Below are 139745 nucleotides of genomic sequence, written 5' to 3'. Positions count from 1 at the left end.
TTGAAAGAAAACAATACTGTCAATTTACTATTAAAACAAATTAAAATGGTAAAAGTTATTGTACTTTAAGTAAAAATAAAAGCTAAAATATCAATCCCAGTTTTGGATTACTTTAATGAACAAAAAAAAAATGCATATAGCAAAGGATAGTTTCAATCTGCCTACCTCTGGGTTATGGGCCCAGCATGCTTCCAGTGCAGTACTCTGCTGCACATGTAAGTGCAAGAGATCCTGAAGCACTCACTCATCATGCGAAAGTACCAATGTGTTTCTTCATTGGTTGCTGGAAGAAACATCTTACAAAAACTCTCCAGATTATTGACTTTTTAAAGTTTTTCTAGGAAACGTTCTAGATGAATGCTTATTAGTCTTTGTCAGTATGTACTTTTTGCAAAGTGTCTCTGTGGCGCAATCGGTTAGTGTGTTCAGCTATTAATCAAAAGGTTGGTGGTTCAATCCCACCCAGGGACGTAATTGACCTTGTGATCAGATTTTGGTGATATTTAAGTAGACAAGTCAAAATTTCGAAAACCCCTGTTATGGTGTAGGGTACCTGGCCTTCTCTGATGTAATCAGAGTTAGATTTGATTCAGTGATTTTATAAAAACAGCTAGGAAGCACAATTTAGCAGTGGGTTGCAGAGAAAAAGAAATATGCTGGCAAAAAAATCAAATTGACTGATTAAACAGCTCTTCATTTTCTGGCTTTATTTTTATGCTAACAAATTTGTTCTCTGAAAAGTGTCCACAAAGCCAAGTATCTGATTAACATCTTTGTAGGGATGGTTTTTCACCTATTACTAAATTAAACTTGCTTCATTGGAAAGGCAGCAAGATGCATCCTCATTTCAATATCTACTGAAATAATACAGGTTGACACCAGGAAACATTAACGCCACTGCATCCTTGCTGCTTTCTCATGTGGAAGTCTGTTTAATGTGAAAACAAGGTGATATCTAATTAGCACACAGGTAAGGAATTAAGAAAATCTTTATTTAAGGGTGAAGATGTTTCTCACAAAATCGTTGCCCCAATGCATCATTGAAATTCAAGCTGGAAAGATGATTTTAATATATCACTTGTACATTTTGTATTGCTCTTCTGGTGACAATGTAGTTTGTTTTTGTCAATTACCATTTTAATAATCGGGTAAAGAAAATTAATTGGATTTTTGAAAGAAAACAATACTGTCAATATACTATTAAAACAAATTAAAATGGTAAAAGTTATTGTACTTTAAGTAAAAATAAAAGCTAAAATATCAATCCCAGTTTTGGATTACTTTAATGAACAAAAAAAAATGCATATAGCAAAGGATAGTTTCAATCTGCCTACCTCTGGGTTATGGGCCCAGCATGCTTCCAGTGCAGTACTCTGTTGCACATGTAAGTGCAAGAGATCCTGAAGCACTCACTCATCATGCGAAAGTACCAATGTGTTTCTTCATTGGTTGCTGGAAGAAACATCTTACAAAAACTCTCCAGATTATTGACTTTTTAAAGTTTTTCTAGGAAACGTTCTAGATGAATGCTTATTAGTCTTTGTCAGTATGTACTTTTTGCAAAGTGTCTCTGTGGCGCAATCGGTTAGTGTGTTCAGCTATTAATCAAAAGGTTGGTGGTTCAATCCCACCCAGGGATGTAATTGACCTTGTGATCAGATTTTGGTGATATTTAAGTAGACAAGTCAAAATTTCGAAAACCCCTGTTATGGTGTAGGGTACCTGGCCTTCTCTGATGTAATCAGAGTTAGATTTGATTCAGTGATTTTATAAAAACAGCTAGGAAGCACAATTTAGCAGTGGGTTGCAGAGAAAAAGAAATATGCTGGCAAAAAAATCCAATTGACTGATTAAACAGCTCTTCATTTTCTGGCTTTATTTTTATGCTAACAAATTTGTTCTCTGAAAAGTGTCCACAAAGCCAAGTATCTGATTAACATCTTTGTAGGGATGGTTTTTCACCTATTACTAAATTAAACTTGCTTCATTGGAAAGGCAGCAAGATGCATCCTCATTTCAATATCTACTGAAATAATACAGGTTGACACCAGGAAACATTAACGCCACTGCATCCTTGCTGCTTTCTCATGTGGAAGTCTGTTTAATGTGAAAACAAGGTGATATCTAATTAGCACACAGGTAAGGAATTAAGAAAATCTTTATTTAAGGGTGAAGATGTTTCTCACAAAATCGTTGCCCCAATGCATCATTGAAATTCAAGCTGGAAAGATGATTTTAATATATCACTTGTACATTTTGTATTGCTCTTCTGGTGACAATGTAGTTTGCTTTTGTCAATAACCATTTTAATAATCGGGTAAAGAAAATTAATTGGATTTTTGAAAGAAAACAATACTGTCAATATACTATTAAAACAAATTAAAATGGTAAAAGTTATTGTACTTTAAGTAAAAATAAAAGAGCAAAAATATCAATCCCAGTTTTGGATTACTTTAATTAACAAAAAAAAAATGCATATAGCAGAGGATAGTTTCAATCTGCCTACCTCTGGGTTATGGACCCAGCATGCTTCCATTACAGTACTCTGCTGCACATGTAAGTGCAAGAGATCCTGAAGCACTCACTCATCATGGGAAAGTACCAATGTGTTTCTTCATTGGTTGATGGAAGAAACATCATACAAAAACTCTCCACATTATTGACTTTTTAAAATGTTTCTAGGAATCGTTCTAGATGAATGCTTATTAGCCTTTGTCAGTATGTACTTTTGCAAAGTGTCGCGGTGGCGCAATCAGTTAGTGTGTAAGGTTTTTAACCAAAAGGTTGGTGGTTCAATCCCACCCAGGGACTTAATTGACCTTGTTATCAGATTTTGGTGATCTTTAAGTAGACAAGTCAAAATTTCAAACCCCCTGTTATGGTGTAGGGTACCTGGCCTTCTCTGATGTAATCAGAGTTAGATTTGATTCAGTGATTTTATAAAAACAGCTAGGAAGCACAATTTAGCAGTGGGTTGCAGAGAAAAAGAAATATGCTGGCAGAAAAATCCAATTGAATGATTAAACAGCTCTTCATTTTCTGGCTTTATTTTTATGCTAACTAATTTGTTCTCTGAAAAGTGTCCACAAAGCCAAGTATCTGATTAACATATTTGTAGTGATGGTTTTTCACCTATTACTAAATTAAACTTGCTTCATTGGAAAGGCAGCAAGATGCATCCTCATTTCAATATCTACTGAAATAATACAGGTTGACACCAGGAAACATTAACGCCACTGCATCCTTGCTGCTTTCTCATGTGGAAGTCTGTTTAATGTGAAAACAAGGTGATATCTAATTAGCACACAGGTAAGGAATTAAGAAAATCTTTATTTAAGGGTGAAGATGTTTCTCACAAAATCGTTGCCCCAATGCATCATTGAAATTCAAGCTGAAAAGATGATTTTAATATATCACTTGTACATTTTGTATTGCTCTTCTGGTGACAATGTAGTTTGTTTTTGTCAATTACCATTTTAATAATCGGGTAAAGAAAATTAATTGGATTTTTGAAAGAAAACAATACTGTCAATATACTATTAAAAAAAATTAAAATGGTAAAAGTTATTGTACTTTAAGTAAAAATAAAAGCTAAAATATCAATCCCAGTTTTGGATTACTTTAATGAACAAAAAAAAAATGCATATAGCAAAGGATAGTTTCAATCTGCCTACCTCTGGGTTATGGGCCCAGCATGCTTCCAGTGCAGTACTCTGCTGCACATGTAAGTGCAAGAGATCCTGAAGCACTCACTCATCATGCGAAAGTACCAATGTGTTTCTTCATTGGTTGCTGGAAGAAACATCTTACAAAAACTCTCCAGATTATTGACTTTTTAAAGTTTTTCTAGGAAACGTTCTAGATGAATGCTTATTAGTCTTTGTCAGTATGTACTTTTTGCAAAGTGTCTCTGTGGCGCAATCGGTTAGTGTGTTCAGCTATTAATCAAAAGGTTGGTGGTTCAATCCCACCCAGGGACGTAATTGACCTTGTGATCAGATTTTGGTGATATTTAAGTAGACAAGTCAAAATTTCGAAAACCCCTGTTATGGTGTAGGGTACCTGGCCTTCTCTGATGTAATCAGAGTTAGATTTGATTCAGTGATTTTATAAAAACAGCTAGGAAGCACAATTTAGCAGTGGGTTGCAGAGAAAAAGAAATATGCTGGCAAAAAAATCCAATTGACTGATTAAACAGCTCTTCATTTTCTGGCTTTATTTTTATGCTAACAAATTTGTTCTCTGAAAAGTGTCCACAAAGCCAAGTATCTGATTAACATCTTTGTAGGGATGGTTTTTCACCTATTACTAAATTAAACTTGCTTCATTGGAAAGGCAGCAAGATGCATCCTCATTTCAATATCTACTGAAATAATACAGGTTGACACCAGGAAACATTAACGCCACTGCATCCTTGCTGCTTTCTCATGTGGAAGTCTGTTTAATGTGAAAACAAGGTGATATCTAATTAGCACACAGGTAAGGAATTAAGAAAATCTTTATTTAAGGCTGAAGATGTTTCTCACAAAATCGTTGCCCCAATGCATCATTGAAATTCAAGCTGGAAAGATGATTTTAATATATCACTTGTACATTTTGTATTGCTCTTCTGGTGACAATGTAGTTTGCTTTTGTCAATTACCATTTTAATAATCGGGTAAAGAAAATTAATTGGATTTTTGAAAGAAAACAATAATGTCAATATACTATTAAAACAAATTAAAATGGTAAAAGTTATTGTACTTTAAGTAAAAATAAAAGAGCAAACATATCAATCCCAGTTTTGGATTACTTTAATTAACAAAAAAAAAATGCATATAGCAGAGGATAGTTTCAATCTGCCTACCTCTGGGTTATGGACCCAGCATGCTTCCATTACAGTACTCTGCTGCACATGTAAGTGCAAGAGATCCTGAAGCACTCACTCATCATGGGAAAGTACCAATGTGTTTCTTCATTGGTTGATGGAAGAAACATCATACAAAAACTCTCCACATTATTGACTTTTTAAAATGTTTCTAGGAATCGTTCTAGATGAATGCTTATTAGCCTTTGTCAGTATGTACTTTTGCAAAGTGTCGCGGTGGCGCAATCAGTTAGTGTGTAAGGCTATTAACCAAAAGGTTGGTGGTTCAATCCCACCCAGGGACTTAATTGACCTTGTTATCAGATTTTGGTGATCTTTAAGTAGACAAGTCAAAATTTCGAAAACCCCTGTTATGGTGTAGGGTACCTGGCCTTCTCTGATGTAATCAGAGTTAGATTTGATTCAGTGATTTTATAAAAACAGCTAGGAAGCACAATTTAGCAGTGGGTTGCAGAGAAAAAGAAATATGCTGGCAAAAAAATCCAATTGACTGATTAAACAGCTCTTCATTTTCTGGCTTTATTTTTATGCTAACAAATTTGTTCTCTGAAAAGTGTCCACAAAGCCAAGTATCTGATTAACATCTTTGTAGGGATGGTTTTTCACCTATTACTAAATTAAACTTGCTTCATTGGAAAGGCAGCAAGATGCATCCTCATTTCAATATCTACTGAAATAATACAGGTTGACACCAGGAAACATTAACGCCACTGCATCCTTGCTGCTTTCTCATGTGGAAGTCTGTTTAATGTGAAAACAAGGTGATATCTAATTAGCACACAGGTAAGGAATTAAGAAAATCTTTATTTAAGGGTGAAGATGTTTCTCACAAAATCGTTGCCCCAATGCATCATTGAAATTCAAGCTGGAAAGATGATTTTAATATATCACTTGTACATTTTGTATTGCTCTTCTGGTGACAATGTAGTTTGCTTTTGTCAATTACCATTTTAATAATCGGGTAAAGAAAATTAATTGGATTTTTGAAAGAAAACAATACTGTCAATATACTATTAAAACAAATTAAAATGGTAAAAGTTATTGTACTTTAAGTAAAAATAAAAGAGCAAAAATATCAATCCCAGTTTTGGATTACTTTAATTAACAAAAAAAATGCATATAGCAGAGGATAGTTTCAATCTGCCTACCTCTGGGTTATGGACCCAGCATGCTTCCATTACAGTACTCTGCTGCACATGTAAGTGCAAGAGATCCTGAAGCACTCACTCATCATGGGAAAGTACCAATGTGTTTCTTCATTGGTTGATGGAAGAAACATCTTACAAAAACTCTCCACATTATTGACTTTTTAAAATGTTTCTAGGAATCGTTCTAGATGAATGCTTATTAGCCTTTGTCAGTATATAGTTTTGCAAAGTGTCGCTGTGGCGCAATCAGTTAGTGTGTAAGGCTATTAACCAAAAGGTTGGTGGTTCAATCCCACCCAGGGACTTAATTGACCTTGTTATCAGATTTTGGTGATCTTTAAGTAGACAAGTCAAAATTTCAAACCCCCTGTTATGGTGTAGGGTACCTGGCCTTCTCTGATGTAATCAGAGTTAGATTTGATTCAGTGATTTTATAAAAACAGCTAGGAAGCACAATTTAGCAGTGGGTTGCAGAGAAAAAGAAATATGCTGGCAGAAAAATCCAATTGAGTGATTAAACAGCTCTTCATTTTCTGGCTTTATTTTTATGCTAACTAATTTGTTCTCTGAAAAGTGTCCACAAAGCCAAGTATCTGATTAACATATTTGTAGTGATGGTTTTTCACCTATTACTAAATTAAACTTGCTTCATTGGAAAGGCAGCAAGATGCATCCTCATTTCAATATCTACTGAAATAATACAGGTTGACACCAGGAAACATTAACGCCACTGCATCCTTGCTGCTTTCTCATGTGGAAGTCTGTTTAATGTGAAAACAAGGTGATATCTAATTAGCACACAGGTAAGGAATTAAGAAAATCTTTATTTAAGGGTGAAGATGTTTCTCACAAAATCGTTGCCCCAATGCATCATTGAAATTCAAGCTGGAAAGATGATTTTAATATATCACTTGTACATTTTGTATTGCTCTTCTGGTGACAATGTAGTTTGTTTTTGTCAATTACCATTTTAATAATCGGGTAAAGAAAATTAATTGGATTTTTGAAAGAAAACAATACTGTCAATATACTATTAAAACAAATTAAAATGGTAAAAGTTATTGTACTTTAAGTAAAAATAAAAGCTAAAATATCAATCCCAGTTTTGGATTACTTTAATGAACAAAAAAAAAATGCATATAGCAAAGGATAGTTTCAATCTGCCTACCTCTGGGTTATGGGCCCAGCATGCTTCCAGTGCAGTACTCTGCTGCACATGTAAGTGCAAGAGATCCTGAAGCACTCACTCATCATGCGAAAGTACCAATGTGTTTCTTCATTGGTTGCTGGAAGAAACATCTTACAAAAACTCTCCAGATTATTGACTTTTTAAAGTTTTTCTAGGAAACGTTCTAGATGAATGCTTATTAGTCTTTGTCAGTATGTACTTTTTGCAAAGTGTCTCTGTGGCGCAATCGGTTAGTGTGTTCAGCTATTAATCAAAAGGTTGGTGGTTCAATCCCACCCAGGGACGTAATTGACCTTGTGATCAGATTTTGGTGATATTTAAGTAGACAAGTCAAAATTTCGAAAACCCCTGTTATGGTGTAGGGTACCTGGCCTTCTCTGATGTAATCAGAGTTAGATTTGATTCAGTGATTTTATAAAAACAGCTAGGAAGCACAATTTAGCAGTGGGTTGCAGAGAAAAAGAAATATGCTGGCAAAAAAATCCAATTGACTGATTAAACAGCTCTTCATTTTCTGGCTTTATTTTTATGCTAACAAATTTGTTCTCTGAAAAGTGTCCACAAAGCCAAGTATCTGATTAACATCTTTGTAGGGATGGTTTTTCACCTATTACTAAATTAAACTTGCTTCATTGGAAAGGCAGCAAGATGCATCCTCATTTCAATATCTACTGAAATAATACAGGTTGACACCAGGAAACATTAACGCCACTGCATCCTTGCTGCTTTCTCATGTGGAAGTCTGTTTAATGTGAAAACAAGGTGATATCTAATTAGCACACAGGTAAGGAATTAAGAAAATCTTTATTTAAGGCTGAAGATGTTTCTCACAAAATCGTTGCCCCAATGCATCATTGAAATTCAAGCTGGAAAGATGATTTTAATATATCACTTGTACATTTTGTATTGCTCTTCTGGTGACAATGTAGTTTGCTTTTGTCAATTACCATTTTAATAATCGGGTAAAGAAAATTAATTGGATTTTTGAAAGAAAACAATACTGTCAATATACTATTAAAACAAATTAAAATGGTAAAAGTTATTGTACTTTAAGTAAAAATAAAAGAGCAAAAATATCAATCCCAGTTTTGGATTACTTTAATTAACAAAAAAAAAATGCATATAGCAGAGGATAGTTTCAATCTGCCTACCTCTGGGTTATGGACCCAGCATGCTTCCATTACAGTACTCTGCTGCACATGTAAGTGCAAGAGATCCTGAAGCACTCACTCATCATGGGAAAGTACCAATGTGTTTCTTCATTGGTTGATGGAAGAAACATCATACAAAAACTCTCCACATTATTGACTTTTTAAAATGTTTCTAGGAATCGTTCTAGATGAATGCTTATTAGCCTTTGTCAGTATGTACTTTTGCAAAGTGTCGCGGTGGCGCAATCAGTTAGTGTGTAAGGCTATTAACCAAAAGGTTGGTGGTTCAATCCCACCCAGGGACTTAATTGACCTTGTTATCAGATTTTGGTGATCTTTAAGTAGACAAGTCAAAATTTCGAAAACCCCTGTTATGGTGTAGGGTACCTGGCCTTCTCTGATGTAATCAGAGTTAGATTTGATTCAGTGATTTTATAAAAACAGCTAGGAAGCACAATTTAGCAGTGGGTTGCAGAGAAAAAGAAATATGCTGGCAAAAAAATCCAATTGACTGATTAAACAGCTCTTCATTTTCTGGCTTTATTTTTATGCTAACAAATTTGTTCTCTGAAAAGTGTCCACAAAGCCAAGTATCTGATTAACATCTTTGTAGGGATGGTTTTTCACCTATTACTAAATTAAACTTGCTTCATTGGAAAGGCAGCAAGATGCATCCTCATTTCAATATCTACTGAAATAATACAGGTTGACACCAGGAAACATTAACGCCACTGCATCCTTGCTGCTTTCTCATGTGGAAGTCTGTTTAATGTGAAAACAAGGTGATATCTAATTAGCACACAGGTAAGGAATTAAGAAAATCTTTATTTAAGGGTGAAGATGTTTCTCACAAAATCGTTGCCCCAATGCATCATTGAAATTCAAGCTGGAAAGATGATTTTAATATATCACTTGTACATTTTGTATTGCTCTTCTGGTGACAATGTAGTTTGCTTTTGTCAATTACCATTTTAATAATCGGGTAAAGAAAATTAATTGGATTTTTGAAAGAAAACAATACTGTCAATATACTATTAAAACAAATTAAAATGGTAAAAGTTATTGTACTTTAAGTAAAAATAAAAGAGCAAAAATATCAATCCCAGTTTTGGATTACTTTAATTAACAAAAAAAAATGCATATAGCAGAGGATAGTTTCAATCTGCCTACCTCTGGGTTATGGACCCAGCATGCTTCCATTACAGTACTCTGCTGCACATGTAAGTGCAAGAGATCCTGAAGCACTCACTCATCATGGGAAAGTACCAATGTGTTTCTTCATTGGTTGATGGAAGAAACATCATACAAAAACTCTCCACATTATTGACTTTTTAAAATGTTTCTAGGAATCGTTCTAGATGAATGCTTATTAGCCTTTGTCAGTATGTACTTTTGCAAAGTGTCGCGGTGGCGCAATCAGTTAGTGTGTAAGGCTATTAACCAAAAGGTTGGTGGTTCAATCCCACCCAGGGACTTAATTGACCTTGTTATCAGATTTTGGTGATCTTTAAGTAGACAAGTCAAAATTTCAAACCCCCTGTTATGGTGTAGGGTACCTGGCCTTCTCTGATGTAATCAGAGTTAGATTTGATTCAGTGATTTTATAAAAACAGCTAGGAAGCACAATTTAGCAGTGGGTTGCAGAGAAAAAGAAAAATGCTGGCAGAAAAATCCAATTGAGTGATTAAACAGCTCTTCATTTTCTGGCTTTATTTTTATGCTAACTAATTTGTTCTCTGAAAAGTGTCCACAAAGCCAAGTATCTGATTAACATATTTGTAGGGATGGTTTTTCACCTATTACTAAATTAAACTTGCTTCATTGGAAAGGCAGCAAGATGCATCCTCATTTCAATATCTACTGAAATAATACAGGTTGACACCAGGAAACATTAACGCCACTGCATCCTTGCTGCTTTCTCATGTGGAAGTCTGTTTAATGTGAAAACAAGGTGATATCTAATTAGCACACAGGTAAGGAATTAAGAAAATCTTTATTTAAGGGTGAAGATGTTTCTCACAAAATCGTTGCCCCAATGCATCATTGAAATTCAAGCTGGAAAGATGATTTTAATATATCACTTGTACATTTTGTATTGCTCTTCTGGTGACAATGTAGTTTGTTTTTGTCAATTACCATTTTAATAATCGGGTAAAGAAAATTAATTGGATTTTTGAAAGAAAACAATACTGTCAATATACTATTAAAACAAATTAAAATGGTAAAAGTTATTGTACTTTAAGTAAAAATAAAAGAGCAAAAATATCAATCCCAGTTTTGGATTACTTTAATTAACAAAAAAAATGCATATAGCAGAGGATAGTTTCAATCTGCCTACCTCTGGGTTATGGACCCAGCATGCTTCCATTACAGTACTCTGCTGCACATGTAAGTGCAAGAGATCCTGAAGCACTCACTCATCATGGGAAAGTACCAATGTGTTTCTTCATTGGTTGATGGAAGAAACATCTTACAAAAACTCTCCACATTATTGACTTTTTAAAATGTTTCTAGGAATCGTTCTAGATGAATGCTTATTAGCCTTTGTCAGTATATAGTTTTGCAAAGTGTCGCTGTGGCGCAATCAGTTAGTGTGTAAGGCTATTAACCAAAAGGTTGGTGGTTCAATCCCACCCAGGGACTTAATTGAACTTGTTATCAGATTTTGGTGATCTTTAAGTAGACAAGTCAAAATTTCAAACCCCCTGTTATGGTGTAGGGTACCTGGCCTTCTCTGATGTAATCAGAGTTAGATTTGATTCAGTGATTTTATAAAAACAGCTAGGAAGCACAATTTAGCAGTGGGTTGCAGAGAAAAAGAAATATGCTGGCAGAAAAATCCAATTGAGTGATTAAACAGCTCTTCATTTTCTGGCTTTATTTTTATGCTAACTAATTTGTTCTCTGAAAAGTGTCCACAAAGCCAAGTATCTGATTAACATATTTGTAGTGATGGTTTTTCACCTATTACTAAATTAAACTTGCTTCATTGGAAAGGCAGCAAGATGCATCCTCATTTCAATATCTACTGAAATAATACAGGTTGACACCAGGAAACATTAACGCCATTGCATCCTTGCTGCTTTCTCATGTGGAAGTCTGTTTAATGTGAAAACAAGGTGATATCTAATTAGCACACAGGTAAGGAATTAAGAAAATCTTTATTTAAGGGTGAAGATGTTTCTCACAAAATCGTTGCCCCAATGCATCATTGAAATTCAAGCTGGAAAGATGATTTTAATATATCACTTGTACATTTTGTATTGCTCTTCTGGTGACAATGTAGTTTGTTTTTGTCAATTACCATTTTAATAATCGGGTAAAGAAAATTAATTGGATTTTTGAAAGAAAACAATACTGTCAATATACTATTAAAACAAATTAAAATGGTAAAAGTTATTGTACTTTAAGTAAAAATAAAAGCTAAAATATCAATCCCAGTTTTGGATTACTTTAATGAACAAAAAAAAAATGCATATAGCAAAGGATAGTTTCAATCTGCCTACCTCTGGGTTATGGGCCCAGCATGCTTCCAGTGCAGTACTCTGCTGCACATGTAAGTGCAAGAGATCCTGAAGCACTCACTCATCATGCGAAAGTACCAATGTGTTTCTTCATTGGTTGCTGGAAGAAACATCTTACAAAAACTCTCCAGATTATTGACTTTTTAAAGTTTTTCTAGGAAACGTTCTAGATGAATGCTTATTAGTCTTTGTCAGTATGTACTTTTTGCAAAGTGTCTCTGTGGCGCAATCGGTTAGTGTGTTCAGCTATTAATCAAAAGGTTGGTGGTTCAATCCCACCCAGGGACGTAATTGACCTTGTGATCAGATTTTGGTGATATTTAAGTAGACAAGTCAAAATTTCGAAAACCCCTGTTATGGTGTAGGGTACCTGGCCTTCTCTGATGTAATCAGAGTTAGATTTGATTCAGTGATTTTATAAAAACAGCTAGGAAGCACAATTTAGCAGTGGGTTGCAGAGAAAAAGAAATATGCTGGCAAAAAAATCCAATTGAGTGATTAAACAGCTCTTCATTTACTGGCTTTATTTTTATGATAACAAATTTGTTCTCTGAAAAGTGTCCACAAAGCCAAGTATCTGATTAACATCTTTGTAGGGATGGTTTTTCACCTATTACTAAATTAAACTTGCTTCATTGGAAAGGCAGCAAGATGCATCCTCATTTCAATATCTACTGAAATAATACAGGTTGACACCAGGAAACATTAACGCCACTGCATCCTTGCTGCTTTCTCATGTGGAAGTCTGTTTAATGTGAAAACAAGGTGATATCTAATTAGCACACAGGTAAGGAATTAAGAAAATCTTTATTTAAGGGTGAAGATGTTTCTCACAAAATCGTTGCCCCAATGCATCATTGAAATTCAAGCTGGAAAGATGATTTTAATATATCACTTGTACATTTTGTATTGCTCTTCTGGTGACAATGTAGTTTGTTTTTGTCAATTACCATTTTAATGATCGGGTAAAGAAAATTAATTGGATTTTTGAAAGAAAACAATACTGTCAATATACTATTAAAACAAATTAAAATGGTAAAAGTTATTGTACTTTAAGTAAAAATAAAAGCTAAAATATCAATCCCAGTTTTGGATTACTTTAATGAACAAAAAAAAAATGCATATAGCAAAGGATAGTTTCAATCTGCCTACCTCTGGGTTATGGGCCCAGCATGCTTCCAGTGCAGTACTCTGCTGCACATGTAAGTGCAAGAGATCCTGAAGCACTCACTCATCATGCGAAAGTACCAATGTGTTTCTTCATTGGTTGCTGGAAGAAACATCTTACAAAAACTCTCCAGATTATTGACTTTTTAAAGTTTTTCTAGGAAACGTTCTAGATGAATGCTTATTAGTCTTTGTCAGTATGTACTTTTTGGAAAGTGTCTCTGTGGCGCAATCGGTTAGTGTGTTCAGCTATTAATCAAAAGGTTGGTGGTTCAATCCCACCCAGGGATGTAATTGACTTTGTGATCAGATTTTGGTGATATTTAAGTAGACAAGTCAAAATTTCGAAAACCCCTGTTATGGTGTAGGGTACCTTGCCTTCTCTGATGTAATCAGAGTTAGATTTGATTCAGTGATTTTATAAAAACAGCTAGGAAGCACAATTTAGCAGTGGGTTGCAGAGAAAAAGAAATATGCTGGCAAAAAAATCCAATTGACTGATTAAACAGCTCTTCATTTTCTGGCTTTATTTTTATGCTAACAAATTTGTTCTCTGAAAAGTGTCCACAAAGCCAAGTATCTGATTAACATCTTTGTAGGGATGGTTTTTCACCTATTACTAAATTAAACTTGCTTCATTGGAAAGGCAGCAAGATGCATCCTCATTTCAATATCTACTGAAATAATACAGGTTGACACCAGGAAACATTAACGCCACTGCATCCTTGCTGCTTTCTCATGTGGAAGTCTGTTTAATGTGAAAACAAGGTGATATCTAATTAGCACACAGGTAAGGAATTAAGAAAATCTTTATTTAAGGGTGAAGATGTTTCTCACAAAATCGTTGCCCCAATGCATCATTGAAATTCAAGCTGGAAAGATGATTTTAATATATCACTTGTACATTTTGTATTGCTCTTCTGGTGACAATGTAGTTTGCTTTTGTCAATAACCATTTTAATAATCGGGTAAAGAAAATTAATTGGATTTTTGAAAGAAAACAATACTGTCAATATACTATTAAAATAAAATTAAAATGGTAAAAGTTATTGTACTTTAAGTAAAAATAAAAGAGCAAAAATATCAATCCCAGTTTTGGATTACTTTAATTAACAAAAAAAAAATGCATATAGCAGAGGATAGTTTCAATCTGCCTACCCCTGGGTTATGGACCCAGCATGCTTCCATTACAGTACTCTGCTGCACATGTAAGTGCAAGAGATCCTGAAGCACTCACTCATCATGGGAAAGTACCAATGTGTTTCTTCATTGGTTGATGGAAGAAACATCATACAAAAACTCTCCACATTATTGACTTTTTAAAATGTTTCTAGGAATCGTTCTAGATGAATGCTTATTAGCCTTTGTCAGTATGTACTTTTGCAAAGTGTCGCGGTGGCGCAATCAGTTAGTGTGTAAGGCTATTAACCAAAAGGTTGGTGGTTCAATCCCACCCAGGGACTTAATTGACCTTGTTATCAGATTTTGGTGATCTTTAAGTAGACAAGTCAAAATGTCAAACCCCCTGTTATGGTGTAGGGTACCTGGCCTTCTCTGATGTAATCAGAGTTAGATTTGATTCAGTGATTTTATAAAAACAGCTAGGAAGCACAATTTAGCAGTGGGTTGCAGAGAAAAAGAAAAATGCTGGCAGAAAAATCCAATTGAGTGATTAAACAGCTCTTCATTTTCTGGCTTTATTTTTATGCTAACTAATTTGTTCTCTGAAAAGTGTCCACAAAGCCAAGTATCTGATTAACATATTTGTAGGGATGGTTTTTCACCTATTACTAAATTAAACTTGCTTCATTGGAAAGGCAGCAAGATGCATCCTCATTTCAATATCTACTGAAATAATACAGGTTGACACCAGGAAACATTAACGCCACTGCATCCTTGCTGCTTTCTCATGTGGAAGTCTGTTTAATGTGAAAACAAGGTGATATCTAATTAGCACACAGGTAAGGAATTAAGAAAATCTTTATTTAAGGGTGAAGATGTTTCTCACAAAATCGTTGCCCCAATGCATCATTGAAATTCAAGCTGGAAAGATGATTTTAATATATCACTTGTACATTTTGTATTGCTCTTCTGGTGACAATGTAGTTTGTTTTTGTCAATTACCATTTTAATAATAGGGTAAAGAAAATTAAGTGGATTTTTGAAAGAAAACAATACTGTCAATATACTATTAAAACAAATTAAAATGGTAAAAGTTATTGTACTTTAAGTAAAAATAAAAGCTAAAATATCAATCCCAGTTTTGGATTACTTTAATGAACAAAAAAAAATGCATATAGCAAAGGATAGTTTCAATCTGCCTACCTCTGGGTTATGGACCCAGCATGCTTCCATTGCAGTACTCTGCTGCACATGTAAGTGCAAGAGATCCTGAAGCACTCACTCATCATGCGAAAGTACCAATGTGTTTCTTCATTGGTTGCTGGAAGAAACATCTTACAAACACTCTCCAGATTATTGACTTTTTAAAGTTTTTCTAGGAAACGTTCTAGATGAATGCTTATTAGTCTTTGTCAGTATACACTTTTCGCAAAGTGTCTCTGTGGCGCAATCGGTTAGTGTGTTCAGCTATTAATCAAAAGGTTGGTGGTTCAATCCCACCCAGGGACGTAATTGACCTTGTGATCAGATTTTGGTGATATTTAAGTAGACAAGTCAAAATTGCAAACCCACTCTTATGGTGTAGGGTACCTGGCCTTCTCTGATGTAATCAGAGTTAGATTTGATTCAGTGATTTTATAAAAACAGCTAGGAAGCACAATTTAGCAGTGGGTTGCAGAGAAAAAGAAATATGCTGGCAGAAAAATCCAATTGAATGATTAAACAGCTCTTCATTTTCTGGCTTTATTTTTATGCTAACTAATTTGTTCTCTGAAAAGTGTCCACAAAGCCAAGTATCTGATTAACATATTTGTAGTGATGGTTTTTCACCTATTACTAAATTAAACTTGCTTCATTGGAAAGGCAGCAAGATGCATCCTCATTTCAATATCTACTGAAATAATACAGGTTGACACCAGGAAACATTAACGCCACTGCATCCTTGCTGCTTTCTCATGTGGAAGTCTGTTTAATGTGAAAACAAGGTGATATCTAATTAGCACACAGGTAAGGAATTAAGAAAATCTTTATTTAAGGGTGAAGATGTTTCTCACAAAATCGTTGCCCCAATGCATCATTGAAATTCAAGCTGAAAAGATGATTTTAATATATCACTTGTACATTTTGTATTGCTCTTCTGGTGACAATGTAGTTTGTTTTTGTCAATTACCATTTTAATAATCGGGTAAAGAAAATTAATTGGATTTTTGAAAGAAAACAATACTGTCAATATACTATTAAAAAAAATTAAAATGGTAAAAGTTATTGTACTTTAAGTAAAAATAAAAGCTAAAATATCTATCCCAGTTTTGGATTACTTTAATGAACAAAAAAAAAATGCATATAGCAAAGGATAGTTTCAATCTGCCTACCTCTGGGTTATGGGCCCAGCATGCTTCCAGTGCAGTACTCTGCTGCACATGTAAGTGCAAGAGATCCTGAAGCACTCACTCATCATGCGAAAGTACCAATGTGTTTCTTCATTGGTTGCTGGAAGAAACATCTTACAAAAACTCTCCAGATTATTGACTTTTTAAAGTTTTTCTAGGAAACGTTCTAGATGAATGCTTATTAGTCTTTGTCAGTATGTACTTTTTGCAAAGTGTCTCTGTGGCGCAATCGGTTAGTGTGTTCAGCTATTAATCAAAAGGTTGGTGGTTCAATCCCACCCAGGGACGTAATTGACCTTGTGATCAGATTTTGGTGATATTTAAGTAGACAAGTCAAAATTTCGAAAACCCCTGTTATGGTGTAGGGTACCTGGCCTTCTCTGATGTAATCAGAGTTAGATTTGATTCAGTGATTTTATAAAAACAGCTAGGAAGCACAATTTAGCAGTGGGTTGCAGAGAAAAAGAAATATGCTGGCAAAAAAATCCAATTGACTGATTAAACAGCTCTTCATTTTCTGGCTTTATTTTTATGCTAACAAATTTGTTCTCTGAAAAGTGTCCACAAAGCCAAGTATCTGATTAACATCTTTGTAGGGATGGTTTTTCACCTATTACTAAATTAAACTTGCTTCATTGGAAAGGCAGCAAGATGCATCCTCATTTCAATATCTACTGAAATAATACAGGTTGACACCAGGAAACATTAACGCCACTGCATCCTTGCTGCTTTCTCATGTGGAAGTCTGTTTAATGTGAAAACAAGGTGATATCTAATTAGCACACAGGTAAGGAATTAAGAAAATCTTTATTTAAGGGTGAAGATGTTTCTCACAAAATCGTTGCCCCAATGCATCATTGAAATTCAAGCTGGAAAGATGATTTTAATATATCACTTGTACATTTTGTATTGCTCTTCTGGTGACAATGTAGTTTGCTTTTGTCAATTACCATTTTAATAATCGGGTAAAGAAAATTAATTGGATTTTTGAAAGAAAACAATACTGTCAATATACTATTAAAACAAATTAAAATGGTAAAAGTTATTGTACTTTAAGTAAAAATAAAAGAGCAAAAATATCAATCCCAGTTTTGGATTACTTTAATTAACAAAAAAAAAATGCATATAGCAGAGGATAGTTTCAATCTGCCTACCTCTGGGTTATGGACCCAGCATGCTTCCATTACAGTACTCTGCTGCACATGTAAGTGCAAGAGATCCTGAAGCACTCACTCATCATGGGAAAGTACCAATGTGTTTCTTCATTGGTTGATGGAAGAAACATCATACAAAAACTCTCCACATTATTGACTTTTTAAAATGTTTCTAGGAATCGTTCTAGATGAATGCTTATTAGCCTTTGTCAGTATGTACTTTTGCAAAGTGTCGCGGAGGCGCAATCAGTTAGTGTGTAAGGCTTTTAACCAAAAGGTTGGTGGTTCAATCCCACCCAGGGACTTAATTGACCTTGTTATCAGATTTTGGTGATCTTTAAGTAGACAAGTCAAAATTTCAAACCCCCTGTTATGGTGTAGGGTACCTGGCCTTCTCTGATGTAATCAGAGTTAGATTTGATTCAGTGATTTTATAAAAACAGCTAGGAAGCACAATTTAGCAGTGGGTTGCAGAGAAAAAGAAAAATGCTGGCAGAAAAATCCAATTGAGTGATTAAACAGCTCTTCATTTTCTGGCTTTATTTTTATGCTAACTAATTTGTTCTCTGAAAAGTGTCCACAAAGCCAAGTATCTGATTAACATATTTGTAGGGATGGTTTTTCACCTATTACTAAATTAAACTTGCTTCATTGGAAAGGCAGCAAGATGCATCCTCATTTCAATATCTACTGAAATAATACAGGTTGACACCAGGAAACATTAACGCCACTGCATCCTTGCTGCTTTCTCATGTGGAAGTCTGTTTAATGTGAAAACAAGGTGATATCTAATTAGCACACAGGTAAGGAATTAAGAAAATCTTTATTTAAGGGTGAAGATGTTTCTCACAAAATCGTTGCCCCAATGCATCATTGAAATTCAAGCTGGAAAGATGATTTTAATATATCACTTGTACATTTTGTATTGCTCTTCTGGTGACAATGTAGTTTGTTTTTGTCAATTACCATTTTAATAATCGGGTAAAGAAAATTAATTGGATTTTTGAAAGAAAACAATACTGTCAATATACTATTAAAAAAAATTAAAATGGTAAAAGTTATTGTACTTTAAGTAAAAATAAAAGCTAAAATATCAATCCCAGTTTTGGATTACTTTAATGAACAAAAAAAAAATGCATATAGCAAAGGATAGTTTCAATCTGCCTACCTCTGGGTTATGGGCCCAGCATGCTTCCAGTGCAGTACTCTGCTGCACATGTAAGTGCAAGAGATCCTGAAGCACTCACTCATCATGCGAAAGTACCAATGTGTTTCTTCATTGGTTGCTGGAAGAAACATCTTACAAACACTCTCCAGATTATTGACTTTTTAAAGTTTTTCTAGGAAACGTTCTAGATGAATGCTTATTAGTCTTTGTCAGTATATACTTTTCGCAAAGTGTCTCTGTGGCGCAATCGGTTAGTGTGTTCAGCTATTAATCAAAAGGTTGGTGGTTCAATCCCACCCAGGGACGTAATTGACCTTGTGATCAGATTTTGGTGATATTTAAGTAGACAAGTCAAAATTGCAAACCCCCTCTTATGGTGTAGGGTACCTGGCCTTCTCTGATGTAATCAGAGTTAGATTTGATTCAGTGATTTTATAAAAACAGCTAGGAAGCACAATTTAGCAGTGGGTTGCAGAGAAAAAGAAATATGCTGGCAGAAAAATCCAATTGAATGATTAAACAGCTCTTCATTTTCTGGCTTTATTTTTATGCTAACTAATTTGTTCTCTGAAAAGTGTCCACAAAGCCAAGTATCTGATTAACATATTTGTAGTGATGGTTTTTCACCTATTACTAAATTAAACTTGCTTCATTGGAAAGGCAGCAAGATGCATCCTCATTTCAATATCTACTGAAATAATACAGGTTGACACCAGGAAACATTAACGCCACTGCATCCTTGCTGCTTTCTCATGTGGAAGTCTGTTTAATGTGAAAACAAGGTGATATCTAATTAGCACACAGGTAAGGAATTAAGAAAATCTTTATTTAAGGGTGAAGATGTTTCTCACAAAATCGTTGCCCCAATGCATCATTGAAATTCAAGCTGAAAAGATGATTTTAATATATCACTTGTACATTTTGTATTGCTCTTCTGGTGACAATGTAGTTTGTTTTTGTCAATTACCATTTTAATAATCGGGTAAAGAAAATTAATTGGATTTTTGAAAGAAAACAATACTGTCAATATACTATTAAAAAAAATTAAAATGGTAAAAGTTATTGTACTTTAAGTAAAAATAAAAGCTAAAATATCAATCCCAGTTTTGGATTACTTTAATGAACAAAAAAAAATGCATATAGCAAAGGATAGTTTCAATCTGCCTACCTCTGGGTTATGGGCCCAGCATGCTTCCAGTGCAGTACTCTGCTGCACATGTAAGTGCAAGAGATCCTGAAGCACTCACTCATCATGCGAAAGTACCAATGTGTTTCTTCATTGGTTGCTGGAAGAAACATCTTACAAAAACTCTCCAGATTATTGACTTTTTAAAGTTTTTCTAGGAAACGTTCTAGATGAATGCTTATTAGTCTTTGTCAGTATGTACTTTTTGCAAAGTGTCTCTGTGGCGCAATCGGTTAGTGTGTTCAGCTATTAATCAAAAGGTTGGTGGTTCAATCCCACCCAGGGACGTAATTGACCTTGTGATCAGATTTTGGTGATATTTAAGTAGACAAGTCAAAATTTCGAAAACCCCTGTTATGGTGTAGGGTACCTGGCCTTCTCTGATGTAATCAGAGTTAGATTTGATTCAGTGATTTTATAAAAACAGCTAGGAAGCACAATTTAGCAGTGGGTTGCAGAGAAAAAGAAATATGCTGGCAAAAAAATCCAATTGACTGATTAAACAGCTCTTCATTTTCTGGCTTTATTTTTATGCTAACAAATTTGTTCTCTGAAAAGTGTCCACAAAGCCAAGTATCTGATTAACATCTTTGTAGGGATGGTTTTTCACCTATTACTAAATTAAACTTGCTTCATTGGAAAGGCAGCAAGATGCATCCTCATTTCAATATCTACTGAAATAATACAGGTTGACACCAGGAAACATTAACGCCACTGCATCCTTGCTGCTTTCTCATGTGGAAGTCTGTTTAATGTGAAAACAAGGTGATATCTAATTAGCACACAGGTAAGGAATTAAGAAAATCTTTATTTAAGGGTGAAGATGTTTCTCACAAAATCGTTGCCCCAATGCATCATTGAAATTCAAGCTGGAAAGATGATTTTAATATATCACTTGTACATTTTGTATTGCTCTTCTGGTGACAATGTAGTTTGCTTTTGTCAATTACCATTTTAATAATCGGGTAAAGAAAATTAATTGGATTTTTGAAAGAAAACAATACTGTCAATATACTATTAAAACAAATTAAAATGGTAAAAGTTATTGTACTTTAAGTAAAAATAAAAGAGCAAAAATATCAATCCCAGTTTTGGATTACTTTAATTAACAAAAAAAAAATGCATATAGCAGAGGATAGTTTCAATCTGAATACCTCTGGGTTATGGACCCAGCATGCTTCCATTACAGTACTCTGCTGCACATGTAAGTGCAAGAGATCCTGAAGCACTCACTCATCATGGGAAAGTACCAATGTGTTTCTTCATTGGTTGATGGAAGAAACATCATACAAAAACTCTCCACATTATTGACTTTTTAAAATGTTTCTAGGAATCGTTCTAGATGAATGCTTATTAGCCTTTGTCAGTATGTACTTTTGCAAAGTGTCGCGGTGGCGCAATCAGTTAGTGTGTAAGGATTTTAACCAAAAGGTTGGTGGTTCAATCCCACCCAGGGACTTAATTGACCTTGTTATCAGATTTTGGTGATCTTTAAGTAGACAAGTCAAAATTTCAAACCCCCTGTTATGGTGTAGGGTACCTGGCCTTCTCTGATGTAATCAGAGTTAGATTTGATTCAGTGATTTTATAAAAACAGCTAGGAAGCACAATTTAGCAGTGGGTTGCAGAGAAAAAGAAAAATGCTGGCAGAAAAATCCAATTGAGTGATTAAACAGCTCTTCATTTTCTGGCTTTATTTTTATGCTAACTAATTTGTTCTCTGAAAAGTGTCCACAAAGCCAAGTATCTGATTAACATATTTGTAGGGATGGTTTTTCACCTATTACTAAATTAAACTTGCTTCATTGGAAAGGCAGCAAGATGCATCCTCATTTCAATATCTACTGAAATAATACAGGTTGACACCAGGAAACATTAACGCCACTGCATCCTTGCTGCTTTCTCATGTGGAAGTCTGTTTAATGTGAAAACAAGGTGATATCTAATTAGCACACAGGTAAGGAATTAAGAAAATCTTTATTTAAGGGTGAAGATGTTTCTCACAAAATCGTTGCCCCAATGCATCATTGAAATTCAAGCTGGAAAGATGATTTTAATATATCACTTGTACATTTTGTATTGCCCTTCTGGTGACAATGTAGTTTGTTTTTGTCAATTACCATTTTAATAATCGGGTAAAGAAAATTAATTGGATTTTTGAAAGAAAACAATACTGTCAATATACTATTAAAAAAAATTAAAATGGTAAAAGTTATTGTACTTTAAGTAAAAATAAAAGCTAAAATATCAATCCCAGTTTTGGATTACTTTAATGAACAAAAAAAAAATGCATATAGCAAAGGATAGTTTCAATCTGCCTACCTCTGGGTTATGGGCCCAGCATGCTTCCAGTGCAGTACTCTGCTGCACATGTAAGTGCAAGAGATCCTGAAGCACTCACTCATCATGCGAAAGTACCAATGTGTTTCTTCATTGGTTGCTGGAAGAAACATCTTACAAAAACTCTCCAGATTATTGACTTTTTAAAGTTTTTCTAGGAAACGTTCTAGATGAATGCTTATTAGTCTTTGTCAGTATGAACTTTTTGCAAAGTGTCTCTGTGGCGCAATCGGTTAGTGTGTTCAGCTATTAATCAAAAGGTTGGTGGTTCAATCCCACCCAGGGATGTAATTGACCTTGTGATCAGATTTTGGTGATATTTAAGTAGACAAGTCAAAATTTCGAAAACCCCTGTTATGGTGTAGGGTACCTGGCCTTCTCTGATGTAATCAGAGTTAGATTTGATTCAGTGATTTTATAAAAACAGCTAGGAAGCACAATTTAGCAGTGGGTTGCAGAGAAAAAGAAATATGCTGGCAAAAAAATCCAATTGACTGATTAAACAGCTCTTCATTTTCTGGCTTTATTTTTATGCTAACAAATTTGTTCTCTGAAAAGTGTCCACAAAGCCAAGTATCTGATTAACATCTTTGTAGGGATGGTTTTTCACCTATTACTAAATTAAACTTGCTTCATTGGAAAGGCAGCAAGATGCATCCTCATTTCAATATCTACTGAAATAATACAGGTTGACACCAGGAAACATTAACGCCACTGCATCCTTGCTGCTTTCTCATGTGGAAGTCTGTTTAATGTGAAAACAAGGTGATATCTAATTAGCACACAGGTAAGGAATTAAGAAAATCTTTATTTAAGGCTGAAGATGTTTCTCACAAAATCGTTGCCCCAATGCATCATTGAAATTCAAGCTGGAAAGATGATTTTAATATATCACTTGTACATTTTGTATTGCTCTTCTGGTGACAATGTAGTTTGCTTTTGTCAATTACCATTTTAATAATCGGGTAAAGAAAATTAATTGGATTTTTGAAAGAAAACAATACTGTCAATATACTATTAAAACAAATTAAAATGGTAAAAGTTATTGTACTTTAAGTAAAAATAAAAGAGCAAAAATATCAATCCCAGTTTTGGATTACTTTAATTAACAAAAAAAAATGCATATAGCAGAGGATAGTTTCAATCTGCCTACCTCTGGGTTATGGACCCAGCATGCTTCCATTACAGTACTCTGCTGCACATGTAAGTGCAAGAGATCCTGAAGCACTCACTCATCATGGGAAAGTACCAATGTGTTTCTTCATTGGTTGATGGAAGAAACATCATACAAAAACTCTCCACATTATTGACTTTTTAAAATGTTTCTAGGAATCGTTCTAGATGAATGCTTATTAGCCTTTGTCAGTATGTACTTTTGCAAAGTGTCGCGGTGGCGCAATCAGTTAGTGTGTAAGGCTATTAACCAAAAGGTTGGTGGTTCAATCCCACCCAGGGACTTAATTGACCTTGTTATCAGATTTTGGTGATCTTTAAGTAGACAAGTCAAAATTTCGAAAACCCCTGTTATGGTGTAGGGTACCTGGCCTTCTCTGATGTAATCAGAGTTAGATTTGATTCAGTGATTTTATAAAAACAGCTAGGAAGCACAATTTAGCAGTGGGTTGCAGAGAAAAAGAAATATGCTGGCAAAAAAATCCAATTGACTGATTAAACAGCTCTTCATTTTCTGGCTTTATTTTTATGCTAACAAATTTGTTCTCTGAAAAGTGTCCACAAAGCCAAGTATCTGATTAACATCTTTGTAGGGATGGTTTTTCACCTATTACTAAATTAAACTTGCTTCATTGGAAAGGCAGCAAGATGCATCCTCATTTCAATATCTACTGAAATAATACAGGTTGACACCAGGAAACATTAACGCCACTGCATCCTTGCTGCTTTCTCATGTGGAAGTCTGTTTAATGTGAAAACAAGGTGATATCTAATTAGCACACAGGTAAGGAATTAAGAAAATCTTTATTTAAGGGTGAAGATGTTTCTCACAAAATCGTTGCCCCAATGCATCATTGAAATTCAAGCTGGAAAGATGATTTTAATATATCACTTGTACATTTTGTATTGCTCTTCTGGTGACAATGTAGTTTGCTTTTGTCAATTACCATTTTAATAATCGGGTAAAGAAAATTAATTGGATTTTTGAAAGAAAACAATACTGTCAATATACTATTAAAACAAATTAAAATGGTAAAAGTTATTGTACTTTAAGTAAAAATAAAAGAGCAAAAATATCAATCCCAGTTTTGGATTACTTTAATTAACAAAAAAAAATGCATATAGCAGAGGATAGTTTCAATCTGCCTACCTCTGGGTTATGGACCCAGCATGCTTCCATTACAGTACTCTGCTGCACATGTAAGTGCAAGAGATCCTGAAGCACTCACTCATCATGGGAAAGTACCAATGTGTTTCTTCATTGGTTGATGGAAGAAACATCATACAAAAACTCTCCACATTATTGACTTTTTAAAATGTTTCTAGGAATCGTTCTAGATGAATGCTTATTAGCCTTTGTCAGTATGTACTTTTGCAAAGTGTCGCGGTGGCGCAATCAGTTAGTGTGTAAGGCTATTAACCAAAAGGTTGGTGGTTCAATCCCACCCAGGGACTTAATTGACCTTGTTATCAGATTTTGGTGATCTTTAAGTAGACAAGTCAAAATTTCAAACCCCCTGTTATGGTGTAGGGTACCTGGCCTTCTCTGATGTAATCAGAGTTAGATTTGATTCAGTGATTTTATAAAAACAGCTAGGAAGCACAATTTAGCAGTGGGTTGCAGAGAAAAAGAAAAATGCTGGCAGAAAAATCCAATTGAGTGATTAAACAGCTCTTCATTTTCTGGCTTTATTTTTATGCTAACTAATTTGTTCTCTGAAAAGTGTCCACAAAGCCAAGTATCTGATTAACATATTTGTAGGGATGGTTTTTCACCTATTACTAAATTAAACTTGCTTCATTGGAAAGGCAGCAAGATGCATCCTCATTTCAATATCTACTGAAATAATACAGGTTGACACCAGGAAACATTAACGCCACTGCATCCTTGCTGCTTTCTCATGTGGAAGTCTGTTTAATGTGAAAACAAGGTGATATCTAATTAGCACACAGGTAAGGAATTAAGAAAATCTTTATTTAAGGGTGAAGATGTTTCGCACAAAATCGTTGCCCCAATGCATCATTGAAATTCAAGCTGGAAAGATGATTTTAATATATCACTTGTACATTTTGTATTGCCCTTCTGGTGACAATGTAGTTTGTTTTTGTCAATTACCATTTTAATAATAGGGTAAAGAAAATTAAGTGGATTTTTGAAAGAAAACAATACTGTCAATATACTATTAAAACAAATTAAAATGGTAAAAGTTATTGTACTTTAAGTAAAAATAAAAGCTAAAATATCAATCCCAGTTTTGGATTACTTTAATGAACAACAAAAAAATGCATATAGCAAAGGATAGTTTCAATCTGCCTACCTCTGGGTTATGGACCCAGCATGCTTCCATTGCAGTACTCTGCTGCACATGTAAGTGCAAGAGATCCTGAAGCACTCACTCATCATGCGAAAGTACCAATGTGTTTCTTCATTGGTTGCTGGAAGAAACATCTTACAAACACTCTCCAGATTATTGACTTTTTAAAGTTTTTCTAGGAAACGTTCTAGATGAATGCTTATTAGTCTTTGTCAGTATATACTTTTTGCAAAGTGTCTCTGTGGCGCAATCGGTTAGTGTGTTCAGCTAACCCTTGTGCACTATCCTGACTTCTCCTCCTGTCTGCTTACTTTGTGCCTTCCAATGCACAATGCAAACTACAGGTAGTGCTGCAGGGCCCACACCCTTTTACTTGCCTTACGGAGCAGCTCTGGAGCTGTTTCAGTGCCAAGCTGCTGTAAGAAATAAGCTTGAATGCTTCAGAGGCTGGGGCATTGTCAACATGAGCCCCACACCAAAGGAGGGTGGAGGTGTTTAATGCGAACTAGGGGTCATCCAAGCGCCGCAAAAGGCCGCCATACCCTGCACGCCCCTTTTCTCTTTTCATATGCAGATGAGGATTGAAGCCAACTTTGACCCACTGCTTGGATGACATCACCATATGCAAATCCATCTGCTGCAGGCCTTCCCCCCGGAATGCTTGCACTAGTTGTTGCATTTGGTTTGTTGTTTGGGGGTGCTTCAGTATTAGGCAGCCTTCTGCCCTCCCATGTTCATCTGAAAATATGTGTTCTCCCTGCAGTTGTTGTCCCAAGATGAGAGTTCCCTTGTGCTGCCTCAGTTGAATCTCCTTTACTTGACAGAGATGTGCCTGAGCAGCGGCCCTCCCCAGCCCTATCCCAAATCATACTTATTTTGCATAGGAGATACCATGGTCATGAAGATTGTTCTCCCAGGGTGAGGTTCATTCATTGCATTTTGGGTATGCTGATCCCTGTGATTTCCCCAAATGTGGGTAACTCGACTGCATTATTTGTGGTAGTGGGGGACTGTGTTTGTGTTTTCCTCTGGTCAGCTCTGGTAAAAGTCAGATTTCTTTGTTTCAGATCTTCCTCTAGCCTTGTTCTTCTTTCGAGAGTTCCCTTGTGCTTCCTCAGTTGGATCTCCTTCAGTTGACAGGGCGGTGCCCGAGCAGCGACCCTCCCCAGCTCAAGCCCAACTCCTACTTACCTGCCAGGTGAGATACTATGATCATGAAGGTGCTTCTTCCAGGGCAAGGCTTACCCATTGCACTCTGGGTGTGCTGCCCCTGCGATTTCCCCAAATGTGGGAAACTTGACTGCATAATTTGTGTTTCCCCTGGTCGGCTCTCGTATAATTCAGATCTCTTTGTCTCAGGTCTCTCTCCAGCCTAGTTTGCTGTCTGTTTCCACTTCTTTTTTCTTGAGCCCCTCCCTTTTATACCCTTGTGCACTATCCTGACTTCTCCTCCTGTCTGCTTACTTTGTGCCTTCCAATGCACAATGCAAACTACACACCCTTTTACTTGCCTTACAGAGCAGCTCTGGAGCTGTTACAGTGCCAAGCTGCTGTAAGAAATCAGCTTGAATGCTTCAGGGGCTGGGGCATTGTCAACATGAGCCCCACACCGAAGGAGGGTGGGGGTGTTTAATGCGAACTAAGGGTCATCCAAGCGCCGCAAAAGGCCGCCATGCCCTGCATGCCCCTTTTCTCTTTTCATATGCAGATGAGGGTTCCAGCCAACTTTGGCCCACTGCTTGGATGACATCACCGTATGCAAATCCGTCTTCTGCAGAACTTCCCCCAGGAATGCTTGTACTAGTTGTTGCATTTGGTTTGTTGTTTGGGGGTGCTTCAGTATTAGGCAGCCTTCTGCCCTCCCATGTTCATCTGAAAATATGTGTTCTCCCTGCAGTTGTTGTCCCCAGATGAGAGTTCCCTTGTGCTGCCTCAGTTGAATCTCCTATACTTGACAGAGATGTGCCTGAGCAGCGGCCCTCCCCAGCCCTATCCCAAATCATACTTATTTTGCATAGGCGATACCATGGTCATGAAGATTGTTCTCCCAGGGTGAGGTTCATTCATTGCATTCTGGGTATGCTGACCCCTGTGATTTCCAAAATGTGGGAAACTTGACTGCATTATTTGTGGTAGTGGGGGACTGTGTTTGTGCTTTCCTCTGGTCAGCTCTGGTAAAAGTCAGATTTCTTTGTCTCAGATCTTCCTCTAGCCTTGTTCTTCTTTCGAGAGTTCCCTTGTGCTGCCTCAGTTGGATCTCCTTCACTTCACAGGGGGTGCCCGAGCAGCAATCCTCCACAGCTCTGGCCCAACTCCTACTTACCTGCCAGGTGAGATACTATGATCTTCACTGTTAGGGCAATCAGGATGTGGAATTCCCTGCCAGGGAAGGTGGTAATGGCGGACTCTGTAATTGGATTTAAAAAAGGAATGGATACATTTCTGAATGAAAAAGCTATCCAAGTTTATAATACTTAAAATATCAACATGGTTAATCCGGGGGTAACATGAGTTGTAGTAGCTAACTAGTCATAATACATTATTAAGCAAGTATGTAGAATCATCACAACTTAAAACAGGTTGAACACGATGGGCAATTTGCCTCTATTCAACCTCAAAAACTATGTTACTATATGTTACTATATTACTATGTTACTGTAGTATACAGAACACCACAATGCAATGAGCAGTGATAGTGAGCACTGATGAGGATACTAGAACTGACACTGAGCAGCAAGATGCAGCACTGGACTATTAGTAATGTACTGTAGTATGCTGAGCACAACAATGCAGCACAAGACAATGAGCAGTGATACTGAGCACTGATGAGGATACTACTGAGAACTGACACTGAGCAGGAGAGACACACTACTAGTATTACTGAGCAGCAATAAGTATCCACTGATACTGAGCACTGATATTGAGATTTCCACTGAGAGAACATAGCCACGTCCTCTCCGCTCTCTCTTCAATGCACGAGTAAAAATGGCGGCAACGCGCAGCTCTTTATATGGAATCCGAATCTCGCGAGAATCCGACAGCGGGATGATGACATTTTCCCTTGTTCATAGAATTTGGGAGTCATTTTGATCCCAAAGTATTATTAACCTCAATAACCATAATTTCCACTCATTTTCAGTCTATTCTTAACACCTTACACCTCACAATATTATTTTTAGTCCTAAAATTTGCACCGAGGTCGCTGGATGACTAAGCTCAGCGACCCAAGTGGCCGACACAAACACCTGGCCCATCTAGGAGTGGCACTGCAGTGTCACGCAGGATAGCCCTTCCAAAAAACACTCCCCAAACAGCACATGACGCAAAGAAAAAAAGAGGCGCAATGAGGTAGCTGTGTGACTAAGCTCAGCGACCCAAGTGGCCGACACAAACACCTGGCCCATCTAGGAGTGGCACTGCAGTGTCACGCAGGATGGCCCTTCCAAAAAACACTCCCCAAACAGCACATGACGCAAAGAAAAAAAGAGGCGCAATGAGGTAGCTGTGTGACTAAGCTCAGCGACCCAAGTGGCCGACACAAACACCTGGCCCATCTAGGAGTGGCACTGCAGTGTCACGCAGGATGGCCCTTCCAAAAACACTCCCCAAACAGCACATGACGCAAAGAAAAAAAGAGGCGCAATGAGGTAGCTGTGTGACTAAGCTCAGCGACCCAAGTGGCCGACACAAACACCTGGCCCATCTAGGAGTGGCACTGCAGTGTCACGCAGGATGGCCCTTCCAAAAAACACTCCCCAAACAGCACATGACGCAAAGAAAAAAAGAGGCGCAATGAGGTAGCTGTGTGACTAAGCTCAGCGACCCAAGTGGCCGACACAAACACCTGGCCCATCTAGGAGTGTCACTGCAGTGTCACGCAGGATGGCCCTTCCAAAAAACACTCCCCAAACAGCACATGACGCAAAGAAAAAAAGAGGCGCAATGAGGTAGCTGTGTGACTAAGCTCAGCGACCCAAGTGGCCGACACAAACACCTGGCCCATCTAGGAGTGGCACTGCAGTGTCACGCAGGATGGCCCTTCCAAAAAACACTCCCCAAACAGCACATGACGCAAAGAAAAATGAAAGAAAAAAGAGGTGCAAGATGGAATTGTCCTTGGGCACTCCCACCCACCCTTATGTTGTATAAACAGGACATGCACACTTTAACCAACCCATCATTTCAGTGACAGGGTCTGCCACACGACTGTGACTGAAATGACGGGTTGGTTTGGACCCCCACCAAAAAAGAAGCAATTAATCTCTCCTTGCACAAACTGGCTCTACAGAGGCAAGATGTCCACCTCATCATCATCCTCCGATTCATCACCGTGTACATCCCCCTCCTCACAGATTATCAATTCGTCCCCACTGGAATCTACCATCTCAGCTCCCTGTGTACTTTGTGGAGGCAATTGCTGCTGGTCAATGTCTCCACGGAGCAATTGATTATAATTCATTTTAATGAACATCATCTTCTCCACATTTTCTGGAAGTAACCTCGTACGCCGATTGCTGACAAGGTGAGCGGCGGCACTAAACACTCTTTCGGAGTACTACTTGTGGGAGGGCAACTTAGGTAGAATAAAGCCAGTTTGTGCAAGGGCCTCCAAATTGCCTCTTTTTCCTGCCAGTATACGTACGGACTGTCTGATGTGCCTACTTGGATGCGGTCACTCATATAATCCTCCACCATTCTTTCAATGGTGAGAGAATCATATGCAGTGACAGTAGACGTCATGTCCGTAATCGTTGGCAGGTCCTTCAGTCCGGACCAGATGTCAGCATCAGCAGTCGCACCAGACTGCCCTGCATCACCGCCAGCGGGTGGGCTCGGAATTCTGAGCCTTTTCCTCGCACCCCCAATTGCGGGAGAATGTGAAGGAGGAGCTGTTGACCGATCAAGTTCCACTTGACTTGATAATTTTCTCACCAGCAGGTCTTTGAACCCCTGCAGACTTGTGTCTGCCGGAAAGAGAGATACAACGTAGGTTTTAAATCTAGGATCGAGCACGGTGGCCAAAATGTAGTGCTCTGATTTCAACAGATTGACCACCCGTGAATCCTGGTTAAGCGAATGAAGGGCTCCATCCACAAGTCCCACATGCCTAGCGGAATCGCTCTGTCTTAGCTCCTCCTTCAATGTCTCCAGCTTCTTCTGCAAAAGCCTGATGACGGGAATGACCTGACTCAGGCTGGCAGTGTCTGAACTGACTTCACGTGTGGCAAGTTCAAAAGGTTGCAGAACCTTGCACAACGTTGAAATCATTCTCCACTGCGCTTGAGACAGGTGCATTCCACCTCCTATATCGTGGTCAGATGTATAGGCTTGAATGGCCTTTTGCTGCTCCTCCATCCTCTGAAGCATATAGAGGGTTGAATTCCACCTCGTTACCACTTCTTGCTTCAGATGATGGCAGGGCAGGTTCAGGCGTTTTTGGTGTTGCTCCAGTCTTCTGTACGTGGTGCCTGTACGCCGAAAGTGTCCCGCAATTCTTCTGGCCACCGACAGCATCTCTTGCACACCCCTGTCGTTTTTTAAATAATTCTGCACCACCAAATTCAAGGTATGTGCAAAACATGGGACGTGCTGGAATTTGCCCAGATATAATGCACGCACAATATTGCTGGCGTTGTCCGATGCCACAAATCCACAGGAGAGTCCAATTGGGGTAAGCCATTCTGCGATGATCTTCCTCAGTTGCCGTAAGAGGTTTTCAGCTGTGTGCGTATTCTGGAAAGCGGTGATACAAAGCGTAGCCTGCCTAGGAAAGAGTTGGCGTTTGCGAGATGCTGCTACTGGTGCCGCCGCTGCTGTTCTTGCGGCGGGAGTCAATACATCTACCCAGTGGGCTGTCACAGTCATATAGTCCTGAGTCTGCCCTGCCCCATTTGTCCACATGTCCGTGGTTAAGTGGACATTGGGTACAACTGCATTTTTTAGGACACTGGTGAGTCTTTTTCTGAGGTCTGTGTACATTTTCGGTATCGCCTGCCTAGAGAAATGGAACCTAGATGGTATTTGGTACCGGGGACACAGTACCTCAATCAAGTCTATAGTTGGCTCTGAAGTAATGATGGATACCGGAACCACGTTTCTCACCGCCCAGGATGCCAAGGCCTCAGTTATCCGCTTTGCAGCAGGATGACTGCTGTGATATTTCATCTTCCTTGCAAAGGACTGTTGGACAGTCAATTGCTTGGTGGAAGTAGTAAAAGTGGTCTTACGACTTCCCCTCTGGGATGACCATCGACTCCCAGCAGCAACAACAGCAGCGCCAGCAGCAGTAGGCGTTACACTCAAGGATGCATCGGAGGAATCCCAGGCAGGAGAGAACTCGTCAGAATTGCCAGTGACATGGCCTGCAGGACTATTGGCATTCCTGGGGAAGGAGGAAATTGACACTGAGGGAGTTGGTGGGGTGGTTTGCGTGAGCTTGGTTACAAGAGGAAGGGATTTACTGGTCAGTGGACTGCTTCCGCTGTCGCCCAAAGTTTTTGAACTTGTCACTGACTTATGATGAATGCGCTGCAGGTGACGTATAAGGGAGGATGTTCCGAGGTGGTTAACGTCCTTACCCCTACTTATTACAGCTTGACAAAGGCAACACACGGCTTGACACCTGTTGTTCGCATTTCTGTTGAAATACTTCCACACCGAAGAGCAGTTTTTTTTGGTATTTTCACCAGGCATGTCAATGGCCATATTCCTCCCACGGACAACAGGTGTCTCCCCGGGTGCCTGACTTAAACAAACCACCTCACCTCCCCAGCGCCAGCAACACCCATATCCTCCTCATCCTGGTGTACTTCAACACTGACATCTTCAATCTGACTATCAGGAACTGGACTGCGGGTGCTCCTTCCAGCACTTGCAGGGGGTGTGCAAATGGTGGAAGGTGCATGCTCTTCACGTCCAGTGTTGGGAAGGTCAGGCATCGCAACCGACACAATTGGACTCTCCTTGTGGATTTGTGATTTTGAAGAACGCACAGTTCTTTGCTGTGCTTTTGCCAGCTTAAGTCTTTTCATTTTTCTAGCGAGAGGCTGAGTGCTTCCATCCTCATGTGAAGCTGAACCACTAGCCATGAACATAGGCCAGGGCCTCAGCCGTTCCTTGCCACTCCGTGTGGTAAATGGCATATTGGCAAGTTTACGCTTCTCCTCCGACGATTTTTATTTAGATTTTTGAGTCCTTTTTTTTACTGATCTTTTGTGTTTTGAATTTTACATGCTCTGTACTATGACATTGGGCATCGGCCTCGGCAGACGACGTTGATGGAATTTCATCGTCTCGGCCATGACTAGTGGCAGCAGCTTCAGCACGAGGTGGAAGTGGATCTTGATCTTTCCCTATTTTTGGAACCTCAACATTTTTGTTCTCCATATTTTAATAGGCACAACTAAAAGGCACCTCAGGTAAACAATGGAGATGGATGGATACTAGTATACTTATGGATGACGAGTGACTGACGACACAGAGGTAGCTACAGCCGTGGACTACCGTACTGCGTCTGCTAGTATAGAGATGATAATTAATGATATAAAAAAAATATATATATAACTACTGTAGGTATATATTATATAATGACGGACCTGGTGGACACTGTCAGCAGACTGCTAAACTACTAGTATGATGAAGACAGAAAAAAAAACCCCACCACAGGTAGGTAGGTATACAATTATGGACGAGCACTGACGACACAGAGATAGCCACAGCCGTGGCCTACCGTACTGCGTCTGCTAGTATAGAGATGATAATTAATGATATAAAAAAAAATATATATAACTACTGTAGGTATATATAATGTAATGACGGACCTGGTGGACACTGTCAGCAGACTGCTAAACTACTAGTATGAAGAAGATAGAAAAAAAACTTCACCACAGGTAGGTATACAATTATGGACGAGTGACGACACAGAGGTAGGTACAGCCGTGGACTACCGTACTGCGTCTGCTAGTATAGATAATATACTAAATATATTACTACTGTAGGTATATAATATAATGACGGACCTGGTGGACACTGTCAGCAGACTCCTAAACTACTAGTATGAAGAAGATAGAAAAAAAAACCCACCACAGGTAGGTAGGTATACAATTATGGATGAGCACTGACGACACAGAGATAGCCACAGCCGTGGCCTACCGTACTGCGTCTGCTAGCATAGATAATATACTAAATATATTACTACTGTAGGTATATAATATAATGACGGACCTGGTGGACACTGTCAGCAGACTGCTAAACTACTAGTATGAAGAAGATAGAAAAAAAACCCCCACCACAGGTAGGTATACAATTATGGACGAGTGACGACACAGAGGTAGGTACAGCCGTGGACTACAGTACTGCGTCTGCTAGTATAGATAATATACTAAATATATTACTACTGTAGGTATATAATATAATGACGGACCTGGTGGACACTGTCAGCAGACTCCTAAACTACTAGTATGAAGAAGATAGAAAAAAAAAACCCACCACAGTTAGGTATACAATTATGGACGAGTGACGACACAGAGGTAGGTACAGCCGTGGACTACCGTACTGCGTCTGCTAGTATAGATAATATACTAAATATATTACTACTGTAGGTATATAATATAATGACGGACCTGGTGGACACTGTCAGCAGACTCCTAAACTACTAGTATGAAGAAGATAGAAAAAAAACACCCCACCACAGGTAGGTATACAATTATGGACGAGCACTGACGACACAGAGATAGCCACAGCCGTGGACTACCGTACTGCGTCTGCTAGTATAGATAATATAATAAATATATTACTACTGTAGGTATATAATATAATGATGGACCTGGTGGACACTGTCAGCAGACTCCTAAACTACTAGTATGAAGAAGATAGAAAAAAAAAACCCACCACAGGTAGGTAGGTATACAATTATGGACGAGCACTGACGACACAGAGATAGCCACAGCCGTGGACTACCGTACTGCGTCTGCTAATATAGAGATGATAAAGATGATAGAGATGAAAAAAAAATATAACACTACTGCAGGTAAATATTTATATAATATAATGTATGACCGACCTGCTGGACACTGTCAGCAGAATGCGTTTATAGAATAAAAAAAAAAAACACCACAGGAGTGTTTAACTTTTTCAGGCAGACAATATACTGGTGGTCACACTGGCAGCAAAAGTGTGCACTGTACTCCTGCTATAACTGCTCCCCAGTCTCCCCCACAATTAAGCTGTGTGAGCAGTGAGCACTCAGCACAGTCAGATATACATAGATGATATATCATGCAGCACACTGAGGCTGAGCACATATATGGTATGTGTATCGTTTTTTTTCAGGCAGAGAACGGATTATAAATAATAAAACTGGTGGTCACTATCAGCAAAACTCTGCACTACTGAGTACTCCTGACAAGTTCAACTGCTCCCCAAATTAGTAGTAAATCAAATGTCACTCGTCTCTATCTTCTAATCTAAACGGAGAGGACGCCAGCCACGTCCTCTCCCTATCAATCTCAATGCACGTGTGAAAATGGCGGCGACGCGCGGCTCCTTATATAGAATCCGAGTCTTGTGAGAATCCGACAGCGGGATGATGACGTTCGGGCGCGCTCGGGATAACCGAGCAAGGCGGGAGGATCCGAGTCTGCTCGGACCCGTGCAAAAAAGGGTGAAGTTCGGGCGGGTTCGGATTCCGAGGAACCGAACCCGCTCATCTCTAATGGCCACCCAGCATGACGCCTCCCTTCTTGACCATGCTGTAATTGCAGTCGCACTGCAGTTCAGCGTGATCATAAAAAATGGTGTAGCCTCCTGCTGGTGCAGACTGTATGTGCGCGCAGGAAGCCGCCACCATTTTTGTGATCACAGCGGCTGAATGTGATGTCATACAGCCGCTGTGACCACGCCCCCTGTGTCTCCTCCATTGCAGACCCCATTTTGAAGCCTTGCCCCCGCACCGCTCCATCCCTGACTTGGAAATGGAGTGTTGCTGACCCCCCTCTCCCCCCCTGCCCCGATTGACAGGCAGAGGCGATCGCATTCTCTGCGGGGTGCCGCAGAAAATGCAGGCACATGCGTATGCTCTTAGCAATTTTTGCAGTTGGATCGCTTATTGTGATTGCAATCCAACCTGAATCAGGCCCTATTACCTATCACAATGCGCTGCGGGCAGTACAAAATTGGTTTAATATAGGAGAAAAACCCCCAGACCTGTGCTCCTTAACTGTACCTGGTGGCTAGTGGAGCGGCTGCCCAGTAATCAGTGTCCACGACAGTGCGCACACGGTCCACCCCCTACGGCCACGCTCCCCTTCATCAGCGGCCTCGTGATCCGGAAGGGCGGTGTGTGTGTGACTGACCTTAGGAAGAAACCGGAGCCTCCGCTGCAGTGACCCAGCAACCAGGGCACGGGAGTATACAGCGCCGCTGGGAGTGATGAAGCTGCAGTAAAGATGTCTATTAGACCTAGCCTGCTGCAGCCCTTGTAGATTCTCATAAAACAAGTTCTTCTTTTCTTGTCAAAATTAATAGCTAAGAATAGGCTGCCTGAGGCAGGCCCCTGTTAAGTGGCCTGCTACTGAAGGCACCAACTACAAACTGAGCTCCCTGTTCATGGAAGCGGGGTTATAGAGGAGAATGCACTGAGCTTCTTGGGAACAGTCAAAAGCTTTGAGCCGGTTGGTGCCTCAGATCAAGATCCTACTCTACACACCAATGTGAATCCTTGTGGAGTCCAGTGTACCCCACAGAAGAAATTAATGTGTCACACCCATTGGCAGCAACCTTAGAATAGCTGCTGACGGGCACAATTGAGAAAGGAAGGGGGGGGGGGGACATTTGAATCCAACACATAGATGCAATTCAAATATGTAATTTGTACCTTCCTATTTTAAAATATAATGGATGAACCTCACCCTGTGAGAACAATCTTCATGATCAAGAGATCTCATATGCAAAATAAGTATGAGTTGGGATAGGGCTGGGGAGGGTGGCTGCTCGGGCAGCCCCTCCCCCGTCAAGTTAAGGAGATTCAACTGAGGAAGCACAAGGGAACTTTCGTCTGGGGACAACAACTGCAGGGAGACCACATCTTTTCAGATGAACATGGGAGGGCGGAAGGCTGCCTAATACTGAAGCACCATCAAATATCAAACCATATGCAACAACTAGTACAAGCATTCCTGGGGGAAGGTCTGCAGAAGACGGATTTGCATACGGTGATGTCATCCAAGCAGTGGGCCAAAGTTGGCTGGAACCCTCATCTGCATATGAAAAGAGAAAAGGGGCATGCAGGGCATGGCGGCCTTTTGCGGTGCTTGGATGACCCTTAGTTCGCATTAAACACCCCCACCCTCCTTTTGTGTGGGGCTCATGTTGGCTCTGCCCCAGCCCCTGAAGCATTCAAGCTGATTTCTTGCAGCAGCTGGGCACTGTAACAGCTCCAGAGCTGCTCTGTAAGGCAACTAAAAGGGTGTGGGCCCTGCAGCACTACCTGTAGTTCGCATTGTGCGTTTGAAGGCACAAAGTAAGCAGACAGGAGGATAAGTCAGGATAGTGCGCAAGGGCATAGAAGGGAGCGGCTCAAGAAAAGAGAAGTGGAAACAGACAGCAAACTAGGCTGGAGAGAGACCTGAGACAAAGAGATCTGAATTATACGAGAGCCGACCAGGGGAAACACAAATTATGCAGTCAAGTTTCCCACATTTGGGGAAATCGCAGGGGCAGCACACCCAGAGTGCAATGGGTGAGCCTTGCCCTGGGAGAAGCACCTTCATGATCATAGTATCTCACCTGGCAGGTAAGTAGGAGTTGGGCTAGAGCTGGGGAGGGTCGCTGCTCGGGTACCCCCCTGTAAAGTGAAGGAGATCCAACTGAGGCAGCACAAGGGAACTCTCGAAAGAAGAACAAGGCTAGAGGAAAATCTGAGACAAAGAAATCTGACTTTTACCAGAGCTGACCAGAGGAAAGCACAAACACAGTCCCCCACTACCAAAAATAATGCAGTCAAGTTTCCCACATTTGGGGAAATCACAGGGGTCAGTATACCCAAAATGCAATGAATGAACCTCACCCTGGGAGAACAATCTTCATGACCATGGTATCTCCTATGCAAAATAAGTATGATTTGGAATAGGGCTGGGGAGGGCCGCTGCTCAGGCACATCTCTGTCAAGTAAAGGAGATTCAACTGAGGCAGCACAAGGGAACTCTCATCTGGGGACAACAACTGCAGGGAGAACACATATTTTCAGATGAACATGGGAGGGCAGAAGGCTGCCTAATACTGAAGCACCCCCAAACAACAAACCAAATGCAACAACTAGTGCAAGCATTCCTGGGGGAAGTTCTGCAGAAGACGGATTTGCATACGGTGATGTCATCCAAGCAGTGGGTCAAAGTTGGCTTCAACCCTCATCTGCATATGAAAAGAGAAAAGGGGCGTGCAGGGCTTGGCGGCCTTTTGCGGTGCTTGGATGACCCCTAGTTCGCATTAAACTCCTCCACCCTCCTTTGGTGTGGGGCTCATGTTGGCCATGCCCCATCCCCTGAAGCATTCAAGCTGATTTCTTGCAGCAGCTGGGCACTGTAACAGCTCCAGAGCTGCTCTGTAAGGCAAGTAAAAGGGTGTGGGCCCTGCAGCACTACCTGTAGTTTGCATTGTGCATTGGAAGGCACAAAGTAAGCAGACGGGAGGAGAAGTCAGGATAGTGCACAAGGGTATAGAAGGGAGCGGCTAAAGAAAAGAGAAGTGGAAACAGACAGCAAACTAGGCTGGAGAGAGACCTGAGACAAAGAGATCTGAATTATACGAGAGCCGACCAGGGGAAACACAAATTATGCAGTCAAGTTTCCCACATTTGGGGAAATCGCAGGGGCAGCACACCCAGAGTGCAATGGGTGAGCCTTGCCCTGGGAGAAGCACCTTCATGATCATAGTATCTCACCCCCCTGTCAAGTGAAGGAGATCCAACTGAGGCAGCACAAGGGAACTCTCGAAAGAAGAACAAGGCTAGAGGAAGATCTGAAACAAAGAAATCTGACTTTTACCAGAGCTGACCAGAGGAAAACACAAACACAGTCCCCCACTACCACAAAGAAAGCAGTCGAGTTTCCCACATTTGGGGAAATCACAGGGGTCAGCATACCCAGAATGCAATGAATGAACCTCACCCTGGGAGAATAATCTTCATGACCATGGTATCTCCTATGCAAAATAAGTATGATTTGGAATAGGGCTGAGCAGCGGCCCTCCCCAGCCCTATTCCAAATCATACTTATTTTGCATAGGAGATACCATGGTCATGAAGATTGTTCTTCCAGGGTGAGGTTCATTCATTGCATTCTGGGTATGCTGACCCCTGTGATTTCCCCAAATGTGGGAAACTTGACTGCATTATTTGTGGTAGTGGGGGACTGTGTTTGTGCTTTCCTCTGGTCAGCTCTGGTAAAAGTCAGATTTCTTTGTCTCATATTTTACTCTAGCCTTGTTCTTCTTTCGAGAGTTCCCTTGTGCTGCCTCAGTTGGATCTCCTTCACTTGACAGGGGGGTACCCGAGCAGCGACCCTCCCCAGCTCTAGCCCAAATCCTACTTACCTGCCAGGTGAGATACTATGATCATGAAGGTGCTTCTCCCAGGGCAAGGCTCACCCATTGCACTCTGGGTGTGCTGCTCCTGCGATTTCCCCAAATGTGGGAAACTTGACTGCATAATTTGTGTTTCCCCTGGTCGGCTCTCGTATAATTCAGATCTCTTTGTCTCAGGTCTCTCTCCAGCCTAGTTTGCTGTCTGTTTCCACTTCTCTTTTCTTGAGCCGCTCCCTTCTATGCCCTTGCGCACTATCCTGACTTCTCCTCCTGTCTGCTTACTTTGTGCCTTCCAACGCACAATGCGAACTACAGGTAGTGCTGCAGGGCCCACACCCTTTTACTTGCCTTACAGAGCAGCTCTGGAGCTGTTACAGTGCCCAGCTGCTGCAAGAAATCAGCTTGAATGCTTCAGGGGCTGGGGCATAGCCAACATGAGCCCCACACCGAAGGAGGGTGGAGGTGTTTAATGCGAACTAGGGGTCATCCAAGCGCCGCAAAAGGCCGCCATGCCCTGCACGCCCCTTTTCTCTTTTCATATGCAGACGAGGGTTGAAGCCAACTTTGACCCACTGCTTGGATGACATCACCATATGCAAATCCGTCTTCTGCAGAACTTCCCCCAGGAATGCTTGTACTAGTTGTTGCATTTGGTTTGTTGTTTGGGGGTGCTTCAGTATTAGGCAGCCTTCTGCCCTCCCATGTTCATCTGAAAATATGTGTTCTCCCTGCAGTTGTTGTCCCCAGATGAGAGTTCCCTTGTGCTGCCTCAGTTGAATCTCCTTTACTTGACAGAGATGTGCATGAGCAGCGGCCCTCCCCAGCCCTATTCCAAATCATACTTATTTTGCATAGGAGATACCATGGTCATGAAGATTGTTCTCCCAGGGTGAGGTTCATTCATTGCATTCTGGGTATGCTGACCTCTGTGATTTCCCCAAATGTGGGAAACGCGACTGCTTTATTTGTGGTAGTGGGGGACTGTGTTTGTGTTTTCCTCTGGTCAGCTCTGGTAAAAGTCAGATTTCTTTGTTTCAGATCTTCCTCTAGCCTTGTTCTTCTTTCGAGAGTTCCCTTGTGCTGCCTCAGTTGGATCTCCTTCACTTGACAGGGGGGTGCCCGAGCAGCGACCCTCCCCAGCTCTAGCCCAACTCCTACTTACCTGCCAGGTGAGATACTATGATCATGAAGGTGCTTCTCCCAGGGCAAGGCCCACCATTGCACTCTGGGTGTGCTGCCCCTGCGATTTCCCGAAATGTGGGAAACTTGACTGCATAATTTGTGTTTCCCCTGGTCGGCTCTCGTATAATTTAGATCTCTTTGTCTCAGGTCTCTCTCCAGCCTAGTTTGCTGTCTGTTTCCACTTCTTTTTTCTTGAGCCCCTCCCATCTATACCCTTGTGCACTATCCTGACTTCTCCTCCCGTCTGCTTACTTTGTGCCTTCCAATGCACAATGCAAACTACAGGTAGTGCTGCAGGGCCCACACCCTTTTACTTGCCTTACAGAGCAGCTCTGGAGCTGTTACAGTGCCCAGCTGCTGCAAGAAATCAGCTTGAATGCTTCAGGGGCTGGGGCATAGCCAACATGAGCCCCACACCGAAGGAGGGTGGAGGTGTTTAATGCAAACTAGGGGTCAGCCAAGCGCCGCAAAAGGCCACCATGCCCTGCACGCCCCTTTTCTCTTTTCATATGCAGACGAGGGTTGAAGCCAACTTTGACCCACTGCTTGGATGACATCACCATATGCAAATCCATCTGCGGCAGGCCTTCCCCCAGGAATGCTTGCACTAGTTGTTGCATTTGGTTTGTTGTTTGGGGGTGCTTCAGTATTAGGCAGCCTTCTGCCCTCCATGTTCATCTGAAAATATGTGTTCTCCCTGCAGTTGTTATCCCCAGATGAGAGTTCCCTTGTGCTGCCTCAGTTGAATCTCCTTTACTTGACAGAGATGTGCATGAGCAGCGGCCCTCCCCAGCTCTATCCCAAATCATACTTATTTTGCATAGGAGATACCATGGTCATGAAGATTATTCTCCCAGGGTGAGGTTCATTCATTGCATTCTGGGTATGCTGACCCCTGTGATTTCCCCAAATGTGGGAAACTCGACTGCTTTATTTGTGGTAGTGGGGGACTGTGTTTGTGTTTTCCTCTGGTCAGCTCTGGTAAAAGTCAGATTTCTTTGTTTCAGATCTTCCTCTAGCCTTGTTCTTCTTTCGAGAGTTCCCTTGTGCTGCCTCAGTTGGATCTCCTTCACTTGACAGGGGGGTGCCCGAGCAGCGACCCTCCCCAGCTCTAGCCCAACTCCTACTTACCTGCCATGTGAGATACTATGATCATGAAGGTGCTTCTCCCAGGGCAAGGCTCACCCATTGCACTCTGGGTGTGCTGCCCCTGCGATTTCCCCAAATGTGGGAAACTTGACTGCATAATTTGTGTTTCCCCTGGTCGGCTCTCGTATAATTCAGATCTCTTTGTCTCAGGTCTCTCTCCAGCCTAGTTTGCTGTCTGTTTCCACTTCTCTTTTCTTTAGCCGCTCCCTTCTATACCCTTGTGCACTATCCTGACTTCTCCTCCCGTCTGCTTACTTTGTGCCTTCCAATGCACAATGCAAACTACAGGTAGTGCTGCAGGGCCCACACCCTTTTACTTGCCTTACAGAGCAGCTCTGGAGCTGTTACAGTGCCCAGCTGCTGCAAGAAATCAGCTTGAATGCTTCAGGGGATGGGGCATGGCCAACATGAGCCCCACACCAAAGGAGGGTGGAGGAGTTTAATGCGAACTAGGGGTCATCCAAGCACCGCAAAAGGCCGCCAAGCCCTGCACGCCCCTTTTCTCTTTTCATATGCAGATGAGGGTTGAAGCCAACTTTGACCCACTGCTTGGATGACATCACCGTATGCAAATCCGTCTTCTGCAGAACTTCCCCCAGGAATGCTTGCACTAGTTGTTGCATTTGGTTTGTTGTTTGGGGGTGCTTCAGTATTAGGCAGCCTTCTGCCCTCCCATGTTCATCTGAAAATATGTGTTCTCCCTGCAGTTGTTGTCCCCAGATGAGAGTTCCCTTGTGCTGCCTCAGTTGAATCTCCTTTACTTGACAGAGATGTGCCTGAGCAGCGGCCCTCCCCAGCCCTATTCCAAATCATACTTATTTTGCATAGGAGATACCATGGTCATGAAGATTGTTCTCCCAGGGTGAGGTTCATTCATTGCATTTTGGGTATACTGACCCCTGTGATTTCCCCAAATGTGGGAAACTTGACTGCATTATTTTTGGTAGTGGGGGACTGTGTTTGTGCTTTCCTCTGGTCAGCTCTGGTAAAAGTCAGATTTCTTTGTCTCAGATTTTCCTCTAGCCTTGTTCTTCTTTCGAGAGTTCCCTTGTGCTGCCTCAGTTGGATCTCCTTCACTTTACAGGGGGGTACCCGAGCAGCGACCCTCCCCAGCTCTAGCCCAACTCCTACTTACCTGCCAGGTGAGATACTATGATCATGAAGGTGCTTCTCCCAGGGCAAGGCTCACCCATTGCACTCTGGGTGTGCTGCCCCTGCGATTTCCCCAAATGTGGGAAACTTGACTGCATAATTTGTGTTTCCCCTGGTCGGCTCTCGTATAATTCAGATCTCTTTGTCTCAGGTCTCTCTCCAGCCTAGTTTGCTGTCTGTTTCCACTTCTCTTTTCTTGAGCCGCTCCCTTCTATGCCCTTGCGCACTATCCTGACTTATCCTCCTGTCTGCTTACTTTGTGCCTTCAAACGCACAATGCGAACTACAGGTAGTGCTGCAGGGCCCACACCCTTTTAGTTGCCTTACAGAGCAGCTCTGGAGCTGTTACAGTGCCCAGCTGCTGCAAGAAATCAGCTTGAATGCTTCAGGGGCTGGGGCAGAGCCAACATGAGCCCCACACAAAAGGAGGGTGGGGGTGTTTAATGCGAACTAAGGGTCATCCAAGCACCGCAAAAGGCCGCCATGCCCTGCATGCCCCTTTTCTCTTTTCATATGCAGATGAGGGTTCCAGCCAACTTTGGCCCACTGCTTGGATGACATCACCGTATGCAAATCCGTCTTCTGCAGACCTTCCCCCAGGAATGCTTGTACTAGTTGTTGCATATGGTTTGATATTTGATGGTGCTTCAGTATTAGGCAGCCTTCCGCCCTCCCATGTTCATCTGAAAAGATGTGGTCTCCCTGCAGTTGTTGTCCCCAGACAAAAGTTCCCTTGTGCTTCCTCAGTTGAATCTCCTTAACTTGACGGGGGAGGGGCTGCCCGAGCAGCCACCCTCCCCAGCCCTATCCCAACTCATACTTATTTTGCATATGAGATCTCTTGATCATGAAGATTGTTCTCACAGGGTGAGGTTCATCCATTATATTTTAAAATAGGAAGGTACAAATTACATATTTGAATTGCATCTATGTGTTGGATTCAAATGTCCCCCCCCCCCTTCCTTTCTCAATTGTGCCCGTCAGCAGCTATTCTAAGGTTGCTGCCAATGGGTGTGACACATTAATTTCTTCTGTGGGGTACACTGGACTCCACAAGGATTCACATTGGTGTGTAGAGTAGGATCTTGATCTGAGGCACCAACCGGCTCAAAGCTTTTGACTGTTCCCAAGAAGCTCAGTGCATTCTCCTCTATAACCCCGCTTCCATGAACAGGGAGCTCAGTTTGTAGTTGGTGCCTTCAGTAGCAGGCCACTTAACAGGGGCCTGCCTCAGGCAGCCTATTCTTAGCTATTAATTTTGACAAGAAAAGAAGAACTTGTTTTATGAGAATCTACAAGGGCTGCAGCAGGCTAGGTCTAATAGACATCTTTACTGCAGCTTCATCACTCCCAGCGGCGCTGTATACTCCCGTGCCCTGGTTGCTGGGTCACTGCAGCGGAGGCTCCGGTTTCTTCCTAAGGTCAGTCACACACACACCGCCCTTCCGGATCACGAGGCCGCTGATGAAGGGGAGCGTGGCCGTAGGGGGTGGACCGTGTGCGCACTGTCGTGGACACTGATTACTGGGCAGCCGCTCCACTAGCCACCAGGTACAGTTAAGGAGCACAGGTCTGGGGGTTTTTCTCCTATATTAAACCAATTTTGTACTGCCCGCAGCGCATTGTGATAGGTAATAGGGCCTGATTCAGGTTGGATTGCAATCACAATAAGCGATCCAACTGCAAAAATTGCTAAGAGCATACGCATGTGCCTGCATTTTCTGCGGCACCCCGCAGAGAATGCGATCGCCTCTGCCTGTCAATCGGGGCAGGGGGGGAGAGGGGGGTCAGCAACACTCCATTTCCAAGTCAGGGATGGAGCGGTGCGGGGGCAAGGCTTCAAAATGGGGTCTGCAATGGAGGAGACACAGGGGGCGTGGTCACAGCGGCTGTATGACATCACATTCAGCCGCTGTGATCACAAAAATGGTGGCGGCTTCCTGCGCGCACATACAGTCTGCACCAGCAGGAGGCTACACCATTTTTTATGATCACGCTGAACTGCAGTGCGACTGCAATTACAGCATGGTCAAGAAGGGAGGCGTCATGCTGGGTGGCCATTAGAGATGAGCGGGTTCGGTTCCTCGGAATCCGAACCCGCCCGAACTTCACCCTTTTTTGCACGGGTCCGAGCAGACTCGGATCCTCCCGCCTTGCTCGGTTATCCCGAGCGCGCCCGAACGTCATCATCCCGCTGTCGGATTCTCACAAGACTCGGATTCTATATAAGGAGCCGCGCGTCGCCGCCATTTTCACACGTGCATTGAGATTGATAGGGAGAGGACGTGGCTGGCGTCCTCTCCGTTTAGATTAGAAGATAGAGACGAGTGACATTTGATTTACTACTAATTTGGGGAGCAGTTGAACTTGTCAGGAGTACTCAGTAGTGCAGAGTTTTGCTGATAGTGACCACCAGTTTTATTATTTATAATCCGTTCTCTGCCTGAAAAAAAACGATACACATACCATATATGTGCTCAGCCTCAGTGTGCTGCATGATATATCATCTATGTATATCTGACTGTGCTGAGTGCTCACTGCTCACACAGCTTAATTGTGGGGGAGACTGGGGAGCAGTTATAGCAGGAGTACAGTGCACACTTTTGCTGCCAGTGTGACCACCAGTATATTGTCTGCCTGAAAAAGTTAAACACTCCTGTGGTGTTTTTTTTTTTTATTCTATAAACGCATTCTGCTGACAGTGTCCAGCAGGTCGGTCATACATTATATTATATAAATATTTACCTGCAGTAGTGTTATATTTTTTTTCATCTCTATCATCTTTATCATCTCTATATTAGCAGACGCAGTACGGTAGTCCACGGCTGTGGCTATCTCTGTGTCGTCAGTGCTCGTCCATAATTGTATACCTACCTACCTGTGGTGGGTTTTTTTTTTCTATCTTCTTCATACTAGTAGTTTAGGAGTCTGCTGACAGTGTCCACCAGGTCCATCATTATATTATATACCTACAGTAGTAATATATTTATTATATTATCTATACTAGCAGACGCAGTACGGTAGTCCACGGCTGTGGCTATCTCTGTGTCGTCAGTGCTCGTCCATAATTGTATACCTACCTGTGGTGGGGTGTTTTTTTTCTATCTTCTTCATACTAGTAGTTTAGGAGTCTGCTGACAGTGTCCACCAGGTCCGTCATTATATTATATACCTACAGTAGTAATATATTTAGTATATTATCTATACTAGCAGACGCAGTACGGTAGTCCACGGCTGTACCTACCTCTGTGTCGTCACTCGTCCATAATTGTATACCTAACTGTGGTGGGGGTTTTTTTTCTATCTTCTTCATACTAGTAGTTTAGGAGTCTGCTGACAGTGTCCACCAGGTCCGTCATTATATTATATACCTACAGTAGTAATATATTTAGTATATTATCTATACTAGCAGACGCAGTACTGTAGTCCACGGCTGTACCTACCTCTGTGTCGTCACTCGTCCATAATTGTATACCTACCTGTGGTGGGGTTTTTTTTTCTATCTTCTTCATACTAGTAGTTTAGCAGTCTGCTGACAGTGTCCACCAGGTCCGTCATTATATTATATACCTACAGTAGTAATATATTTAGTATATTATCTATGCTAGCAGACGCAGTACGGTAGGCCACGGCTGTGGCTATCTCTGTGTCGTCAGTGCTCATCCATAATTGTATACCTAACTACCTGTGGTGGGTTTTTTTTTCTATCTTCTTCATACTAGTAGTTTAGGAATCTGCTGACAGTGTCCACCAGGTCCGTCATTATATTATATACCTACAGTAGTAATATATTTAGTATATTATCTATACTAGCAGACGCAGTACGGTAGTCCACGGCTGTACCTACCTCTGTGTCGTCACTCGTCCATAATTGTATACCTACCTGTGGTGAAGTTTTTTTTCTATCTTCTTCATACTAGTAGTTTAGCAGTCTGCTGACAGTGTCCACCAGGTCCGTCATTACATTATATATACCTACAGTAGTTATATATATTTTTTTTTATATCATTAATTATCATCTCTATACTAGCAGACGCAGTACGGTAGGCCACGGCTGTGGCTATCTCTGTGTCGTCAGTGCTCGTCCATAATTGTATACCTACCTACCTGTGGTGGGGTTTTTTTTTCTGTCTTCATCATACTAGTAGTTTAGCAGTCTGCTGACAGTGTCCACCAGGTCCGTCATTATATAATATATACCTACAGTAGTTATATATATATTTTTTTTATATCATTAATTATCATCTCTATACTAGCAGACGCAGTACGGTAGTCCACGGCTGTAGCTACCTCTGTGTCGTCAGTCACTCGTCATCCATAAGTATACTAGTATCCATCCATCTCCATTGTTTACCTGAGGTGCCTTTTAGTTGTGCCTATTAAAATATGGAGAACAAAAATGTTGAGGTTCCAAAAATAGGGAAAGATCAAGATCCACTTCCACCTCGTGCTGAAGCTGCTGCCACTAGTCATGGCCGAGACGATGAAATTCCATCAACGTCGTCTGCCGAGGCCGATGCCCAATGTCATAGTACAGAGCATGTAAAATTCAAAACACAAAAGATCAGTAAAAAAAAGGACTCAAAAATCTAAATAAAAATCGTCGGAGGAGAAGCGTAAACTTGCCAATATGCCATTTACCACACGGAGTGGCAAGGAACGGCTGAGGCCCTGGCCTATGTTCATGGCTAGTGGTTCAGCTTCACATGAGGATGGAAGCACTCAGCCTCTCGCTAGAAAAATGAAAAGACTTAAGCTGGCAAAAGCACAGCAAAGAACTGTGCGTTCTTCAAAATCACAAATCCACAAGGAGAGTCCAATTGTGTCGGTTGCGATGCCTGACCTTCCCAACACTGGACGTGAAGAGCATGCACCTTCCACCATTTGCACACCCCCTGCAAGTGCTGGAAGGAGCACCCGCAGTCCAGTTCCTGATAGTCAGATTGAAGATGTCAGTGTTGAAGTACACCAGGATGAGGAGGATATGGGTGTTGCTGGCGCTGGGGAGGTGAGGTGGTTTGTTTAAGTCAGGCACCCGGGGAGACACCTGTTGTCCGTGGGAGGAATATGGCCATTGACATGCCTGGTGAAAATACCAAAAAAAACTGCTCTTCGGTGTGGAAGTATTTCAACAGAAATGCGAACAACAGGTGTCAAGCCGTGTGTTGCCTTTGTCAAGCTGTAATAAGTAGGGGTAAGGACGTTAACCACCTCGGAACATCCTCCCTTATACGTCACCTGCAGCGCATTCATCATAAGTCAGTGACAAGTTCAAAAACTTTGGGCGACAGCGGAAGCAGTCCACTGACCAGTAAATCCCTTCCTCTTGTAACCAAGCTCACGCAAACCACCCCACCAACTCCCTCAGTGTCAATTTCCTCCTTCCCCAGGAATGCCAATAGTCCTGCAGGCCATGTCACTGGCAATTCTGACGAGTTCTCTCCTGCCTGGGATTCCTCCGATGCATCCTTGAGTGTAACGCCTACTGCTGCTGGCGCTGCTGTTGTTGCTGCTGGGAGTCGATGGTCATCCCAGAGGGGAAGTCGTAAGACCACTTTTACTACTTCCACCAAGCAATTGACTGTCCAACAGTCCTTTGCAAGGAAGATGAAATATCACAGCAGTCATCCTGCTGCAAAGCGGATAACTGAGGCCTTGGCATCCTGGGCGGTGAGAAACGTGGTTCCGGTATCCATCATTACTTCAGAGCCAACTATAGACTTGATTGAGGTACTGTGTCCCCGGTACCAAATACCATCTAGGTTCCATTTCTCTAGGCAGGCGATACCGAAAATGTACACAGACCTCAGAAAAAGACTCACCAGTGTCCTAAAAAATGCAGTTGTACCCAATGTCCACTTAACCACGGACATGTGGACAAATGGGGCAGGGCAGACTCAGGACTATATGACTGTGACAGCCCACTGGGTAGATGTATTGACTCCCGCCGCAAGAACAGCAGCGGCGGCACCAGTAGCAGCATCTCGCAAACGCCAACTCTTTCCTAGGCAGGCTACGCTTTGTATCACCGCTTTCCAGAATACGCACACAGCTGAAAACCTCTTACGGCAACTGAGGAAGATCATCGCAGAATGGCTTACCCCAATTGGACTCTCCTGTGGATTTGTGGCATCGGACAACGCCAGCAATATTGTGCGTGCATTATATCTGGGCAAATTCCAGCACGTCCCATGTTTTGCACATACATTGAATTTGGTGGTGCAGAATTATTTAAAAAACGACAGGGGTGTGCAAGAGATGCTGTCGGTGGCCAGAAGAATTGCGGGACACTTTCGGCGTACAGGCACCACGTACAGAAGACTGGAGCAACACCAAAAACGCCTGAACCTGCCCTGCCATCATCTGAAGCAAGAAGTGGTAACGAGGTGGAATTCAACCCTCTATATGCTTCAGAGGATGGAGGAGCAGCAAAAGGCCATTCAAGCCTATACATCTGACCACGATATAGGAGGTGGAATGCACCTGTCTCAAGCGCAGTGGAGAATGATTTCAACGTTGTGCAAGGTTCTGCAACCTTTTGAACTTGCCACACGTGAAGTCAGTTCAGACACTGCCAGCCTGAGTCAGGTCATTCCCGTCATCAGGCTTTTGCAGAAGAAGCTGGAGACATTGAAGGAGGAGCTAAGACAGAGCGATTCCGCTAGGCATGTGGGACTTGTGGATGGAGCCCTTCATTCGCTTAACCAGGATTCACGGGTGGTCAATCTGTTGAAATCAGAGCACTACATTTTGGCCACCGTGCTCGATCCTAGATTTAAAACCTACGTTGTATCTCTCTTTCCGGCAGACACAAGTCTGCAGGGGTTCAAAGACCTGCTGGTGAGAAAATTATCAAGTCAAGTGGAACTTGATCGGTCAACAGCTCCTCCTTCACATTCTCCCGCAATTGGGGGTGCGAGGAAAAGGCTCAGAATTCCGAGCCCACCCGCTGGCGGTGATGCAGGGCAGTCTGGAGCGACTGCTGATGCTGACATCTGGTCCGGACTGAAGGACCTGCCAACGATTACGGACATGACGTCTACTGTCACTGCATATGATTCTCTCACCATTGAAAGAATGGTGGAGGATTATATGAGTGACCGCATCCAAGTAGGCACGTCAGACAGTCCGTACGTATACTGGCAGGAAAAAGAGGCAATTTGGAGGCCCTTGCACAAACTGGCTTTATTCTACCTAAGTTGCCCTCCCACAAGTAGTACTCCGAAAGAGTGTTTAGTGCCGCCGCTCACCTTGTCAACAATCGGCGTACGAGGTTACTTCCAGAAAATGTGGAGAAGATGATGTTCATTAAAATGAATTATAATCAATTGCTCCGTGGAGACATTGACCAGCAGCAATTGCCTCCACAAAGTACACAGGGAGCTGAGATGGTAGATTCCAGTGGGGACGAATTGATAATCTGTGAGGAGGGGGATGTACACGGTGATGAATCGGAGGATGATGATGAGGTGGACATCTTGCCTCTGTAGAGCCAGTTTGTGCAAGGAGAGATTAATTGCTTCTTTTTTGGTGGGGGTCCAAACCAACCCGTCATTTCAGTCACAGTCGTGTGGCAGACCCTGTCACTGAAATGATGGGTTGGTTAAAGTGTGCATGTCCTGTTTATACAACATAAGGGTGGGTGGGAGTGCCCAAGGACAATTCCATCTTGCACCTCTTTTTTCTTTCATTTTTCTTTGCGTCATGTGCTGTTTGGGGAGTGTTTTTTGGAAGGGCCATCCTGCGTGACACTGCAGTGCCACTCCTAGATGGGCCAGGTGTTTGTGTCGGCCACTTGGGTCGCTGAGCTTAGTCACACAGCTACCTCATTGCGCCTCTTTTTTTCTTTGCGTCATGTGCTGTTTGGGGAGTGTTTTTTGGAAGGGCCATCCTGCGTGACACTGCAGTGACACTCCTAGATGGGCCAGGTGTTTGTGTCGGCCACTTGGGTCGCTGAGCTTAGTCACACAGCTACCTCATTGCGCCTCTTTTTTTCTTTGCGTCATGTGCTGTTTGGGGAGTGTTTTTTGGAAGGGCCATCCTGCGTGACACTGCAGTGCCACTCCTAGATGGGCCAGGTGTTTGTGTCGGCCACTTGGGTCGCTGAGCTTAGTCACACAGCTACCTCATTGCGCCTCTTTTTTTCTTTGCGTCATGTGCTGTTTGGGGAGTGTTTTTGGAAGGGCCATCCTGCGTGACACTGCAGTGCCACTCCTAGATGGGCCAGGTGTTTGTGTCGGCCACTTGGGTCGCTGAGCTTAGTCACACAGCTACCTCATTGCGCCTCTTTTTTTCTTTGCGTCATGTGCTGTTTGGGGAGTGTTTTTTGGAAGGGCCATCCTGCGTGACACTGCAGTGCCACTCCTAGATGGGCCAGGTGTTTGTGTCGGCCACTTGGGTCGCTGAGCTTAGTCACACAGCTACCTCATTGCGCCTCTTTTTTTCTTTGCGTCATGTGCTGTTTGGGGAGTGTTTTTTGGAAGGGCTATCCTGCGTGACACTGCAGTGCCACTCCTAGATGGGCCAGGTGTTTGTGTCGGCCACTTGGGTCGCTGAGCTTAGTCATCCAGCGACCTCGGTGCAAATTTTAGGACTAAAAATAATATTGTGAGGTGTAAGGTGTTAAGAATAGACTGAAAATGAGTGGAAATTATGGTTATTGAGGTTAATAATACTTTGGGATCAAAATGACTCCCAAATTCTATGAACAAGGGAAAATGTCATCATCCCGCTGTCGGATTCTCGCGAGATTCGGATTCCATATAAAGAGCTGCGCGTTGCCGCCATTTTTACTCGTGCATTGAAGAGAGAGCGGAGAGGACGTGGCTATGTTCTCTCAGTGGAAATCTCAATATCAGTGCTCAGTATCAGTGGAAACTTATTGCTGCTCAGTAATACTAGTAGTGTGTCTCTCCTGCTCAGTGTCAGTTCTCAGTAGTATCCTCATCAGTGCTCAGTATCACTGCTCATTGTCTTGTGCTGCATTGTTGTGCTCAGCATACTACAGTACATTACTAATAGTCCAGTGCTGCATCTTGCTGCTCAGTGTCAGTTCTAGTATCCTCATCAGTGCTCACTATCACTGCTCATTGCATTGTGGTGTTCTGTATACTACAGTAACATAGTAATATAGTAACATATAGTAACATAGTTTTTGAGGTTGAATAGAGGCAAATTGCCCATCGTGTTCAACCTGTTTTAAGTTGTGATGATTCTACATACTTGCTTAATAATGTATTATGACTAGTTAGCTACTACAACTCATGTTACCCCCGGATTAACCATGTTGATATTTTAAGTATTATAAACTTGGATAGCTTTTTCATTCAGAAATGTATCCATTCCTTTTTTAAATCCAATTACAGAGTCCGCCATTACCACCTTCCCTGGCAGGGAATTCCACATCCTGATTGCCCTAACAGTGAAGATCATAGTATCTCACCTGGCAGGTAAGTAGGAGTTGGGCCAGAGCTGTGGAGGATTGCTGCTCGGGCACCCCCTGTGAAGTGAAGGAGATCCAACTGAGGCAGCACAAGGGAACTCTCGAAAGAAGAACAAGGCTAGAGGAAGATCTGAGACAAAGAAATCTGACTTTTACCAGAGCTGACCAGAGGAAAGCACAAACACAGTCCCCCACTACCACAAATAATGCAGTCGAGTTTCCCACATTTTGGAAATCACAGGGGTCAGCATACCCAGAATGCAATGAATGAACCTCACCCTGGGAGAACAATCTTCATGACCATGGTATCGCCTATGCAAAATAAGTATGATTTGGGATAGGGCTGGGGAGGGCCGCTGCTCAGGCACATCTCTGTCAAGTATAGGAGATTCAACTGAGGCAGCACAAGGGAACTCTCATCTGGGGACAACAACTGCAGGGAGAACACATATTTTCAGATGAACATGGGAGGGCAGAAGGCTGCCTAATACTGAAGCACCCCCAAACAACAAACCAAATGCAACAACTAGTACAAGCATTCCTGGGGGAAGTTCTGCAGAAGACGGATTTGCATACGGTGATGTCATCCAAGCAGTGGGCCAAAGTTGGCTGGAACCCTCATCTGCATATGAAAAGAGAAAAGGGGCATGCAGGGCATGGCGGCCTTTTGCGGCGCTTGGATGACCCTTAGTTCGCATTAAACACCCCCACCCTCCTTCGGTGTGGGGCTCATGTTGACAATGCCCCAGCCCATGAAGCATTCAAGCTGATTTCTTACAGCAGCTTGGCACTGTAACAGCTCCAGAGCTGCTCTGTAAGGCAAGTAAAAGGGTGTGTAGTTTGCATTGTGCATTGGAAGGCACAAAGTAAGCAGACAGGAGGAGAAGTCAGGATAGTGCACAAGGGTATAAAAGGGAGGGGCTCAAGAAAAAAGAAGTGGAAACAGACAGCAAACTAGGCTGGAGAGAGACCTGAGACAAAGAGATCTGAATTATACGAGAGCCGACCAGGGGAAACACAAATTATGCAGTCAAGTTTCCCACATTTGGGGAAATCGCAGGGGCAGCACACCCAGAGTGCAATGGGTAAGCCTTGCCCTGGAAGAAGCACCTTCATGATCATAGTATCTCACCTGGCAGGTAAGTAGGAGTTGGGCTTGAGCTGGGGAGGGTCGCTGCTCGGGCACCGCCCTGTCAACTGAAGGAGATCCAACTGAGGAAGCACAAGGGAACTCTCGAAAGAAGAACAAGGCTAGAGGAAGATCTGAAACAAAGAAATCTGACTTTTACCAGAGCTGACCAGAGGAAAACACAAACACAGTCCCCCACTACCACAAATAATGCAGTCGAGTTACCCACATTTGGGGAAATCACAGGGATCAGCATACCCAAAATGCAATGAATGAACCTCACCCTGGGAGAACAATCTTCATGACCATGGTATCTCCTATGCAAAATAAGTATGATTTGGGATAGGGCTGGGGAGGGCCGCTGCTCAGGCACATCTCTGTCAAGTAAAGGAGATTCAACTGAGGCAGCACAAGGGAACTCTCATCTTGGGACAACAACTGCAGGGAGAACACATATTTTCAGATGAACATGGGAGGGCAGAAGGCTGCCTAATACTGAAGCACCCCCAAACAACAAACCAAATGCAACAACTAGTGCAAGCATTCCGGGGGGAAGGCCTGCAGCAGATGGATTTGCATATGGTGATGTCATCCAAGCAGTGGGTCAAAGTTGGCTTCAATCCTCATCTGCATATGAAAAGAGAAAAGGGGCGTGCAGGGTATGGCGGCCTTTTGCGGCGCTTGGATGACCCCTGGTTCGCATTAAACACCTCCACCCTCCTTTGGTGTGGGGCTCATGTTGACAATGCCCCAGCCTCTGAAGCATTCAAGCTTATTTCTTACAGCAGCTTGGCACTGAAACAGCTCCAGAGCTGCTCCGTAAGGCAAGTAAAAGGGTGTGGGCCCTGCAGCACTACCTGTAGTTTGCATTGTGCATTGGAAGGCACAAAGTAAGCAGACAGGAGGAGAAGTCAGGATAGTGCACAAGGGTTAGCTGAACACACTAACCGATTGCGCCACAGAGACACTTTGCAAAAAGTATATACTGACAAAGACTAATAAGCATTCATCTAGAACGTTTCCTAGAAAAACTTTAAAAAGTCAATAATCTGGAGAGTGTTTGTAAGATGTTTCTTCCAGCAACCAATGAAGAAACACATTGGTACTTTCGCATGATGAGTGAGTGCTTCAGGATCTCTTGCACTTACATGTGCAGCAGAGTACTGCAATGGAAGCATGCTGGGTCCATAACCCAGAGGTAGGCAGATTGAAACTATCCTTTGCTATATGCATTTTTTTGTTGTTCATTAAAGTAATCCAAAACTGGGATTGATATTTTAGCTTTTATTTTTACTTAAAGTACAATAACTTTTACCATTTTAATTTGTTTTAATAGTATATTGACAGTATTGTTTTCTTTCAAAAATCCACTTAATTTTCTTTACCCTATTATTAAAATGGTAATTGACAAAAACAAACTACATTGTCACCAGAAGGGCAATACAAAATGTACAAGTGATATATTAAAATCATCTTTCCAGCTTGAATTTCAATGATGCATTGGGGCAACGATTTTGTGCGAAACATCTTCACCCTTAAATAAAGATTTTCTTAATTCCTTACCTGTGTGCTAATTAGATATCACCTTGTTTTCACATTAAACAGACTTCCACATGAGAAAGCAGCAAGGATGCAGTGGCGTTAATGTTTCCTGGTGTCAACCTGTATTATTTCAGTAGATATTGAAATGAGGATGCATCTTGCTGCCTTTCCAATGAAGCAAGTTTAATTTAGTAATAGGTGAAAAACCATCCCTACAAATATGTTAATCAGATACTTGGCTTTGTGGACACTTTTCAGAGAACAAATTAGTTAGCATAAAAATAAAGCCAGAAAATGAAGAGCTGTTTAATCACTCAATTGGATTTTTCTGCCAGCATTTTTCTTTTTCTCTGCAACCCACTGCTAAATTGTGCTTCCTAGCTGTTTTTATAAAATCACTGAATCAAATCTAACTCTGATTACATCAGAGAAGGCCAGGTACCCTACACCATAACAGGGGGTTTGAAATTTTGACTTGTCTACTTAAAGATCACCAAAATCTGATAACAAGGTCAATTAAGTCCCTGGGTGGGATTGAACCACCAACCTTTTGGTTAATAGCCTTACACACTAACTGATTGCGCCACCGCGACACTTTGCAAAAGTACATACTGACAAAGGCTAATAAGCATTCATCTAGAACGATTCCTAGAAACATTTTAAAAAGTCAATAATGTGGAGAGTTTTTGTATGATGTTTCTTCCATCAACCAATGAAGAAACACATTGGTACTTTCCCATGATGAGTGAGTGCTTCAGGATCTCTTGCACTTACATGTGCAGCAGAGTACTGTAATGGAAGCATGCTGGGTCCATAACCCAGAGGTAGGCAGATTGAAACTATCCTCTGCTATATGCATTTTTTTTTGTTAATTAAAGTAATCCAAAACTGGGATTGATATTTTTGCTCTTTTATTTTTACTTAAAGTACAATAACTTTTACCATTTTAATTTGTTTTAATAGTATATTGACAGTATTGTTTTCTTTCAAAAATCCAATTAATTTTCTTTACCCGATTATTAAAATGGTAATTGACAAAAGCAAACTACATTGTCACCAGAAGAGCAATACAAAATGTACAAGTGATATATTAAAATCATCTTTCCAGCTTGAATTTCAATGATGCATTGGGGCAACGATTTTGTGAGAAACATCTTCACCCTTAAATAAAGATTTTCTTAATTCCTTACCTGTGTGCTAATTAGATATCACCTTGTTTTCACATTAAACAGACTTCCACATGAGAAAGCAGCAAGGATGCAGTGGCGTTAATGTTTCCTGGTGTCAACCTGTATTATTTCAGTAGATATTGAAATGAGGATGCATCTTGCTGCCTTTCCAATGAAGCAAGTTTAATTTAGTAATAGGTGAAAAACCATCCCTACAACGATGTTAATCAGATACTTGGCTTTGTGGACACTTTTCAGAGAACAAATTTGTTAGCATAAAAATAAAGCCAGAAAATGAAGAGCTGTTTAATCAGTCAATTGGATTTTTTTGCCAGCATATTTCTTTTTCTCTGCAACCCACTGCTAAATTGTGCTTCCTAGCTGTTTTTATAAAATCACTGAATCAAATCTAACTCTGATTACATCAGAGAAGGCCAGGTACCCTACACCATAACAGGGGTTTTCGAAATTTTGACTTGTCTACTTAAAGATCACCAAAATCTGATAACAAGGTCAATTAAGTCCCTGGGTGGGATTGAACCACCAACCTTTTGGTTAATAGCCTTACACACTAACTGATTGCGCCACCGCGACACTTTGCAAAAGTACTTACTGACAAAGGCTAATAAGCATTCATCTAGAACGATTCCTAGAAACATTTTAAAAAGTCAATAATGTGGAGAGTTTTTGTATGATGTTTCTTCCATCAACCAATGAAGAAACACATTGGTACTTTCCCATGATGAGTGAGTGCTTCAGGATCTCTTGCACTTACATGTGCAGCAGAGTACTGTAATGGAAGCATGCTGGGTCCATAACCCAGAGGTAGGCAGATTGAAACTATCCTCTGCTATATGCATTTTTTTTTGTTAATTAAAGTAATCCAAAACTGGGATTGATATTTTTGCTCTTTTATTTTTACTTAAAGTACAATAACTTTTACCATTTTAATTTGTTTTAATAGTATATTGACAGTATTGTTTTCTTTCAAAAATCCAATTAATTTTCTTTACCCGATTATTAAAATGGTAATTGACAAAAGCAAACTACATTGTCACCAGAAGAGCAATACAAAATGTACAAGTGATATATTAAAATCATCTTTCCAGCTTGAATTTCAATGATGCATTGGGGCAACGATTTTGTGAGAAACATCTTCAGCCTTAAATAAAGATTTTCTTAATTCCTTACCTGTGTGCTAATTAGATATCACCTTGTTTTCACATTAAACAGACTTCCACATGAGAAAGCAGCAAGGATGCAGTGGCGTTAATGTTTCCTGGTGTCAACCTGTATTATTTCAGTAGATATTGAAATGAGGATGCATCTTGCTGCCTTTCCAATGAAGCAAGTTTAATTTAGTAATAGGTGAAAAACCATCCCTACAAAGATGTTAATCAGATACTTGGCTTTGTGGACACTTTTCAGAGAACAAATTTGTTAGCATAAAAATAAAGCCAGAAAATGAAGAGCTGTTTAATCAGTCAATTGGATTTTTTTGCCAGCATATTTCTTTTTCTCTGCAACCCACTGCTAAATTGTGCTTCCTAGCTGTTTTTATAAAATCACTGAATCAAATCTAACTCTGATTACATCAGAGAAGGCCAGGTACCCTACACCATAACAGGGGTTTTCGAAATTTTGACTTGTCTACTTAAATATCACCAAAATCTGATCACAAGGTCAATTACATCCCTGGGTGGGATTGAACCACCAACCTTTTGATTAATAGCTGAACACACTAACCGATTGCGCCACAGAGACACTTTGCAAAAAGTACATACTGACAAAGACTAATAAGCATTCATCTAGAACGTTTCCTAGAAAAACTTTAAAAAGTCAATAATCTGGAGAGTTTTTGTAAGATGTTTCTTCCAGCAACCAATGAAGAAACACATTGGTACTTTCGCATGATGAGTGAGTGCTTCAGGATCTCTTGCACTTACATGTGCAGCAGAGTACTGCACTGGAAGCATGCTGGGCCCATAACCCAGAGGTAGGCAGATTGAAACTATCCTTTGCTATATGCATTTTTTTTTTGTTCATTAAAGTAATCCAAAACTGGGATTGATATTTTAGCTTTTATTTTTACTTAAAGTACAATAACTTTTACCATTTTAATTTTTTTTAATAGTATATTGACAGTATTGTTTTCTTTCAAAAATCCAATTAATTTTCTTTACCCGATTATTAAAATGGTAATTGACAAAAACAAACTACATTGTCACCAGAAGGGCAATACAAAATGTACAAGTGATATATTAAAATCATCTTTCCAGCTTGAATTTCAATGATGCATTGGGGCAACGATTTTGTGAGAAACATCTTCACCCTTAAATAAAGATTTTCTTAATTCCTTACCTGTGTGCTAATTAGATATCACCTTGTTTTCACATTAAACAGACTTCCACATGAGAAAGCAGCAAGGATGCAGTGGCGTTAATGTTTCCTGGTGTCAACCTGTATTATTTCAGTAGATATTGAAATGAGGATGCATCTTGCTGCCTTTCCAATGAAGCAAGTTTAATTTAGTAATAGGTGAAAAACCATCCCTACAAATATGTTAATCAGATACTTGGCTTTGTGGACACTTTTCAGAGAACAAATTAGTTAGCATAAAAATAAAGCCAGAAAATGAAGAGCTGTTTAATCACTCAATTGGATTTTTCTGCCAGCATTTTTCTTTTTCTCTGCAACCCACTGCTAAATTGTGCTTCCTAGCTGTTTTTATAAAATCACTGAATCAAATCTAACTCTGATTACATCAGAGAAGGCCAGGTACCCTACACCATAACAGGGGGTTTGAAATTTTGACTTGTCTACTTAAAGATCACCAAAATCTGATAACAAGGTCAATTAAGTCCCTGGGTGGGATTGAACCACCAACCTTTTGGTTAAAAGCCTTACACACTAACTGATTGCGCCACCGCGACACTTTGCAAAAGTACATACTGACAAAGGCTAATAAGCATTCATCTAGAACGATTCCTAGAAACATTTTAAAAAGTCAATAATGTGGAGAGTTTTTGTATGATGTTTCTTCCATCAACCAATGAAGAAACACATTGGTACTTTCCCATGATGAGTGAGTGCTTCAGGATCTCTTGCACTTACATGTGCAGCAGAGTACTGTAATGGAAGCATGCTGGGTCCATAACCCAGAGGTAGGCAGATTGAAACTATCCTCTGCTATATGCATTTTTTTTTTGTTAATTAAAGTAATCCAAAACTGGGATTGATATTTTTGCTCTTTTATTTTTACTTAAAGTACAATAACTTTTACCATTTTAATTTGTTTTAATAGTATATTGACAGTATTGTTTTCTTTCAAAAATCCAATTAATTTTCTTTACCCGATTATTAAAATGGTAATTGACAAAAGCAAACTACATTGTCACCAGAAGAGCAATACAAAATGTACAAGTGATATATTAAAATCATCTTTCCAGCTTGAATTTCAATGATGCATTGGGGCAACGATTTTGTGAGAAACATCTTCACCCTTAAATAAAGATTTTCTTAATTCCTTACCTGTGTGCTAATTAGATATCACCTTGTTTTCACATTAAACAGACTTCCACATGAGAAAGCAGCAAGGATGCAGTGGCGTTAATGTTTCCTGGTGTCAACCTGTATTATTTCAGTAGATATTGAAATGAGGATGCATCTTGCTGCCTTTCCAATGAAGCAAGTTTAATTTAGTAATAGGTGAAAAACCATCCCTACAAAGATGTTAATCAGATACTTGGCTTTGTGGACACTTTTCAGAGAACAAATTTGTTAGCATAAAAATAAAGCCAGAAAATGAAGAGCTGTTTAATCAGTCAATTGGATTTTTTTGCCAGCATATTTCTTTTTCTCTGCAACCCACTGCTAAATTGTGCTTCCTAGCTGTTTTTATAAAATCACTGAATCAAATCTAACTCTGATTACATCAGAGAAGGCCAGGTACCCTACACCATAACAGGGGTTTTCGAAATTTTGACTTGTCTACTTAAATATCACCAAAATCTGATCACAAGGTCAATTACGTCCCTGGGTGGGATTGAACCACCAACCTTTTGATTAATAGCTGAACACACTAACCGATTGCGCCACAGAGACACTTTGCAAAAAGTACATACTGACAAAGACTAATAAGCATTCATCTAGAACGTTTCCTAGAAAAACTTTAAAAAGTCAATAATCTGGAGAGTTTTTGTAAGATGTTTCTTCCAGCAACCAATGAAGAAACACATTGGTACTTTCGCATGATGAGTGAGTGCTTCAGGATCTCTTGCACTTACATGTGCAGCAGAGTACTGCACTGGAAGCATGCTGGGCCCATAACCCAGAGGTAGGCAGATTGAAACTATCCTTTGCTATATGCATTTTTTTTTTGTTCATTAAAGTAATCCAAAACTGGGATTGATATTTTAGCTTTTATTTTTACTTAAAGTACAATAACTTTTACCATTTTAATTTTTTTTAATAGTATATTGACAGTATTGTTTTCTTTCAAAAATCCAATTAATTTTCTTTACCCGATTATTAAAATGGTAATTGACAAAAACAAACTACATTGTCACCAGAAGAGCAATACAAAATGTACAAGTGATATATTAAAATCATCTTTTCAGCTTGAATTTCAATGATGCATTGGGGCAACGATTTTGTGAGAAACATCTTCACCCTTAAATAAAGATTTTCTTAATTCCTTACCTGTGTGCTAATTAGATATCACCTTGTTTTCACATTAAACAGACTTCCACATGAGAAAGCAGCAAGGATGCAGTGGCGTTAATGTTTCCTGGTGTCAACCTGTATTATTTCAGTAGATATTGAAATGAGGATGCATCTTGCTGCCTTTCCAATGAAGCAAGTTTAATTTAGTAATAGGTGAAAAACCATCACTACAAATATGTTAATCAGATACTTGGCTTTGTGGACACTTTTCAGAGAACAAATTAGTTAGCATAAAAATAAAGCCAGAAAATGAAGAGCTGTTTAATCATTCAATTGGATTTTTCTGCCAGCATATTTCTTTTTCTCTGCAACCCACTGCTAAATTGTGCTTCCTAGCTGTTTTTATAAAATCACTGAATCAAATCTAACTCTGATTACATCAGAGAAGGCCAGGTACCCTACACCATAAGAGGGGGTTTGCAATTTTGACTTGTCTACTTAAATATCACCAAAATCTGATCACAAGGTCAATTACGTCCCTGGGTGGGATTGAACCACCAACCTTTTGATTAATAGCTGAACACACTAACCGATTGCGCCACAGAGACACTTTGCGAAAAGTATATACTGACAAAGACTAATAAGCATTCATCTAGAACGTTTCCTAGAAAAACTTTAAAAAGTCAATAATCTGGAGAGTGTTTGTAAGATGTTTCTTCCAGCAACCAATGAAGAAACACATTGGTACTTTCGCATGATGAGTGAGTGCTTCAGGATCTCTTGCACTTACATGTGCAGCAGAGTACTGCACTGGAAGCATGCTGGGCCCATAACCCAGAGGTAGGCAGATTGAAACTATCCTTTGCTATATGCATTTTTTTTTTGTTCATTAAAGTAATCCAAAACTGGGATTGATATTTTAGCTTTTATTTTTACTTAAAGTACAATAACTTTTACCATTTTAATTTTTTTTAATAGTATATTGACAGTATTGTTTTCTTTCAAAAATCCAATTAATTTTCTTTACCCGATTATTAAAATGGTAATTGACAAAAACAAACTACATTGTCACCAGAAGAGCAATACAAAATGTACAAGTGATATATTAAAATCATCTTTCCAGCTTGAATTTCAATGATGCATTGGGGCAACGATTTTGTGAGAAACATCTTCACCCTTAAATAAAGATTTTCTTAATTCCTTACCTGTGTGCTAATTAGATATCACCTTGTTTTCACATTAAACAGACTTCCACATGAGAAAGCAGCAAGGATGCAGTGGCGTTAATGTTTCCTGGTGTCAACCTGTATTATTTCAGTAGATATTGAAATGAGGATGCATCTTGCTGCCTTTCCAATGAAGCAAGTTTAATTTAGTAATAGGTGAAAAACCATCCCTACAAATATGTTAATCAGATACTTGGCTTTGTGGACACTTTTCAGAGAACAAATTAGTTAGCATAAAAATAAAGCCAGAAAATGAAGAGCTGTTTAATCACTCAATTGGATTTTTCTGCCAGCATTTTTCTTTTTCTCTGCAACCCACTGCTAAATTGTGCTTCCTAGCTGTTTTTATAAAATCACTGAATCAAATCTAACTCTGATTACATCAGAGAAGGCCAGGTACCCTACACCATAACAGGGGGTTTGAAATTTTGACTTGTCTACTTAAAGATCACCAAAATCTGATAACAAGGTCAATTAAGTCCCTGGGTGGGATTGAACCACCAACCTTTTGGTTAAAAGCCTTACACACTAACTGATTGCGCCTCCGCGACACTTTGCAAAAGTACATACTGACAAAGGCTAATAAGCATTCATCTAGAACGATTCCTAGAAACATTTTAAAAAGTCAATAATGTGGAGAGTTTTTGTATGATGTTTCTTCCATCAACCAATGAAGAAACACATTGGTACTTTCCCATGATGAGTGAGTGCTTCAGGATCTCTTGCACTTACATGTGCAGCAGAGTACTGTAATGGAAGCATGCTGGGTCCATAACCCAGAGGTAGGCAGATTGAAACTATCCTCTGCTATATGCATTTTTTTTTTGTTAATTAAAGTAATCCAAAACTGGGATTGATATTTTTGCTCTTTTATTTTTACTTAAAGTACAATAACTTTTACCATTTTAATTTGTTTTAATAGTATATTGACAGTATTGTTTTCTTTCAAAAATCCAATTAATTTTCTTTACCCGATTATTAAAATGGTAATTGACAAAAGCAAACTACATTGTCACCAGAAGAGCAATACAAAATGTACAAGTGATATATTAAAATCATCTTTCCAGCTTGAATTTCAATGATGCATTGGGGCAACGATTTTGTGAGAAACATCTTCACCCTTAAATAAAGATTTTCTTAATTCCTTACCTGTGTGCTAATTAGATATCACCTTGTTTTCACATTAAACAGACTTCCACATGAGAAAGCAGCAAGGATGCAGTGGCGTTAATGTTTCCTGGTGTCAACCTGTATTATTTCAGTAGATATTGAAATGAGGATGCATCTTGCTGCCTTTCCAATGAAGCAAGTTTAATTTAGTAATAGGTGAAAAACCATCCCTACAAAGATGTTAATCAGATACTTGGCTTTGTGGACACTTTTCAGAGAACAAATTTGTTAGCATAAAAATAAAGCCAGAAAATGAAGAGCTGTTTAATCAGTCAATTGGATTTTTTTGCCAGCATATTTCTTTTTCTCTGCAACCCACTGCTAAATTGTGCTTCCTAGCTGTTTTTATAAAATCACTGAATCAAATCTAACTCTGATTACATCAGAGAAGGCCAGGTACCCTACACCATAACAGGGGTTTTCGAAATTTTGACTTGTCTACTTAAATATCACCAAAATCTGATCACAAGGTCAATTACGTCCCTGGGTGGGATTGAACCACCAACCTTTTGATTAATAGCTGAACACACTAACCGATTGCGCCACAGAGACACTTTGCAAAAAGTACATACTGACAAAGACTAATAAGCATTCATCTAGAACGTTTCCTAGAAAAACTTTAAAAAGTCAATAATCTGGAGAGTTTTTGTAAGATGTTTCTTCCAGCAACCAATGAAGAAACACATTGGTACTTTCGCATGATGAGTGAGTGCTTCAGGATCTCTTGCACTTACATGTGCAGCAGAGTACTGCACTGGAAGCATGCTGGGCCCATAACCCAGAGGTAGGCAGATTGAAACTATCCTTTGCTATATGCATTTTTTTTTTGTTCATTAAAGTAATCCAAAACTGGGATTGATATTTTAGCTTTTATTTTTACTTAAAGTACAATAACTTTTACCATTTTAATTTTTTTTAATAGTATATTGACAGTATTGTTTTCTTTCAAAAATCCAATTAATTTTCTTTACCCGATTATTAAAATGGTAATTGACAAAAACAAACTACATTGTCACCAGAAGAGCAATACAAAATGTACAAGTGATATATTAAAATCATCTTTTCAGCTTGAATTTCAATGATGCATTGGGGCAACGATTTTGTGAGAAACATCTTCACCCTTAAATAAAGATTTTCTTAATTCCTTACCTGTGTGCTAATTAGATATCACCTTGTTTTCACATTAAACAGACTTCCACATGAGAAAGCAGCAAGGATGCAGTGGCGTTAATGTTTCCTGGTGTCAACCTGTATTATTTCAGTAGATATTGAAATGAGGATGCATCTTGCTGCCTTTCCAATGAAGCAAGTTTAATTTAGTAATAGGTGAAAAACCATCACTACAAATATGTTAATCAGATACTTGGCTTTGTGGACACTTTTCAGAGAACAAATTAGTTAGCATAAAAATAAAGCCAGAAAATGAAGAGCTGTTTAATCATTCAATTGGATTTTTCTGCCAGCATATTTCTTTTTCTCTGCAACCCACTGCTAAATTGTGCTTCCTAGCTGTTTTTATAAAATCACTGAATCAAATCTAACTCTGATTACATCAGAGAAGGCCAGGTACCCTACACCATAAGAGGGGGTTTGCAATTTTGACTTGTCTACTTAAATATCACCAAAATCTGATCACAAGGTCAATTACGTCCCTGGGTGGGATTGAACCACCAACCTTTTGATTAATAGCTGAACACACTAACCGATTGCGCCACAGAGACACTTTGCAAAAAGTATATACTGACAAAGACTAATAAGCATTCATCTAGAACGTTTCCTAGAAAAACTTTAAAAAGTCAATAATCTGGAGAGTGTTTGTAAGATGTTTCTTCCAGCAACCAATGAAGAAACACATTGGTACTTTCGCATGATGAGTGAGTGCTTCAGGATCTCTTGCACTTACATGTGCAGCAGAGTACTGTAATGGAAGCATGCTGGGTCCATAACCCAGAGGTAGGCAGATTGAAACTATCCTCTGCTATATGCATTTTTTTTTTGTTAATTAAAGTAATCCAAAACTGGGATTGATATTTTTGCTCTTTTATTTTTACTTAAAGTACAATAACTTTTACCATTTTAATTTGTTTTAATAGTATATTGACAGTATTGTTTTCTTTCAAAAATCCAATTAATTTTCTTTACCCGATTATTAAAATGGTAATTGACAAAAACAAACTACATTGTCACCAGAAGAGCAATACAAAATGTACAAGTGATATATTAAAATCATCTTTCCAGCTTGAATTTCAATGATGCATTGGGGCAACGATTTTGTGAGAAACATCTTCACCCTTAAATAAAGATTTTCTTAATTCCTTACCTGTGTGCTAATTAGATATCACCTTGTTTTCACATTAAACAGACTTCCACATGAGAAAGCAGCAAGGATGCAGTGGCGTTAATGTTTCCTGGTGTCAACCTGTATTATTTCAGTAGATATTGAAATGAGGATGCATCTTGCTGCCTTTCCAATGAAGCAAGTTTAATTTAGTAATAGGTGAAAAACCATCCCTACAAAGATGTTAATCAGATACTTGGCTTTGTGGACACTTTTCAGAGAACAAATTTGTTAGCATAAAAATAAAGCCAGAAAATGAAGAGCTGTTTAATCAGTCAATTGGATTTTTTTGCCAGCATATTTCTTTTTCTCTGCAACCCACTGCTAAATTGTGCTTCCTAGCTGTTTTTATAAAATCACTGAATCAAATCTAACTCTGATTACATCAGAGAAGGCCAGGTACCCTACACCATAACAGGGGTTTTCGAAATTTTGACTTGTCTACTTAAATATCACCAAAATCTGATCACAAAGTCAATTACGTCCCTGGGTGGGATTGAACCACCAACCTTTTGATTAATAGCTGAACACACTAACCGATTGCGCCACAGAGACACTTTGCAAAAAGTACATACTGACAAAGACTAATAAGCATTCATCTAGAACGTTTCCTAGAAAAACTTTAAAAAGTCAATAATCTGGAGAGTTTTTGTAAGATGTTTCTTCCAGCAACCAATGAAGAAACACATTGGTACTTTCGCATGATGAGTGAGTGCTTCAGGATCTCTTGCACTTACATGTGCAGCAGAGTACTGCACTGGAAGCATGCTGGGCCCATAACCCAGAGGTAGGCAGATTGAAACTATCCTTTGCTATATGCATTTTTTTTTTGTTCATTAAAGTAATCCAAAACTGGGATTGATATTTTAGCTTTTATTTTTACTTAAAGTACAATAACTTTTACCATTTTAATTTGTTTTAATAGTATATTGACAGTATTGTTTTCTTTCAAAAATCCAATTAATTTTCTTTACCCGATTATTAAAATGGTAATTGACAAAAACAAACTACATTGTCACCAGAAGAGCAATACAAAATGTACAAGTGATATATTAAAATCATCTTTCCAGCTTGAATTTCAATGATGCATTGGGGCAACGATTTTGTGAGAAACATCTTCACCCTTAAATAAAGATTTTCTTAATTCCTTACCTGTGTGCTAATTAGATATCACCTTGTTTTCACATTAAACAGACTTCCACATGAGAAAGCAGCAAGGATGCAGTGGCGTTAATGTTTCCTGGTGTCAACCTGTATTATTTCAGTAGATATTGAAATGAGGATGCATCTTGCTGCCTTTCCAATGAAGCAAGTTTAATTTAGTAATAGGTGAAAAACCATCACTACAAATATGTTAATCAGATACTTGGCTTTGTGGACACTTTTCAGAGAACAAATTAGTTAGCATAAAAATAAAGCCAGAAAATGAAGAGCTGTTTAATCACTCAATTGGATTTTTCTGCCAGCATATTTCTTTTTCTCTGCAACCCACTGCTAAATTGTGCTTCCTAGCTGTTTTTATAAAATCACTGAATCAAATCTAACTCTGATTACATCAGAGAAGGCCAGGTACCCTACACCATAACAGGGGGTTTGAAATTTTGACTTGTCTACTTAAAGATCACCAAAATCTGATAACAAGGTCAATTAAGTCCCTGGGTGGGATTGAACCACCAACCTTTTGGTTAATAGCCTTACACACTAACTGATTGCGCCACAGCGACACTTTGCAAAACTATATACTGACAAAGGCTAATAAGCATTCATCTAGAACGATTCCTAGAAACATTTTAAAAAGTCAATAATGTTGAGAGTTTTTGTAAGATGTTTCTTCCATCAACCAATGAAGAAACACATTGGTACTTTCCCATGATGAGTGAGTGCTTCAGGATCTCTTGCACTTACATGTGCAGCAGAGTACTGTAATGGAAGCATGCTGGGTCCATAACCCAGAGGTAGGCAGATTGAAACTATCCTCTGCTATATGCATTTTTTTTGTTAATTAAAGTAATCCAAAACTGGGATTGATATTTTTGCTCTTTTATTTTTACTTAAAGTACAATAACTTTTACCATTTTAATTTGTTTTAATAGTATATTGACAGTATTGTTTTCTTTCAAAAATCCAATTAATTTTCTTTACCCGATTATTAAAATGGTAATTGACAAAAACAAACTACATTGTCACCAGAAGAGCAATACAAAATGTACAAGTGATATATTAAAATCATCTTTCCAGCTTGAATTTCAATGATGCATTGGGGCAACGATTTTGTGAGAAACATCTTCACCCTTAAATAAAGATTTTCTTAATTCCTTACCTGTGTGCTAATTAGATATCACCTTGTTTTCACATTAAACAGACTTCCACATGAGAAAACAGCAAAGATGCAGTGGCGTTAATGTTTCCTGGTGTCAACCTGTATTATTTCCGTAGATATTGAAATGAGGATGCATCTTGCTGCCTTTCCAATGAAGCAAGTTTAATTTAGTAATAGGTGAAAAACCATCCCTACAAAGATGTTAATCAGATACTTGGCTTTGTGGACACTTTTCAGAGAACAAATTTGTTATCATAAAAATAAAGCCAGAAAATGAAGAGCTGTTTAATCACTCAATTGGATTTTTCTGCCAGCATTTTTCTTTTTCTCTGCAACCCACTGCTAAATTGTGCTTCCTAGCTGATTTTTTATAAAATCACTTAATCAAATCTAACTCTGATTACATCAGAGAAGGCCAGGTACCCTACACCATAAGAGGGGGTTTGCAATTTTGACTTGTCTACTTAAATATCACCAAAATCTGATCACAAGGTCAATTACGTCCCTGGGTGGGATTGAACCACCAACCTTTTGACTAATAGCTGAACACACTAACCGATTGCGCCACAGAGACACTTTGCAAAAAGTCCATACTGACAAAGACTAATAAGCATTCATCTAGAACGTTTCCTAGAAAAACTTTAAAAAGTCAATAATCTGGAGAGTTTTTGTAAGATGTTTCTTCCAGCAACCAATGAAGAAACACATTGGTACTTTCCCATGATGAGTGAGTGCTTCAGGATCTCTTGCACTTACATGTGCAGCAGAGTACAGTAATGGAAGCATGCTGGGTCCATAACCCAGAGGTAGGCAGATTGAAACTATCCTCTGCTATATGCATTTTTTTTTTGTTAATTAAAGTAATCCAAAACTGGGATTGATATTTTTGCTCTTTTATTTTTACTTAAAGTACAATAACTTTTACCATTTTAATTTGTTTTAATAGTATATTGACAGTATTGTTTTCTTTCAAAAATCCAATTAATTTTCTTTACCCGATTATTAAAATGGTAATTGACAAAAGCAAACTACATTGTCACCAGAAGAGCAATACAAAATGTACAAGTGATATATTAAAATCATCTTTCCAGCTTGAATTTCAATGATGCATTGGGGCAACGATTTTGTGAGAAACATCTTCACCCTTAAATAAAGATTTTCTTAATTCCTTACCTGTGTGCTAATTAGATATCACCTTGTTTTCACATTAAACAGACTTCCACATGAGAAAGCAGCAAGGATGCAGTGGCGTTAATGTTTCCTGGTGTCAACCTGTATTATTTCAGTAGATATTGAAATGAGGATGCATCTTGCTGCCTTTCCAATGAAGCAAGTTTAATTTAGTAATAGGTGAAAAACCATCCCTACAAAGATGTTAATCAGATACTTGGCTTTGTGGACACTTTTCAGAGAACAAATTTGTTAGCATAAAAATAAAGCCAGAAAATGAAGAGCTGTTTAATCAGTCAATTGGATTTTTTTGCCAGCATATTTCTTTTTCTCTGCAACCCACTGCTAAATTGTGCTTCCTAGCTGTTTTTATAAAATCACTGAATCAAATCTAACTCTGATTACATCAGAGAAGGCCAGGTACCCTACACCATAACAGGGGTTTTCGAAATTTTGACTTGTCTACTTAAATATCACCAAAATCTGATCACAAGGTCAATTACGTCCCTGGGTGGGATTGAACCACCAACCTTTTGATTAATAGCTGAACACACTAACCGATTGCGCCACAGAGACACTTTGCAAAAAGTACATACTGACAAAGACTAATAAGCATTCATCTAGAACGTTTCCTAGAAAAACTTTAAAAAGTCAATAATCTGGAGAGTTTTTGTAAGATGTTTCTTCCAGCAACCAATGAAGAAACACATTGGTACTTTCGCATGATGAGTGAGTGCTTCAGGATCTCTTGCACTTACATGTGCAGCAGAGTACTGCACTGGAAGCATGCTGGGCCCATAACCCAGAGGTAGGCAGATTGAAACTATCCTTTGCTATATGCATTTTTTTTTGTTCATTAAAGTAATCCAAAACTGGGATTGATATTTTAGCTTTTATTTTTACTTAAAGTACAATAACTTTTACCATTTTAATTTTTTTTAATAGTATATTGACAGTATTGTTTTCTTTCAAAAATCCAATTAATTTTCTTTACCCGATTATTAAAATGGTAATTGACAAAAACAAACTACATTGTCACCAGAAGAGCAATACAAAATGTACAAGTGATATATTAAAATCATCTTTCCAGCTTGAATTTCAATGATGCATTGGGGCAACGATTTTGTGAGAAACATCTTCACCCTTAAATAAAGATTTTCTTAATTCCTTACCTGTGTGCTAATTAGATATCACCTTGTTTTCACATTAAACAGACTTCCACATGAGAAAGCAGCAAGGATGCAGTGGCGTTAATGTTTCCTGGTGTCAACCTGTATTATTTCAGTAGATATTGAAATGAGGATGCATCTTGCTGCCTTTCCAATGAAGCAAGTTTAATTTAGTAATAGGTGAAAAACCATCACTACAAATATGTTAATCAGATACTTGGCTTTGTGGACACTTTTCAGAGAACAAATTAGTTAGCATAAAAATAAAGCCAGAAAATGAAGAGCTGTTTAATCACTCAATTGGATTTTTCTGCCAGCATATTTCTTTTTCTCTGCAACCCACTGCTAAATTGTGCTTCCTAGCTGTTTTTATAAAATCACTGAATCAAATCTAACTCTGATTACATCAGAGAAGGCCAGGTACCCTACACCATAAGAGGGGGTTTGCAATTTTGACTTGTCTACTTAAATATCACCAAAATCTGATCACAAGGTCAATTACGTCCCTGGGTGGGATTGAACCACCAACCTTTTGATTAATAGCTGAACACACTAACCGATTGCGCCACAGAGACACTTTGCAAAAAGTGTATACTGACAAAGACTAATAAGCATTCATCTAGAACGTTTCCTAGAAAAACTTTAAAAAGTCAATAATCTGGAGAGTGTTTGTAAGATGTTTCTTCCAGCAACCAATGAAGAAACACATTGGTACTTTCGCATGATAAGTGAGTGCTTCAGGATCTCTTGCACTTACATGTGCAGCAGAGTACTGCAATGGAAGCATGCTGGGCCCATAACCCAGAGGTAGGCAGATTGAAACTATCCTTTGCTATATGCATTTTTTTTTGTTCATTAAAGTAATCCAAAACTGGGATTGATATTTTAGCTTTTATTTTTACTTAAAGTACAATAACTTTTACCATTTTAATTTGTTTTAATAGTATATTGACAGTATTGTTTTCTTTCAAAAATCCACTTAATTTTCTTTACCCTATTATTAAAATGGTAATTGACAAAAACAAACTACATTGTCACCAGAAGAGCAATACAAAATGTACAAGTGATATATTAAAATCATCTTTCCAGCTTGAATTTCAATGATGCATTGGGGCAACGATTTTGTGAGAAACATCTTCACCCTTAAATAAAGATTTTCTTAATTCCTTACCTGTGTGCTAATTAGATATCACCTTGTTTTCACATTAAACAGACTTCCACATGAGAAAGCAGCAAGGATGCAGTGGCGTTAATGTTTCCTGGTGTCAACCTGTATTATTTCAGTAGATATTGAAATGAGGATGCATCTTGCTGCCTTTCCAATGAAGCAAGTTTAATTTAGTAATAGGTGAAAAACCATCCCTACAAATATGTTAATCAGATACTTGGCTTTGTGGACACTTTTCAGAGAACAAATTAGTTAGCATAAAAATAAAGCCAGAAAATGAAGAGCTGTTTAATCACTCAATTGGATTTTTCTGCCAGCATTTTTCTTTTTCTCTGCAACCCACTGCTAAATTGTGCTTCCTAGCTGTTTTTATAAAATCACTGAATCAAATCTAACTCTGATTACATCAGAGAAGGCCAGGTACCCTACACCATAACAGGGGGTTTGAAATTTTGACTTGTCTACTTAAAGATCACCAAAATCTGATAACAAGGTCAATTAAGTCCCTGGGTGGGATTGAACCACCAACCTTTTGGTTAATAGCCTTACACACTAACTGATTGCGCCACTGCGACACTTTGCAAAAGTACATTCTGACAAAGGCTAATAAGCATTCATCTAGAACGATTCCTAGAAACATTTTAAAAAGTCAATAATGTGGAGAGTTTTTGTATGATGTTTCTTCCATCAACCAATGAAGAAACACATTGGTACTTTCCCATGATGAGTGAGTGCTTCAGGATCTCTTGCACTTACATGTGCAGCAGAGTACTGTAATGGAAGCATGCTGGGTCCATAACCCAGAGGTAGGCAGATTGAAACTATCCTCTGCTATATGCATTTTTTTTTGTTAATTAAAGTAATCCAAAACTGGGATTGATATTTTTGCTCTTTTATTTTTACTTAAAGTACAATAACTTTTACCATTTTAATTTGTTTTAATAGTATATTGACAGTATTGTTTTCTTTCAAAAATCCAATTAATTTTCTTTACCCGATTATTAAAATGGTAATTGACAAAAGCAAACTACATTGTCACCAGAAGAGCAATACAAAATGTACAAGTGATATATTAAAATCATCTTTCCAGCTTGAATTTCAATGATGCATTGGGGCAACGATTTTGTGAGAAACATCTTCACCCTTAAATAAAGATTTTCTTAATTCCTTACCTGTGTGCTAATTAGATATCACCTTGTTTTCACATTAAACAGACTTCCACATGAGAAAGCAGCAAGGATGCAGTGGCGTTAATGTTTCCTGGTGTCAACCTGTATTATTTCAGTAGATATTGAAATGAGGATGCATCTTGCTGCCTTTCCAATGAAGCAAGTTTAATTTAGTAATAGGTGAAAAACCATCCCTACAAAGATGTTAATCAGATACTTGGCTTTGTGGACACTTTTCAGAGAACAAATTTGTTAGCATAAAAATAAAGCCAGAAAATGAAGAGCTGTTTAATCAGTCAATTTGATTTTTTTGCCAGCATATTTCTTTTTCTCTGCAACCCACTGCTAAATTGTGCTTCCTAGCTGTTTTTATAAAATCACTGAATCAAATCTAACTCTGATTACATCAGAGAAGGCCAGGTACCCTACACCATAACAGGGGTTTTCGAAATTTTGACTTGTCTACTTAAATATCACCAAAATCTGATCACAAGGTCAATTACGTCCCTGGGTGGGATTGAACCACCAACCTTTTGATTAATAGCTGAACACACTAACCGATTGCGCCACAGAGACACTTTGCAAAAAGTACATACTGACAAAGACTAATAAGCATTCATCTAGAACGTTTCCTAGAAAAACTTTAAAAAGTCAATAATCTGGAGAGTTTTTGTAAGATGTTTCTTCCAGCAACCAATGAAGAAACACATTGGTACTTTCGCATGATGAGTGAGTGCTTCAGGATCTCTTGCACTTACATGTGCAGCAGAGTACTGCACTGGAAGCATGCTGGGCCCATAACCCAGAGGTAGGCAGATTGAAACTATCCTTTGCTATATGCATTTTTTTTTGTTCATTAAAGTAATCCAAAACTGGGATTGATATTTTAGCTTTTATTTTTACTTAAAGTACAATAACTTTTACCATTTTAATTTTTTTTAATAGTATATTGACAGTATTGTTTTCTTTCAAAAATCCAATTAATTTTCTTTACCCGATTATTAAAATGGTAATTGACAAAAACAAACTACATTGTCACCAGAAGAGCAATACAAAATGTACAAGTGATATATTAAAATCATCTTTCCAGCTTGAATTTCAATGATGCATTGGGGCAACGATTTTGTGAGAAACATCTTCACCCTTAAATAAAGATTTTCTTAATTCCTTACCTGTGTGCTAATTAGATATCACCTTGTTTTCACATTAAACAGACTTCCACATGAGAAAGCAGCAAGGATGCAGTGGCGTTAATGTTTCCTGGTGTCAACCTGTATTATTTCAGTAGATATTGAAATGAGGATGCATCTTGCTGCCTTTCCAATGAAGCAAGTTTAATTTAGTAATAGGTGAAAAACCATCACTACAAATATGTTAATCAGATACTTGGCTTTGTGGACACTTTTCAGAGAACAAATTAGTTAGCATAAAAATAAAGCCAGAAAATGAAGAGCTGTTTAATCACTCAATTGGATTTTTCTGCCAGCATATTTCTTTTTCTCTGCAACCCACTGCTAAATTGTGCTTCCTAGCTGTTTTTATAAAATCACTGAATCAAATCTAACTCTGATTACATCAGAGAAGGCCAGGTACCCTACACCATAACAGGGGGTTTGAAATTTTGACTTGTCTACTTAAAGATCACCAAAATCTGATCACAAGGTCAATTAAGTCCCTGGGTGGGATTGAACCACCAACCTTTTGGTTAATAGCCTTACACACTAACTGATTGCGCCACAGCGACACTTTGCAAAACTATATACTGACAAAGGCTAATAAGCATTCATCTAGAACGATTCCTAGAAACATTTTAAAAAGTCAATAATGTGGAGAGTTTTTGTAAGATGTTTCTTCCATCAACCAATGAAGAAACACATTGGTACTTTCCCATGATGAGTGAGTGCTTCAGGATCTCTTGCACTTACATGTGCAGCAGAGTACTGTAATGGAAGCATGCTGGGTCCATAACCCAGAGCTAGGCAGATTGAAACTATCCTCTGCTATATGCATTTTTTTTGTTAATTAAAGTAATCCAAAACTGGGATTGATATTTTTGCTCTTTTATTTTTACTTAAAGTACAATAACTTTTACCATTTTAATTTGTTTTAATAGTATATTGACAGTATTGTTTTCTTTCAAAAATCCAATTAATTTTCTTTACCCGATTATTAAAATGGTAATTGACAAAAACAAACTACATTGTCACCAGAAGAGCAATACAAAATGTACAAGTGATATATTAAAATCATCTTTCCAGCTTGAATTTCAATGATGCATTGGGGCAACGATTTTGTGAGAAACATCTTCACCCTTAAATAAAGATTTTCTTAATTCCTTACCTGTGTGCTAATTAGATATCACCTTGTTTTCACATTAAACAGACTTCCACATGAGAAAACAGCAAAGATGCAGTGGCGTTAATGTTTCCTGGTGTCAACCTGTATTATTTCCGTAGATATTGAAATGAGGATGCATCTTGCTGCCTTTCCAATGAAGCAAGTTTAATTTAGTAATAGGTGAAAAACCATCCCTACAAAGATGTTAATCAGATACTTGGCTTTGTGGACACTTTTCAGAGAACAAATTTGTTATCATAAAAATAAAGCCAGTAAATGAAGAGCTGTTTAATCACTCAATTGGATTTTTCTGCCAGCATTTTTCTTTTTCTCTGCAACCCACTGCTAAATTGTGCTTCCTAGCTGATTTTTTATAAAATCACTTAATCAAATCTAACTCTGATTACATCAGAGAAGGCCAGGTACCCTACACCATAAGAGGGGGTTTGCAATTTTGACTTGTCTACTTAAATATCACCAAAATCTGATCACAAGGTCAATTACGTCCCTGGGTGGGATTGAACCACCAACCTTTTGACTAATAGCTGAACACACTAACCGATTGCGCCACAGAGACACTTTGCAAAAAGTCCATACTGACAAAGACTAATAAGCATTCATCTAGAACGTTTCCTAGAAAAACTTTAAAAAGTCAATAATCTGGAGAGTTTTTGTAAGATGTTTCTTCCAGCAACCAATGAAGAAACACATTGGTACTTTCGCATGATGAGTGAGTGCTTCAGGATCTCTTGCACTTACATGTGCAGCAGAGTACTGCAATGGAAGCATGCTGGGCCCATAACCCAGAGGTAGGCAGATTGAAACTATCCTTTGCTATATGCATTTTTTTTTTGTTCATTAAAGTAATCCAAAACTGGGATTGATATTTTAGCTTTTATTTTTACTTAAAGTACAATAACTTTTACCATTTTAATTTGTTTTAATAGTATATTGACAGTATTGTTTTCTTTCAAAAATCCACTTAATTTTCTTTACCCTATTATTAAAATGGTAATTGACAAAAACAAACTACATTGTCACCAGAAGAGCAATACAAAATGTACAAGTGATATATTAAAATCATCTTTCCAGCTTGAATTTCAATGATGCATTGGGGCAACGATTTTGTGAGAAACATCTTCACCCTTAAATAAAGATTTTCTTAATTCCTTACCTGTGTGCTAATTAGATATCACCTTGTTTTCACATTAAACAGACTTCCACATGAGAAAGCAGCAAGGATGCAGTGGCGTTAATGTTTCCTGGTGTCAACCTGTATTATTTCAGTAGATATTGAAATGAGGATGCATCTTGCTGCCTTTCCAATGAAGCAAGTTTAATTTAGTAATAGGTGAAAAACCATCCCTACAAATATGTTAATCAGATACTTGGCTTTGTGGACACTTTTCAGAGAACAAATTAGTTAGCATAAAAATAAAGCCAGAAAATGAAGAGCTGTTTAATCACTCAATTGGATTTTTCTGCCAGCATATTTCTTTTTCTCTGCAACCCACTGCTAAATTGTGCTTCCTAGCTGTTTTTATAAAATCACTGAATCAAATCTAACTCTGATTACATCAGAGAAGGCCAGGTACCCTACACCATAACAGGGGGTTTGAAATTTTGACTTGTCTACTTAAAGATCACCAAAATCTGATAACAAGGTCAATTAAGTCCCTGGGTAGGATTGAACCACCAACCTTTTGGTTAATAGCCTTACACACTAACTGATTGCGCCACAGCGACACTTTGCAAAAGTACATACTTACAAAGGCTAATAAGCATTCATCTAGAACGATTCCTAGAAACATTTTAAAAAGTCAATAATGTGGAGAGTTTTTGTAAGATGTTTCTTCCATCAACCAATGAAGAAACACATTGGTACTTTCCCATGACGAGTGAGTGCTTCAGGATCTCTTGCACTTACATGTGCAGCAGAGTACTGTAATGGAAGCATGCTGGGTCCATAACCCAGAGGTAGGCAGATTGAAACTATCCTCTGCTATATGCATTTTGTTTTGTTAATTAAATTAATCCAAAACTGGGATTGATATTTTTGCTCTTTTATTTTTACTTAAAGTACAATAACTTTTACCATTTTAATTTGTTTTAATAGTATATTGACAGTATTGTTTTCTTTCAAAAATCCAATTAATTTTCTTTACCCGATTATTAAAATGGTAATTGACAAAAACAAACTACATTGTCACCAGAAGAGCAATACAAAATGTACAAGTGATATATTAAAATCATCTTTCCAGCTTGAATTTCAATGATGCATTGGGGCAACGATTTTGTGAGAAACATCTTCACCCTTAAATAAAGATTTTCTTAATTCCTTACCTGTGTGCTAATTAGATATCACCTTGTTTTCACATTAAACAGACTTCCACATGAGAAAACAGCAAAGATGCAGTGGCGTTAATGTTTCCTGGTGTCAACCTGTATTATTTCCGTAGATATTGAAATGAGGATGCATCTTGCTGCCTTTCCAATGAAGCAAGTTTAATTTAGTAATAGGTGAAAAAACATCCCTACAAAGATGTTAATCAGATACTTGGCTTTGTGGACACTTTTCAGAGAACAAATTTGTTATCATAAAAATAAACCCAGAAAATGAAGAGCTGTTTAATCACTCAATTGGATTTTTCTGCCAGCATTTTTCTTTTTCTCTGCAACCCACTGCTAAATTGTGCTTCCTAGCTGTTTTTTTTATAAAATCACTTAATCAAATCTAACTCTGATTACATCAGAGAAGGCCAGGTACCCTACACCATAAGAGGGGGTTTGCAATTTTGACTTGTCTACTTAAATATCACCAAAATCTGATTACAAGGTCAATTACGTCCCTGGGTGGGATTGAACCACCAACCTTTTGATTAATAGCTGAACACACTAACCGATTGCGCCACAGAGACACTTTGCAAAAAGTCCATACTGACAAAGATTAATAAGCATTCATCTAGAACGTTTCCTAGAAAAACTTTAAAAAGTCAATAATCTGGAGAGTTTTTGTAAGATGTTTCTTCCAGCAACCAATGAAGAAACACATTGGTACTTTCGCATGATGAGTGAGTGCTTCAGGATCTCTTGCACTTACATGTGCAGCAGAGTACTGCAATGGAAGCATGCTGGGCCCATAACCCAGAGGTAGGCAGATTGAAACTATCCTTTGCTATATGCATTTTTTTTTTGTTCATTAAAGTAATCCAAAACTGGGATTGATATTTTAGCTTTTATTTTTACTTAAAGTACAATAACTTTTACCATTTTAATTTGTTTTAGTGCAAAAGGCATATCAGCAGTCAGCACTAACTGGTGACATGCCATTTGTACAAGTAAGCCATGTGTGACTAATATATAAACATACTTTATTAAATAACACCTCAAACTATCATACCCTGGATTCAAACCTATAACCTGTTGAATTCTAATCAAACACCCTACCCATGGAGCTACTTGATCCTGCATCTTTTCTAACCTCCAAAAACAGATTCAGTTGCATTTTCCAGCGTGTTTTGTTTGCGCCTTTGCAAATGTCTTACATCGACAAACTTATTTAGTACTATTTTGCAAATAGGGTTACATTGTCGCAACATTGTGTTCCCTAATTGCTTGATTTTTTAAATGCAACAATTGATAAAGACACCTGATAATTGCTCTGTGGAGTCTTATTTTGTGTTTTGTGTTTAGTCTTTAGATCTGAATTTGAATGTACTTGTGAACTAACTTAATTTCCTACTTCTAAATTCATTCCTAAATTCACTACTTACATGAATCCTGTAGTTGGGCATTTTGGGACTTCGATTGTGGGCATTGTTTTGTGTCCAGACCAGCAGCAGGTGGTGTGCATTTGCTGGAAAGGCATCGAAGACCTCCGATATGCTGCATCTCCTGATGTGTGTCTCCCTCAAGTGGCTGTCAGCAAATGCCTGCTAGACACCCCATTCCAAGCTGATTGTGACATCATGGAACATGCATCATAGAACAGGCATGCTAAAACATGGGTCTTCAACCTGCGACCCTCCAGCTGCTGTGGAACTACACATCCCAGCATGCCCTGCCTCAGTTTTAGCATACCTTAATAGCAAAACTGTGGCAGGGCATGCTGGGATGTGTAGTTTCACAGCAGCTGGAGGGCCACAGGATGAAGACCCATGTGCTAGAGCCAAGCCGCAGGTACATTGAATGCTAGCAAGCTGAATATTTAAATCCTTTTTGTTCCGCAGCATTCCAATGCGGAAGATTCCATGGAACCAGAGATCCTTCCATTGAGAAGGACATGCTGCCTGGATGACTACACTGTGCAAATTAAATCACGGAGCCAGTTGGCTTGTGGGTGGCTCTGGTGACTGGGTGGTTGGGTGGGTGGTGTGTCGGAAGTGGAGCGCATGCAAATGATTGTGTATCATCCAGCTAGTGAGAGAGAAAACTCATGCAGGAGTGTGCCTGCTTGTCAGTGGGTTATGCACCTTGCCAGACGTTAAATCTACATAGAGCAGCTGGAGGGGACAAGAGCAGGTTTGCAAAATATAGATAGAAGAGCATATATGCTGGCGCATTCTCCATGATTGTGTCAGCTTATGTTTTGGTGCACTGCACTTTCCTCCACTAAGTTTTAGCCATTTTTGTTAAGCTCAAGTGTAGTTGCTTCTCGGCCTTTTGGCTGTGATCTTGTATCGTGGTTGAAGGGTCTGCTGGAGGGAGGGATTGTTTTCTTCATTGGCGAAAGACCAAAGATATTCCAGGATGGAAGGCTTGGGAACACTATCTGTTTTTCAGTTGTGGAAGAGCACAGAGGTCGGATTGGACTACATTCTATAGTAAAGGATATCTTTCTATTTATTGACCCTCCCCTTATATGTGTCTGTGTTACAATAAAGCTTCGGTTTTGTGAATCCCTCACCCTCTTACACTCCACACCCATAGCCTTATTAACTGTTGTATTATTGTATAGTTTAAATGTATAGTGCAGTTCATGATTTATAGTGTAGGCTGGCCTGTGCTGTAGTTCTGGAACTGTACTATACCGTCAGCATTTGTATTGTGTTTTGGCTGTGCTGCAACACTGTACTTATGTGTGTAATGTTTATGTATGTTTTTTAATGTCAATAAAAACTGCTTTTTCAAGCCAATATCTGAAAACAATCAATGTTTATCTTTGATGGCAATAAAAGTGGTATGATATTTGATGCTTTTGAAAGGCAATATCTGATATGTCCCCTATCTGGGAACCATATATTAAATGGCTTTTCAGAAAAGGGAGATGGGAGAAGAGCTTTCAGTACTTGTAGGACCGATGCACATAAAGAAGCAAAAAAACATACATAAACATTACACACCTAAGTACCGCGTTGCGGCAATGCCAAAACACAATAGAAATGCTGACGGTATAGTACAGTTCAAGAACTACAGCACAGGCCAGCCTACACTATAAATCATGAACTGCACTATACATTTAAACTGTACAATAATACAACAGTTAATAAGGCTATGGGTGTGGAGTGTAAGAGGGTGAGGGAATCACAAGCCCGAAGCTTTATTGAAAGACTGACACATATAAGGGGAGGATTAATAAATAGAAAGACATCCTTTACTATAGAATGTAGTCCAATCCGGTCTTTCAACTCTTCCACAATTGAAAAACGGATAGTGTTCCCAAGCCTTCCATCCTGGAATATCTTTGGTCTTTCGCCAATGAAGAAAGCAATCCCTCCCTCCAGCAGACCCTTCAACCACAATACAAGATCACAGCCAAAAGGCCGAGAAGCAACTACACTTGAGCTTAACAAAAATGGCTAAAACTTAGTGGAGGAAAGTGCAGTGCACCAAAACATAAGCTGACACAATCATGGAGAATGCGCCAGCATATATGCTCTTCTATCTATATTTTGCAAACCTGCTCTTGTCCCCTCCAGCTGCTCTATGTAGATTTAACGTCTGGCAAGGTGCATAACCCACTGACAAGCAGGCACACTCCTGCATGAGTTTTCACTCTCACTAGCTGGATGATACACAATCATTTGCATGTGCTCCACCTCCGACACACCACCCACCCAACCACCCAGTCACCAGAGCCACCCACAAACCAACTGGCTCCGTGATTTAATTTGCACAGTGTAGTCATCCAGGCAGCATGTCCTTCTCAATGGAAGGATCTCTGGTTCCATGGAATCTTCCGCATTGGAATGCTGCGGAACAAAAAGGATTTAAATATTCAGCTTGCTAGCATTCAATGTACCTGCGGCTTGGCTCTAGCACATGGGTCTTCATCCTGTGGCCCTCCAGCTGCTGTGAAACTACACATCCCAGCATGCCCTGCCACAGTTTTGCTATAAGGTATGCTAAAACTGAGGCAGGGCATGCTGGGATGTGTAGTTCCACAGCAGCTGGAGGGTCGCAGGTTGAAGACCCATGTTTTAGCATGCCTGTTCTATGATGCATGTTCCGTGATGTCACAATCAGCTTGGAATGGGGTGTCTAGCAGGCATTTGCTGACAGCCACTTGAGGGAGACACACATCAGGAGATGCAGCATATCGGAGGTCTTCGATGCCTTTCCAGCAAATGCACACCACCTGCTGCTGGTCTGGACACAAAACAATGCCCACAATCGAAGTCCCAAAATGCCCAACTACAGGATTCATGTAAGTAGTGAATTTAGGAATGAATTTAGAAGTAGGAAATTAAGTTAGTTCACAAGTACATTCAAATTCAGATCTAAAGTCTAGTTAGTCCACACGTCCTGGCAGTCGCCAGCATTTAAAAATGCCTTGATTAGAGGTACGGAATTAAATGTAGATAAGAAGTAGACACAAAATAAGACTCCGCAGAGCAGTTATCAGGTGTTTTTATCAATTGTTGCATTTAAAAAATCAAGCAATTAGGGAACACAATGTTGCAACAATGTAACCCTATTTGCAAAATAGTACTAAATAAGTTTGTCGATGTAAGACATTTGCAAAGGCGCATCCAAAACACGCTGGAAAATGCAACTGAATCTGTTTTTGGAGGCTAGAATAGGAAATGTGCATCGGTCCTACAAGTACTGAAAGCTCTTCTCCCATCTCCCTTTTCTGAAAAGCCATTTAATATATGGTTCCCAGATAGGGGACATATCAGATATTGCCTTTCAAAAGCAGCAAATATCATACCACTTCTATTGCCATCAAAGATAAACATTGATTGTTTTCAGATATTGGATTGAAAAAGCAGTCTTTATTGACATAAAGAAGCAAAAAAACATACATAAACATTACACACATAAGTACTGTGTTGCAGCACAGCCAAAACACAATACAAATGCTGTCGGTATAGTACAGTTCAAGAACTACAGCACAGGTCAGCCTACACTATAAATCATGAACTGCACTATACATTTAAACAATACAATAGTTAATAAGGCTATGGGTGTGGAGTGTAAGAGGGTGACGGAATCACAAGCCCAAAGCTTTATTGAAAGACAGACACATATAAAGGGAGGATTAATAAATACAAAGATACCCTTTACTATAGAATGTAGTCCAATCCGGTCTTTCAACTCTTCCACAACTGAAAAACGGATAGTGTTCCCAAGCCTTCCATCCTGGAATATCTTCAGTCTCTCGCCAATGAAGAAAACAATCCCTCCAGCAGACTCTTCAACCACAATACAATATCACAGCCAAAAGAGCGAGAAGCAACTACACTTGCGTTTAAACAAAATGGCTAAAACTTAGTGGAGGAAAGTGCAGTGCACCAAAACATAAGCTGACACAATCATGGAGAATGCGCCAGCATATATGCTCTTCTGTCTATATTTTCCAAACCTGCTCTTGTCCCCTCCAGTTGCTCCATGTAGATTTGACGTCTGGCAAGGTGCATAACTCACTGACAAGCAGGCACACTCCTACATGAGTTTTCTCTCTCACTAGCTGGATGATACACATTCATTTGCATGTGCTCCACCTCCGACACACCGCCCACCCAACCACCCAGTCACCAGAGCCACCCACAAGCCAACTGGCTCCGTGATTTAATTTGCACAGTGCAGTCATCCAGGCAGCATGTCCTTCTCAATGGAATAATCTCTGGTTCCATGGAATCTTCCGCATTGGAATGCTGCGGAACAAAAAGGATTTAAACATTCAGCTTGCTAGCATTCAATGTACCTGCGGTTTGGTTCTAGCACATGGGTCTTCATCCTGTGGCCCTCCAGCTGCTGTGAAACTACACATCCCAGCATGCCCTGCCACAGTTTTGCTTTTAAGGTATGCTAAAACTGAGGCAGGGCATGCTGGGATATGTAGTTCCACAGCAGCTGGAGGGTCGCAGGTTGAAGACCCATGTTCTAGCATGCCTGTTCTATGATGCATGTTCCGTGATGTCACAATCAGCTTGGAATGGGGTGTCTAGCATGCATTTGCTGACAGCCACTTGAGGCAGACACACATCAGGGGATGCAGCATATCGGAGGTCTTCGATGCCTTTCCAGCAAATGCACACCACCAGCTGCTGGTCTGGACACAAAACAATGCCCACAATTGAAGGCTCAAAATGCCCAACTACAGGATTAATGTAAGTAGTGAATTTAGGAATGAATTTAGAAGTAGGAAATTAAGTTAGTTCACAAGTACATTCAAATTCAGATCTAAAGACTAGGTAGGCCTCACGTCCTGGCAGCACCCAGCATTTAAAAATGCCTTGATTATAGGTAGGGAATTAAATGTAGATAAGAAGTAGACACAAAAGAAGACTCCACAGAGCAATTATCAGGTGTCTTTATCAATTTTTGCATTTAAAAAATCAAGCAATTAGGGAACACAATGTTGCGACAATGTAACCCTATTTGCAAAATAGTACTAAATAAGTTTGTCGATGTAAGACATTTGCAAAGGCGCAAACAAAACACGCTGGAAAATGCAACTGAATCTGTTTTTGGAGGTTAGAATAGATGCAGGATCAAGTAGCTCAATGGGTAGGGTGTTTGATTAGAATTTAACAGGTTTTAGGTTTGAATCCTGGGTATGATAGTTTGAGGTGTTATTTAATAAAGTATGTTTATATATTAGTCACACATGGCTTACTTGTACAAATGGCATGTCACCAGTTAGTGCTGACTGCTGATATGCCATTTACACAAACATGCCATGTGTGACTGTATATGCATTTAAGGAGGGCACCCCTGCAATACCACAAACCATTGAGTGTCAAGTATACTAGATATATCTTCATATCTCATGTGCTTTCTCTGAGACCAATCTTGTTATGCCCCTTCCCCACAAGGCATGCGCCTTTTGTCCATATTGCAAAAATGGGGGGGAGGGCATATAATTCTCTGTCACAGGGCACCAAAAAGTCTAGTTATGGCTCTGGTATGCATTATGTAATCTGGCAGACCATCTCTCCAACACTGGCTGGTTGGAATAGAAATCCGGTTATCTATGTGAGCAAATGACCATCAACGATTTACTCTCAAACACTAAAAAATGGACAAAAATGGTCCCCTAAACAAATTGGTTAAATTTTGGGTTTAACCAATTTGTGTAATGACCATTTTTGACCACTTTTCTAGTGTTTGGGAGCAAATGGTTAATTGACATTTGCTCCTATACATTACCAGATTTTCATTCCAACCATCCAGACTGGATAGATAGCCTGACAGATAATTGTGTAGTGTACGCCCAGGATAACTGTTAGTCATGCTTTATTTTATGGCGGCACATAAATGGGTGGACAGATCCAGGGCAAGCACTGCCCACTCATGCATAGTTGTCAACTGATGTGAAGTTCCAGGGGGCAATCTCAGTTATAAAGGGAAGTATCTGGAAATTGTCCCTAGTTAAAAAAAAAAAAAAAAATTTGATCAACTCCATTTATTTAGTATGATATCCCAGGTGATAGGATGCCGGCAGTCAGAACAACATACTTTATTAAATAACACATCTCAAACTACCATACCCAGGATTCAAACCTATAACCTGTTGAATTCTAATCAAACACCCTACCTATTGAGCTATTTGATCCTGCATAAAAATTGTGAACATTATATGAAGCTATTGGTACTTTGCAAAAAAAAAGAATCAGCATTACAACGCAGCAGATCCATGCAGTTTGCAGCCACACACTACATGTATCTGCTCAGCCACAATGCTGATTATTTCTTCACAAAGTACAAGGTGAGCTCCAAACAGAATTCTCTAGCTTAGAATTATACCTTTCTTTGCCAAACCTAGAAGTCGGGCCCCCCACCCTGGGATCCCCCAGAGGGAGGCCTGCACCGTCATGCGGCAGGCTTGTCCGTTTTGGAAGCAGGCTGATGGGCAGCCCAGGATTGCTTCAGTCTGGGCTTGGCAGGTCTGGAAACATGAGCTTGCTTTGGGTATGCCTGACCTTGGGTACGCTTTACCTGGAGGATGAAAGGGCCAAGAAAAGTACTTTTAGCCTTCTGCGTGGTAGGAGTCATACTAGGTAGGCAAGCTGTTTTAGCAGTAGCCAGATCAGCTACAATCTTATTGAGGTCTTCTCCAAAAGGAGATTCAACTGAGGCAGCACAAGGGAACTCTCATCTGGGGACAACAACTGCAGGGAGAACACATATTTTCAGATGAACATGGTAGGGCAGAAGGCTGCCTAATACTGAAGCACCCCCAAACAACAAATCAAATGCAACTTACTTGACAGAGATGTGCCTGAGCAACGGCCCTCCCCAGCCCTATCCCAAATCATACTTATTTTGCATAGGAGATACCATGGTCATGAAGATTGTTCTCCCAGGGTTAGGTTCATTCATTGCATTCTGGGTATGCTGACCCCTGTGATTTCCCCAAATGTGGGAAACTCGACTGCATTATTTGTGGTAGTGGGGGACTGTATTTGTGCTTTCCTCTGGTCAGCTCTGGTAAAATTCAGATTTCTTTGTCTCAGATCTTCCTCTAGCCTTGTTCTTCTTTCGAGAGTTCCCTTGTGCTGCCTCAGTTGGATCTCCTTCACTTGACAGGGGGGTGCCCGAGCAGCGACCCTCCCCAGCTCTAGCCCAACTCCTACTTACCTGCCAGGTGAGATACTATGATCATGAAGTTGCTTCTCCCAGGGCAAGGCTCACCCATTGCACTCTGGGTGTGCTGCCCCTGCGATTTCCCCAAATGTGGGAAACTTGACTGCATAATTTGAGTTTTCCCTGGTCGGCTCTCATGTAATTCAGATCTCTTTGTCTCAGGTCTCTCTCCAGCCTAGTTTGCTGTCTGGTTCCACTTCTTTTTTCTTGAGCCCCTCCCTTCTATACCCTTGTGCACTATCCTGACTTCTCCTCCCGTCTGCTTACTTTGTGCCTCCCAATGCACAATGCAAACTACGGGTAGTGCTGCAGGGCCCACACCCTTTTACTTGCTTTACAGAGCAGCTCTGGAGCTGTTACAGTGCCCAGCTGCTGCAAGAAATCAGCTTGAATGCTTCAGGGGCTGGGGAATGGCCAACATGAGCCCCACACCGAAGGAGGGTGGGGGTGCTTAATGCGAACTAGGGGTCATCCAAGCACCACAAAAGGCCTCCATGCCCTGCACGCTCCTTTTCTCTTTTCATATGCAGACAAGGGTTGAAGCCAACTTTGACCCACTGCTTGGATGACATCACCATATTCAAATCCATCTGCTGCAGGCCATCCCCCAGGAATGCTTGCACTAGTTGTTGCATTTGGTTTGTTGTTTGGGGGTGCTTCAGTATTAGGCAGCCTTCTGCCACCCCATGTTCATCTGAAAATATGTGTTCTCCCTGCAGTTGTTGTCCCCAGATGAGAGTTCCCTTGTGCTGCCTCAGTTGAATCTCCTTTACTTGACAGAGATGTGCCTGAGCAGCGGCCCTCCCCAGCCCTATCCCAAATCATACTTATTTTGCATAGGAGATACTATTGTCATGAAGATTGTTTTCCCAGGGTGAGGTTCATTCATTGCATTCTGGGTATGCTGACCCCTGTGATTTCCCCAAATGTGGGAAACTCGACTGCATTATTTGTGGTAGTGGGGGACTGTATTTGTGCTTTCCTCTGGTCAGCTCTGGTAAAATTCAGATTTCTTTGTCTCAGACCTTCCTCTAGCCTTGTTCTTCTTTCGAGAGTTCCCTTGTGCTGCCTCAGTTGGATCTCCTTCACTTGACAGGGGGGTGCCCGAGCAGCGACCCTCCCCAGCTCTAGCCCAACTCCTACTTACCTGCCAGGTGAGATACTATGATCATGAAGTTGCTTCTCCCAGGGCAAGGCTCACCCATTGCACTCTGGGTGTGCTGCCCCTGCGATTTCCCCAAATGTGGGAAACTTGACTGCATAATTTGAGTTTTCCCTGGTCGGCTCTCATGTAATTCAGATCTCTTTGTCTCAGGTCTCTCTCCAGCCTAGTTTGCTGTCTGGTTCCACTTCTTTTTTCTTGAGCCCCTCCCTTCTATACCCTTGTGCACTATCCTGACTTCTCCTCCCGTCTGCTTACTTTGTGCCTCCCAATGCACAATGCAAACTACGGGTAGTGCTGCAGGGCCCACACCCTTTTACTTGCTTTACAGAGCAGCTCTGGAGCTGTTACAGTGCCCAGCTGCTGCAAGAAATCAGCTTGAATGCTTCAGGGGCTGGGGAATGGCCAACATGAGCCCCACACCGAAGGAGGGTGGGGGTGCTTAATGCGAACTAGGGGTCATCCAAGCACCACAAAAGGCCTCCATGCCCTGCACGCTCCTTTTCTCTTTTCATATGCAGACAAGGGTTGAAGCCAACTTTGACCCACTGCTTGGATGACATCACCATATTCAAATCCATCTGCTGCAGGCCATCCCCCAGGAATGCTTGCACTAGTTGTTGCATTTGGTTTGTTGTTTGGGGGTGCTTCAGTATTAGGCAGCCTTCTGCCACCCCATGTTCATCTGAAAATATGTGTTCTCCCTGCAGTTGTTGTCCCCAGATGAGAGTTCCCTTGTGCTGCCTCAGTTGAATCTCCTTTACTTGACAGAGATGTGCCTGAGCAGCGGCCCTCCCCAGCCCTATCCCAAATCATACTTATTTTGCATAGGAGATACTATTGTCATGAAGATTGTTTTCCCAGGGTGAGGTTCATTCATTGCATTCTGTGTATGCTGACCCCTGTGATTTCCCCAAATGTGGGAAACTCGACTGCATTATTTGTGGTAGTGGTGGACTGTGTTTGTGCTTTCCTCTGGTCAGCTCTGGTAAAGTCAGATTTCTTTGTCTCAGATCTTCCTCTAGCCTTGTTCTTCTTTTGAGAGTTCCCTTGTGCTGCCTCAGTTGGATCTCCTTCACTTGAAAGGTAGTGCCCGAGCAGCGACCCTCCCCAGCTCTAGCCCAACTCCTACTAACCTGCCAGGTGAGATACTATGATCATGAAGGTGCTTCTCCCAGGGCAAGGCTCACCCATTGCACTCTGGGTGTGCTGCCCCTTGCGATTTCCCCAAATGTGGGAAACTTGACTGCATAATTTGTGTTTCCCCTGGACGGCTCTCGTATAATTCAGATCTCTTTGTCTCAGGTCTCTCTCCAGCCTAGTATGCTGTCTGTTTCCACTTCTCTTTTCTTGAGCCCCTCCCTTCTATAACCTTGTGCACTATCCTGACTTCTCCTCCCGTCTGCTTACTTTGTGCCTTCCAATGCACAATGCAAACTACAGGTAGTGCTGCAGGGCCCACACCCTTTTACTTGCCTTACAGAGCAGCTCTGGAGCTGTTACAGTACCCAGCTGCTGCAAGAAATCAGCTTGAATGCTTCAGGGGCTGGGGCATGGCCAACATGAGCCCCACACCGAAGGAGGGTGGGGGTGTTTAATGCGAACTAGGGGTCATCCAAGCGTCGCAAAAGGCCGCCATGCCCTGCATATCCCTTTTCTCTTTTCATAAGCAGACGAGGGTTGAAGCAAACTTTGACCCACTGCTTGGATGACATCACTTGCTGCCTTTCCAATGAAGCAAGTTTAATTTAGTAATAGGTGAAAAACCATCCCTACAAAGGTGTTAATCAGATACTTGGCTTTGTGGACACTTTTCAGAGAACAAATTAGTTAGCATAAAAATAAAGCCAGAAAATGAAGAGCTGTTTAATCACTCAATTGGATTTTTCTGCAAGCGTATTTCTTTTTCTCTGCAACCCACTGCTAAGTTGTGCTTCCTAGCTGTTCTTTTATAAAATCACTTAATCAAATCTAACTCTGATTACATCAGAGAAGGCCAGGTACCCTACACCATAAGAGGGGGTTTGAAATTTTGACTTGTCTACTTAAAGATCACCAAAATCTGATGACAAGGTCAATAACATCCCTGGGTGGGATTGAACCACCAACCCTTTGGTTAATAACCAAACACACTAACCGATTGCACCACCGAGACACTTTGCAAAAGTACATACTGACAAAGGTTAATAAGCATTCATCTAGAACGTTTCCTAGAAAACTTTAAAAAGTCAATAATCTGGAGAGTTTTTGTAAAATGTTTCTTCCATCAACCAATGAAGAAACGCATTGGTACTTTCCCATGATGAGTGAGTGCTTCAGGATCTCTTGCACTTACATGTGCAGCAGAGTACTGCAATGGAAGCATGCTGGGCCCCTTAACCCAGAGGTAGGCAGATTGAAACTATCCTCTGCTATATGCATTTTTTTTTTTGTTAATTAAAGTAATCCAAAACTGGGATTGATATTTTTGCTCTTTTATTTTTACTTAAAGTACAATAACTTTTACCATTTTAATTTGTTTTAATAGTATATTGACAGTATTGTTTTCTTTCAAAAATCCACTTAATTTTCTTTACCCTATTATTAAAATGGTAATTGACAAAAACAAACTACATTGTCACCAGAAGAGCAATACAAAATGTACAAGTGATATATTAAAATCATCTTTCCAGCTTGAATTTCAATGATGCATTGGGGCAACGATTTTGTGAGAAACATCTTCACCCTTAAATAAAGATTTTCTTAATTCCTTACCTGTGTGCTAATTAGATATCACCTTGTTTTCACATTAAACAGACTTCCACATGAGAAAGCAGCAAGGATGCAGTGGCGTTAATGTTTCCTGGTGTCAACCTGTATTATTTCAGTAGATATTGAAATGAGGATGCATCTTGCTGCCTTTCCAATGAAGCAAGTTTAATTTAGTAATAGGTGAAAAACCATCCCTACAAAGATGTTAATCAGATACTTGGCTTTGTGGACACTTTTCAGAGAACAAATTTGTTAGCATAAAAATAAAGCCAGAAAATGAAGAGCTGTTTAATCACTCAATTTGATTTTTTTGCCAGCATATTTCTTTTTCTCTGCAAACCACTGCTAAATTGTGCTTCCTAGCTGTTTTTATAAAATCACTGAATCAAATCTAACTCTGATTACATCAGAGAAGGCCAGGTACCCTACACCATAACAGGGGTTTTTGAAATTTTGACTTGTCTACTTAAAGATCACCAAAATCTGATAACAAGGTCAATTACATCCCTGGGTGGGATTGAACCACCAACCTTTTGGTTAATAGCTGTACACACTAACTGATTGCGCCACAGCGACACTTTGCAAAAGTACATACTGACAAAGGCTAATAAGCATTCATCTAGAACGTTTCCTAGAAAAACTTTAAATAGTCAATAATCTGGAGAGTTTTTGTAAGATGTTTCTTCCATCAACCAATGAAGAAACACATTGGTACTTTCCCATGATGAGTGAGTGCTTCAGGATCTCTTGCAATTACATGTGCAGCAGAGTACTGTAATGGAAGCATGCTGGGTCCATAGCCCAGAGGTAGGCAGATTGAAACTATCCTCTGCTATATGCGTTTTTTTTTTGTTAATTAAAGTAATCCAAAACTGGGATTGATATTTTTGCTCTTTTATTTTTACTTAAAGTACAATAACTTTTACCATTTTCATTTGTTTTAATAGTATATTGACAGTATTGTTTTCTTTCAAAAATCCACTTAATTTTCTTTACCCGATTATTAAAATGGTAATTGACAAAAACAAACTACATTGTCACCAGAAGAGCAATACAAAATGTACAAGTGATATATTAAAATCATCTTTCCAGCTTGAATTTCAATGATGCATTGGGGCAACGATTTTGTGAGAAACATCTTCACCCTTAAATAAAGATTTTCTTAATTCCTTACCTGTGTGCTAATTAGATATCACCTTGTTTTCACATTAAACAGACTTCCACATGAGAAAGCACAAAGGATGCAGTGGCGTTAATGTTTCCTGGTGTCAACCTGTATTATTTCAGTAGATATTGAAATGAGGATGCATCTTGCTGCCTTTCCAATGAAGCAAGTTTAATTTAGTAATAGGTTAAAAACCATCCCTACAAATGTGTTAATCAGAAACTTGGCTTTGTGGACACTTTTCAGAGAACAAATTTGTTAGCATAAAAATAAAGCCAGAAAATGAAAAGCTGTTTAATCACTCAATTGGATTTTTTTGCCAGCATATTTCTTTTTCTCTGCAACCCACTGCTAAATTGTGCTTCCTAGCTGTTTTTATAAAATCACTGAATCAAATCTAACTCTGATTACATCAGAGAAGGCCAGGTACCCTACACCATAAGAGGGGGTTTGAAATTTTCACTTGTCTACATAAAGATCACCAAAATCTGATAACAAGGTCAATTACGTCCCTGGGTGGGATTGAACCACCAACCTTTTGGTTAATAGCCTTACACAGTAACTGATTGCGCCACAGCAACACTTTGTAAAAGTCCATACTGACAAAGGCTAATAAGCATTCATCTAGAACGATTCCTAGAAACATTTTAAAAAGTCAATAATGTGGAGAGTTTTTGTAAGATGTTTCTTCCATCAACCAATGAAGAAACACATTGGTACTTTCCCATGATGAGTGAGTGCTTCAGGATCTCTTGCACTTACATGTGCAGCAGAGTACTGTAATGGAAGCATGCTGGGTCCATAACCCAGAGGTAGGCAGATTGAAACTATCCTTTGCTATATGCATTTTTTTTTTGTTCATTAAAGTAATCCAAAACTGGGATTGATATTTTAGCTTTTATTTTTACTTAAAGTACAATAACTTTTACCATTTTAATTTGTTTTAGTGCAAATGGCATATCAGCAGTCAGCACTAACTGGTGACATGCCATTTGTACAAGTAAGCCATGTGTGACTAATATATAAACATGCTTTATTAAATAACACCTCAAACTATCATACCCAGGATTCAAACCTATAACCTGTTGAATTCTAATCAAACACCCTACCCATGGAGCTACTTGATCCTGCATCTTTTCTAACCTCCAAAAACAGATTCAGTTGCATTTTCCAGCGTGTTTTGTTTGCGCCTTTGCAAATGTCTTACATCGACAAACTTATTTAGTACTATTTTGCAAATAGGGTTACATTGTCGCAACATTGTGCTCCCTAATTGCTTGATTTTTTAAATGCAACAATTAATAAAGACACCTGATAATTGCTCTGTGGAGTCTTATTTTGTGTTTTGTGTTTAGTCTTTAGATCTGAATTTGAATGTACTTGTGAACTAACTTAATTTCCTACTTCTAAATTCATTCCTAAATTCACTACTTACATGAATCCTGTAGTTGGGCATTTTGGGACTTCGATTGTGGGCATTGTTTTGTGTCCAGACCAGCAGCAGGTGGTGTGCATTTGCTGGAAAGGCATCGAAGACCTCCGATATGCTGCATCTCCTGATGTGTGTCTCCCTCAAGTGGCTGTCAGCAAATGCCTGCTAGACACCCCATTCCAAGCTGATTGTGACATCATGGAACATGCATCATAGAACAGGCATGCTAAAACATGGGTCTTCAACCTGCGACCCTCCAGCTGCTGTGGAACTACACATCCCAGCATGCCCTGCCTCAGTTTTAGCATACCTTAATAGCAAAACTGTGGCAGGGCATGCTGGGATGTGTAGTTTCACAGCAGCTGGAGGGCCACAGGATGAAGACCCATGTGCTAGAGCCAAGCCGCAGGTACATTGAATGCTAGCAAGCTGAATATTTAAATCCTTTTTGTTCCGCAGCATTCCAATGCGGAAGATTCCATGGAACCAGAGATCCTTCCATTGAGAAGGACATGCTGCCTGGATGACTACACTGTGCAAATTAAATCACGGAGCCAGTTGGCTTGTGGGTGGCTCTGGTGACTGGGTGGTTGGGTGGGTGGTGTGTCGGAAGTGGAGCGCATGCAAATGATTGTGTATCATCCAGCTAGTGAGAGAGAAAACTCATGCAGGAGTGTTCCTGCTTGTCAGTGGGTTATGCACCTTGCCAGACGTTAAATCTACATAGAGCAGCTGGAGGGGACAAGAGCAGGTTTGCAAAATATAGATAGAAGAGCATATATGCTGGCGCATTCTCCATGATTGTGTCAGCTTATGTTTTGGTGCACTGCACTTTCCTCCACTAAAATTAATGTGTCACACCCATTGGCAGCAACCTTAGAATAGCTGCTGACGGGCACAATTGAGAAAGGAAGGGGGGGGGACATTTGAATCCAGCACATAGATGCAATTCAAATATGTAATTCGTACCTTCCTATTTTAAAATATAATGGATGAACCTCACCCTGTGAGAACAATCTTCATGATCAAGAGATCTCATATGCAAAATAAATATGAGTTGGGATAGGGCTGGGGAGGGCTGCTCGGGCAGCACCTCCCCCGTCAAGTTAAGGAGATTCAACTGAGGAAGCACAAGGGAACTCTCGTCTGGGGACAACAACTGCAGGGAGACCACATCTTTTCAGATGAACATGGGAGGGCGGAAGGCTGCCTAATACTGAAGCACCATATGCAACAACTAGTACAAGCATTCCTGGGGGAAGGTCTGCAGCAGACGGATTTGCATACGGTGATGTTATCCAAGCAGTGGGCCAAAGTTGACTGGAACCCTCATCTGCATATGAAAAGAGAAAAGGGGCATGCAGGGCATGGCGGCCTTTTGCAGTGCTTGGATGACCCCTAGTTCACATTAAACACCCCCACCCTCCTTTGGTGTGGGGCTCATGTTGGCCATGCCCCATCCCCTGAAGCATTCAAGCTGATTTCTTGCAGCAGCTGGGCACTGTAACAGCTCCAGAGCTGTTCTGTAAGGCAAGTAAAAGGGTGTGGGCCCTGCAGCACCACCTGTAGTTCGCATTGTGCGTTGGAAGGCACAAAGTAAGCAGACGGGAGGAGAAGTCAGGATAGTGCGCAAGGGCATTATTTTCTCTTAGTCCGTAGAGGATGCTGGGGTCACATTAAGAACCATGGGGTATAGACGGGATCCGCAAGAGACATGGGCACTTTAAGACTTTCAAAGGGTGTGAACTGGCTCCTCCCTCTATGCCCCTCCTCCAGACTCCAGTTATAGGAACTGTGCCCAGGGAGACGGACATTTCGAGGAAAGGATTTATTGTTAAACTAAGGTGAGCATCTTACCAGCTCACACCTTAAACATGCCGCAGAACGTGGCATTCAACAGAACACAAGCCAACGGCATGAACAATTGCAGCAAAAAGCTGACCAGAACCATAACACAACATGTGTATAACCACAAGTAATAACTGCAGACACAGTATGGACTGGGACGGGTGCCCAGCATCCTCTACAGACTAAGAGAAAAGGATTTACCGGTAGGTATTAAAATCCTATTTTCTCATACGACCTAGAGGATGCTGGGGTCACATTAAGAACCATGGGGTTATACCAAAGCTCTTGAACGGGTGGGAGAGTGCGTACGACTCTGCAGCACCGAATGACCCAACTTAAGGTTATCATCAGCCAAGGTATCAAACTTGTAAAACTTAGCAAAAGTGTTTACTAAATAGCTGCTCGGCAAAGTTGCAATGCCGAGACTCCCCGACCAGCTGCCAAGGATGAACCCACCTTTCTAGTAGAATGGGTCTTCACCTACTTCAGTAACGGCAATCCTGCCGTGGAACGAGCATGCTGAATCTTACCACAGATCCAGCGCATAATGGTCTGCATGGAAGCAGGACACCAAATCCTGTTGGGAGCATACAGGACAAACAGAGCCTCTGTTTTCCTAATCTGAACCGTTCTGGTGACATACATTTTCAAAGTTCTGACCACAGCCAGAGACTTTGACTCAACGAAGGTGTCAGTGGCCAAAGGCACCATGTGGAAAGATGAACCACCTTCGGCAGAAATTGTTGACGTGTCCTCAATTCTGCTCTATCTTCATGAAAGATCAAATAAAGGCTCTTGTGATACTGCATGGTTTGTACTGTTTTCCATGTGCTCCCAGACCTTTAAGCAAGTAGCATGGTCAAGAAAGTTCTGTTTGAAAAGAAACAACATTTACTGTCATTGTTATGCAAATAAACTTACATTAAAGCTAACAAGAAAGCACACTCGTTCTGTCTTTAAACTGATAAAAGAAACCCCAATAATATGGGGCATGCAAAAATTGAGATAAAACTCAGTTTTGCTCCTCTCCACGGAAATCTTTAATAAAAGGCGAAATATTTGTTAGTTCTGAAGAGAAACCAGAGCATGACCAAGATGCCACCTGTCGCCTGAGTGCCATGCCAGCAGTTCTCATTCAGCTGAAAGTGAGCACCCAATTTGAATGAAAGAAAGCAGATTTCTCACCAGGCTTCCCCTTGCTATAAACATGGTTTGTACTCTTTTCTATGTGCTCCCAGATCTTTCAAGCAATTAGTATAGTCAAGAAAGTTCTGTTTGAAAAGAAACAAACATTTACTGTCATTTCTATGCAAATGAGCTTACATTAAAGCACACTCGTTCTATCTTTAAACCGATAAAAGAAACCCCAATAAGACGGAGCATGCAAAAATTGAGATAAAACTCAGTTTTGCTCCTCTCCACGGAAATCTTTAGTAAAAGGCGAAAGATCTGTTCGTTTTGAAGAGAAACCAGAGCATGACCAAGATTCCACCTGTCGCCTGAGTGCCATGCCAGCAATCCTCATTCAGCTCAAAGTGAGCACCCAATTTGAAAGAAAGAAAGCAGATTTCTCACCAGGCTTCCCCTTGCTATAAACATGGTTTGTACTCTTTTCCATGTGCTCCCAGATCTTTCAAGCAATTAGTGTGGTCAAGAAAGTTCTGTTTGAAAAGAAACAAACATTTACTGTCATTTCTATGCAAATGAGCTTACATTAAAGCACACTCGTTCTATCTTTAAACCGATAAAATAAAATCCCAATAAGATGGGGCATGCAAAAATTGAGATAAAACTCAGTTTTGCTCCTCTCCACGGGAATCTTTAGTAAAAGGCGAAAGATTTGTTCGTTCTGAAGAGAAACCAGAACATGACCAAGATTCCACCTGTCGCCTGAGTGCCATGCCAGCAGTCCTCATTCAGCTCAAAGTGAGCACCCAATTTGAAAGAAAGAAAGCAGATTTCTCACCAGGCTTCCCCTTGCTATAAACATGGTTTGTACTCTTTTCCATGTGCTCCCAGATCTTTCAAGCATTTAGTATAGTCAAGAAAGTTCTGTTTGAAAAGAAACAAACATTTACTGTCATTTCTATGCAAATGAGCTTACATTAAAGCACACTCGTTCTATCTTTAAACCGATAAAAGAAACCCCAATAAGACGGAGCATGCAAAAATTGAGATAAAACTCAGTTTTGCTCCTCTCCACGGAAATCTTTAGTAAAAGGCGAAAGATCTGTTCGTTTTGAAGAGAAACCAGAGTATGACTAAGATTCCACCTGTCGCCTGAGTGCCATGCCAGCAGTCCTCATTCAGCGCAAAGTGAGCACCCAATTTGAAAGAAAGAAAGCAGATTTCTCACCAGGCTTCCCCTTGCTATAAGCATGGTTTGTACTCTTTTCCATGTGCTCCCAGATCTTTCAAGCAATTAGAATGGTCAAGAAAGTTCTGCTTGAAAAGAAACAGACATTTATAGTCATTGTTATGCAAATAAACTTACATTAAAGCTAACAAGAAACTGATAAAAGAAACCCCAATAATATGGGGCATGCAAAAATTGAGATAAAACTCAGTTTTGCTCCTCTCCACAGAAATCTTTAATAAAAGGCGAAAGATTTGTTCGTTCTGAAGAGAAACCAGAGCATGACCAAGATTCCACCTGTCGCCTAAATGCTGTGCCAGCAGTCCTCATTCAGATCAAAGTGAGCGCCCAACTTGAAAGTAAGCAGATTTCTCACCTGGCTTCTCCTTGCTATAAGCATGGTTTGTACTGTATTCCATGTGCTCCCAGATCTTTCAAGCAAGTAGCATGGTCAAGAAAGTTCTGTTTGAAAAGAAACAAACATTTACTGTCATTTCTATGCAAATGAGCTTACATTAAAGCACACTCATTCTATCTTTTAACCGATAAAAGAAACCCCAAAAAGATGGGGCATGCAAAAATTTAGATAAAACTCGGTTTTGCTCCTCTCCACGGAAATCTTTAATAAAAGGCGAAAGATTTGTTCGTTCTGAAGAGAAACCAGAGCATGACCAAGATTTTTATCTGAAAATATGTGTTCTCCCTGCAGTTGTTGTCCCCAGATGAGAGTTCCCTTGTGCTGCCTCAGTTGAATCTCCTTTACTTGACAGAGATGTGCCTGAGCAGCGGCCCTCCCCAGCCCTATCCCAAATCATACTTATTTTGCATAGGAGATACCATGGTCATGAAGATTGTTCTCCCAGGGTGAGGTTCATTCATTGCATTCTGGGTATGCTGACCCCTGTGATTTTCCCAAATGTGGGAAACTCGCTTTTATACCCTTGTGCACTATCCTGACTTCTCCTCCTGTCTGCTTACTTTGTGCCTTCCAATGCACAATGCAAACTACAGGTAGTGCTGCAGGGCCCACACCCTTTTACTTGCCTTACAGAGCAGCTCTGGAGCTGATACAGTGCCAAGCTGCTGCAAGAAATCAGCTTGAATGCTTCAGGGGATGGGGCATGGCCAACATGAGCCCCACACCGAAGGAGGGTGGGGGTGTTTAATGCGAACTAAGGGTCATCCAAGCGCCGCAAAAGGCCGCCATGCCCTGCATACCCCTTTTCTCTTTTCATATGCAGATGAGGGTTCCAGCCAACTTTGGCCCACTGCTTGGATGACATCACCGTATGCAAATCCGTCTTCTGCAGAACTTCCCCCAGGAATGCTTGCACTAGTTGTTGCATTTGGTTTGTTGTTTGGGGGTGCTTCAGTATTAGGCAGCCTTCTGCCCTCCCATGTTCATCTGAAAATATGTGTTCTCCCTGCAGTTGTTGTCCCCAGATGAGAGTTCCCTTGTGCTGCCTCAGTTGAATCTCCTTTACTTGACAGAGATGTGCATGAGCAGCGGCCCTCCCCAGCCCTATCCCAAATCATACTTATTTTGCATAGGAGATACCATGGTCATGAAGATTGTTCTCCCAGGGTGAGGTTCATTCATTGCATTTTGGGTATGCTGACCCCTGTGATTTACCCAAATGTGGGAAACTCGACTGCATTATTTGTGGTAGTGGGGGACTGTGTTTGTGCTTTCCTCTGGTCAGCTCTGTTAAAACTCAGATTTCTTTGTCTCAGATTTTCCTCTAGCCTTGTTCTTCTTTCGAGAGTTCCCTTGTGCTGCCTCAGGTGGATCTCCTTCACTTGACAGGGGGGTGCCCGAGCAGCGACCCTCCCCAGCTCTAGCCCAACTCCTACTTACCTGCCAGGTGAGATACTATGATCAGGAAGGTGCTTCTCCCAGGGCAAGGCTCACCCATTGCACTCTGGGTGTGCTGCTCCTACGATTTCCCCAAATGTGGGACACTTGACTGCATAATTTGTGTTTCCTCTGGTCGGCTCTCGTATAATTCAGATCTCTTTGTCTCAGGTCTTTCTCCAGCCTAGTTTGCTGTCTGTTTCCACTTCTTTTATCTTGAGCCCCTCCCTTCTATACCCTTGTGCACTATCCTGACTTCTCCTCCCGTCTGCTTACTTTGTGCCTTCCAATGCACAATGCAAACTACAGGTAGTGCTGCAGGGCCCACACAATCTTTTACTTGCCTTAAAGAGCAGCTCTGGAGCTGTTACAGTGCCCAGCTGCTGCAAGAAATCAGCTTGAATGCTTCAGGGGATGGGGCATGGCCAACATGAGCCCCACACCAAAGGTGGGTGGGGGTGTTTAATGCGAACTAGGGGTAATCCAAGCACCGCAAAAGGCCGCCATGCCCTGCACGCCCCTTTTCTCTTTTCATATGCAGATGAGGGTTGAAGCCAACTTTGACCCACTGCTTGGATGACATCACCATATGCAAATCCATCTGCTGCAGGCCTTGCCCCAGGAATGCTTGCACTAGTTGTTGCATTTGGTTTGTTGTTTGGGGGTGCTTCAGTATTAGGCAGCCTTCTGCCCTCCCATGTTCATCTGAAAATATGTGTTCTCCCTGCAGTTGTTGTCCCCAGATGAGAGTTCCCTTGTGCTGCCTCAGTTGAATCTCCTTTACTTGACAGAGATGTGCCTGAGCAGCGGCCCTCCCAGCCCTATCCCAAATCATACTTATTTTGCATAGGAGACACCATGGTCATGAAGATTGTTCACCCAGGGTGAGGTTCATTCATTGCATTCTGGGTATGCTGACCCCTGTGATTTCCCCAAATGTGGGAAACTCGCCTGCATTTTTTGTGGTAGTGGGGGACTGTGTTTGTGTTTTCCTCTGGTCAGCTCTGGTAAAAGTCAGATTTCTTTGTCTCATATATTCCTCTAGCCTTGTTCTTCTTTCGAGAGTTCCCTTGTGCTGCCTCAGTTGGATCTCCTTCACTTGACAGGGGGGTGCCCGAGCAGTGACCCTCCCCAGCTCTAGCCCAACTCCTACTTACCTGCCAGGTGAGATACTATGATCATGAAGGTGCTTCTCCCAGGGCAAGGCTCACCCATTGCACTCTGGGTGTGCTGCTCCTGTGATTTCCCCAAATGTGGGAAACTTGATTGCATAATTTGTGTTTCCCCTGGTCGGCTCTCGTATAATTCAGATCTCTTTGTCTCAGGTCTCTCTCCAGCCTAGTTTGCTGTCTGTTTCCACTTCTCTTTTCTGGAGCCACTCCCTTCTATGCCCTTGCGCACTATCCTGACTTCTCCCGTCTGCTTACTTTGTGCCTTCCAACGCACAATGCGAACTACAGGTAGTGCTGCAGGGCCCACACCCTTTTAGTTGCCTTACAGAGCAGCTCTGGAGCTGTTACAGTGCCCAGCTGCTGCAAGAAATCAGCTTGAATGCTTCAGGGGCTGGGGCATAGCCAACATGAGCCCCACACCAAAGGAGGGTGGGGGTGTTTAATGCGAACTAGGGGTCATCCAAGCACCGCAAAAGGCCGCCATGCCCTGCATGCCCCTTTTCTCTTTTCATATGCAGATGAGGGTTCCAGCCAACTTTGGCCCACTGCTTGGATGACATCACCGTATGCAAATCCGTCTGCTGCAGACCTTCCCCCAGGAATGCTTGTACTAGTTGTTGCATATGGTTTGATATTTGATGGTGCTTCAGTATTAGGCAGCCTTCCGCCCTCCCATGTTCATCTGAAAAGATGTGGTCTCCCTGCAGTTGTTGTCCCCAGACGAGAGTTCCCTTGTGCTTCCTCAGTTGAATCTCCTTAACTTGATGGGGGAGGGGCTGCCCGAGCAGCCACCCTCCCCAGCCCTATCCCAACTCATACTTATTTTGCATATGAGATCTCTTGATCATGAAGATTGTTCTCACAGGGTGAAGTTCATCCATTATATTTTAAAATAGGAAGGTACAAATTACATATTTGAATTGCATCTATGTGCTGGATTCAAATGTCCCCCCCCCCCCTTCCTTTCTCAATTGTGCCCATCAGCAGCTATTCTAAGGTTGATGCCAATGGGTGTGACACATTAATTTCTTCTGTGGGGTACACAGGACTCCACAAGGATTCACATTGGGGTGTAGAGTAGGATCTTGATCTGAGGCACCAACCGACTCAAAGCTTTTGACTGTTCCCAAGATGCTCAGCGCATCCTCCTCTATAACCCCGCTTCCATGAACAGGGAGCTCAGTTTGTAGTTGGTGCCTTCAGTAGCAGGCCACTTAACAGGGGCCTGCCTCAGGAAGCCAATTCTTAGCTATTCATTTTGACAAGAAAAGAAGAACTTGTTTTATGAGAATCTACAAGGGCTGCAGCAGGCTAGGTCTAATAGACATCTTTACTGCAGCTTCATCACTCCCAGCGGCACTGTATACTCCCGTGCCCTGGTTGCTGGGTCACTGCAGCGGAGGCTCCGGATTCTTCCTAAGGTCAGTCACACACACACCGCCCTTCCGGATCACGAGGCCGCTGATGAAGGGGAGCGTGGCCGTAGGGGGTGGACCGTGTGCGCACTGGCGTGGACACTGATTACTGGGCAGCCGCTCCACTAGCCACCAGGTACAGTTAAGGAGCACAGGTCTGGGGGGTTTTCTCCTATATTAAACCAATTTTGTACTGCCCGCAGCGCATTGTGATAGGTAATAGGGCCTGATTCAGGTTGGATTGCAATCACAATAAGTGATCCAACTGCAAAAATTGCTAAGAGCATACGCATGTGCCTGCATTTTCTGCAGCACCCCACAGAGAATGCGATCGCCTCTGCCTGTCAATCGGGGCAGGGGGGGAGAGGGGGGTCAGCAACACTCCATTTCCAAGTCAGGGATGGAGCGGTGCGGGGGCAAGGCTTCAAAATGGGGTCTGCAATGGAGGAGACACAGGGGGCGTGGTCACAGCAGCTGTATGACATCACATTCAGCCGCTGTGATCACAAAAATGGTGGCGGCTTCCTGCGCGCACATACAGTCTGCACCAGCAGGAGGCTACACCATTTTTTATGATCACGCTGAACTGCAGTGCGACTGCAATTACAGCATGGTCAAGAAGGGAGGCGTCATGCTGGGTGGCCATAAGAGATGAGCGGGTTCGGTTCCTCGGAATCCGAACCCGCCCGAGCTTCACCCTTTTTTGCTCGGGTCCGAGCAGACTCGGATCCTCTCGCCTTGCTCGGTTAACCCGAGCGCGCCCGAACGTCATCATCCCGCTGTCGGATTCTCACGAGACTTGGATTCTATATAAGGAGCCGCGCGTCGCCGCCATTTTCACACGTGCATTGAGATTGATAGGGAGAGGACGTGGCTGGCGTCCTCTCCGTTTAGATTAGAAGATAGAGACGAGTGACATTTGATTTACTACTAATTTGGGGAGCAGTTGAACTTGTCAGGAGTACTCAGTAGTGCAGAGTTTTGCTGATAGTGACCACCAGTTTTATTATTTATAATCCGTTCTCTGCCTGAAAAAAAACGATACACATACCATATCTGTGCTCAGCCTCAGTGTGCTGCATGATATATCATCTATGTATATCTGACTGTGCTGAGTGCTCACTGCTCACACAGCTTAATTGTGGGGGAGACTGGGGAGCAGTTATAGCAGGAGTACAGTGCACACTTTTGCTGCCAGTGTGACCACCAGTATATTGTCTGCCTGAAAAAGTTAAACACTCCTGTGGTGTTTTTTTTAATTCTATAAATGCATTCTGCTGACAGTGTCCAGCAGGTCCGTCATACATATATTATATAAATATTTACCTGCAGTAGTGTTATATATTTTTTTTCATCTTTATCATCTCTATATTAGCAGACGCAGTACGGTAGTCCACGGCTGTGGCTATCTCTGTGTCGTCAGTGCTCGTCCATAATTGTATACCTACCTACCTGTGGTGGTTTTTTTTTTTCTATCTTCTTCATACTAGTAGTTTAGGAGTCTACTGACAGTGTCCACCAGGTCCATCATTATATTATATACCTACAGTAGTAATATATTTATTATATTATCTATACTAGCAGACGCAGTACGGTAGTCCACGGCTGTGGCTATCTCTGTGTCGTCAGTGCTCGTCCATAATTGTATACCTACCTACCTGTGGTGGGGTTTTTTTTTATCTTCTTCATACTAGCAGTTTAGCAGTCTGCTGACAGTGTCCACCAGGTCCGTCATTATATTATATACCTACAGTAGTAATATATTTATTATATTATCTATACTAGCAGATGCAGTACGGTAGTCCACGGCTGTACCTACCTCTGTGTCGTCAGTGCTCGTCCATAATTGTATACCTACCTGTGGTGGGGTTTTTTTTTCTATCTTCTTCATACTAGTAGTTTAGGAGTCTGCTGACAGTGTCCACCAGGTCCGTCATTATATTATATACCTACAGTAGTAATATATTTAGTATATTATCTATACTAGCAGACGCAGTACGGTAGTCCACGGCTGTACCTACCTCTGTGTCGTCACTCGTCCATAATTGTATACCTAACTGTGGTGGTTTTTTTTTTATATCTTCTTCATACTAGTAGTTTAGCAGTCTGCTGACAGTGTCCACCAGGTCCGTCATTATATTATATATACCTACAGTAGTTATATATATTTTTTTTTATATCATTAATTATCATCTCTATACTAGCAGACGCAGTACGGTAGGCCACGGCTGTGGCTATCTCTGTGTCGTCAGTGCTCGTCCATAATTGTATACCTACCTACCTGTGGTGGAAGTTTTTTTCTATCTTCTTCATACTAGTAGTTTAGCAGTCTGCTGACAGTGTCCACCAGGTCCGTCATTATATTATATATACCTACAGTAGTTATATATATATTTTTTTTTATATCATTAATTATCATCTCTATACTAGCAGACGCAGTACAGTAGTCCACGGCTGTAGCTACCTCTGTGTCGTCAGTCACTCGTCATCCATAAGTATACTAGTATCCATCCATCTCCATTGTTTACCTGAGGTGCCTTTTAGTTGTGCCTATTAAAATATGGAGAACAAAAATGTTGAGGTTCCAAAAATAGGGAAAGATCAAGATCCACTTCCACCTCGTGCTGAAGCTGCTGCCACTAGTCATGGCCGAGACGATGAAATTCCATCAACGTCGTCTCCCAAGGCCGATGCCCAATGTCATAGTACAGAGCATGTAAAATCCAAAACACAAAAGATCAGTAAAAAAATGACTCAAAAATCTAAATAAAAATCGTCGGAGGAGAAGCGTAAACTTGCCAATATGCCATTTACCACACGGAGTGGCAAGGAACGGCTGAGGCCCTGGCCTATCTTCATGGCTAGTGGTTCAGCTTCACATGAGGATGGAAGCACTCAGCCTCTCGCTAGAAAAATGAAAAGACTTAAGCTGGCAAAAGCACAGCAAAGAACTGTGCGTTCTTCAAAATCACAAATCCACAAGGAGAGTCCAATTGTGTCGGTTGCGATGCCTGACCTTCCCAACACTGGACGTGAAGAGCATGCACCTTCCACCATTTGCACGCCCCCTGCAAGTGCTGGAAGGAGCACCCGCAGTCCAGTTCCTGATAGTCAGATTGAAGATGTCAGTGTTGAAGTACACCAGGATGAGGAGAATATGGGTGTTGCTGGCGCTGGGGAGGAAATTGACAAGGAGGATTCTGATGGTGAGGTGGTTTGTTTAAGTCAGGCACCCGGCGAGACACCTGTTGTCCGTGGGAGGAATATGGCCATTGACATGCCTGGTGAAAATACAAAAAAAATCAGCTCTTCGGTGTGGAAGTATTTCAACAGAAATGCGGACAACAGGTGTCAAGCCGTGTGTTGCCTTTGTCAAGCTGTAATAAGTAGGGGTAAGGACGTTAACCACCTCGGAACATCCTCCCTTATACGTCACCTGCAGCGCATTCATCATAAGTCAGTGACAAGTTCAAAAACTTTGGGCGACAGCGGAAGCAGTCCACTGACCAGTAAATCCCTTCCTCTTGTAACCAAGCTCACGCAAACCACCCCACCAACTCCCTCAGTGTCAATTTCCTCCTTCCCCAGGAATGCCAATAGTCCTGCAGGCCATGTCACTGGCAATTCTGACGAGTTCTCTCCTGCCTGGGATTCCTCCGATGCATCCTTGAGTGTAACGCCTACTGCTGCTGGCGCTGCTGTTGTTGCTGCTGGGAGTCGATGGTCATCCCAGAGGGGAAGTCGTAAGACCACTTTTACTACTTCCACCAAGCAATTGACTGTCCAACAGTCCTTTGCGAGGAAGATGAAATATCACAGCAGTCATCCTGCTGCAAAGCGGATAACTGAGGCCTTGGCATCCTGGGCAGTGAGAAACGTGGTTCCGGTATCCATCATTACTTCAGAGCCAACTATAGACTTGATTGAGGTACTGTGTCCCCGGTACCAAATACTATCTAGGTTCCATTTCTCTAGGCAGGCGATACCGAAAATGTACACAGACCTCAGAAAAAGACTCACCAGTGTCCTAAAAAATGCAGTTGTACCCAATGTCCACTTAACCACGGACATGTGGACAAGTGGAGCAGGGCAGACTCAGGACTATATGACTGTGACAGCCCACTGGGTAGATGTATTGACTCCCGCCGCAAGAACAGCAGCGGCGGCACCAGTAGCAGCATCTCGCAAACGCCAACTCTTTCCTAGGCAGGCTACGCTTTGTATCACCGCTTTCCAGAATACGCACACAGATGAAAACCTCTTACGGCAACTGAGGAAGATCATCACAGAATGGCTTACCCCAATTGGACTCTCCTGTGGATTTGTGGCATCGGACAACGCCAGCAATATTGTGCGTGCATTATATCTGGGCAAATTCCAGCACGTCCCATGTTTTGCACATACCTTGAATTTGGTGGTGCAGAATTATTTAAAAAACGACAGGGGCGTGCAAGAGATGCTGTCGGTGGCCACAAGAATTGCGGGACACTTTCGGCGTACAGGCACCACGTACAGAAGACTGGAGCAACACCAAAAACGCCTGAACCTGCCCTGCCATCATCTGAAGCAAGAATGGAAACGAGGTGGAATTCAACCCTCTATATGCTTCAGAGGATGGAGGAGCAGCAAAAGGCCATTCAAGCCTATACATCTGACCACGATATAGGAGGTGGAATGCACCTGTCTCAAGCGCAGTGGAGAATGATTTCAACGTTGTGCAAGGTTCTGCAACCTTTTGAACTTGCCACACGTGAAGTCAGTTCAGACACTGCCAGCCTGAGTCAGGTCATTCCCGTCATCAGGCTTTTGCAGAAGAAGCTGGAGACATTGAAGGAGGAGCTAAGACAGAGCGATTCCGCTAGGCATGTGGGACTTGTGGATGGAGCCCTTCATTCGCTTAACCAGGATTCACGGGTGGTCAATCTGTTGAAATCAGAGCACTACATTTTGGCCACCGTGCTCGATCCTAGATTTAAAACCTACGTTGTATCTCTCTTTCCGGCAGACACAAGTCTGCAGGGGTTCAAAGACCTGCTGGTGAGAAAATTATCAAGTCAAGCGGAACTTGATCGGTCAACAGCTCCTCCTTCACAGTCTCCCGCAATTGGGGGTGCGAGGAAAAGGCTCAGAATTCCGAGCCCACCCGCTGGCGGTGATGCAGGGCAGTCTGGAGCGACTGCTGATGCTGACATCTGGTCCGGACTGAAGGACCTGCCAACGATTACGGACATGTCGTCTACTGTCACTGCATATGATTCTCTCACCATTGAAAGAATGGTGGAGGATTATATGAGTGACCGCATCCAAGTAGGCACGTCAGACAGTCCGTACGTATACTGGCAGGAAAAAGAGGCAATTTGGAGGCCCTTGCACAAACTGGCTTTATTCTACCTAAGTTGCCCTCCCACAAGTGTGTACTCCGAAAGAGTGTTTAGTGCCGCCGCTCACCTTGTCAGCAATCGGCGTACGAGGTTACTTCCAGAAAATGTGGAGAAGATGATGTTCATTAAAATGAATTATAATCAATTGCTCCGTGGAGACATTGACCAGCAGCAATTGCCTCCACAAAGTATACAGGGAGCTGAGATGGTGGATTCCAGTGGGGACGAATTGATAATCTGTGAGGAGGGGGATGTACACGGTGATGAATCGGAGGATGATGATGAGGTGGACATCTTGCCTCTATAGAGCCAGTTTGTGCAAGGAGAGATTTATTGCTTCTTTTTTGGTGGGGGTCCAAACCAACCCGTCATTTCAGTCACAGTCGTGTGGCAGACCCTGTCACTGAAATGATGGGTTGGTTAAAGTGTGCATGTCCTGTTTATACAACATAAGGGTGGGTGGGAGGGCCCAAGGCAATTCCACCTTGCACCTCTTTTTTCTTTTATTTTTCTTTGCGTCATGTGCTGTTTGGGGAGTGTTTTTTGGAAGGGCCATCCTGCGTGACACTGCAGTGCCACTCCTAGATGGGCCAGGTGTTTGTGTCGGCCACTTGGGTCGCTGAGCTTAGTCACACAGCTACCTCATTGCGCCTCTTTTTTTCTTTGCGTCATGTGCTGTTTGGGGAGTGTTTTTTGGAAGGGCCATCCTGCGTGACACTGCAGTGACACTCCTAGATGGGCCAGGTGTTTGTGTCGTCCACTTGGGTCGCTGAGCTTAGTCACACAGCTACCTCATTGCGCCACTTTTTTTCTTTGCGTCATGTGCTGTTTGGGGAGTGTTTTTTGGAAGGGCCATCCTGCGTGACACTGCAGTGCCACTCCTAGATGGGCCAGGTGTTTGTGTCGGCCACTTGGGTCGCTGAGCTTAGTCACACAGCTACCTCATTGCGCCTCTTTTTTTCTTTGCGTCATGTGCTGTTTGGGGAGTGTTTTTGGAAGGGCCATCCTGCGTGACACTGCAGTGCCACTCCTAGATGGGCCAGGTGTTTGTGTCGGCCACTTGGGTCGCTGAGCTTAGTCACACAGCTACCTCATTGCGCCTCTTTTTTTCTTTGCGTCATGTGCTGTTTGGGGAGTGTTTTTTGGAAGGGCCATCCTGCGTGACACTGCAGTGCCACTCCTAGATGGGCCAGGTGTTTGTGTCGGCCACTTGGGTCGCTGAGCTTAGTCACACAGCTACCTCATTGCGCCTCTTTTTTTCTTTGCGTCATGTGCTGTTTGGGGAGTGTTTTTTGGAAGGGCCATCATGCGTGACACTGCAGTGCCACTCCTAGATGGGCCAGGTGTTTGTGTCGGCCACTTGGGTCACTGAGCTTAGTCATCCAGCGACCTCGGTGCAAATTTTAGGACTAAAAATAATATTGTGAGGTGTGAGGTGTTAAGAATAGACTGAAAATTAGTGGAAATTATGGTTATTGAGGTTAATAATACTTTGGGATCAAAATGACTCCCAAATTCTATGATTTAAGCTGTTTTTTAGGGTTTTTTGAAAAAAACACCCGAATCCAAAACACACCCGAATCCGACAAAAAAAATTCGGTGAGGTTTAGCCAAAATGCGTTCGAACCCAAAACACGGCCGCGGAACCGAACCCAAAACCAAAACACAAAACCCGAAAAATTTCCGGTGCACATCTCTAGTGGCCATGCCATGTCACTGTGCAGGAGCCAGCACCGCTCACACACTTGTCCCCGGTGCAGCCCCCAACCCCCGGGACACCCGGAGCAACAAAATGTAGATTCAGGCCACCAGGCCACGCCCCTACCTATGAAACCATGCCTCCTTTTTACCATTGCGCTGCTTATCTGCGCGCACTGCATTACAATCTCCCTCGCCACCTCTCTGGGTGTCACCAGTGATAGTGACACCTCTGCCATGCTTGTAGCAGCTGGTCCTAAGATCTACACCTCAAGCCCTGAGTGTTTGCCCTTGTGACTTGTTGATCATCATAGCAAAGCAGATGCTTACAGAAAACTGCAGGGGCTTAGATTGAAAATAAAAAAAATTGATGGGTATAAGGTAGAGAGGAGCGGGTTCGGTTCTCCGAGAACCGAATTCCCCACGAACCCCACGAACTCCTCCTCCGAGGCAGGCTCGGTTGTTCCCGCCTGACTCGGAAAACCTGAACAAGGGAAAATGTCATCATCCCGCTGTCGGATTCTCGCGAGATTCGGATTTCATATAAAGAGTGCAAGCATTCCTGGGGGAAGGCCTGCAGCAGATGGATTTGCATATGGTGATGTCATCCAAGCAGTGGGTCAAAGTTGGCTTCAGAAACAAACAGGAATGCTTGCACTAGTTGTTGCATTTGGTTTGTTGTTTGGGGGTGCTTCAGTATTAGGCAGCCTTCTGCCCTCCCATGTTCATCTGAAAATATGTGTTCTCCCTGCAGTTGTTGTCCCCAGATGAGAGTTCCCTTGTGCTGCCTCAGTTGAATCTCCTTTACTTGACAGAGATGTGCCTGAGCAGCGGCCCTCCCCAGCCCTATCCCAAATCATACTTATTTTGCATATGAGATACCATGGTCATGAAGATTATTCTCCCAGGGTGAGGTTCATTCATTGCATTCTGGGTATGCTGACCCCTGTGATTTCCCCAAATGTGGGTAACTCGACTGCATTATTTGTGGTAGTGGGGGACTGTGTTTGTGTTTTCCTCTGGTCAGCTCTGGTAAAAGTCAGATTTCTTTGTTTCAGATCTTCCTCTAGCCTTGTTCTTCTTTCGAGAGTTCCCTTGTGCTGCCTCAGTTGGATCTCCTTCACTTGACAGGGGGGTGCCCGAGCAGCGACCCTCCCCAGCTCAAGCCCAACTCCTACTTACCTGCCAGGTGAGATACTATGATCATGAAGGTGCTTCTTCCAGGGCAAGGCTCACCCATTGCACTCTGGGTGTGCTGCCCCTGCGATTTCCCCAAATGTGGGAAACTTGACTGCATAATTTGTGTTTCCCCTGGTCGGCTCTCGTATAATTCAGATCTCTTTGTCTCAGGTCTCTCTCCAGCCTAGTTTGCTGTCTGTTTCCACTTCTTTTTTCTTGAGCCCCTCCCTTTTATACCCTTGTGCACTATCCTGACTTCTCCTCCTGTCTGCTTACTTTGTGCCTTCCAATGCACAATGCAAACTACACACCCTTTTACTTGCCTTACAGAGCAGCTCTGGAGCTGTTACAGTGCCAAGCTGCTGTAAGAAATCAGCTTGAATGCTTCAGGGGCTGGGGCATTGTCAACATGAGCCCCACACCGAAGGAGGGTGGGGGTGTTTAATGCGAACTAAGGGTCATCCAAGCGCCGCAAAAGGCCGCCATGCCCTGCATACCCCTTTTCTCTTTTCATATGCAGATGAGGGATCCAGCCAACTTTGGCCCACTGCTTGGATGACATCACCGTATGCAAATCCGTCTTCTGCAGAACTTCCCCCAGGAATGCTTGTACTAGTTGTTGCATTTGGTTTGTTGTTTGGGGGTGCTTCAGTATTAGGCAGCCTTCTGCCCTCCCATGTTCATCTGAAAATATGTGTTCTCCCTGCAGTTGTTGTCCCCAGATGAGAGTTCCCTTGTGCTGCCTCAGTTGAATCTCCTTTACTTGACAGAGATGTGCCTGAGCAGCGGCCCTCCCCAGCCCTATCCCAAATCATACTTATTTTGCATAGGCGATACCATGGTCATGAAGATTGTTCTCCCAGGGTGAGGTTCATTCATTGCATTCTGGGTATGCTGACCCCTGTGATTTCCCCAAATGTGGGAAACTCGACTGCATTATTTGTGGTAGTGGGGGACTGTGTTTGTGCTTTCCTCTGGTCAGCTCTGGTAAAAGTCAGATTTCTTTGTCTCAGATCTTCCTCTAGCCTTGTTCTTCTTTCGAGAGTTCCCTTGTGCTGCCTCAGTTGGAACTCCTTCATTTGACAGGGGGTGCCCGAGCAGCAATCCTCCACAGCTCTGGCCCAACTCCTACTTACCTGCCAGGTGAGATACTATGATCTTCACTGTTAGGGCAATCAGGATGTGGAATTCCCTGCCAGGGAAGGTGGTAATGGCGGACTCTGTAATTGGATTTAAAAAAGGAATGGATACATTTCTGAATGAAAAAGCTATCCAAGGTTATAATACTTAAAATATCAACATGGTTAATCCGGGGGTAACATGAGTTGTAGTAGCTAACTAGTCATAAAACATTATTCAGCAAGTATGTAGAATCATCACAACTTAAAACAGGTTGAACACGATGGGCAATTTGCCTCTATTCAACCTCAAAAACTATGTTACTATATGTTACTATATTACTATGTTACTGTAGTATACAGAACACCACAATGCAATGAGCAGTGATAGTGAGCACTGATGAGGATACTAGAACTGACACTGAGCAGCAAGATGCAGCACTGGACTATTAGTAATGTACTGTAGTATGCTGAGCACAACAATGCAGCACAAGACAATGAGCAGTGATACTGAGCACTGATGAGGATACTACTGAGAACTGACACTGAGCAGGAGAGACACACTACTAGTATTACTGAGCAGCAATAAGTATCCACTGATACTGAGCACTGATATTGAGATTTCCACTGAGAGAACATAGCCACGTCCTCTCCGCTCTCTCTTCAATGCACGAGTAAAAATGGCGGCAACGCGCAGCTCTTTATATGGAATCCGAATCTCGCGAGAATCCGACAGCGGGATGATGACATTTTCCCTTGTTCAGGTTTTCCGAGTCAGGCGGGAACAACCGAGCCTGCCTCGGAGGAGGAGTTCGTGGGGTTCGTGGGGAATTCAGTTCTCGGAGAACCGAACCCGCTCCTCTCTACCTTATACCCATCAATTTTTTTTATTTTCAATCTAAGCCCCTGCAGTTTTCTGTAAGCATCTGCTTTGCTATGATGATCAACAAGTCACAAGGGCAAACACTCAGGGCTTGAGGTGTAGATCTTAGGACCAGCTGCTACAAGCATGGCAGAGGTGTCACTATCACTGGTGACACCCAGAGAGGTGGCGAGGGAGATTGTAATGCAGTGCGCGCAGATAAGCAGCGCAATGGTAAAAAGGAGGCATGGTTTCATAGGTAGGGGCGTGGCCTGGTGGCCTGAATCTACATTTTGTTGCTCCGGGTGTCCCGGGGGTTGGGGGCTGCACCGGGGACTAGTGTGTGAGCGGTGCTGGCTCCTGCACAGTGACATGGCATGGCCACTAGAGATGTGCACCGGAAATTTTTCGGGTTTTGTGTTTTGGTTTTGGGTTCGGTTCCGCGGCCGTGTTTTGGGTTCGAACGCGTTTTGGCTAAACCTCACCGAATTTTTTTTGTCGGATTCGGGTGTGTTTTGGATTCGGGTGTTTTTTTCAAAAAACCCTAAAAAACAGCTTAAATCATAGAATTTGGGAGTCATTTTGATCCCAAAGTATTATTAACCTCAATAACCATAATTTCCACTAATTTTCAGTCTATTCTTAACACCTCACACCTCACAATATTATTTTTAGTCCTAAAATTTGCACCGAGGTCGCTGGATGACTAAGCTCAGTGACCCAAGTGGCCGACACAAACACCTGGCCCATCTAGGAGTGGCACTGCAGTGTCACGCATGATGGCCCTTCCAAAAAACACTCCCCAAACAGCACATGACGCAAAGAAAAAAAGAGGCGCAATGAGGTAGCTGTGTGACTAAGCTCAGCGACCCAAGTGGCCGACACAAACACCTGGCCCATCTAGGAGTGGCACTGCAGTGTCACGCAGGATGGCCCTTCCAAAAAACACTCCCCAAACAGCACATGACGCAAAGAAAAAAAGAGGCGCAATGAGGTAGCTGTGTGACTAAGCTCAGCGACCCAAGTGGCCGACACAAACACCTGGCCCATCTAGGAGTGGCACTGCATTGTCACGCAGGATGGCCCTTCCAGAAACACTCCCCAAACAGCACATGACGCAAAGAAAAAAAGAGGCGCAATGAGGTAGCTGTGTGACTAAGCTCAGCGACCCAAGTGGCCGACACAAACACCTGGCCCATCTAGGAGTGGCACTGCAGTGTCACGCAGGATGGCCCTTCCAAAAAACACTCCCCAAACAGCACATGACGCAAAGAAAAAAAGTGGCGCAATGAGGTAGCTGTGTGACTAAGCTCAGCGACCCAAGTGGACGACACAAACACCTGGCCCATCTAGGAGTGTCACTGCAGTGTCACGCAGGATGGCCCTTCCAAAAAACACTCCCCAAACAGCACATGACGCAAAGAAAAAAAGAGGCGCAATGAGGTAGCTGTGTGACTAAGCTCAGCGACCCAAGTGGCCGACACAAACACCTGGCCCATCTAGGAGTGGCACTGCAGTGTCACGCAGGATGGCCCTTCCAAAAAACACTCCCCAAACAGCACATGACGCAAAGAAAAATAAAAGTAAAAAGAGGTGCAAGGTGGAATTGCCTTGGGCCCTCCCACCCACCCTTATGTTGTATAAACAGGACATGCACACTTTAACCAACCCATCATTTCAGTGACAGGGTCTGCCACACGACTGTGACTGAAATGACGGGTTGGTTTGGACCCCCACCAAAAAAGAAGCAATAAATCTCTCCTTGCACAAACTGGCTCTATAGAGGCAAGATGTCCACCTCATCATCATCCTCCGATTCATCACCGTGTACATCCCCCTCCTCACAGATTATCAATTCGTCCCCACTGGAATCCACCATCTCAGCTCCCTGTATACTTTGTGGAGGCAATTGCTGCTGGTCAATGTCTCCACGGAGCAATTGATTATAATTCATTTTAATGAACATCATCTTCTCCACATTTTCTGGAAGTAACCTCGTACGCCGATGGCTGACAAGGTGAGCGGCGGCACTAAACACTCTTTCGGAGTACACACTTGTGGGAGGGCAACTTAGGTAGAATAAAGCCAGTTTGTGCAAGGGCCTCCAAATTGCCTCTTTTTCCTGCCAGTATACGTACGGACTGTCTGACGTGCCTACTTGGATGCGGTCACTCATATAATCCTCCACCATTCTTTCAATGGTGAGAGAATCATATGCAGTGACAGTAGACGACATGTCCGTAATCGTTGGCAGGTCCTTCAGTCCGGACCAGATGTCAGCATCAGCAGTCGCTCCAGACTGCCCTGCATCACCGCCAGCGGGTGGGCTCGGAATTCTGAGCCTTTTCCTCGCACCCCCAATTGCGGGAGACTGTGAAGGAGGAGCTGTTGACCGATCAAGTTCCGCTTGACTTGATAATTTTCTCACCAGCAGGTCTTTGAACCCCTGCAGACTTGTGTCTGCCGGAAAGAGAGATACAACGTAGGTTTTAAATCTAGGATCGAGCACGGTGGCCAAAATGTAGTGCTCTGATTTCAACAGATTGACCACCCGTGAATCCTGGTTAAGCGAATGAAGGGCTCCATCCACAAGTCCCACATGCCTAGCGGAATCGCTCTGTCTTAGCTCCTCCTTCAATGTCTCCAGCTTCTTCTGCAAAAGCCTGATGACGGGAATGACCTGACTCAGGCTGGCAGTGTCTGAACTGACTTCACGTGTGGCAAGTTCAAAAGGTTGCAGAACCTTGCACAACGTTGAAATCATTCTCCACTGCGCTTGAGACAGGTGCATTCCACCTCCTATATCGTGGTCAGATGTATAGGCTTGAATGGCCTTTTGCTGCTCCTCCATCCTCTGAAGCATATAGAGGGTTGAATTCCACCTCGTTTCCACTTCTTGCTTCAGATGATGGCAGGGCAGGTTCAGGCGTTTTTGGTGTTGCTCCAGTCTTCTGTACGTGGTGCCTGTACGCCGAAAGTGTCCCGCAATTCTTGTGGCCACCGACAGCATCTCTTGCACGCCCCTGTCGTTTTTTAAATAATTCTGCACCACCAAATTCAAGGTATGTGCAAAACATGGGACGTGCTGGAATTTGCCCAGATATAATGCACGCACAATATTGCTGGCGTTGTCCGATGCCACAAATCCACAGGAGAGTCCAATTGGGGTAAGCCATTCTGTGATGATCTTCCTCAGTTGCCGTAAGAGGTTTTCATCTGTGTGCGTATTCTGGAAAGCGGTGATACAAAGCGTAGCCTGCCTAGGAAAGAGTTGGCGTTTGCGAGATGCTGCTACTGGTGCCGCCGCTGCTGTTCTTGCGGCGGGAGTCAATACATCTACCCAGTGGGCTGTCACAGTCATATAGTCCTGAGTCTGCCCTGCTCCACTTGTCCACATGTCCGTGGTTAAGTGGACATTGGGTACAACTGCATTTTTTAGGACACTGGTGAGTCTTTTTCTGAGGTCTGTGTACATTTTCGGTATCGCCTGCCTAGAGAAATGGAACCTAGATAGTATTTGGTACCGGGGACACAGTACCTCAATCAAGTCTATAGTTGGCTCTGAAGTAATGATGGATACCGGAACCACGTTTCTCACTGCCCAGGATGCCAAGGCCTCAGTTATCCGCTTTGCAGCAGGATGACTGCTGTGATATTTCATCTTCCTCGCAAAGGACTGTTGGACAGTCAATTGCTTGGTGGAAGTAGTAAAAGTGGTCTTACGACTTCCCCTCTGGGATGACCATCGACTCCCAGCAGCAACAACAGCAGCGCCAGCAGCAGTAGGCGTTACACTCAAGGATGCATCGGAGGAATCCCAGGCAGGAGAGAACTCGTCAGAATTGCCAGTGACATGGCCTGCAGGACTATTGGCATTCCTGGGGAAGGAGGAAATTGACACTGAGGGAGTTGGTGGGGTGGTTTGCGTGAGCTTGGTTACAAGAGGAAGGGATTTACTGGTCAGTGGACTGCTTCCGCTGTCGCCCAAAGTTTTTGAACTTGTCACTGACTTATGATGAATGCGCTGCAGGTGACGTATAAGGGAGGATGTTCCGAGGTGGTTAACGTCCTTACCCCTACTTATTACAGCTTGACAAAGGCAACACACGGCTTGACACCTGTTGTCCGCATTTCTGTTGAAATACTTCCACACCGAAGAGCTGATTTTTTTTGTATTTTCACCAGGCATGTCAATGGCCATATTCCTCCCACGGACAACAGGTGTCTCGCCGGGTGCCTGACTTAAACAAACCACCTCACCATCAGAATCCTCCTTGTCAATTTCCTCCCCAGCGCCAGCAACACCCATATTCTCCTCATCCTGGTGTACTTCAACACTGACATCTTCAATCTGACTATCAGGAACTGGACTGCGGGTGCTCCTTCCAGCACTTGCAGGGGGCGTGCAAATGGTGGAAGGTGCATGCTCTTCACGTCCAGTGTTGGGAAGGTCAGGCATCGCAACCGACACAATTGGACTCTCCTTGTGGATTTGTGATTTTGAAGAACGCACAGTTCTTTGCTGTGCTTTTGCCAGCTTAAGTCTTTTCATTTTTCTAGCGAGAGGCTGAGTGCTTCCATCCTCATGTGAAGCTGAACCACTAGCCATGAAGATAGGCCAGGGCCTCAGCCGTTCCTTGCCACTCCGTGTGGTAAATGGCATATTGGCAAGTTTACGCTTCTCCTCCGACGATTTTTATTTAGATTTTTGAGTCATTTTTTTACTGATCTTTTGTGTTTTGGATTTTACATGCTCTGTACTATGACATTGGGCATCGGCCTTGGGAGACGACGTTGATGGAATTTCATCGTCTCGGCCATGACTAGTGGCAGCAGCTTCAGCACGAGGTGGAAGTGGATCTTGATCTTTCCCTATTTTTGGAACCTCAACATTTTTGTTCTCCATATTTTAATAGGCACAACTAAAAGGCACCTCAGGTAAACAATGGAGATGGATGGATACTAGTATACTTATGGATGACGAGTGACTGACGACACAGAGGTAGCTACAGCCGTGGACTACCGTACTGCGTCTGCTAGTATAGAGATGATAATTAATGATATAAAAAAAAATATATATATAACTACTGTAGGTATATATAATATAATGACGGACCTGGTGGACACTGTCAGCAGACTGCTAAACTACTAGTATGAAGAAGATAGAAAAAAACTTCCACCACAGGTAGGTAGGTATACAATTATGGACGAGCACTGACGACACAGAGATAGCCACAGCCGTGGCCTACCGTACTGCGTCTGCTAGTATAGAGATGATAATTAATGATATAAAAAAAAATATATATAACTACTGTAGGTATATATAATATAATGACGGACCTGGTGGACACTGTCAGCAGACTGCTAAACTACTAGTATGAAGAAGATAGAAAAAAAAAACCACCACAGTTAGGTATACAATTATGGACGAGTGACGACACAGAGGTAGGTACAGCCGTGGACTACCGTACTGCGTCTGCTAGTATAGATAATATACTAAATATATTACTACTGTAGGTATATAATATAATGACGGACCTGGTGGACACTGTCAGCAGACTCCTAAACTACTAGTATGAAGAAGATAGAAAAAAAAACCCCACCACAGGTAGGTATACAATTATGGACGAGCACTGACGACACAGAGGTAGGTACAGCCGTGGACTACCGTACTGCATCTGCTAGTATAGATAATATAATAAATATATTACTACTGTAGGTATATAATATAATGACGGACCTGGTGGACACTGTCAGCAGACTGCTAAACTGCTAGTATGAAGAAGATAAAAAAAAACCCCACCACAGGTAGGTAGGTATACAATTATGGACGAGCACTGACGACACAGAGATAGCCACAGCCGTGGACTACCGTACTGCGTCTGCTAGTATAGATAATATAATAAATATATTACTACTGTAGGTATATAATATAATGATGGACCTGGTGGACACTGTCAGTAGACTCCTAAACTACTAGTATGAAGAAGATAGAAAAAAAAAAACCACCACAGGTAGGTAGGTATACAATTATGGACGAGCACTGACGACACAGAGATAGCCACAGCCGTGGACTACCGTACTGCGTCTGCTAATATAGAGATGATAAAGATGAAAAAAAATATATAACACTACTGCAGGTAAATATTTATATAATATATGTATGACGGACCTGCTGGACACTGTCAGCAGAATGCATTTATAGAATAAAAAAAAAACACCACAGGAGTGTTTAACTTTTTCAGGAAGACAATATACTGGTGGTCACACTGGCAGCAAAAGTGTGCACTGTACTCCTGCTATAACTGCTCCCCAGTCTCCCCCACAATTAAGCTGTGTGAGCAGTGAGCACTCAGCACAGTCAGATATACATAGATGATATATCATGCAGCACACTGAGGCTGAGCACAGATATGGTATGTGTATCGTTTTTTTTCAGGCAGAGAACGGATTATAAATAATAAAACTGGTGGTCACTATCAGCAAAACTCTGCACTACTGAGTACTCCTGACAAGTTCAACTGCTCCCCAAATTAGTAGTAAATCAAATGTCACTCGTCTCTATCTTCTAATCTAAACGGAGAGGACGCCAGCCACGTCCTCTCCCTATCAATCTCAATGCACGTGTGAAAATGGCGGCGACGCGCGGCTCCTTATATAGAATCCAAGTCTCGTGAGAATCCGACAGCGGGATGATGACGTTCGGGCGCGCTCGGGTTAACCGAGCAAGGCGAGAGGATCCGAGTCTGCTCGGACCCGAGCAAAAAAGGGTGAAGCTCGGGCGGGTTCGGATTCCGAGGAACCGAACCCGCTCATCTCTTATGGCCACCCAGCATGACGCCTCCCTTCTTGACCATGCTGTAATTGCAGTCGCACTGCAGTTCAGCGTGATCATAAAAAATGGTGTAGCCTCCTGCTGGTGCAGACTGTATGTGCGCGCAGGAAGCCGCCACCATTTTTGTGATCACAGCGGCTGAATGTGATGTCATACAGCTGCTGTGACCACGCCCCCTGTGTCTCCTCCATTGCAGACCCCATTTTGAAGCCTTGCCCCCGCACCGCTCCATCCCTGACTTGGAAATGGAGTGTTGCTGACCCCCCTCTCCCCCCCTGCCCCGATTGACAGGCAGAGGCGATCGCATTCTCTGTGGGGTGCTGCAGAAAATGCAGGCACATGCGTATGCTCTTAGCAATTTTTGCAGCTGGATCACTTATTGTGATTGCAATCCAACCTGAATCAGGCCCTATTACCTATCACAATGCGCTGCGGGCAGTACAAAATTGGTTTAATATAGGAGAAAACCCCCCAGACCTGTGCTCCTTAACTGTACCTGGTGGCTAGTGGAGCGGCTGCCCAGTAATCAGTGTCCACGCCAGTGCGCACACGGTCCACCCCCTACGGCCACGCTCCCCTTCATCAGCGGCCTCGTGATCCGGAAGGGCGGTGTGTGTGTGACTGACCTTAGGAAGAATCCGGAGCCTCCGCTGCAGTGACCCAGCAACCAGGGCACGGGAGTATACAGTGCCGCTGGGAGTGATGAAGCTGCAGTAAAGATGTCTATTAGACCTAGCCTGCTGCAGCCCTTGTAGATTCTCATAAAACAAGTTCTTCTTTTCTTGTCAAAATGAATAGCTAAGAATTGGCTTCCTGAGGCAGGCCCCTGTTAAGTGGCCTGCTACTGAAGGCACCAACTACAAACTGAGCTCCCTGTTCATGGAAGCGGGGTTATAGAGGAGGATGCGCTGAGCATCTTGGGAACAGTCAAAAGCTTTGAGTCGGTTGGTGCCTCAGATCAAGATCCTACTCTACACCCCAATGTGAATCCTTGTGGAGTCCTGTGTACCCCACAGAAGAAATTAATGTGTCACACCCATTGGCATCAACCTTAGAATAGCTGCTGATGGGCACAATTGAGAAAGGAAGGGGGGGGGGGGACATTTGAATCCAGCACATAGATGCAATTCAAATATGTAATTTGTACCTTCCTATTTTAAAATATAATGGATGAACTTCACCCTGTGAGAACAATCTTCATGATCAAGAGATCTCATATGCAAAATAAGTATGAGTTGGGATAGGGCTGGGGAGGGTGGCTGCTCGGGCAGCCCCTCCCCCATCAAGTTAAGGAGATTCAACTGAGGAAGCACAAGGGAACTCTCGTCTGGGGACAACAACTGCAGGGAGACCACATCTTTTCAGATGAACATGGGAGGGCGGAAGGCTGCCTAATACTGAAGCACCATCAAATATCAAACCATATGCAACAACTAGTACAAGCATTCCTGGGGGAAGGTCTGCAGCAGACGGATTTGCATACGGTGATGTCATCCAAGCAGTGGGCCAAAGTTGGCTGGAACCCTCATCTGCATATGAAAAGAGAAAAGGGGCATGCAGGGCATGGCGGCCTTTTGCGGTGCTTGGATGACCCCTAGTTCGCATTAAACACCCCCACCCTCCTTTGGTGTGGGGCTCATGTTGGCTATGCCCCAGCCCCTGAAGCATTCAAGCTGATTTCTTGCAGCAGCTGGGCACTGTAACAGCTCCAGAGCTGCTCTGTAAGGCAACTAAAAGGGTGTGGGCCCTGCAGCACTACCTGTAGTTCGCATTGTGCGTTGGAAGGCACAAAGTAAGCAGACGGGAGAAGTCAGGATAGTGCGCAAGGGCATAGAAGGGAGTGGCTCCAGAAAAGAGAAGTGGAAACAGACAGCAAACTAGGCTGGAGAGAGACCTGAGACAAAGAGATCTGAATTATACGAGAGCCGACCAGGGGAAACACAAATTATGCAATCAAGTTTCCCACATTTGGGGAAATCACAGGAGCAGCACACCCAGAGTGCAATGGGTGAGCCTTGCCCTGGGAGAAGCACCTTCATGATCATAGTATCTCACCTGGCAGGTAAGTAGGAGTTGGGCTAGAGCTGGGGAGGGTCACTGCTCGGGCACCCCCCTGTCAAGTGAAGGAGATCCAACTGAGGCAGCACAAGGGAACTCTCGAAAGAAGAACAAGGCTAGAGGAATATATGAGACAAAGAAATCTGACTTTTACCAGAGCTGACCAGAGGAAAACACAAACACAGTCCCCCACTACCACAAAAAATGCAGGCGAGTTTCCCACATTTGGGGAAATCACAGGGGTCAGCATACCCAGAATGCAATGAATGAACCTCACCCTGGGTGAACAATCTTCATGACCATGGTGTCTCCTATGCAAAATAAGTATGATTTGGGATAGGGCTGGGAGGGCCGCTGCTCAGGCACATCTCTGTCAAGTAAAGGAGATTCAACTGAGGCAGCACAAGGGAACTCTCATCTGGGGACAACAACTGCAGGGAGAACACATATTTTCAGATGAACATGGGAGGGCAGAAGGCTGCCTAATACTGAAGCACCCCCAAACAACAAACCAAATGCAACAACTAGTGCAAGCATTCCTGGGGCAAGGCCTGCAGCAGATGGATTTGCATATGGTGATGTCATCCAAGCAGTGGGTCAAAGTTGGCTTCAACCCTCATCTGCATATGAAAAGAGAAAAGGGGCGTGCAGGGCATGGCGGCCTTTTGCGGTGCTTGGATTACCCCTAGTTCGCATTAAACACCCCCACCCACCTTTGGTGTGGGGCTCATGTTGGCCATGCCCCATCCCCTGAAGCATTCAAGCTGATTTCTTGCAGCAGCTGGGCACTGTAACAGCTCCAGAGCTGCTCTTTAAGGCAAGTAAAAGATTGTGTGGGCCCTGCAGCACTACCTGTAGTTTGCATTGTGCATTGGAAGGCACAAAGTAAGCAGACGGGAGGAGAAGTCAGGATAGTGCACAAGGGTATAGAAGGGAGGGGCTCAAGATAAAAGAAGTGGAAACAGACAGCAAACTAGGCTGGAGAAAGACCTGAGACAAAGAGATCTGAATTATACGAGAGCCGACCAGAGGAAACACAAATTATGCAGTCAAGTGTCCCACATTTGGGGAAATCGTAGGAGCAGCACACCCAGAGTGCAATGGGTGAGCCTTGCCCTGGGAGAAGCACCTTCCTGATCATAGTATCTCACCTGGCAGGTAAGTAGGAGTTGGGCTAGAGCTGGGGAGGGTCGCTGCTCGGGCACCCCCCTGTCAAGTGAAGGAGATCCACCTGAGGCAGCACAAGGGAACTCTCGAAAGAAGAACAAGGCTAGAGGAAAATCTGAGACAAAGAAATCTGAGTTTTAACAGAGCTGACCAGAGGAAAGCACAAACACAGTCCCCCACTACCACAAATAATGCAGTCGAGTTTCCCACATTTGGGTAAATCACAGGGGTCAGCATACCCAAAATGCAATGAATGAACCTCACCCTGGGAGAACAATCTTCATGACCATGGTATCTCCTATGCAAAATAAGTATGATTTGGGATAGGGCTGGGGAGGGCCGCTGCTCATGCACATCTCTGTCAAGTAAAGGAGATTCAACTGAGGCAGCACAAGGGAACTCTCATCTGGGGACAACAACTGCAGGGAGAACACATATTTTCAGATGAACATGGGAGGGCAGAAGGCTGCCTAATACTGAAGCACCCCCAAACAACAAACCAAATGCAACAACTAGTGCAAGCATTCCTGGGGGAAGTTCTGCAGAAGACGGATTTGCATACGGTGATGTCATCCAAGCAGTGGGCCAAAGTTGGCTGGAACCCTCATCTGCATATGAAAAGAGAAAAGGGGTATGCAGGGCATGGCGGCCTTTTGCGGCGCTTGGATGACCCTTAGTTCGCATTAAACACCCCCACCCTCCTTCGGTGTGGGGCTCATGTTGGCCATGCCCCATCCCCTGAAGCATTCAAGCTGATTTCTTGCAGCAGCTTGGCACTGTATCAGCTCCAGAGCTGCTCTGTAAGGCAAGTAAAAGGGTGTGGGCCCTGCAGCACTACCTGTAGTTTGCATTGTGCATTGGAAGGCACAAAGTAAGCAGACAGGAGCAGAAGTCAGGATAGTGCACAAGGGTATAAAAGCGAGTTTCCCACATTTGGGAAAATCACAGGGGTCAGCATACCCAGAATGCAATGAATGAACCTCACCCTGGGAGAACAATCTTCATGACCATGGTATCTCCTATGCAAAATAAGTATGATTTGGGATAGGGCTGGGGAGGGCCGCTGCTCAGGCACATCTCTGTCAAGTAAAGGAGATTCAACTGAGGCAGCACAAGGGAACTCTCATCTGGGGACAACAACTGCAGGGAGAACACATATTTTCAGATAAAAATCTTGGTCATGCTCTGGTTTCTCTTCAGAACGAACAAATCTTTCGCCTTTTATTAAAGATTTCCGTGGAGAGGAGCAAAACCGAGTTTTATCTCAATTTTTGCATGCCCCATCTTTTTGGGGTTTCTTTTATCGGTTAAAAGATAGAATGAGTGTGCTTTAATGTAAGCTCATTTGCATAGAAATGACAGTAAATGTTTGTTTCTTTTCAAACAGAACTTTCTTGACCATGCTACTTGCTTGAAAGATCTGGGAGCACATGGAATACAGTACAAACCATGCTTATAGCAAGGAGAAGCCAGGTGAGAAATCTGCTTACTTTCAAGTTGGGCGCTCACTTTGATCTGAATGAGGACTGCTGGCACAGCATTTAGGCGACAGGTGGAATCTTGGTCATGCTCTGGTTTCTCTTCAGAACGAACAAATCTTTCGCCTTTTATTAAAGATTTCTGTGGAGAGGAGCAAAACTGAGTTTTATCTCAATTTTTGCATGCCCCATATTATTGGGGTTTCTTTTATCAGTTTCTTGTTAGCTTTAATGTAAGTTTATTTGCATAACAATGACTATAAATGTCTGTTTCTTTTCAAGCAGAACTTTCTTGACCATTCTAATTGCTTGAAAGATCTGGGAGCACATGGAAAAGAGTACAAACCATGCTTATAGCAAGGGGAAGCCTGGTGAGAAATCTGCTTTCTTTCTTTCAAATTGGGTGCTCACTTTGCGCTGAATGAGGACTGCTGGCATGGCACTCAGGCGACAGGTGGAATCTTAGTCATACTCTGGTTTCTCTTCAAAACGAACAGATCTTTCGCCTTTTACTAAAGATTTCCGTGGAGAGGAGCAAAACTGAGTTTTATCTCAATTTTTGCATGCTCCGTCTTATTGGGGTTTCTTTTATCGGTTTAAAGATAGAACGAGTGTGCTTTAATGTAAGCTCATTTGCATAGAAATGACAGTAAATGTTTGTTTCTTTTCAAACAGAACTTTCTTGACTATACTAAATGCTTGAAAGATCTGGGAGCACATGGAAAAGAGTACAAACCATGTTTATAGCAAGGGGAAGCCTGGTGAGAAATCTGCTTTCTTTCTTTCAAATTGGGTGCTCACTTTGAGCTGAATGAGGACTGCTGGCATGGCACTCAGGCGACAGGTGGAATCTTGGTCATGTTCTGGTTTCTCTTCAGAACGAACAAATCTTTCGCCTTTTACTAAAGATTTCCGTGGAGAGGAGCAAAACTGAGTTTTATCTCAATTTTTGCATGCCCCATCTTATTGGGATTTTATTTTATCGGTTTAAAGATAGAACGAGTGTGCTTTAATGTAAGCTCATTTGCATAGAAATGACAGTAAATGTTTGTTTCTTTTCAAACAGAACTTTCTTGACCACACTAATTGCTTGAAAGATCTGGGAGCACATGGAAAAGAGTACAAACCATGTTTATAGCAAGGGGAAGCCTGGTGAGAAATCTGCTTTCTTTCTTTCAAATTGGGTGCTCACTTTGAGCTGAATGAGGATTGCTGGCATGGCACTCAGGCGACAGGTGGAATCTTGGTCATGCTCTGGTTTCTCTTCAAAACGAACAGATCTTTCGCCTTTTACTAAAGATTTCCGTGGAGAGGAGCAAAACTGAGTTTTATCTCAATTTTTGCATGCTCCGTCTTATTGGGGTTTCTTTTATCGGTTTAAAGATAGAACGAGTGTGCTTTAATGTAAGCTCATTTGCATAGAAATGACAGTAAATGTTTGTTTCTTTTCAAACAGAACTTTCTTGACTATACTAATTGCTTGAAAGATCTGGGAGCACATAGAAAAGAGTACAAACCATGTTTATAGCAAGGGGAAGCCTGGTGAGAAATCTGCTTTCTTTCATTCAAATTGGGTGCTCACTTTCAGCTGAATGAGAACTGCTGGCATGGCACTCAGGCGACAGGTGGCATCTTGGTCATGCTCTGGTTTCTCTTCAGAACTAACAAATATTTCGCCTTTTATTAAAGATTTCCGTGGAGAGGAGCAAAACTGAGTTTTTTCTCAATTTTTGCATGCCCCATATTATTGGGGTTTCTTTTATCAGTTTAAAGACAGAACGAGTGTGCTTTCTTGTTAGCTTTAATGTAAGTTTATTTGCATAACAATGACAGTAAATGTTGTTTCTTTTCAAACAGAACTTTCTTGACCATGCTACTTGCTTAAAGGTCTGGGAGCACATGGAAAACAGTACAAACCATGCAGTATCACAAGAGCCTTTATTTGATCTTTCATGAAGATAGAGCAGAATTGAGGACACGTCAACAATTTCTGCCGAAGGTGGTTCATCTTTCCACATGGTGCCTTTGGCCACTGACACCTTCGTTGAGTCAAAGTCTCTGGCTGTGGTCAGAACTTTGAAAATGTATGTCACCAGAACGGTTCAGATTAGGAAAACAGAGGCTCTGTTTGTCCTGTATGCTCCCAACAGGATTTGGTGTCCTGCTTCCATGCAGACCATTATGCGCTGGATCTGTGGTAAGATTCAGCATGCTCGTTCCACGGCAGGATTGCCGTTACTGAAGTAGGTGAAGACCCATTCTACTAGAAAGGTGGGTTCATCCTTGGCAGCTGGTCGGGGAGTCTCGGCATTGCAACTTTGCCGAGCAGCTATTTAGTAAACACTTTTGCTAAGTTTTACAAGTTTGATACCTTGGCTGATGATAACCTTAAGTTGGGTCATTCGGTGCTGCAGAGTCGTACGCACTCTCCCACCCGTTCAAGAGCTTTGGTATAACCCCATGGTTCTTAATGTGACCCCAGCATCCTCTAGGTCGTATGAGAAAATAGGATTTTAATACCTACCGGTAAATCCTTTTCTCTTAGTCTGTAGAGGATGCTGGGCACCCGTCCCAGTCCATACTGTGTCTGCAGTTATTACTTGTGGTTATACACATGTTGTGTTATGGTTCTGGTCAGCTTTTTGCTGCAATTGTTCATGCCGTTGGCTTGTGTTCTGTTGAATGCCACGTTCTGCGGCATGTTTAAGGTGTGAGCTGGTAAGATGCTCACCTTAGTTTAACAATAAATCCTTTCCTCGAAATGTCCGTCTCCCTGGGCACAGTTCCTATAACTGGAGTCTGGAGGAGGGGCATAGAGGGAGGAGCCAGTTCACACCCTTTGAAAGTCTTAAAGTGCCCATGTCTCTTGCGGATCCCGTCTATACCCCATGGTTCTTAATGTGACCCCAGCATCCTCTACGGACTAAGAGAAAATAATGCCCTTGCGCACTATCCTGACTTCTCCTCCCGTCTGCTTACTTTGTGCCTTCCAACGCACAATGCGAACTACAGGTGGTGCTGCAGGGCCCACACCCTTTTACTTGCCTTACAGAACAGCTCTGGAGCTGTTACAGTGCCCAGCTGCTGCAAGAAATCAGCTTGAATGCTTCAGGGGATGGGGCATGGCCAACATGAGCCCCACACCAAAGGAGGGTGGGGGTGTTTAATGTGAACTAGGGGTCATCCAAGCACTGCAAAAGGCCGCCATGCCCTGCATGCCCCTTTTCTCTTTTCATATGCAGATGAGGGTTCCAGTCAACTTTGGCCCACTGCTTGGATAACATCACCGTATGCAAATCCGTCTGCTGCAGACCTTCCCCCAGGAATGCTTGTACTAGTTGTTGCATATGGTGCTTCAGTATTAGGCAGCCTTCCGCCCTCCCATGTTCATCTGAAAAGATGTGGTCTCCCTGCAGTTGTTGTCCCCAGACGAGAGTTCCCTTGTGCTTCCTCAGTTGAATCTCCTTAACTTGACGGGGGAGGTGCTGCCCGAGCAGCCCTCCCCAGCCCTATCCCAACTCATATTTATTTTGCATATGAGATCTCTTGATCATGAAGATTGTTCTCACAGGGTGAGGTTCATCCATTATATTTTAAAATAGGAAGGTACGAATTACATATTTGAATTGCATCTATGTGCTGGATTCAAATGTCCCCCCCCCTTCCTTTCTCAATTGTGCCCGTCAGCAGCTATTCTAAGGTTGCTGCCAATGGGTGTGACACATTAATTTTAGTGGAGGAAAGTGCAGTGCACCAAAACATAAGCTGACACAATCATGGAGAATGCGCCAGCATATATGCTCTTCTATCTATATTTTGCAAACCTGCTCTTGTCCCCTCCAGCTGCTCTATGTAGATTTAACGTCTGGCAAGGTGCATAACCCACTGACAAGCAGGAACACTCCTGCATGAGTTTTCTCTCTCACTAGCTGGATGATACACAATCATTTGCATGCGCTCCACTTCCGACACACCACCCACCCAACCACCCAGTCACCAGAGCCACCCACAAGCCAACTGGCTCCGTGATTTAATTTGCACAGTGTAGTCATCCAGGCAGCATGTCCTTCTCAATGGAAGGATCTCTGGTTCCATGGAATCTTCCGCATTGGAATGCTGCGGAACAAAAAGGATTTAAATATTCAGCTTGCTAGCATTCAATGTACCTGCGGCTTGGCTCTAGCACATGGGTCTTCATCCTGTGGCCCTCCAGCTGCTGTGAAACTACACATCCCAGCATGCCCTGCCACAGTTTTGCTATTAAGGTATGCTAAAACTGAGGCAGGGCATGCTGGGATGTGTAGTTCCACAGCAGCTGGAGGGTCGCAGGTTGAAGACCCATGTTTTAGCATGCCTGTTCTATGATGCATGTTCCATGATGTCACAATCAGCTTGGAATGGGGTGTCTAGCAGGCATTTGCTGACAGCCACTTGAGGGAGACACACATCAGGAGATGCAGCATATCGGAGGTCTTCGATGCCTTTCCAGCAAATGCACACCACCTGCTGCTGGTCTGGACACAAAACAATGCCCACAATCGAAGTCCCAAAATGCCCAACTACAGAATTCATGTAAGTAGTGAATTTAGGAATGAATTTAGAAGTAGGAAATTAAGTTAGTTCACAAGTACATTCAAATTCAGATCTAAAGACTAAACACAAAACACAAAATAAGACTCCACAGAGCAATTATCAGGTGTCTTTATTAATTGTTGCATTTAAAAAATCAAGCAATTAGGGAGCACAATGTTGCGACAATGTAACCCTATTTGCAAAATAGTACTAAATAAGTTTGTCGATGTAAGACATTTGCAAAGGCGCAAACAAAACACGCTGGAAAATGCAACTGAATCTGTTTTTGGAGGTTAGAAAAGATGCAGGATCAAGTAGCTCCATGGGTAGGGTGTTTGATTAGAATTCAACAGGTTATAGGTTTGAATCCTGGGTATGATAGTTTGAGGTGTTATTTAATAAAGCATGTTTATATATTAGTCACACATGGCTTACTTGTACAAATGGCATGTCACCAGTTAGTGCTGACTGCTGATATGCCATTTGCACTAAAACAAATTAAAATGGTAAAAGTTATTGTACTTTAAGTAAAAATAAAAGCTAAAATATCAATCCCAGTTTTGGATTACTTTAATGAACAAAAAAAAAATGCATATAGCAAAGGATAGTTTCAATCTGCCTACCTCTGGGTTATGGACCCAGCATGCTTCCATTACAGTACTCTGCTGCACATGTAAGTGCAAGAGATCCTGAAGCACTCACTCATCATGGGAAAGTACCAATGTGTTTCTTCATTGGTTGATGGAAGAAACATCTTACAAAAACTCTCCACATTATTGACTTTTTAAAATGTTTCTAGGAATCGTTCTAGATGAATGCTTATTAGCCTTTGTCAGTATGGACTTTTACAAAGTGTTGCTGTGGCGCAATCAGTTACTGTGTAAGGCTATTAACCAAAAGGTTGGTGGTTCAATCCCACCCAGGGACGTAATTGACCTTGTTATCAGATTTTGGTGATCTTTATGTAGACAAGTGAAAATTTCAAACCCCCTCTTATGGTGTAGGGTACCTGGCCTTCTCTGATGTAATCAGAGTTAGATTTGATTCAGTGATTTTATAAAAACAGCTAGGAAGCACAATTTAGCAGTGGGTTGCAGAGAAAAAGAAATATGCTGGCAAAAAAATCCAATTGAGTGATTAAACAGCTTTTCATTTTCTGGCTTTATTTTTATGCTAACAAATTTGTTCTCTGAAAAGTGTCCACAAAGCCAAGTTTCTGATTAACACATTTGTAGGGATGGTTTTTAACCTATTACTAAATTAAACTTGCTTCATTGGAAAGGCAGCAAGATGCATCCTCATTTCAATATCTACTGAAATAATACAGGTTGACACCAGGAAACATTAACGCCACTGCATCCTTTGTGCTTTCTCATGTGGAAGTCTGTTTAATGTGAAAACAAGGTGATATCTAATTAGCACACAGGTAAGGAATTAAGAAAATCTTTATTTAAGGGTGAAGATGTTTCTCACAAAATCGTTGCCCCAATGCATCATTGAAATTCAAGCTGGAAAGATGATTTTAATATATCACTTGTACATTTTGTATTGCTCTTCTGGTGACAATGTAGTTTGTTTTTGTCAATTACCATTTTAATAATCGGGTAAAGAAAATTAAGTGGATTTTTGAAAGAAAACAATACTGTCAATATACTATTAAAACAAATGAAAATGGTAAAAGTTATTGTACTTTAAGTAAAAATAAAAGAGCAAAAATATCAATCCCAGTTTTGGATTACTTTAATTAACAAAAAAAAAACGCATATAGCAGAGGATAGTTTCAATCTGCCTACCTCTGGGCTATGGACCCAGCATGCTTCCATTACAGTACTCTGCTGCACATGTAATTGCAAGAGATCCTGAAGCACTCACTCATCATGGGAAAGTACCAATGTGTTTCTTCATTGGTTGATGGAAGAAACATCTTACAAAAACTCTCCAGATTATTGACTATTTAAAGTTTTTCTAGGAAACGTTCTAGATGAATGCTTATTAGCCTTTGTCAGTATGTACTTTTGCAAAGTGTCGCTGTGGCGCAATCAGTTAGTGTGTACAGCTATTAACCAAAAGGTTGGTGGTTCAATCCCACCCAGGGATGTAATTGACCTTGTTATCAGATTTTGGTGATCTTTAAGTAGACAAGTCAAAATTTCAAAAACCCCTGTTATGGTGTAGGGTACCTGGCCTTCTCTGATGTAATCAGAGTTAGATTTGATTCAGTGATTTTATAAAAACAGCTAGGAAGCACAATTTAGCAGTGGTTTGCAGAGAAAAAGAAATATGCTGGCAAAAAAATCAAATTGAGTGATTAAACAGCTCTTCATTTTCTGGCTTTATTTTTATGCTAACAAATTTGTTCTCTGAAAAGTGTCCACAAAGCCAAGTATCTGATTAACATCTTTGTAGGGATGGTTTTTCACCTATTACTAAATTAAACTTGCTTCATTGGAAAGGCAGCAAGATGCATCCTCATTTCAATATCTACTGAAATAATACAGGTTGACACCAGGAAACATTAACGCCACTGCATCCTTGCTGCTTTCTCATGTGGAAGTCTGTTTAATGTGAAAACAAGGTGATATCTAATTAGCACACAGGTAAGGAATTAAGAAAATCTTTATTTAAGGGTGAAGATGTTTCTCACAAAATCGTTGCCCCAATGCATCATTGAAATTCAAGCTGGAAAGATGATTTTAATATATCACTTGTACATTTTGTATTGCTCTTCTGGTGACAATGTAGTTTGTTTTTGTCAATTACCATTTTAATAATAGGGTAAAGAAAATTAAGTGGATTTTTGAAAGAAAACAATACTGTCAATATACTATTAAAACAAATTAAAATGGTAAAAGTTATTGTACTTTAAGTAAAAATAAAAGAGCAAAAATATCAATCCCAGTTTTGGATTACTTTAATTAACAAAAAAAAAAATGCATATAGCAGAGGATAGTTTCAATCTGCCTACCTCTGGGTTAAGGGGCCCAGCATGCTTCCATTGCAGTACTCTGCTGCACATGTAAGTGCAAGAGATCCTGAAGCACTCACTCATCATGGGAAAGTACCAATGCGTTTCTTCATTGGTTGATGGAAGAAACATTTTACAAAAACTCTCCAGATTATTGACTTTTTAAAGTTTTCTAGGAAACGTTCTAGATGAATGCTTATTAACCTTTGTCAGTATGTACTTTTGCAAAGTGTCTCGGTGGTGCAATCGGTTAGTGTGTTTGGTTATTAACCAAAGGGTTGGTGGTTCAATCCCACCCAGGGATGTTATTGACCTTGTCATCAGATTTTGGTGATCTTTAAGTAGACAAGTCAAAATTTCAAACCCCCTCTTATGGTGTAGGGTACCTGGCCTTCTCTGATGTAATCAGAGTTAGATTTGATTAAGTGATTTTATAAAAGAACAGCTAGGAAGCACAACTTAGCAGTGGGTTGCAGAGAAAAAGAAATACGCTTGCAGAAAAATCCAATTGAGTGATTAAACAGCTCTTCATTTTCTGGCTTTATTTTTATGCTAACTAATTTGTTCTCTGAAAAGTGTCCACAAAGCCAAGTATCTGATTAACACCTTTGTAGGGATGGTTTTTCACCTATTACTAAATTAAACTTGCTTCATTGGAAAGGCAGCAAGTGATGTCATCCAAGCAGTGGGTCAAAGTTTGCTTCAACCCTCGTCTGCTTATGAAAAGAGAAAAGGGATATGCAGGGCATGGCGGCCTTTTGCGACGCTTGGATGACCCCTAGTTCGCATTAAACACCCCCACCCTCCTTCGGTGTGGGGCTCATGTTGGCCATGCCCCAGCCCCTGAAGCATTCAAGCTGATTTCTTGCAGCAGCTGGGTACTGTAACAGCTCCAGAGCTGCTCTGTAAGGCAAGTAAAAGGGTGTGGGCCCTGCAGCACTACCTGTAGTTTGCATTGTGCATTGGAAGGCACAAAGTAAGCAGACGGGAGGAGAAGTCAGGATAGTGCACAAGGTTATAGAAGGGAGGGGCTCAAGAAAAGAGAAGTGGAAACAGACAGCATACTAGGCTGGAGAGAGACCTGAGACAAAGAGATCTGAATTATACGAGAGCCGTCCAGGGGAAACACAAATTATGCAGTCAAGTTTCCCACATTTGGGGAAATCGCAAGGGGCAGCACACCCAGAGTGCAATGGGTGAGCCTTGCCCTGGGAGAAGCACCTTCATGATCATAGTATCTCACCTGGCAGGTTAGTAGGAGTTGGGCTAGAGCTGGGGAGGGTCGCTGCTCGGGCACTACCTTTCAAGTGAAGGAGATCCAACTGAGGCAGCACAAGGGAACTCTCAAAAGAAGAACAAGGCTAGAGGAAGATCTGAGACAAAGAAATCTGACTTTACCAGAGCTGACCAGAGGAAAGCACAAACACAGTCCACCACTACCACAAATAATGCAGTCGAGTTTCCCACATTTGGGGAAATCACAGGGGTCAGCATACACAGAATGCAATGAATGAACCTCACCCTGGGAAAACAATCTTCATGACAATAGTATCTCCTATGCAAAATAAGTATGATTTGGGATAGGGCTGGGGAGGGCCGCTGCTCAGGCACATCTCTGTCAAGTAAAGGAGATTCAACTGAGGCAGCACAAGGGAACTCTCATCTGGGGACAACAACTGCAGGGAGAACACATATTTTCAGATGAACATGGGGTGGCAGAAGGCTGCCTAATACTGAAGCACCCCCAAACAACAAACCAAATGCAACAACTAGTGCAAGCATTCCTGGGGGATGGCCTGCAGCAGATGGATTTGAATATGGTGATGTCATCCAAGCAGTGGGTCAAAGTTGGCTTCAACCCTTGTCTGCATATGAAAAGAGAAAAGGAGCGTGCAGGGCATGGAGGCCTTTTGTGGTGCTTGGATGACCCCTAGTTCGCATTAAGCACCCCCACCCTCCTTCGGTGTGGGGCTCATGTTGGCCATTCCCCAGCCCCTGAAGCATTCAAGCTGATTTCTTGCAGCAGCTGGGCACTGTAACAGCTCCAGAGCTGCTCTGTAAAGCAAGTAAAAGGGTGTGGGCCCTGCAGCACTACCCGTAGTTTGCATTGTGCATTGGGAGGCACAAAGTAAGCAGACGGGAGGAGAAGTCAGGATAGTGCACAAGGGTATAGAAGGGAGGGGCTCAAGAAAAAAGAAGTGGAACCAGACAGCAAACTAGGCTGGAGAGAGACCTGAGACAAAGAGATCTGAATTACATGAGAGCCGACCAGGGAAAACTCAAATTATGCAGTCAAGTTTCCCACATTTGGGGAAATCGCAGGGGCAGCACACCCAGAGTGCAATGGGTGAGCCTTGCCCTGGGAGAAGCAACTTCATGATCATAGTATCTCACCTGGCAGGTAAGTAGGAGTTGGGCTAGAGCTGGGGAGGGTCGCTGCTCGGGCACCCCCCTGTCAAGTGAAGGAGATCCAACTGAGGCAGCACAAGGGAACTCTCGAAAGAAGAACAAGGCTAGAGGAAGATCTGAGACAAAGAAATCTGAATTTTACCAGAGCTGACCAGAGGAAAGCACAAATACAGTCCCCCACTACCACAAATAATGCAGTCGAGTTTCCCACATTTGGGGAAATCACAGGGGTCAGCATACCCAGAATGCAATGAATGAACCTCACCCTGGGAAAACAATCTTCATGACAATAGTATCTCCTATGCAAAATAAGTATGATTTGGGATAGGGCTGGGGAGGGCCGCTGCTCAGGCACATCTCTGTCAAGTAAAGGAGATTCAACTGAGGCAGCACAAGGGAACTCTCATCTGGGGACAACAACTGCAGGGAGAACACATATTTTCAGATGAACATGGGGTGGCAGAAGGCTGCCTAATACTGAAGCACCCCCAAACAACAAACCAAATGCAACAACTAGTGCAAGCATTCCTGGGGGATGGCCTGCAGCAGATGGATTTGAATATGGTGATGTCATCCAAGCAGTGGGTCAAAGTTGGCTTCAACCCTTGTCTGCATATGAAAAGAGAAAAGGAGCGTGCAGGGCATGGAGGCCTTTTGTGGTGCTTGGATGACCCCTAGTTCGCATTAAGCACCCCCACCCTCCTTCGGTGTGGGGCTCATGTTGGCCATTCCCCAGCCCCTGAAGCATTCAAGCTGATTTCTTGCAGCAGCTGGGCACTGTAACAGCTCCAGAGCTGCTCTGTAAAGCAAGTAAAAGGGTGTGGGCCCTGCAGCACTACCCGTAGTTTGCATTGTGCATTGGGAGGCACAAAGTAAGCAGACGGGAGGAGAAGTCAGGATAGTGCACAAGGGTATAGAAGGGAGGGGCTCAAGAAAAAAGAAGTGGAACCAGACAGCAAACTAGGCTGGAGAGAGACCTGAGACAAAGAGATCTGAATTACATGAGAGCCGACCAGGGAAAACTCAAATTATGCAGTCAAGTTTCCCACATTTGGGGAAATCGCAGGGGCAGCACACCCAGAGTGCAATGGGTGAGCCTTGCCCTGGGAGAAGCAACTTCATGATCATAGTATCTCACCTGGCAGGTAAGTAGGAGTTGGGCTAGAGCTGGGGAGGGTCGCTGCTCGGGCACCCCCCTGTCAAGTGAAGGAGATCCAACTGAGGCAGCACAAGGGAACTCTCGAAAGAAGAACAAGGCTAGAGGAAGATCTGAGACAAAGAAATCTGAATTTTACCAGAGCTGACCAGAGGAAAGCACAAATACAGTCCCCCACTACCACAAATAATGCAGTCGAGTTTCCCACATTTGGGGAAATCACAGGGGTCAGCATACCCAGAATGCAATGAATGAACCTAACCCTGGGAGAACAATCTTCATGACCATGGTATCTCCTATGCAAAATAAGTATGATTTGGGATAGGGCTGGGGAGGGCCGTTGCTCAGGCACATCTCTGTCAAGTAAGTTGCATTTGATTTGTTGTTTGGGGGTGCTTCAGTATTAGGCAGCCTTCTGCCCTACCATGTTCATCTGAAAATATGTGTTCTCCCTGCAGTTGTTGTCCCCAGATGAGAGTTCCCTTGTGCTGCCTCAGTTGAATCTCCTTTTGGAGAAGACCTCAATAAGATTGTAGCTGATCTGGCTACTGCTAAAACAGCTTGCCTACCTAGTATGACTCCTACCACGCAGAAGGCTAAAAGTACTTTTCTTGGCCCTTTCATCCTCCAGGTAAAGCGTACCCAAGGTCAGGCATACCCAAAGCAAGCTCATGTTTCCAGACCTGCCAAGCCCAGACTGAAGCAATCCTGGGCTGCCCATCAGCCTGCTTCCAAAACGGACAAGCCTGCCGCATGACGGTGCAGGCCTCCCTCTGGGGGATCCCAGGGTGGGGGGCCCGACTTCTAGGTTTGGCAAAGAAAGGTATAATTCTAAGCTAGAGAATTCTGTTTGGAGCTCACCTTGTACTTTGTGAAGAAATAATCAGCATTGTGGCTGAGCAGATACATGTAGTGTGTGGCTGCAAACTGCATGGATCTGCTGCGTTGTAATGCTGATTCTTTTTTTTTGCAAAGTACCAATAGCTTCATATAATGTTCACAATTTTTATGCAGGATCAAATAGCTCAATAGGTAGGGTGTTTGATTAGAATTCAACAGGTTATAGGTTTGAATCCTGGGTATGGTAGTTTGAGATGTGTTATTTAATAAAGTATGTTGTTCTGACTGCCGGCATCCTATCACCTGGGATATCATACTAAATAAATGGAGTTGATCAAATTTTTTTTTTTTTTTTTAACTAGGGACAATTTCCAGATACTTCCCTTTATAACTGAGATTGCCCCCTGGAACTTCACATCAGTTGACAACTATGCATGAGTGGGCAGTGCTTGCCCTGGATCTGTCCACCCATTTATGTGCCGCCATAAAATAAAGCATGACTAACAGTTATCCTGGGCGTACACTACACAATTATCTGTCAGGCTATCTATCCAGTCTGGATGGTTGGAATGAAAATCTGGTAATGTATAGGAGCAAATGTCAATTAACCATTTGCTCCCAAACACTAGAAAAGTGGTCAAAAATGGTCATTACACAAATTGGTTAAACCCAAAATTTAACCAATTTGTTTAGGGGACCATTTTTGTCCATTTTTTAGTGTTTGAGAGTAAATCGTTGATGGTCATTTGCTCACATAGATAACCGGATTTCTATTCCAACCAGCCAGTGTTGGAGAGATGGTCTGCCAGATTACATAATGCATACCAGAGCCATAACTAGACTTTTTGGTGCCCTGTGACAGAGAATTATATGCCCTCCCCCCCATTTTTGCAATATGGACAAAAGGCGCATGCCTTGTGGGGAAGGGGCATAACAAGATTGGTCTCAGAGAAAGCACATGAGATATGAAGATATATCTAGTATACTTGACACTCAATGGTTTGTGGTATTGCAGGGGTGCCCTCCTTAAATGCATATACAGTCACACATGGCATGTTTGTGTAAATGGCATATCAGCAGTCAGCACTAACTGGTGACATGCCATTTGTACAAGTAAGCCATGTGTGACTAATATATAAACATACTTTATTAAATAACACCTCAAACTATCATACCCAGGATTCAAACCTAAAACCTGTTAAATTCTAATCAAACACCCTACCCATTGAGCTACTTGATCCTGCATCTATTCTAACCTCCAAAAACAGATTCAGTTGCATTTTCCAGCGTGTTTTGTTTGCGCCTTTGCAAATGTCTTACATCGACAAACTTATTTAGTACTATTTTGCAAATAGGGTTACATTGTCGCAACATTGTGTTCCCTAATTGCTTGATTTTTTAAATGCAAAAATTGATAAAGACACCTGATAATTGCTCTGTGGAGTCTTCTTTTGTGTCTACTTCTTATCTACATTTAATTCCCTACCTATAATCAAGGCATTTTTAAATGCTGGGTGCTGCCAGGACGTGAGGCCTACCTAGTCTTTAGATCTGAATTTGAATGTACTTGTGAACTAACTTAATTTCCTACTTCTAAATTCATTCCTAAATTCACTACTTACATTAATCCTGTAGTTGGGCATTTTGAGCCTTCAATTGTGGGCATTGTTTTGTGTCCAGACCAGCAGCTGGTGGTGTGCATTTGCTGGAAAGGCATCGAAGACCTCCGATATGCTGCATCCCCTGATGTGTGTCTGCCTCAAGTGGCTGTCAGCAAATGCATGCTAGACACCCCATTCCAAGCTGATTGTGACATCACGGAACATGCATCATAGAACAGGCATGCTAGAACATGGGTCTTCAACCTGCGACCCTCCAGCTGCTGTGGAACTACATATCCCAGCATGCCCTGCCTCAGTTTTAGCATACCTTAAAAGCAAAACTGTGGCAGGGCATGCTGGGATGTGTAGTTTCACAGCAGCTGGAGGGCCACAGGATGAAGACCCATGTGCTAGAACCAAACCGCAGGTACATTGAATGCTAGCAAGCTGAATGTTTAAATCCTTTTTGTTCCGCAGCATTCCAATGCGGAAGATTCCATGGAACCAGAGATTATTCCATTGAGAAGGACATGCTGCCTGGATGACTGCACTGTGCAAATTAAATCACGGAGCCAGTTGGCTTGTGGGTGGCTCTGGTGACTGGGTGGTTGGGTGGGCGGTGTGTCGGAGGTGGAGCACATGCAAATGAATGTGTATCATCCAGCTAGTGAGAGAGAAAACTCATGTAGGAGTGTGCCTGCTTGTCAGTGAGTTATGCACCTTGCCAGACGTCAAATCTACATGGAGCAACTGGAGGGGACAAGAGCAGGTTTGGAAAATATAGACAGAAGAGCATATATGCTGGCGCATTCTCCATGATTGTGTCAGCTTATGTTTTGGTGCACTGCACTTTCCTCTACTAAGTTTTAGCCATTTTGTTTAAACGCAAGTGTAGTTGCTTCTCGCTCTTTTGGCTGTGATATTGTATTGTGGTTGAAGAGTCTGCTGGAGGGATTGTTTTCTTCATTGGCGAGAGACTGAAGATATTCCAGGATGGAAGGCTTGGGAACACTATCCGTTTTTCAGTTGTGGAAGAGTTGAAAGACCGGATTGGACTACATTCTATAGTAAAGGGTATCTTTGTATTTATTAATCCTCCCTTTATATGTGTCTGTCTTTCAATAAAGCTTTGGGCTTGTGATTCCGTCACCCTCTTACACTCCACACCCATAGCCTTATTAACTATTGTATTGTTTAAATGTATAGTGCAGTTCATGATTTATAGTGTAGGCTGACCTGTGCTGTAGTTCTTGAACTGTACTATACCGACAGCATTTGTATTGTGTTTTGGCTGTGCTGCAACACAGTACTTATGTGTGTAATGTTTATGTATGTTTTTTTGCTTCTTTATGTCAATAAAGACTGCTTTTTCAATCCAATATCTGAAAACAATCAATGTTTATCTTTGATGGCAATAGAAGTGGTATGATATTTGCTGCTTTTGAAAGGCAATATCTGATATGTCCCCTATCTGGGAACCATATATTAAATGGCTTTTCAGAAAAGGGAGATGGGAGAAGAGCTTTCAGTACTTGTAGGACCGATGCACATTTCCTATTCTAGCCTCCAAAAACAGATTCAGTTGCATTTTCCAGCGTGTTTTGGATGCGCCTTTGCAAATGTCTTACATCGACAAACTTATTTAGTACTATTTTGCAAATAGGGTTACATTGTTGCAACATTGTGTTCCCTAATTGCTTGATTTTTTAAATGCAACAATTGATAAAAACACCTGATAACTGCTCTGCGGAGTCTTATTTTGTGTCTACTTCTTATCTACATTTAATTCCGTACCTCTAATCAAGGCATTTTTAAATGCTGGCGACTGCCAGGACGTGTGGACTAACTAGTCTTTAGATCTGAATTTGAATGTACTTGTGAACTAACTTAATTTCCTACTTCTAAATTCATTCCTAAATTCACTACTTACATGAATCCTGTAGTTGGGCATTTTGGGACTTCGATTGTGGGCATTGTTTTGTGTCCAGACCAGCAGCAGGTGGTGTGCATTTGCTGGAAAGGCATCGAAGACCTCCGATATGCTGCATCTCCTGATGTGTGTCTCCCTCAAGTGGCTGTCAGCAAATGCCTGCTAGACACCCCATTCCAAGCTGATTGTGACATCACGGAACATGCATCATAGAACAGGCATGCTAAAACATGGGTCTTCAACCTGCGACCCTCCAGCTGCTGTGGAACTACACATCCCAGCATGCCCTGCCTCAGTTTTAGCATACCTTATAGCAAAACTGTGGCAGGGCATGCTGGGATGTGTAGTTTCACAGCAGCTGGAGGGCCACAGGATGAAGACCCATGTGCTAGAGCCAAGCCGCAGGTACATTGAATGCTAGCAAGCTGAATATTTAAATCCTTTTTGTTCCGCAGCATTCCAATGCGGAAGATTCCATGGAACCAGAGATCCTTCCATTGAGAAGGACATGCTGCCTGGATGACTACACTGTGCAAATTAAATCACGGAGCCAGTTGGTTTGTGGGTGGCTCTGGTGACTGGGTGGTTGGGTGGGTGGTGTGTCGGAGGTGGAGCACATGCAAATGATTGTGTATCATCCAGCTAGTGAGAGTGAAAACTCATGCAGGAGTGTGCCTGCTTGTCAGTGGGTTATGCACCTTGCCAGACGTTAAATCTACATAGAGCAGCTGGAGGGGACAAGAGCAGGTTTGCAAAATATAGATAGAAGAGCATATATGCTGGCGCATTCTCCATGATTGTGTCAGCTTATGTTTTGGTGCACTGCACTTTCCTCCACTAAGTTTTAGCCATTTTTGTTAAGCTCAAGTGTAGTTGCTTCTCGGCCTTTTGGCTGTGATCTTGTATTGTGGTTGAAGGGTCTGCTGGAGGGAGGGATTGCTTTCTTCATTGGCGAAAGACCAAAGATATTCCAGGATGGAAGGCTTGGGAACACTATCCGTTTTTCAATTGTGGAAGAGTTGAAAGACCGGATTGGACTACATTCTATAGTAAAGGATGTCTTTCTATTTATTAATCCTCCCCTTATATGTGTCAGTCTTTCAATAAAGCTTCGGGCTTGTGATTCCCTCACCCTCTTACACTCCACACCCATAGCCTTATTAACTGTTGTATTATTGTACAGTTTAAATGTATAGTGCAGTTCATGATTTATAGTGTAGGCTGGCCTGTGCTGTAGTTCTTGAACTGTACTATACCGTCAGCATTTCTATTGTGTTTTGGCATTGCCGCAACGCGGTACTTATGTGTGTAATGTTTATGTATGTTTTTTTGCTTCT

At 41.9% G+C, this 139745-nt stretch overlaps 52 non-coding genes and 3 pseudogenes across 52 annotated transcripts; 31 read left to right on the top strand and 24 right to left on the bottom strand.

Moving 5' to 3' along the window:
* Window positions 1-26761: 26761 nt before the first annotated feature.
* On the top strand, window positions 26762-26925 carry LOC134997082 (U1 spliceosomal RNA). The gene has a single exon (XR_010199636.1). It is a non-coding gene; the product is annotated as a U1 spliceosomal RNA (small nuclear RNA).
* Window positions 26926-27077: 152 nt separating this feature from the next.
* On the top strand, window positions 27078-27240 carry LOC134997321 (U1 spliceosomal RNA). Its single transcript, XR_010199854.1, has one exon. It is a non-coding gene; the product is annotated as a U1 spliceosomal RNA (small nuclear RNA).
* A 655-nt stretch (window positions 27241-27895) lies between these two features.
* Window positions 27896-28058, top strand: LOC134997156 (U1 spliceosomal RNA). Its single transcript, XR_010199707.1, has one exon. It is a non-coding gene; the product is annotated as a U1 spliceosomal RNA (small nuclear RNA).
* A 9472-nt stretch (window positions 28059-37530) lies between these two features.
* Window positions 37531-37693, bottom strand: LOC134997228 (U1 spliceosomal RNA). Its single transcript, XR_010199773.1, has one exon. It is a non-coding gene; the product is annotated as a U1 spliceosomal RNA (small nuclear RNA).
* Window positions 37694-37845: 152 nt separating this feature from the next.
* Window positions 37846-38009, bottom strand: LOC134996972 (U1 spliceosomal RNA). The gene has a single exon (XR_010199530.1). It is a non-coding gene; the product is annotated as a U1 spliceosomal RNA (small nuclear RNA).
* Window positions 38010-38683: 674 nt separating this feature from the next.
* Window positions 38684-38846, bottom strand: LOC134997435 (U1 spliceosomal RNA). Its single transcript, XR_010199948.1, has one exon. It is a non-coding gene; the product is annotated as a U1 spliceosomal RNA (small nuclear RNA).
* A 98-nt stretch (window positions 38847-38944) lies between these two features.
* On the bottom strand, window positions 38945-39108 carry LOC134997139 (U1 spliceosomal RNA). The gene has a single exon (XR_010199691.1). It is a non-coding gene; the product is annotated as a U1 spliceosomal RNA (small nuclear RNA).
* Window positions 39109-39157: 49 nt separating this feature from the next.
* Window positions 39158-39321, top strand: LOC134997069 (U1 spliceosomal RNA). Its single transcript, XR_010199623.1, has one exon. It is a non-coding gene; the product is annotated as a U1 spliceosomal RNA (small nuclear RNA).
* Window positions 39322-39473: 152 nt separating this feature from the next.
* Window positions 39474-39636, top strand: LOC134997251 (U1 spliceosomal RNA). The gene has a single exon (XR_010199795.1). It is a non-coding gene; the product is annotated as a U1 spliceosomal RNA (small nuclear RNA).
* A 674-nt stretch (window positions 39637-40310) lies between these two features.
* Window positions 40311-40474, top strand: LOC134997157 (U1 spliceosomal RNA). Its single transcript, XR_010199708.1, has one exon. It is a non-coding gene; the product is annotated as a U1 spliceosomal RNA (small nuclear RNA).
* A 152-nt stretch (window positions 40475-40626) lies between these two features.
* LOC134997432 (U1 spliceosomal RNA) lies at window positions 40627-40767 on the top strand (annotated as a pseudogene).
* Window positions 40768-41461: 694 nt separating this feature from the next.
* Window positions 41462-41625, top strand: LOC134997107 (U1 spliceosomal RNA). Its single transcript, XR_010199660.1, has one exon. It is a non-coding gene; the product is annotated as a U1 spliceosomal RNA (small nuclear RNA).
* A 152-nt stretch (window positions 41626-41777) lies between these two features.
* Window positions 41778-41940, top strand: LOC134997379 (U1 spliceosomal RNA). The gene has a single exon (XR_010199903.1). It is a non-coding gene; the product is annotated as a U1 spliceosomal RNA (small nuclear RNA).
* Window positions 41941-42614: 674 nt separating this feature from the next.
* LOC134996961 (U1 spliceosomal RNA) lies at window positions 42615-42778 on the top strand. Its single transcript, XR_010199519.1, has one exon. It is a non-coding gene; the product is annotated as a U1 spliceosomal RNA (small nuclear RNA).
* A 152-nt stretch (window positions 42779-42930) lies between these two features.
* LOC134997227 (U1 spliceosomal RNA) lies at window positions 42931-43093 on the top strand. The gene has a single exon (XR_010199772.1). It is a non-coding gene; the product is annotated as a U1 spliceosomal RNA (small nuclear RNA).
* A 9470-nt stretch (window positions 43094-52563) lies between these two features.
* Window positions 52564-52726, bottom strand: LOC134997127 (U1 spliceosomal RNA). The gene has a single exon (XR_010199680.1). It is a non-coding gene; the product is annotated as a U1 spliceosomal RNA (small nuclear RNA).
* A 655-nt stretch (window positions 52727-53381) lies between these two features.
* On the bottom strand, window positions 53382-53544 carry LOC134997320 (U1 spliceosomal RNA). Its single transcript, XR_010199853.1, has one exon. It is a non-coding gene; the product is annotated as a U1 spliceosomal RNA (small nuclear RNA).
* Window positions 53545-53696: 152 nt separating this feature from the next.
* Window positions 53697-53860, bottom strand: LOC134997081 (U1 spliceosomal RNA). Its single transcript, XR_010199635.1, has one exon. It is a non-coding gene; the product is annotated as a U1 spliceosomal RNA (small nuclear RNA).
* Window positions 53861-85673: 31813 nt separating this feature from the next.
* Window positions 85674-85837, top strand: LOC134996925 (U1 spliceosomal RNA). Its single transcript, XR_010199485.1, has one exon. It is a non-coding gene; the product is annotated as a U1 spliceosomal RNA (small nuclear RNA).
* A 152-nt stretch (window positions 85838-85989) lies between these two features.
* Window positions 85990-86152, top strand: LOC134997335 (U1 spliceosomal RNA). Its single transcript, XR_010199868.1, has one exon. It is a non-coding gene; the product is annotated as a U1 spliceosomal RNA (small nuclear RNA).
* Window positions 86153-86826: 674 nt separating this feature from the next.
* LOC134996996 (U1 spliceosomal RNA) lies at window positions 86827-86990 on the top strand. Its single transcript, XR_010199552.1, has one exon. It is a non-coding gene; the product is annotated as a U1 spliceosomal RNA (small nuclear RNA).
* A 152-nt stretch (window positions 86991-87142) lies between these two features.
* Window positions 87143-87305, top strand: LOC134997333 (U1 spliceosomal RNA). Its single transcript, XR_010199866.1, has one exon. It is a non-coding gene; the product is annotated as a U1 spliceosomal RNA (small nuclear RNA).
* A 674-nt stretch (window positions 87306-87979) lies between these two features.
* LOC134997100 (U1 spliceosomal RNA) lies at window positions 87980-88143 on the top strand. The gene has a single exon (XR_010199653.1). It is a non-coding gene; the product is annotated as a U1 spliceosomal RNA (small nuclear RNA).
* Window positions 88144-88293: 150 nt separating this feature from the next.
* On the top strand, window positions 88294-88457 carry LOC134997210 (U1 spliceosomal RNA). Its single transcript, XR_010199756.1, has one exon. It is a non-coding gene; the product is annotated as a U1 spliceosomal RNA (small nuclear RNA).
* Window positions 88458-95333: 6876 nt separating this feature from the next.
* On the bottom strand, window positions 95334-95449 carry LOC134996944 (U5 spliceosomal RNA). Its single transcript, XR_010199503.1, has one exon. It is a non-coding gene; the product is annotated as a U5 spliceosomal RNA (small nuclear RNA).
* A 274-nt stretch (window positions 95450-95723) lies between these two features.
* On the bottom strand, window positions 95724-95839 carry LOC134996913 (U5 spliceosomal RNA). Its single transcript, XR_010199473.1, has one exon. It is a non-coding gene; the product is annotated as a U5 spliceosomal RNA (small nuclear RNA).
* Window positions 95840-96114: 275 nt separating this feature from the next.
* On the bottom strand, window positions 96115-96230 carry LOC134996937 (U5 spliceosomal RNA). Its single transcript, XR_010199496.1, has one exon. It is a non-coding gene; the product is annotated as a U5 spliceosomal RNA (small nuclear RNA).
* Window positions 96231-96504: 274 nt separating this feature from the next.
* LOC134996885 (U5 spliceosomal RNA) lies at window positions 96505-96620 on the bottom strand. The gene has a single exon (XR_010199446.1). It is a non-coding gene; the product is annotated as a U5 spliceosomal RNA (small nuclear RNA).
* A 264-nt stretch (window positions 96621-96884) lies between these two features.
* Window positions 96885-97000, bottom strand: LOC134996929 (U5 spliceosomal RNA). The gene has a single exon (XR_010199489.1). It is a non-coding gene; the product is annotated as a U5 spliceosomal RNA (small nuclear RNA).
* A 270-nt stretch (window positions 97001-97270) lies between these two features.
* LOC134996919 (U5 spliceosomal RNA) lies at window positions 97271-97386 on the bottom strand. Its single transcript, XR_010199479.1, has one exon. It is a non-coding gene; the product is annotated as a U5 spliceosomal RNA (small nuclear RNA).
* A 144-nt stretch (window positions 97387-97530) lies between these two features.
* Window positions 97531-97658, top strand: LOC134997460 (U1 spliceosomal RNA; annotated as a pseudogene).
* Window positions 97659-98251: 593 nt separating this feature from the next.
* Window positions 98252-98415, top strand: LOC134997067 (U1 spliceosomal RNA). The gene has a single exon (XR_010199621.1). It is a non-coding gene; the product is annotated as a U1 spliceosomal RNA (small nuclear RNA).
* Window positions 98416-98567: 152 nt separating this feature from the next.
* LOC134997267 (U1 spliceosomal RNA) lies at window positions 98568-98730 on the top strand. The gene has a single exon (XR_010199812.1). It is a non-coding gene; the product is annotated as a U1 spliceosomal RNA (small nuclear RNA).
* Window positions 98731-99405: 675 nt separating this feature from the next.
* LOC134997150 (U1 spliceosomal RNA) lies at window positions 99406-99569 on the top strand. Its single transcript, XR_010199701.1, has one exon. It is a non-coding gene; the product is annotated as a U1 spliceosomal RNA (small nuclear RNA).
* Window positions 99570-99721: 152 nt separating this feature from the next.
* On the top strand, window positions 99722-99884 carry LOC134997375 (U1 spliceosomal RNA). The gene has a single exon (XR_010199899.1). It is a non-coding gene; the product is annotated as a U1 spliceosomal RNA (small nuclear RNA).
* Window positions 99885-109096: 9212 nt separating this feature from the next.
* Window positions 109097-109260, top strand: LOC134997170 (U1 spliceosomal RNA). Its single transcript, XR_010199720.1, has one exon. It is a non-coding gene; the product is annotated as a U1 spliceosomal RNA (small nuclear RNA).
* Window positions 109261-109412: 152 nt separating this feature from the next.
* LOC134997302 (U1 spliceosomal RNA) lies at window positions 109413-109575 on the top strand. The gene has a single exon (XR_010199836.1). It is a non-coding gene; the product is annotated as a U1 spliceosomal RNA (small nuclear RNA).
* Window positions 109576-110230: 655 nt separating this feature from the next.
* On the top strand, window positions 110231-110394 carry LOC134997037 (U1 spliceosomal RNA). Its single transcript, XR_010199592.1, has one exon. It is a non-coding gene; the product is annotated as a U1 spliceosomal RNA (small nuclear RNA).
* A 9745-nt stretch (window positions 110395-120139) lies between these two features.
* LOC134997374 (U1 spliceosomal RNA) lies at window positions 120140-120302 on the bottom strand. Its single transcript, XR_010199898.1, has one exon. It is a non-coding gene; the product is annotated as a U1 spliceosomal RNA (small nuclear RNA).
* Window positions 120303-120454: 152 nt separating this feature from the next.
* LOC134997149 (U1 spliceosomal RNA) lies at window positions 120455-120618 on the bottom strand. The gene has a single exon (XR_010199700.1). It is a non-coding gene; the product is annotated as a U1 spliceosomal RNA (small nuclear RNA).
* A 675-nt stretch (window positions 120619-121293) lies between these two features.
* Window positions 121294-121456, bottom strand: LOC134997266 (U1 spliceosomal RNA). Its single transcript, XR_010199811.1, has one exon. It is a non-coding gene; the product is annotated as a U1 spliceosomal RNA (small nuclear RNA).
* A 152-nt stretch (window positions 121457-121608) lies between these two features.
* On the bottom strand, window positions 121609-121772 carry LOC134997055 (U1 spliceosomal RNA). Its single transcript, XR_010199610.1, has one exon. It is a non-coding gene; the product is annotated as a U1 spliceosomal RNA (small nuclear RNA).
* A 593-nt stretch (window positions 121773-122365) lies between these two features.
* Window positions 122366-122493, bottom strand: LOC134997459 (U1 spliceosomal RNA; annotated as a pseudogene).
* Window positions 122494-122637: 144 nt separating this feature from the next.
* Window positions 122638-122753, top strand: LOC134996907 (U5 spliceosomal RNA). Its single transcript, XR_010199467.1, has one exon. It is a non-coding gene; the product is annotated as a U5 spliceosomal RNA (small nuclear RNA).
* Window positions 122754-123023: 270 nt separating this feature from the next.
* On the top strand, window positions 123024-123139 carry LOC134996928 (U5 spliceosomal RNA). Its single transcript, XR_010199488.1, has one exon. It is a non-coding gene; the product is annotated as a U5 spliceosomal RNA (small nuclear RNA).
* A 264-nt stretch (window positions 123140-123403) lies between these two features.
* LOC134996884 (U5 spliceosomal RNA) lies at window positions 123404-123519 on the top strand. Its single transcript, XR_010199445.1, has one exon. It is a non-coding gene; the product is annotated as a U5 spliceosomal RNA (small nuclear RNA).
* A 274-nt stretch (window positions 123520-123793) lies between these two features.
* LOC134996891 (U5 spliceosomal RNA) lies at window positions 123794-123909 on the top strand. The gene has a single exon (XR_010199451.1). It is a non-coding gene; the product is annotated as a U5 spliceosomal RNA (small nuclear RNA).
* Window positions 123910-124184: 275 nt separating this feature from the next.
* Window positions 124185-124300, top strand: LOC134996912 (U5 spliceosomal RNA). The gene has a single exon (XR_010199472.1). It is a non-coding gene; the product is annotated as a U5 spliceosomal RNA (small nuclear RNA).
* Window positions 124301-124574: 274 nt separating this feature from the next.
* LOC134996960 (U5 spliceosomal RNA) lies at window positions 124575-124690 on the top strand. The gene has a single exon (XR_010199518.1). It is a non-coding gene; the product is annotated as a U5 spliceosomal RNA (small nuclear RNA).
* Window positions 124691-131566: 6876 nt separating this feature from the next.
* Window positions 131567-131730, bottom strand: LOC134997209 (U1 spliceosomal RNA). Its single transcript, XR_010199755.1, has one exon. It is a non-coding gene; the product is annotated as a U1 spliceosomal RNA (small nuclear RNA).
* Window positions 131731-131880: 150 nt separating this feature from the next.
* On the bottom strand, window positions 131881-132044 carry LOC134997099 (U1 spliceosomal RNA). Its single transcript, XR_010199652.1, has one exon. It is a non-coding gene; the product is annotated as a U1 spliceosomal RNA (small nuclear RNA).
* A 674-nt stretch (window positions 132045-132718) lies between these two features.
* On the bottom strand, window positions 132719-132881 carry LOC134997332 (U1 spliceosomal RNA). Its single transcript, XR_010199865.1, has one exon. It is a non-coding gene; the product is annotated as a U1 spliceosomal RNA (small nuclear RNA).
* A 152-nt stretch (window positions 132882-133033) lies between these two features.
* On the bottom strand, window positions 133034-133197 carry LOC134996995 (U1 spliceosomal RNA). The gene has a single exon (XR_010199551.1). It is a non-coding gene; the product is annotated as a U1 spliceosomal RNA (small nuclear RNA).
* Window positions 133198-133871: 674 nt separating this feature from the next.
* Window positions 133872-134034, bottom strand: LOC134997331 (U1 spliceosomal RNA). Its single transcript, XR_010199864.1, has one exon. It is a non-coding gene; the product is annotated as a U1 spliceosomal RNA (small nuclear RNA).
* A 152-nt stretch (window positions 134035-134186) lies between these two features.
* LOC134996914 (U1 spliceosomal RNA) lies at window positions 134187-134350 on the bottom strand. Its single transcript, XR_010199474.1, has one exon. It is a non-coding gene; the product is annotated as a U1 spliceosomal RNA (small nuclear RNA).
* Window positions 134351-139745: the final 5395 nt, after the last annotated feature.

The sequence above is a fragment of the Pseudophryne corroboree genome, unplaced genomic scaffold (assembly GCF_028390025.1).
Source record: "Pseudophryne corroboree isolate aPseCor3 unplaced genomic scaffold, aPseCor3.hap2 scaffold_144, whole genome shotgun sequence".
Taxonomy (NCBI): Eukaryota; Metazoa; Chordata; class Amphibia; order Anura; family Myobatrachidae; genus Pseudophryne; species Pseudophryne corroboree.
This window is presented reverse-complemented; position numbering and strand designations above follow the sequence as displayed.